The sequence below is a fragment of the Macrobrachium nipponense genome, chromosome 39 (genome assembly GCF_015104395.2).
Source record: "Macrobrachium nipponense isolate FS-2020 chromosome 39, ASM1510439v2, whole genome shotgun sequence".
Taxonomy (NCBI): Eukaryota; Metazoa; Arthropoda; class Malacostraca; order Decapoda; family Palaemonidae; genus Macrobrachium; species Macrobrachium nipponense.
Window position 1 is genome coordinate 39,945,662 of NC_061099.1, and position 126,397 is coordinate 40,072,058.

At 38.1% G+C, this 126,397-nt stretch overlaps 1 protein-coding gene across 1 annotated transcript; it reads left to right on the forward strand.

Moving 5' to 3' along the window:
- The first annotated feature begins 77,526 nt into the window (after window positions 1-77,526).
- Window positions 77,527-119,568, forward strand: LOC135210314 (hexosaminidase D-like). Its single transcript, XM_064243196.1, is given in 3 exon segments — window positions 77,527-77,655; window positions 112,421-113,849; window positions 113,851-119,568. Coding segments are annotated over 2 exon segments (1,842 nt in total). The 5' UTR covers window positions 77,527-77,655; window positions 112,421-112,610; the 3' UTR covers window positions 114,454-119,568.
- Window positions 119,569-126,397: the final 6,829 nt, after the last annotated feature.

The window sequence follows — 126,397 nt, forward strand, 5'->3', positions numbered from 1 at the left end:
TCGCTCATACAAAGCATCCTAAGGAGTGAAGCAAGAAGAAGATCTAAATTGTGGGAAAGATGGGAAAATGAGGCCTTTGTCCCGTAAAGGACTTAATCTCTGTATTAGCAAGATGTCATCTGCAGATTTTGTCATTATTATATTTATAGCTGATATTTTATTTTTTCATTATTTCTGTGATTACTATCAAGTTAAAGTTTTATATATATGTATATATATGTGTATGTGTGTGTATGTATGTATATGTGTATGTGTGTGTATGTGTATATATATATATATGTATATATATGTGTATGTGTATATATATATATATATATATATATATATATAGTATATATATATATATATGTATATATGTATATATATATGTATGTATATGTGTATATAGTATGTATATAATATATGTGTATATATGTGTGTGTATGTATGTATAATACGTATATGATGTATGTATGTATGTATATGTGTATGTGTGTATATATGTATATATATATACATTCAATTTATGTTTTTTATTTTTAGCCCTCTGGGACCAGACTACTTGTAAACCATCTAAGGTTCTCTAGTGAAATTTAAGCTATATAATTTGTGCTCTAACTGTTATAACTCTCAATGCATTTTTTTTTTCCTCACTAATATTATTACTATTACCAGTATTATAATTATTATCTTTTATGCTACCTCAGCTATTTTGTGGATAAGTGCCGATTACTAATTTTTCCTATCATGTTGACTCATATATCTAGATTGTGAATGTTACTGTGTATTTTGTATGTTCATTGTATATGGTCTTGAACCGAAATAAAAGATATTATTATTATTCTTATTATTATTATTTATTTACACACACACACCCACACACACACACACACATATATATATATATATATATATATATATATATATAGTATATATATATATAATATATATAACTATATCTATATATATATATATATATATATATAGATATAGATATATATATATATATATATATATATATATATATATATATATTAGATATATTATTATTATTATTATAATATATATAGATATATAATATATAGATATATACTATATTATATATATATTTTATATTTTATATAAAATATATAATTATATCTATATATATATTATATATATATATATATTCAAATATAAGTTCTTTAGTCAACTGTTCCTCAATTTAACCTACTTACGAAGTTGCAGTCGTGAAGAACATCACCTCTTGCAACTCTCTTAAAAACATCAATTTTAGCTATTCAGTTTTCACACATATATTCTTCTGATGTTTGTAATTTTCAATTACAAATTGGTATTTATCACTAATGCAAATATAGAGGTTTTAGTTAAACATTCAAAGTGCAGAAGTTAACTATTATCTAAAAAAAAAATTTTAAATATCGCTAAACATTCAAGCAAGTGACTGTTCGTGTTAGATAAAGACTTGTTAGACCATCTCAACAAATACAGAGCACTTTTTACCATTCTACGCTTTGCAAACAATAGCAACCGTTTGCCTTGATTTTTATAACAGAATGGGTCACTCGAGCCATCTAGTAGTACTACTCACTTCAAAGACACCTGAACGAATGTTCAAAAGCGGTATGTTCCAACGTTTTATACTCAGTGATGCCAACCCCTCTAACCCTACGCCCCCTACAGGGAACGAGAAATTACCCTACAATTCCGAAAATGACCCCAGCATTCTGCGGCTATGATAATAAATAAATCTTTAGATTATGTTTACATGCAATATCATGAATACTAATAAGCATATTGATCTAAACCTATCTTGTTACAATTACCCTGCACTTGAAAATATTGTCCTGATGTCTAAGATTTTGCCCACATTACCTTACGCGTAAGGCAATTACCCTACAGTTGGCAACTCTGTTTATACTAGCAGTAGTATCAACACCACCTCGTGTGAACCTGTCAACCAACCACTCGCTTTCTCTAGCCAATGACTGTCTCTGAACAACCATCTTTCTTCTGGCTGAGACCTCTTGCCAAAATACCATACAGGGTGTCCACAAAGTCCCGGTAGGTTCTGAGCCATAAATACTTATAATGGTATACTGGGACTTTATGGACACCCTGTACATCTGGCCATCTTATTAACTAGGCGCACTACATTTGACGCAGAGCTAATCCCAGGCTTTCTCAGTATTGATTGATGTGTGATTTGAATACTTCAGAGCCAAATTCACATTCATAGCTATGAGAGACTACTAAGCCTTAAAACACTGACATTTTTTTCTGCAGGAGTTATCAAGCGCTAGAGCAGTAGACGCAGTTAAAAGTTTCGTCCAGATATGGTTTCCCCTGTCGTCAGATAACGCAAGAGTCCGTTATTCTTACACCTGCTTAAGCTCTGTGGTCACTCTATTTACGTTTGCATTGGACGAGTTATCTTCTGAATCATTTGCCCTTGAAATGGCACCAGTCAGACAATTAGACCTATGTTAAGTCTTCAGTTGTTCGTACTTCTGATATTTATGTTGTTCGCTTCATTAACATCCAACAACACATTCCTAGATTTCTCTGTGTGTGTGTAGGTATGTGAAGTGTTTGTCCATCAGTACGTCTGTGTGTCCTTGCGTGTTTAAGAGAAACTAGGAGAACTTTATGTATATACGAGTTTCAGTTTCTACAGTCTAAACCAGTGGTTCCCAAACTATCTTACCTGACGCCCCCTTTTTGCTTCCAGTAGACCCGCACGCCCCCACTCCCTCTTTTGTTTATGTGAAATAATTCTTGCATTTATTTCTTGGCAGTGTTCAGGAAAACAGATTTCTGACTGTATTAAATTTTAATAATGAAAGCCGCTCAAACAAATAATAGCACATTCCAGAGACATTTTTCTAACAGAAAACTGGTTGGAGTGACTGCTATAATTATACTTTGTGTGTATGTATGTAATGGCAGATATTTGTTCTTTGAATAATTTTATTATTCTAATTAAACAAATATTTTTGAGCAGATGAATTCACGCCCCCCTTGTATCCTCCTCACGCCCCCTAGGGGAGCGAGCCCCCTAGTTTGGGAACCACTGGTCTAAACAAACACGTCTGAAGTACACAGGCCCTCCAAAGTAAAGTTGAAGGTAGGAAATCTTATTGCCTTATAAGGAGAAGGAATTACAGTAACTTTTTATGTTACATATTTATTCAGGGTCCCAAATATTTGTGATAGAACGAGGCCTTGTGAAATTTAGTTTTATTGCTTATTGGCTGAACAATAACTGTAGCAAGGAGATATATCTTACGATCGTCCATTAATACACTTCATGAACCATGATTTAGAATAAATATAAACACACACACACATACACACAAACATATATACGTCTTTCTGTGGAGAGAGAGAGAGAGGTTCACTAGCATTTTGAAGAGAGAGAGATAAAGATGATAATGATTAATCGATAAACCTCTTCTGCAAACTAACTTCACAACAGACTGAATGAGGAGATCACTCACGTCTTCCCAGTACGAAGGATCACAAGATCGTACATTCGCCATATCGAATTCATATTGACTCATAATAATTCACTTGTTACAAACGACCGAAGAATAAATAAGCACAATTCAAGATCCCCAATCACTCCTCACCCAAGGGAGACATTCTGACGATAAATCACAGGCAATCTGTTACCCTGGGGGACACTTTATCAGAATACTCGTCCCCTGAATTTTTTTTCTGATTTATTCTTGTTTTTACATCAAACTATCCAGAGAGAGAATGGATTACTTGATAGGTAAATGTGCTTGTTTTTTTTCTTTTATATATAGCTTGGTATGTGATCCAACTATACATGGTTAAGTAAACGGTATAATACACAAGGGTGTATGGAGGTCGAATTTATTCATACACTAAAACACACGCATATATAGGTGTATATATATGTGTGTGTATATATACACACATATTTATATGTATGCATACATATAAATATATATATATATATATATATATATATATATATATATATATATATATATATATGTGTGTGTGTGTGTGTGTGTGTGTATGTACACACACACACACACACACACACACACATATATATATATATATATATATATATATATATATATATATATATATATATTTATATGTATGCATACATATAAATATGTGTGTATATATACACACACATATATATACACCTATATATGCGTGTGTTTTAGTGTATGAATAAATTCGACCTCCATACACCCTTGTGTATTATACCGTTCACTTAACCATGTATAGTTGGATCACATACCAAGCTATATCTAAAAGAAAAAACATGTACATTTACCTGTCAAGTAATCCATTCTCTCTCTGGATAGTTTGATGTAAAAACAAGAATAAATCAGAAAAAAAATTCAGGGGACGAGTATTCATATGATAAAGTGTCCCCCAGGGTAACAGATTGCCTGTGATTTATCGTCAGAATGTCTCCCTTGGGTGAGGAGTGATTGGGGATCTTGAAGTTTGCTTATTTATTCTTCGGTCGTTTGCCTACAGTCTCTCTTACTTCTACGGGGTGTCCATAAAGTCCCAGCACCATTACAAGTATTCGTGGCTTGTAATGGTACTGGGACTTTATGGACAACCCGTGGGGGGCTAGAGCCGACTGTGGTGTACCTCGCATGGCGCACTGCAGGCATTGCTAAAGGTAGTTTCCAGCGTTTGTAGGGGGATAGTGCCGTCAGTGCGTCTCGTGCGGTATACTGTAGGCATTCTTTAACGTTATTTTCAGTGTGCCTTAGGCCCCTAACTGCTGCATACCCCTTTCGTTTCTTTTACTGTACCACCATTCATATTCTTCCTCTTCCATCTTACTTTCCACCCTCTCCTAACAATTGATTCGTAGTGCAACTGCTCTGAGGTTTTCCTCCTGTTACACCTTTCAAACCTTTTCACTGTCAATTTCCGTTTCAGCACTGAATGGCCTCATATGTGCCAGCGCTTGGCCTTTGGCCTAAATTCTATATTCGGTTCAATTCATAACCACCAACTATAAGTAGATTCACATCAACCGGGCATTTGGGGTCTAGGCCAGTCCCTTACGACGCTCCTGATTGGCTGTTGATAAGCCAATCACAGGGCTGGAAACTTTCATTCTCTCGAGAGAGTTCACATAGGTAGGATGTATGTTCCACCTCTCTTGAGGGATACGTCTTTCAAAAGTATCCCTCAGGATAAGTGGAACACACATCCTGCCTGTGTGAACTCTCGAGAGAGACAGGAGAATTTCCAGCCCTGTGATTGGCTTGTCAACAGCCAATCAGGAGCGTCGTAAGGGACTGCCCTAGGCATCAGATGCACGGGTGATGTGAATGCACTTATAGTATTATTATTCACAAGCAACAGCCATTCTGCACATGACCCAAATCATCTCTTCTTACTCCACAAAACACACATCTTTTATTCTAGCGATACTGCAGAATTCAGCATTGTATATTATAAAGAAAAAGTGTAGGGTAAAAAGTTATAACAAGATCATTGATTTCGTTTTCCCTTTTTTTTTCTTTTTTATTATTATCATTATTATTAGGAATGAGATAGGTATAAAGAAGTTACTGATTGCAATCTTAAGCTTACAGGAAATCTGGGACAGAGTAGTGCTTGTTATTCGAAATGGTATATTCAACCTTGATTATGGCCACGTTAATCACATATTCAGATTACTGATTCATTAAGTATGAACATTTAGTATTTGCTTGATAGTGACTTACTCATAGGCAGATATTTCCATTAAAAAAGAAATTATTATTGATAAAGATATCCAGCATTCGATAACAAATTGGGCAAAAAATGCGAATTTTCTTTACATAACTAAGTTGAATTAGTCCATTTTGATAACTTTTCCTTATAGAATGAATTTTTAACATTAAGAAGATGGCATTTTTGCTTACTCGGGGAGTGAGGCTACAAACTATTTGTTGTGGTTTTGTGTGGTGGCGGGGGAGGTGAGGTAGGAAAGCCTAAAAAAGGTCTAAAAAAGGTGTTTCTCGTAGAGTTAAAGATACAGGAATTTTAGGATAGGGTATTTATGCTTTATTTATTGCAATGAAAATATAGAAAAAGTAAATAATGTGCTGTTAAACAGTACAGAAAAATGATTTCTCATGAAATACAGCGTATTTATCGTAATTTTCGTTGGTGAAACAACTCTCTAGGAGTTGACCATGGATTTTAACGCTCGCCTCGAGTAAGCTGGAGGTCGGCTCACACCCTGCTTCTTTACCCAGCCACACAGTAATGTAAAACAGGCGTAAACATGTAAACATCATTTATTACTCTCATTCTTATTCCTGCATCTTTATTACTCATAATGACAAATGGAATGTAGTTTTTTTAAAAGAATATATCTAATTTTTTTACATCTTCATAAAATAGCCAACAGTTGCTTTTTTTAAAATTTCAGCCCAACGAACATTTTCCTTCCGGAAGAAACCGTACAGTGGTTCTTTCGAGGATTAACACAATGGAGCTGATTACACAACCTACCCCCAAGAAGGCGAACATCCCCTGTGGAAGAAAAAAAAATCACGTCAATTTATTTCATATATCATGAGGCCGAAATTGATAATCACGTCCCCCTACACTTTCTCTCTCTCTCTCTCTCTCTCTCTCTCTCTCTCTCTCTCTCTCTGTGCGCTTGTGTGTGCGTGTGTATGTACGACCTCTCTATCCATTTATCTGCATAAGAGTAAAAAAGATACATTCCTTCTGGAAATAAAAAAAAAAGCAACGTCACATTACTTTAGATATCAGGATGCTACTAAAGTAGATAAAAGCCCTTCACCCCCATTTTCACATCTGTGTGTGTGTGTGTGTGTGTGTGTGTGTGTGTTTGTGTGTGTGCGTGAGAGAGATAACCCTACCTTTTTATATATCTGCTTAATAGATAAATATAAGAAATATTGCAGTGTTTATGACTGTTAAAAAAAAATTCTACAACTTTTTCGTTTCTGAAATCTGAAGGCGTATCTCTCTCTCTCCTCTCTCTCTCTCTCTCTCTCTCCTCTCTCTCTCTCTTGGGTGTTTGTGTGTGCGTGTGTGTGAGACAACCGCTACTTTTTTATAAAGCTGGTTAGTAGATAAATAAATGAAATACTGAAGCGTTTACGACTGTTAACGAAAATCTGACGACGTATTTCTCTCTCTCTCTCTCTCTCTCTCCTCTCTCTCTCTCTCTCTCTCCTGTTTGTGCGTGTGTGTGTGTTACAACCGCTACCTTTTAATAAAGCTGTTTAGTAGATAAATAGAAGAAATACTGAATTAAGTGTTTACGACTGTCAACGAAAATTCTAGAGAGTTTTCGTTCCTGAAATCTGAAGACGCACAAGTGTCTCGAGGACAAAGTAAACAAAGAAATACTGACGAGGATTCTTCCCTCTCCCCTTACCCAGAGACTATGAATGGACAGGGCTGCCTGGTACACTATTTTGGTCGGGGCGTTTGCGCAGGACGTAGCGTTCAGAGTTTCCAGTTCCACCCAGTGGTCGTATAGGCCACTCTCCGTGATCCTCACGATCCTGGGAAAAAAAAAAAAAAAAAAAAAAGATGGAAATCACGTCATAGAAGTATGTCGTTCTGCCTTACATTTCTGGGTCATTTTGAGTAGACGGATAGATGGATATATAGATAATCCTGGAAAAGGGAAGGAGATCACGCCATAGAAGTATGTGTTCTACTTTATACTTCTGGGTAAATTTGAGTAGATAGATAGATAGATAGATAGATAGATAAATGGTCTAGCTGTTTCAACGGAACGATACAAATCACTATTAATGTTAACCGAAGGGGAATTTTTAGCTGATAATAATTTCGTCTGCTTTATATTTTTGGGTGATTTTGAACAGACGGATATATAGATAGATAGATAGATCGATAGATAGATAGATAGATAGATAGATAGATAGATAGATAAATGGTCTAGCTATTTCAACGGAACTATGCAAATCACTATAAACGTTAACTGAAGGGAATTTTTAGTTGATGATAATTTCGTCGGCTCCCCGGCGCGAACCTAGGAACCAAGAAATCAGGACTTACAGTGATGCGCCTTTACAGGACATTTGTAGCTTAATGAGTATATATGAATCACGGTGATGTGAGCAGACTCATTAAGTCTGGAACCTATTATTATTATTATTATTAATGCTGGCCGCTACGAGAATTTGACAAAACCCAGCACTGACTTCTTATACCTTGATTAATTTATTTACTTTCTGCAATAGATAAATTTTAAGCAACATTATCTCTAAAATTTACTCCTCCTGATGAATCATATCGGCGCAATACTCGCCAGTTGTAATAGCAGAGAGAGAGAGAGAGAGAGAGAGAGAGCGGTTTATAGAAAAATAGAGAGGACTATTAACAAGTTAAACACAGCTGATGTAGCAATATCTTTCTATATTATTATTATTATTATTATTATCATTATTATTATTATTATTATTATTGCTGGTGTAGCACTGGGTTATCGCGACGTTTCGACCTTCTCGTAGGTCATCTTCTAGGCTGGTCAGCAGTAGAAGTGAAGAGATGGTGTCTGCATGCCTGCCGGTATTTATGGCGGCTCGAATCCTATAGAGCTGATTTCAGAAGATGAACCCTATTTATATGGAACAAACAAACCCACAGAAGCAAACAACAACTTTCCAAATTCATGTGCAAACCACGAGAACGAACAACCACCATTACCTGCTCTCTATCGCTGGAATCAGAGGACTGTTTTTCTGTGCTGTCATGGCTGTCATGAGAGGAAAGAACGCTTCCCTTGAAGTATAGAAGAAGCAGGACCCTTAAAAAATAAATATAATAAAATTAATAAATAAATAAATATATTTTTAATTCTTCTTTAATTTTTTTCTCTCCTGTAATCTGGAGTTACACAAGGTATTTTAACAGCAATTATGGTACAATTTTGGTATGTGTAGCCTGTATAATGACAAATAATATACGATCACTGAAAACTCGTAAGATTTTTATATCTTTAATCCTTCTTCAAATTTTTTTTTTTTTTTTTGTCCTGTAATCTGGAGTTACACAGGGTATTCTAATAGGCATTATCGTACAATACTGGTATGTGTATCTTGTATAATAGATAATATATAATGAATAATATATGATTAGTGAAAACTTGTAAGATTTTTTTTAATTTGAGAAGGGAAAGAACTCTAAATCGTGGGCAGCATTTGGTAAATGAAGCCAAAAATGTCATGAAAGAGTAAAGCCAATGTATATGAATTAAATTAAATGAACTAAATTACACAATGATAAAATCTAAACACCTTCCTCGGAGAAATGGGTGGACACCAAAATCCTAATTGTCAGTTCCTCGCAAATCAAGACGTAGCCCCCTTTGGACACCTTGGTTTTGACCATTTCGTAGAACTCGGTGGATTCGATGTAGGAAATTTTACCCCTTGGACCTGCGTCATAGAGTTCCTTGAAGACACCTGAGTCGAAGCTCTGTTCAAGAGATATAATAATATTACATGTGAGACAAGCATTAACATCAATTTTTTTTTTTCTCACAGGAAAGAATGATAAGACAAACAACTCAGCAACATTCTACCTTAGATTTTAGGGAAAACAAAAGAAGCGTGATAAGATACAAGGAAGTTTGTTGTGGTAAACTTGCTTCCGGAAGGTCTTACAATGCTGGAATGATAGAGAATGGAGACACAGAGAATACCACATCTTTCCAGGGGTTTTCGCGGGATAATTATGGAACGTTTTTAGGGCCATGGAAAGTTTTATGAGGCTACCTCTCAGGATGATGAATTGCCCTTCAACTCAAAGGATGGTTGGTCGAAATAGACAACAAACGGAAGAGGATCTGGAGGATAGGTAAGTTGTTTGTTTGTTTTGTTTGTATGGTGTTTTTACGTTGCATGGAACCAGTGGTTATTCAGCAACGGGACCAATAGTTTTACGTGACTTCCGAACCACGTCGAGAGTGAGCTTCTATACACATTTCTGACCCTTCGGTGGAATGCCCAGGATTCGAACTCGCGGCCACCGAGTTGGCAGGCCAAGACCATACCGATCACGCCACTGAGGCGCTGATAGGTAAGTTGCGAATAGCTGACGTGAATAAGGTGCTTGATTCAGTCTTATCGAGAAGAACAAGGGAGTAAAGACTCAACTATAAGGATAATATTCCAAAAATGGGACAGAAAAGACCAAGTTTTAGTCCCTTGTATATTAAAAGGACAGTTGAAGCTGAGTAAAAATCGTCTAGTATCTTATAATAAACCTATCTAGCAATTTCAACCACGTTTTCTCTTAGTTTATCTCATCACACGCAGACAAAATTTCACTTTTAACCAGGTCTACCTTGACGTACCACGAACGACTTGCCTGCAAAATCTGATGGTAGGCTGTACCCGCTACCCACAACACGGTAACGCTGGGGTCATCAACAACAGCTCGGACTGTATGGTAAGGCTGGGGCACCGTGCGGGCTACCAAAAGAGAGCTCAAGTTCCCGGCGTAACTCTCCATCAGGATAAACATTGCTATCATCCAACTGGCCAACAAGACGCTGCTCGACCACTCCTTCTCGTCTAAGTTGTCGGTTCCTGGAATGACGATAAAAATTTGGCGTGTAAAGCAAAAACTTGGGGAAATGTATTACTTCTCTTTATGCAGGTTTGAGGCTAGATTTCCTCATAAGAATTGGTTAACTATAGCTGTTTCACTTAAGGTAGATTCTTGGGTGAGCCCTGTGCCTACGAGACGTTTGTTTGGCGGCCGCTGATTGGCTGGGGGCTGCTTACCTTCCAGTACCAGCCAATCAGCGGCCACGAGACGTTTGTTTGGCGACCGCTGATTGGCTGGGAGCTGCCTATACTACCTCCCGGTACCAGCCAATCAGCGGCCGCCAAACAAACGTCTTGTAAGCGTAGGGCTCATCCGAGAATCTACCTTAAGTAAGCCAGCATTAGTGATAGCTATTGAAGTTTGGCTTTTTAAGGTTTTATGATTTTTTATCTAAAATCAAAGGTCTGAGGCTTTTCTCCTGAGGAAAGTAATTCAAAAAGAGTGAATTACGCTTTGCTTGTAACCAGGAGGGATTGGGAGGAACCTGTTAGAGGAAGAAGGTAAAGTGAGGGAAGATATTATGGAGAGAAGATGTATAGTGGAGGATGATGCCTTTGATAGAAGGCAGTGGAGGAGGAGGAGAAGAAGGTGCATCAGGCAACCGACCCCTTAATGTAGGGATAACTGTGGGGAAAGATATTAGTGTCAGAGATTTGTTTCCGCTTTTCGAAAGAGATTAGATGCAAATAATGCCATAACATTTTCTGACGTTATTGTCATTGAAATAGACAGAAAAAAATGACAGGCAACACAAATCTAAAATTAAGGAAGCATCCTCGCCTAACCTTGACCCAAGAACACCCATATATAGTTGATCAGAGGATAAGGTGAACAGCTGTCAATCCATTTCACGACGAAGGACATCGCGAAGGCCGCTGCCATTAGTAGAGCCAGGGACGCGAGGATTAAGGTCCACACGAGCGGATCAAAGGGCAGCAGGAAACCGAAGGGATCTGCTTTGACCGTCCCCTTCCGGGCCAAAATTCGACCGTATTCAATGACGAAAGGAGACGTATAGTCGATCACCTGGGCCCGGGCGTACATGACGTTGAAGGGCGCGAAGGAGAAGTCAGCCTCCTAAAATAATAAAGGACCCTAAACTTGCTTTGTGGTCAGAAGATTATCAAAAATAGAGACTAAAAATTAATTTAAACAGTTAGTGCTTCTTGATTTCCGAAAATCAGAAATATAGCCAACTCATTGAGACTTCAGATTTGCATTGAGGAAATGTGTCATTTTTTTATTTAGAAAAGTTTTAAAGAACAACTCAATTTTAGTACAATATTTTTGAGAGTTTTTTCCTCATTTTGATGACTGATTTTTGTTTCAAATAGGACAATGAATTTAAAATTAAAAGCTGTTTAAACAAAAGAAGACAGAAAACAATGAGATAAACCAAAAGACGTGACTTTGTTTATCCTTCCTTTGTTTATCCTTCCTTCCCGCCTGTGTTTATTGTGTACCTTTCTCAACTGCATTCCTATCATGCCATTCCAAGTCCCATTCCGGGAACGGACGCCATACGCGCCATCAGGAGGCCGAATCACATTAGACCTAAACAGGAATATTAATTTAGTCACTATTATGCTCGTATTCATCGTGTTTGTATATTTGATAGTATATTTAACGAACTTAAAAACTTAAAGCACTTACCATACGAACAAGATTAGTAGTGTTTTTACCAACGTTCAGGAAATTTACAATTGTATGTAGTACATATTATATGGATGAAATTCCATACACTTGATTCTCAAGAAAGTCTAGCATTTGAAATAATAGTGTTTTATATATATATATATATATATATATATATATATATATATATATATATATATATATATATATATATATAGTATATATATATATATATATATATATATATATATATATATATATATATATATTATATATACTTATAAGTCATATCACATTACCGTGATTCATATACGTATATCGAGCTACAAATGTCCTTTAATATTTAATTCGCTCTACCTCGGAATTAATATATTTTCATATATGTTTAACTGTAGGGGAATTTATTCAGCGATAATAGAATTGCCGGCCGACGGCCACGAACCATCGACATCTTCAATTCCAGGACTGGCAGTGAACCAGCCTTAGCCCACCCCGCCACTGCAAGAGGATATAAGTTTATGCTGCCTCCTACCTCAAATACCTGCCGCGCATAGGTATTTTTAGTTTTGGAGACTGCATCAAACCCAACTCTTCCTCGGTAGCATTGTAGTGCTTTTGCCCGCACGTAGTCATTATATAAGTCATATCACATTACCGTGATTCATATACATATATCGAGCTACAAATATCCTTTAATATCTAATTCGCTCTACCTCGGGGTGGGCTAAGGCTTCACTGCCAGTCCTGGAATTGAAGATGTCGATGGTTCGTGCCTGTCGGCCGGCAATTTTATTATCGCTGAATAAATTCCCCTTCGGTTAAACATATATGAAAATATATTAATTCCGAGGTAGAGCGAATTAGATATTAACGGACATTTTTAGCTCGATATATATAAATATACTTATATATGTTGAGCCAAATGCCTTAGTTCATGCCTTAGTTGATGACTTCATCGCTCAAATGAAATGGAGTGATAAACTTGACAAAAAAAAACAACAATAATGAAATAATGACGACAATAATGACTACATACGTGAAATTAATTGTCTTGCAAAGGATGTCAAATATCTCCACCACGGGACCGCGAAAAGGATTCTCTGAGGATTCGTCTTCTGCTGCAGCTCTCCTTCGGCTCAAATCGTCCTTCTCCATGAGATGTGGAGGGTAAACTTCCGCGGTTGAAATGAGATGCCCACCGTCCAGTAATCTGCGAAGGGGCATTCAAACTAGGTACTAGGTGAACTACAAGCCGTCAGGCTATAGTTGATTCATATCAACAGTACATGTGATGTCTAGGCCAGTTCCTTACGAAGCTCCTGATTGGCTGTTGATAAGCCAGTCACAGGGCTGGAAACTCTGTCTTTCTTGAGAGTTCTCATGGGTAGGATCTATGTTCCACCTCTCTTGTGGTAGACGTCTTTTAGGAGACGTGGAACATACATCCTGCCTATGTGAACTCTCAAGAGAGACTGAGGAGAGTTTCCAGCCCTGTGATTGGCTTATCAACAGCCAATCAGGAGCGTCGTCCTCAGGAAAGGTGGAACATAGATCCTACCCATGTGAACTCTCGAGAGAGAGACTGAGTTTCCAGCCCTGTGATTGGCTTATCAAAAGTCAATCAGGAGCGTCGTAAGGGAATGGCCTAGACATCAAATGCCGTCTACTGGATGGTTATACTGTCAAGAATGACGTCATGGTAGGGGGTTGGGGTTACCCTGTGGCAGGAGTGAGACCACCAAACTTTAACCTTTATTTTATTAACTCCAACTAACATCCGGTTAGTTTGCAGGCTTGCGAGAAGATGAAATGATGGAATGGAGTGAAAATACCAGTTAATTTACCGATCGAAAAGAATTAGAAATGTAACGGTGAAACGTGTAATTACAGAAAAAATGAAAACATAGAGTGATGGACTGATTACTACCCAGTCTATTATTGACTGGCGAGATTTTGTAAAGGTATCAAATGAACGTTCTATTTGCATGACGAAATATATAACTGAGTTAGTAGCCAAGGTTACCTTATTTATAATCGGATACACAGAGCAGTAAAACGTAATGTCTTCTGTTTTCTAGACATCTGCTAATTCGGATAGCTTTTTGGGGAATAATTGCAAACTCTGGTTGATTAGTTACAAAACCTTAACGCTATTACTGTGAGTAATATATACTACATTTTGAATTGCCTCTTTTACCGATAAAAGCCTTTTGTCAACCAATTAACTACTTTTACTTGTAATATGCTTTATCAAAGTTCACTGTATCTTCATCTTCCATTAATGAAAACAACTTATACACCTGGCACATTCTAGATTAACAATTCGCAAAAAAAAAGTTGATTAAAAGGACGTTAATCACGTTACTAATTCAATCCTGTGAAAAATAAGCAAGTCTTGAATATTTTCAAATAAAAATCGATGTCTACAGTGAAAAGTCTAATTAAAATCTAGATTTACAATTGGCAACCAAAAAAAAAAAGTTGGTGAAAAGGAAGTTAATCACGTTACTAATTTAATCGAATGATAAATAAGCAAATCTTGAATAATTTTCAAATAAAAATCGATGTCTACCACTGAAAAATCTAAATAAAATCTAGATTAACAATTCGCTAAAAAAAAATAAGAGATAAAAAGCTGATGAAAAGAAAGTTAATCACGTGACAATGATAAACAAGCAAGTCTTGAATAATTTTCAAATAAAAATCGATGTCTACCACTGAAAAGTCTAAATAAAATCTAGATTAACAATTCGCAAAAAAGATAAAAAGTTGATGAAAAGGAAGTTAATCACGTTACTCTGTCAATCCAATGATAAATAGGCAAGTCTTTAATATTTTTCAGATAAAAATCGATGTCTACCTGTGAAAAATCTAAATAACAACGAATATATACTCTCTGAAACTGCTTTGCATTGCAAGCATGTAAACATTTTTTCATACCCATTGTAACCCACCTGTGGAATTTTTGTGGGAACATTTTGTAGTCAGTCGTGTAAGTCAGCCCTTTGCCCCTGCCCCATCGGGCGATCTCCAAGGCTCGATGACTGTAGGGTACGTAGATGTATAGTACCCAGCTGAAAAAAGAACAAAGAGGAATATATTCAATAACCCTTTTTGCTCGTCGACTTCAGACCGTAGCTTACTTCGTTATAAAGATTTAATTTAAAGCATATAGAATCATGGTTAACTTTTCCTTCCACGTTTGATATAGTATGATCTTATTGTTCTAAGAGGGGGTTGGGGTTACGATGGTATACTTGCCCGCATGTCCTTGTTTTACATAATTACATACATAGAGACACATCCATACACTCATACTTAATATCTCTCATGTAAAGCTTCCAGACAGAACGTATAAAAATGAAAGCTAAGTAAGGAAGAGAGTGTAAAAATAAAAAGTAACTTTCCCTTTACCTGCTAGTACCAGCTCCCACCCGACGCGAAAGAACCATTCCATTGACATTAGACAGTACTTTCCTCACGGACGGAATCTCTGTGACGTGGAGATCGGTAACGATAAGGAGCCTTGTCGTCCAGACCAGCAGGTTCTCTCGGTACAGCGATTCAACAACGCCAGTCAGTTCGTTTCTGGAGCTACTGGCCACGACGACAATTGGAGATTTGGAGGTCTGTCAATGGTCGGTAAGTTAGGCGTTTTAATATTATGCTCCGTGCAAGAGCTTTGTGTACCATTACTGTTATTATTATTAACAATAATCAACGGACTTAAACGTAGGGTTTATATTGGCAGTTGGTAATGTCTTAGTACAGATAAATACACCGAAAGCTACTTTCTGCTGTCACATAGACCTAACCCTTTCTTGAAATAAACAGTCATTTATGGTTTCACCTTGGGAAGCATTTGAAAAGACATTCAACTATATATATATATATATATATATATATATATTATATATATATAATATATATTCAAATAAGATCGCTCGTGATGAAAATAATCACTTCACAAGACTCAATGCTTTTTTAGTATTATAAAGGTGTTATACATAATATTACAATAGTAAAATAAACCTTTACCATTGTCGAATATGAACTTAAAGTAATGGCATTCGCCTGTATATATATATATATATCTATATATATATATATATATATATTATATATATATATATATATATATATATATATATAAAATCGTTCATGGGATCTATAGCATAAGATCCAAAGCTACTTGTACTAGTTACTCTTGTCTCTAGTGTGTAGATAGATTTAATTAAAGTATAGGTGTTGCTAAAGAGGTGCCTCAATACCCCTAGAGAGGGGGAGGGGTTCTAAAAACCGGTACCGTGTTGAAGGTATCGAACAAGGCCATCTGAAAACAGTTAAATCAAAGTGGGTTTCCTCTATTCAATACTTATCACCTTTAGGTCTCCCCTGTTTCCCAGTGCTGTACACTCCAGCATCCCCCCTCGGCCCCCCTCCCCACGCCCCCCCCCCTGCCCCCGCCCCCCCCTAAACTCCTGAAGAAGCTGCTGAGTGGATTAGTTTATCCAGACCTCTAAGCCTAGGCCGAGTGAGTAGTGTTGCCATATGAGTAGCCTTACATTTATGGCTTACACTTTATTTAGGCTATTAGCGTCTATTTTTATTATTATTATTATTGCGTAGTGCAGTAAGATATTTTGTATTGGAGAGAGGGGGTACTATCAGGTTGACTTGGAGTTGAACTTTGCGGGAGTCGGGACAGAAAAACTTTAGGCTTATGAACTTGTTGGACAGGACAACAAGCAGTGTTGGTGTTAAGATGCCAAAAACACGTCAGAAAAATTCAGCTATATGAGAGTGCTTGTCTATAGGGTACATCAACTTAAAGTGGCATAATATAAACCTTAGATTCTATACAGAAGGAGTAAGAGAAAGCAGAAGGAACGAGAAGAAAAAAAAGGCTCAATCAAAAGCTAGAATAAAAACCAAAACGTCCGAAGAGTGTTACCTTATGTAAAACGGACAGGTCAGAGTTGCCATTGATCGCTGTTTCGATGTCGGTGACACTTATGCCTGAACTCTGTTCAGTGGTGTCTTTCATCTGGAATTAAAAAATAATTTGATGATCATTCATAATGAAAATAATCATTAATAATTATCATTTCACAAGACTCAATGTTTTTTTTTTTAGTATATAGGTGTTAGACGTAATAATACAATTACAAAATAAACCTTTATTATTGTTGAATGTGAACTTAAAATAATAACATACATCTGAATGTATGATATATTTCAATAACGTAGGAATTAGTGACTGGAGAAACGTTTTATATATATATATATATATATATATATATATATATATATATATATATATATATATATATATATATATATATATATATATATATATATATATATATATATATATATATATATATAGCTTTAACAGAAATACGCCATATTTTCAAACCAACTTTCCACTAAAATATTGACCTCTGAATCTTACGCCAAAATGCCTCAGTTTGTGCATGATAAGAAAGAAAACAACAGTAGAAGAAATTAAAGAGAAAAAAAAAACATTAAACACATTTCGCTATCAATTTGCAAAAACCATACAACAACAAAAATGTAATTATGCAACAATATATTAATCACCACTACCAATTCTTTTCAATTTTGATATGTGTTAATTTTGACCAACCTGTTTTTTCCTCTAAGACTACAAATCTGTTTCCAATTTTTTCCTCAATGACTCTAAAAGGACCTTCAAATTTCAGGTCTAATTTGTAGTTCAGTTCGTTTCTCACGTTGATTTTTAAAAATACCTTGTCTCTAACATTGATCTTGGGATCAGATGTTTGTGGGATGATTTGCTGGGCGCGTTGCATGTTTGTTTTTTTTATTATCTTTTATTGGGGGATGTTTGTATTAATTTTTCTGTATTGGGTTTTGTGTGTATATAAATACATTAATGTTATTGAGGTCGGGAAATGTCATAAAGCATAAAAGCTTTTGTAAATGTAGAAAAATGGGGGACGCAAGTGGTACGACGACTCTGCTTCATCCCATTACGAATGTTAGTGCGAGCGTGAGCCCATTTCGTGGAATTGTAGATGGAACTCTTTCGCAGCCAGTAGAAATCCTTATTAAAGGTGTAAATAATTATTTAAGCGCAAAGAAGATAACAGATGGTGTAGAGGCATTTAGAGAGGCAAAAGCTTTGTTAGATTTCAATAAAGGTGATCTCTCCTATCGTTGCAGGAGTTTTCAACTTGCAAAATGTCGTACTTGGGCTGATTTGCCAGCATTTTTAAAAGCAGCTTATGGCTCAAAGGAACACAGGGATATGGTGAGGGACCTCAGACGTCTATATAAGATACAGAAAGGCACAACTAGCCTCGTAGAACATAGTTCAAAACTTTTTGACTCAGCGGCAGAATGGATAGAAAAATTGAAAACATCTAAATAGGTTACAGGAGGTAGTGTCTCACTTGACAATTTACATAAACTGATCCATCTTGCGATGCTCTTGCACGATGTGCCGGATGCAATAGTGGATAGTTTTGATGAAAAGATTGAACCTACATCAGATGAAGAATTAATTTATGCTCAAATTGAGAAATTTATCGAGCATACTTTACTAGAGGATGAAACAAATTACAAAAAACTCGCAAAAAATCCGTTGGACCAAGTAATAAAAAACTTTAATATCAATATCAAACAAATTCTCAAAGATAAAAAAGAACTTTTGTGTAAGTTAACTGTAAAGTGTCCCTCATTACCTTATTTTTATGGCCTAGTCAAAACTCATAAGGAAAACAAACATATGCGTCCAATTATTAGTACTGTAGGATCAATTGCTTATAAACTATCTAAATATCTTACTAAATTGTTATCCCCTCTACTAGGAACTGTATCTAATTCACACATCCGGAATTCTCTTGATCTTGTGGAAAAATTAAATAATATTGTACCAAACCCTAGCGATATCTTTGTCAGTTTTGATGTATGTTCTTTGTTTACAAAAGTCCCTATTGACTCTGTGCTAGAATATTTAAGTAATGAACTTGTACTGCATGAATTGCCTATGTCCGTTAGTCACATAATTTCCTTGATTAAGTTATGTATTTGTGATTGCAGATTTATTTTTAATGGAGAATATTACCAACAAATATTTGGTATGGCCATGGGTAACCCTTTATCACCTCTCCTTTCAAACTTATATATGGAATTTTTTGGGAGACAACACCTCCCGAATATCACACTTGTCCCCTCAAAATGGTACCGATATGTCGATGATATCTTAGTAGTCTTACCTGTTGACAATGTCATCCCTTTCCTAGATGTATTAATACATAGAGAATCTTTCCAATGCAAATCCAGTATTTATAGAAAACCCACAAATAATTTAACATATGTACATTTTTATTCTGGCCACCATCTTAATATTAAAATTTCAATTTTTTCTTCTATGTTCCTACGCGCTTTGCGTATCACAAGTCCACAATATCTTGACCAAGAAATAGAATACATAAAAAAGATAGGAAACGATCTCTGCTACCCACCTCATTTAATTGATTTATGTTATCAAAAAGCTCACAAAAAGTTTTATAGTGTTGCTATTAATGAAAAAGATATGCCTAAAAATGTACTTAGCTTACCTTACTTTCGTGGATTTGAAACCATAAAATCAATATTTAAATTGTTTAATGTTAATGTAGTGTTCTCTTATAACAATACCATTAAAGATATGCTAATTAAGAAGAGTCCCGTAACAAATAACAACATCATTTACAAAATTCCTTGTAAGGATTGCCCATCGTTTTACGTCAAGTAAAAATTTATGTGTACGTATTAAGCAGCATATGTATTCAGTTAGAACAGCCCAGACTTCAAATGCACTGTTTATCCATCTAAGTGAAAAATCTCATTATTATTAATTGGGGTGATACCTCGGTAATTGCTAGATCTAATGATTATGTTTCAAGAAATTTACTGGAATCAGCAATTATACAAATCACTAATAAAAACAACCTAAATCTTAGTCTGGGAATGTACCATCTGGACACATATATTTGTAAGATGTTTATGAAGGACCTTAAAATAAATGAACTACTAATAAATTAGTCCCACATGTATATAGTTATTATTTCTCTCTCTCTCTCTCTCTCTCTCTCTCTCTCTCTCTTCTCTCTCTCTCTCTGGTTCGATATTCTCTCTCCCTCTTTCTCTTGCTCGATATATATATATATTTATATTTTCTTTCGTCTTCTCATTAATAATAATTTTTTGGGAAAATTTGTGTAAATTTCATGATATTAAATTGTATATGCTCCGTGTTTTTTCAAAATGTACTGTTTTCTGGAAGAATAACTTGTTTACTGCGTGTGTCCCCCAAGGTGTGGCTACCCTCAGGTGTCTCCTCCTTTCTGTAGAGTGAAATCGCCCTTAATGCTAATCTTGTAGTGTCAGTTTGGATATTAAGCCTTCTTTTGACTATGTTGTCCTCTGTAAAATCAGTTTGCCTCAGTAAAGGGTCCGAACAGGACCGAAAGTACTTGCCTATCTCGCTTTTTCATTTTTTCCTTCGTTGCAAAAAACCTTTATATAATATATATATATATATATATATATATATATATATATATATATATATATATATATATATTATATATATATATATAAAGAGAGAGAGAGAGAGACAGAAGGTAATTTAGGATGATTCTCTATTATTTTTATTTTTGCTAACCTTGTAAATGCTCCTTGAAAGAGTCATGGAATCTGTGACGAAATTCAGTGAATTATCTTCAACACCTGAAGCTCCAAGGACCTCCTCCACGACTTGGGATACTTCATCCATGTAATTCTGGCCGGCTATTAAAAAAAAAAAGAAGAGTTCAGTACCCGTACACACTAGTATGTACAGTAACGGTAACTGCTTACCTAGCATGCACCATTACGGCATCGTACTTCAAAATGAATAAATCGCCAGCTACATTGGTAAATAAATATGCAAATACTCACGTATTATGGGATATATTTATATATAATATATATAATATATATATATATATATTATATATATATATATATATATATATATATATATATATATATAGATAGATATAGTTATATATATATATATATATTAATATATATATATGATATATATATATATATATATATATATATATATATATATATATATATATATATATATATATATATATATATATAATATATATATATATATATATCTATATATATATATATATATATATATATATATGACTGGTAAAAATGTTCTGTAACAACAGAATTCCATCTAATAAAAGGAGCCCATAAAAACACCAAAATGTAGAGAGAAAAGTATCTATATTTCAGAGACTGCTGCTCTCTCTTCAGGTATATGACTGAGAAAAGTTTACAGAAAAGGTGGTATTTATACCAAGAGATTCGTCCACAAGTAAGCCAATTTAGGTCACCCCCGCTGATAATCTTCCTTTAATCTTCTTAAGCGTTGGTTGAATGAACACTGCGTCGACGATATCTGATATCCAATTCCCTTTTGAGATGTTCATTACCTGCTTCTCTTTTATTAAGGCCGATTCCATCATTTGACTCTTGTACCGGCAGTTGCTGCTATAAATTACACGTGACATATTCCAGTTTATTCTATGGTTATGTTCATTTATATGGTTGAAAATAGCCGAGTTCTGTTGTCCATACCTAACTGACCGTTTGTGTTGTATTAATCTCTGGGGAAGTGATTAATACAACAGACAACAAAATTCCTTTTCTTGATGTTTTAATAATCAGAGACACGACAGAATACAAATTTACCATATACAGAAAACCAACGTTCTCACTTTCATATATTCACTACTTTAGCTATCATGACAATACTATCAAGATAGGTGTAGCTAGCAACCTATTCTTAAGAGCCTTACGAATTTGTTCCCCAGATTTCCTGGAAAAAGAATTTGAACTAATTCGCAAGCAACTTTCATCTTTAAAGTATCCTGACCTATATAATTGAGAAAGCAACTCAAAAAGCAAACGTAATTTTCTACCGACCCCCTAAAGACAAGACCAGAGACACACCCAACAATAAAATAAAAATTCCCTACCTGGAGACGATTAAGAGAGTAACTCACACCCTTGGGAAATCCAACCCTTTTGCATTTACCTACCCAAATACCTTAGCCAAATCAGTGATTAACGTCCAACAAAAGACATCTCCCAAAGACTCTGGGGTATATGAGATCCCATGCCAGGACTGTGACCAATCTTACATCGGATTTACAGGTAAATCACTTCCCCAGAGATTAATACAACACAAACGGTCAGTTAGGTATGGACAACAAAACTCGGCTATTTTCAACCATATAAATGAACATAACCATAGAATAAACTGGAATATGTCACATGTAATTTATAGCAGCAACTGCCGGTACAAGAGTCAAATGATGGAATCGGCCTTAATAAAAGAGAAGCAGGTAATGAACATCTCAAAAGGGAATTGGATATCAGATATCGTCGACGCAGTGTTCATTCAACCAACGCTTAAGAAGATTAAAGGAAGATTATCAGCGGGGTGACCTAAATTGGCTTACTTGTGGACGAATCTCTTGGTATATATACCACCTTTTCTGTAAACTTTTCTCATTCATATACCTGAAGAGAGAGACAGCAGTCTCTGAAATATAGTACTCTCTCTACATTTTGGTGTTTTTATGGGCTCCTTTTATTAGATATATATATATATATATATATATATATATATATATATATATATATATATATTCATATATACTATATATGTGTGTGTGTATGTATATGTATTCATACATGTAAACAAAGTGAGACGCACGCACACATAAACATATATACCTACGTGTACACATACAAACACTTATATCAGTCAAGCTACCTTTTCATCTATCTATCCATATGATATGATATGATATATACATATATATATATATATATATATATATATATATATATATATATATAGTATATATATATATATATATATATATATATATATATATATATATATATGAAGGGCCGTAGACGGTGTTGATACTAGTATATGTTACACCAAAAAAGTTTACCAGATGGAATAAAAGTTCTGTTTGAAGAAAGCGAATTACATATACTATTAGGAGAGTGACTGGTTTTGGGCGAAAGGTGGATTCGTTAACATTGTGTTCAATGAACGGTAAGAAATGCAGCATATTCTATGGGGAAAAAAAAATATAATTACAAAGAGCAATGATTTCAAAAGTGGTGATTCTTACCTTGTAAGTTTTTGGTGAAACTCTCAGCGACTTGATCTTGTAATTTCTTGGTGAAATTGTCAGCGACTTGACCTTGTAATTTTTCGTCGAAACTGTCAGCGAATTGGAGCATAGCCAACAGACCAAAAAATTCATTCGTTCTTTTCATGGTTATCTCAGCAACTTCTGAAGGGTAGGTACCTGTTGTTAAGGAAAATATGATGATATATATTAACATGGTATCTTTTACCACTTAGGTATTTTTCTTATATATATATATATATATATATATATATATATATATATATATATATATATATATATATACATATGTATATATATTATATATATATATATATATATATATATATATATATATATATATATACTATTGATTTCTCTACCTCCTCGCCTGATTTTTTTTTATTTATTTATTCATTTACTTATGTTTTTATACACGTATCACTACAGACCTTAATCAGAAATAAGAACTAAATTACCTCACCCACGCGTGGGTTCGAACCGTACCAGGATAGAAAAGTAGAATAAAGGTAGTACATCTCACATGTGGGTTCGAACCGTACCACGAAAGGAGCAGTATACACACACACACACACACATATATATATATATATATATATATATATATATATATATATATATATATATTTGTGTGAATACATATCAGTATGTATATAGGTTACATACATGTAAATATATATATATATATATATATATATATATATATATATATATATATATATATATATATATATATATATGAGAAAGAGAGAGAGAGAGAGAGAGAGCGAGAGAGAGGAGGAGAGAGAGAGAGAGAGATTTGGTAACGATATCTTTGTTACCAACGGGTTCGAAATCTCGTATAATTTCGTTAATCAAATCTTTTCTCTTATGGGCAATACCTAATTATTTCATCTAATCCAAGGTTATCATTATTATTAGTAACTATAAACACCATTAGAACGATCAAGCTCACTTGATAGTTATTTTTTCTTTTAGGTAAATAAAGCATTCAGGTTAATTGTCTTACAAGTTATACTTTTCAATGATGACATGATTATTTGCTTTGTAATTAGAACGACATCACAGAATTATATAAAGAAGAACTGAACACTTGAATGAATACTGAAAATAACCCCGATTATATCATAATTCTAGCAGAATGTTTAGTTTCTTGACGTAAGGAAGTAGTATACATATTTGCAATTGTGTGTAATTCAAGAAATAGCACTTCCGTCGATAAAAAAAAAAAAGTTTACAAAACGAGCTAAACAGTGAATTCATTTGTCTTCAGTCACTTAGTTGAACGCATTAAGTTTTCATTGTCTTGTAAAGTTAAAATCAATTAACTATAAAAGCAATTGATACCCTTCACAGACCACGAATTTCGAAGATAAGCCTTTTCCATTTTGATATAATAGGTACTACACTGGATCGTTAGTTAGTAACATTTTAAATGGATTAATGAATATATATCTGAGTTGGCTAAAATAAAAAATCTTTAAGAATGACAAACTTCGATAACCTGGAAATTAATTTTCAGACGTTGATCGTACGCTGTATCAGGAGAGAAGTGTGAAAGAGGCTCTGAGGTAAGTATATCTTAGTTTTACCAGACCACTGAGCTGATTAACAGCTCTCCTAGGGCTGGCCCGAAGGATTAGATATTTTTGCGTATCTAGGAACCAATTGGTTACCTAGTAACGGGACCTACAGCTTATTGTGGGATCCGAACCACATTATTTCGAGAAAAGAATTTCTATCACCAGAAATAAATTCCTCTAGTTCCGCGTTGGCCGAGCCGAGAATCGAACTTCCGAACACCGGATTAGTAGCCGAGCACGAAATCCACTCGGCCAACGTGGAACTTAGGGGCTCTGAATGAAGTGTGAAAGGGACTCTATTCACACTTCATAATATCTCTCTTCATACTGTTCGTGCTCGTGTATACAAGTACAAGGGTTCGTGACATTACACTGAAATTTGGCGATGCCAGAAAAATGGGGTAATTTTGCTTGGGTACAAATTTGCATTTACCTTGAATGTCTTCAGCAGATAATTTGCCCGTAAGAGGTCAATCTTCAGCGTGAAAGTCTGCCAAAAAAGACCCAGGACCCTCCATCAGTCATCGCATTTATCAGATTTATCAGGCTATTGGCGCATGCGCAGACGAAGTGTGGAAAACGTGATGGACATCCATAACCCATGATATATCCCAACGAATTCCTAGTACGTGCCAATGTGAAAGAAAGTTCCCAAGAAACGTTAACACGCACTTTACCACGTTGTATATAACTCATACGTCAATATTAATCTACATACACCATAAAGTATAGCTTGCATATTATGTGCTCTCTAGACTTATGGCAAAGGCACCTTACTTTATGGCTTTTTCTCGTGATGCATGAATCGTTTTCTTGTTAAGTGAAGTCATGACGAATGGCAGAAGTTTCTTGCTCAAACTACGTTTTATTGATGTTCCATTTTTCTTTCATTTTGTTAATGAAGAATGATACCCGTCTCAAGGACAAATGTTTTATTTGACTTCTCACATTGACCTCGCTTAAATCATTTCATAATTTATAGTCTTTTACACAATACTTACCACAGCGTTCCATAAATTATTTTATAATTTATAGTCTTTTACACAATACTTGCTGCATAGTTGCAGTAACTTCTTCCATTCGTGTTTGTAATGAAATTTAATAGTAATATTCTCATTCTAGGTTTACTGCATGGAGAATTGGTCTTTATTCTCAGTTATCTTAAAGCCAACTTTCATTTATCTTCGCTCTGTTCATAAGTGATGACTGGCAATACTAATATTTATGAATATCTTTAAACCTAATTCACTCTTTGCTCTTAGTCTTTAGTTACTTACTTCATCCCTTAAAAACTCTCTATTATTATGTTCTGTATAATATAAATAAAAATAAACTCGAAAACATGGTTCGGGTGACTAAAATGTTATCGTTCATTCTTGCTATGTTTGGAATATGCTCCAAGAAATGTAATATGAAATTGTCTGTGCCAATAAATTAACGCTTTATAGATCACATAACTTTAAAAAAGTAATTCTTATAGCCCTCTGTTTATCGGCATTAATGAATTCATTTTGTCATTGTGTATTAATTCATTGTCTCATTTACTTCGATGATCCCAAAATCAAGACAATACGACCACGAAGAAGCACTTCACATGTCATTTCTTGTTCTCCAAGAAAAGTACTCTCTCTCTCTCTCTCTCTCTCTCTCTTCGCTATTCGTCTCCCAAGCCGCCTCGTATGTTTCTAGTGTTAATTTTATCTTGGTTAACCTCAGCCTTACTGAGCCAAAGGTGTCCCATAGATCCTTCTCTTATGAAAATGATATGTCATTAATACTCATTCCATAAGTCCTTCTTTTATAATCTGGGAATTAAAATGCGTCGCGTAAAACTACACCGAACGTAGACTTTCATTTTGTGTCCATGAAGAACGCTTTCTTTGAGCATCTTAATAATAATGGCGCTTGATACAAGTGGCCTCTCTTCGTCTGAATTGCTTGAGGGAGCGTGATTGTTGACCTGCTGTCGGAATACGAAGGTACTTCTGCCTGCTTGCGCGAAAGCTTCGTCCTCCAAGGTTAGTTTACAGCACTACTATAGTAGATTCACATCAACCGTGCATTTGACGTCTAGGCCAGTCCCTTACGACGCTCCTGATTGGCTATTGATATGCCAGCCACAGGGCTATAAACACTCAGTCTCCCTCTCGAGAGTTCACATGGGTAGGATCTATGCTCCACCTCTCCTGAGGGATACGTCTTTCAAGAGTATCCCTCAGGAGTGGTGGAACATACATCCTGTCTATGTGAGCTCTCTCGAGAGACTGAGAGTTTCTTGCCCTGTGATTGGTTTATTGTAACAGCCAATCATGAGCGTCGTAAGGGACTGGCCTAGACATCAAATGCACGGTTGATGTGAATCTACTATAGTCTCAGGTTATAAACGTTATCGTTGTTAAGGTGAAAGCTGAATTCCTTTTCCCCAGAGAGTTGAGATTTTCGAATATGGAAATATACAATTTGAGTGGCGTGGTTCATAGGCTCCGAGGATATTATAGCAGTTTTTTTTTTTTTTTTTTTTTTATCTTGGCTGAACTGCAGACGTTTACGGAATCACTTTAATTTGCCTTCAGTGTCTTTTGACCGCAAAAAAGGAATCATATTCAGATTTCGTGATTATTCATATTCCGTGCTATTCTTGGATTCAATGGCAACGTTGCAAATCTGCTCATTAAATGGTCAGTTTTGCCCCGATTCTTTATTCCTGCTTCGTGAAAGCATTACGTTCAACATTAAACTTTTTTTCAGATCAGTCCAACACACTCCTTGTATTTAGAATTGCTTCTCATTTATGAATGTTTATTATATGAGAGAACTATCGTGCGTCCTGGAAATAAACACGGTAACACATACCCATTCAATTTACGATTGAATTTAAAAGTTGATGATATCGGCATATCTATACACGAATGAAATGTCTTCAGAAGTCACGCAGAAGCTTAATGAAAATGAACCTTTTTGTTTTCTCGGGGGAGATTAAAATATGTAAGATGGTTTTGTGTTAATTTTGTATGGGGAAAAATTGAAGAAAATTCATACAAACAAATTCTTGTGTTCATCATTTTGTTTGTTGAAATAACGTAAATACAGGGTGTCCATAAGTCCCGGTACCATTCTGAGCAATAAATACTTGTAATGGTACTGGGACTTTATGGACACCCTGTAATGTATTTTTGCTATTTTCAAATAAAAAAAATAGTACCTAACCGCTTTCTCGTTCTCATACTTAGTATGAAGACATGACTATTTATTATTTATTGCAGTTCGTGTATGATCCAATTGTATTTTTGTCTGCTACAGTACAAAATTCCTGCTTCACAATAAACGTGTATTTTATTCTAGATTCGACGCTGTCATTCTTTTTAATAATGAGGAAGTAGTTTCAGTGAATTCTCAGAGTATCACATTTTTGTAAACACTTTGCTGTTATTCATTCCGAATAAAAATAAACGCATATCTTTCGTTCTAAATATATTTCCTTCCTAATTATAAGTGTTTGTATAAAAGGGTGCATCTCCTTATCAGGTATAATACATCCCTTTTCCGAGAGATGCAAGAAAATGCGTGCGTTCTTATGTGCTTCAATTTGTTTATATCATGTTACATGGTATTATAATGTATAAATGAATCACGAAAATATGGAACGTGGTGATTACGTAGATAAAGACAAAATCCTTCGTGGATGCTGTCTTTATTTATGGAATTATACGTGTACATCATTGGACACTGATTGCTTATAATTCTAGTATGACAAATAATGTGTCTAGACAGAATTTAATCATCAATCATTGGACAGTGATTGCTTATAATTCTAGTATGACTAATGTGTCAAGACAGAATTTAATTATCAATCATTGGACACTGATTGCTTATAATTCTAGTATGACAAATAATATGTCTAGACAGAATTTAATCATCAATCATTGGACACTGATTGCTTATAATTCTATTATGACAAATAATGTGTCTAGACAGAATTTAATCCTTAAACATTCACATTTCGCGTAGCCCACAATTGCTCCAACAGATATCTCCATGGACGCCTCAAAATGTGTCTGTCATGTTAGACAGAATTGAATCCTCAAACAGTCAGATTTCGCGTAGCCCAGAATTGCTCCAACAACAAATATCTCCACCGACGCCTAAACTCGCCTTAGGATATGATGTATCCCCAGTAACCGATGTTGAACAGGACAGAAATCACAGCCACCACGACCTTGGAAACCAGGACCTGTCGCTGGCCGCTCTCGAAGGGCGTCAGGGTAGCCTGTTTGGCCATCATCCAAGACATGTTGGCGCTGGCCACCTTCACAGGGGAGGACTTCACGTTGAAGGCGTTGTCGATGATGGCGTGGTAGATGATCACGATGAAAGTGATGCCTATGCAGAAGAGGAGCCAGACGTCCACCATCTTGAAGTAAGAGGTCTTCGGGAGAGACGAGGACACCTGGGGATGATAGGAGCTTTCGTTGGGGTGTGGTTCACGCTTGGGATCCGGGGTTTAGAATTTAATGCAACTGAATGAAAATATAAAAATGAAAACTAATGATGAACCCCAGACAATTTTAGTTTTACCTCGAATACGTTTACCCTTTTTGTTCTGGTTTTGCGAGTAGCATTAAGCAAAAGGGCAATCAAAATAGCAAAATTGTATATATATTCTTCGGTTCAGCCAAACTTTAATTAGTATTATTCACCAACCAGAACTGAATCTGAGTTTATTGACAACAGTGAAATGAGAATATCGTTCATCTCACTGGCTGCTACTTAATTCAGCTAAGGCTGAATTTGCTAAAAAAAATGTATTCAAATTTGTTCATTATTTACTCTCGACGAATTTCAGTCAGTTAGTTACGTCATTCAGTCGAATCTTCAGTCATCGAATTATGGGTCACTTTCGACAGGGTTACCTGAGAGAAATTGTTACCTGAGAGACAATCCTGAGTGACAGTGTTACCTGAGAGAAATTGTTACCTGAGTGACAGTGTTACCTGAGAAATATTGTTACCTGAGAGAAATTGTTACCTGAGAGGCAGTGTTACCTGAGAGAAATTGTTACCTGAGAGACAGTGATACCTGAGAGACAGTGATACCTGAGAGAAGTTGTTACCAGAAAGAAATAGTTATCTGAAAGAAATTGTTATCTGAGAGAAATTGTTACCTGAGAGAATTGTTACCTGAGAGAAATTGTTACCTGAGAGAAATTGTTACCTGAGAGAAATTGTTACCTGAGAGAAATTGTTACCTGAGAGAACAGCGTAGCGATCACCAGCTGAACCGTAAGGGCACCAGACATCCGTACCTCGAACATGTCCGTCCTGATGAAGAGAGTGACGTAGCTGATGATCAGCAGGATGAGGGTTGGGATGTAGATGTTGAGGATGGCGTAGCCAGCGAGACGGGTGAGGGGAATTTGTAGGAGGGCTTCGCTGTAAGTCCCCGATGTGTTGTAGACGAGCTTTAGGTCACCGATCTTTTGTTAAGAAAAGCGAGAGAAAAACTTTCTTAGTACCAATGTGACTTTCTTGGTACTAATGTGGCTTTCTGTGGACTTGTGACTTTCTTGTACCAATATAACTTTCTTCGTGACTTTCTTTAAGGTACCAATATAACTTTCTTGGTACCAATATAACTTTCTTGGTACCAATATAACTTTCTTGGTACCAATATAACTTTCTTAGTACCAATGTGACTTTCTTAGTACCAATATAACTTTCTTAGTACCAATGTGACTTTCTTGGTACCAATATAACTTTCTTGGTACCAATATAACTTTCTTGGTACTAATGTGGCTTTCTTGGTACCAATGTGGCTTCCTTGGTACCAATGTGACTTTCTTGGTACCAATGTGACTTTCTTAGTACCAAAAAATGTGACTTTCTTAGTACCAATATAACTTTCTTAGTACCAATGTGACTTTCTTAGTACCAATATAACTTTCTTAGTACCAATGTGGCTTTCTTAGTACCAATATAACTTTCTTAGTACCAATGTAACTACCTTGGTACCAATGTGACTTTCTTAGTACCAATGTGACTTTCTTAGTACCAATATAACTTTCTTAGTACCAATGTGACCTTCTTAGTACCAATGTGGCTTTCTTAGTACCAATATTACTTTCTTAGTACCAATGTGACTTTCTTAGCACCAATGGGACTTTCTTAGTATACAAATGCTACAAGGTAAAAAAAAAAAAATACATACTAAGAGTAACCTTACGTGTTGACATTATAAGACAAACAATGCATATACCAAATAACCAGGTAACCTATACCTGAGACACTCACGTCATATTCGGCGGAGAGACTTTCGCCCGAGTTTTTACCGGTGGAATTGAACGGGTTGAAGAGCAAGAACGACTTCGGCGCCGAGGTCACCTTCAGGTGCATGAAGCATTCCTGGATGTCGAAGGGGTACAGGTACAAGTCGAAGTCGCAGTCGAAGGTGATGCCGTATTTTCTCTTGATGGAGAGGCTGTTGAGACGGCCGGGATAAACGTCCACTGTAGAAGAGAAAAAGAGGAATGAATTTTATCTATTTGTTAAGTTGTTAGCTTTTTTTATGTTTTATTTTTTTTTTTTTTAATAAGTGGGGTCTCTTCTTTCTTCACCTCGTCTTACTTCTTCCTAATGAACACCATAATATACTTTGGAGGCTTGAATTTCAAGTCCATGGATCCTTTGGTGGGCTTGTTCCATATGAATTGGGTTCAATATGAATTGGTTTCACCCTCTGAATATAATAATAATAATAATAATAATAATAATAATAATAATAATAATAATAATAATAATAATAATAATAAAATAATAATAATAATCACAGTTTCTAAAACACATAAAGGAAAAAAAAATGGATGAATTATATGACCTCTAAGTCTTAAGTCCTCGTTATTGACAAATGAAGGAACCGTAGCCTAAACCCTCTTAGGAGAGATCCAGAGGTTGAGACGACTCACCCTCGGCAGGAGCCATTTCATCACGAGTCTTAAAGTTGGAGTTCCTGTTGATCATCATGGAGGTGTATTCATCGACGTGGGTGTGATGGTTGCCCACGGCGTTGATAAAGGTCACCTCGGGCGTCCACAGGGTCTTCATGATCTCCAGCGAGAGCACGTTGAGAGTATCGTTCACTTTCAGATTGAGATAATGCAGCCTGCTGTCCTCCCAGGTCAACTTCAGCTCGAAGGTCACGTCGATGGCCATGTCCATCGTCTTCACCGATATGGTGTCGATGCCCAGGCCGAGGGTTATGAGCAGGCTCGACTCGTCGTTCTTGCTGGACCTCGGCGGCAGGTGCCGTTGGTAGTCCTCGGGATAAGAGATCAGCATGCAGTCAGCTTCGTCGCTGTTGTCTCGGCAATCGTATTTCAGGTCGCAGCGCTTATGGTGCGCCACGCAGCTGCCGTCGTCGCAAGTGAAATCGTCGTCCTCACAGGGCGTGAGCAGCAGAAGGCGCCGCTCTCCGGCTTTTTGGTCGCAAACCGGCCATTCAAGCTCCACATCCTTCGCCCCATCGGGAAATTCGGCTCGGCGGCCTCCATTCTGGCGATGGTCTGGTTTTTCACGTCGTCCACCCAGATCCACTGACCGCTCTCCATTCTGATGTAGTAACTCCCATAGCCCATGAAGTACAGCTCGCCAAGGAGTTTCTGATAGGCAACGAAGTAGACGTTCCTCACCTCCGTCTCACAAGAACCTAGAAGCGAGAATCTCTGTTGCGCCTTGAAAGAGCAAACCACGCATTTCCGGTCGACTTTGCAGTCAATATCCGCCATTCCGTGGATTGTCATCACGGCGCAGTTCTCGTACTGTAGGCCATTGGGCTCTTGGGCCAACCAAATTGGGTTTTCAGGGATCTGGCCGTTGCCATAGCGCCACACACCTTCCTCCAGGGTATCCGAGTAGGACGTCCAGTACTCGAAAGAGCACAGAGTTGAGTCAGGGTAGGTATTATTGGCCTGTTCACTTATGGCCCTGACCTCCTTCAGCGAAGTGACCTCAGGTAACTCGGCTCCCAGAGCCTCACACAAGTACTGGGCCGTGTCGAAATGCAGGTCGGGAAACCAAAAGTGAGACTGGATGTCAACGTCTTTGCAAAGGTCCTTCAGAGGAATTTCGTACTGGGGGACCCCTGTGAGATTCCAGCCCTTTTGCCAGGATATGTAATTCCCCTGCAGGTCTTCGCCACAGGTGCTCATTTCACGAATTTCCTCTTCAGAGAGAGCTCTGTCCCAGACGCTGACCTGAAATGTCATTAGAAGATATGACGCGAGACAATTATAACACTTGGGTCACCAAGATATTCACAGACACACACACAAACATGTATATGTACAATATATATGTATGTATGTATGTATGTATGTAAGAAAAGTTCGTCCATTTCTCTGTGTATGCTTTTTCAATTGTGTTTTGTCTCGTGAAACATTTCATACCGCTTAAATCAAAATCTGTGGAAGATTTGGATACTCAAATTTTTCATAAATTCAATTTTCTCTTTTTCACAAATGCCATTCGACAGTTCCATGTTTGAACAAAAAAAATCACTATACTAGGAGAGGTAACAGAGCAAGCACTGAAAATTCAGAAACAGAATGATAAGATGCGTCTGTCTGCATTACTTGTGTTTCAGTAACCATTTGAAGCCAAAATTATCTGTCTATCTAGTTATCTCCCCCTTATTTGTAAGTATTATGATCATTGTATTGAACATAATATTAGTGCTGTTTGATTCGCTGTGAAAGTAATTTTTCAGTTTATCCGAAATATATTTTATCACCCTTTTTACAAGGAATTCCATATATGCAGCCAGAAACAGCTGTAGGAGAATTTTTCTATTACTACACTCTCAACATTAATATTACTGAAAACAACACTTATGTTGAAAAGCTTTAAAATTCCAGGAATTTCTAATTTGAGAACGTTATGTTTACTAAATTCAAGTTTGTCATTAGTAAAAAAAAAATGTATGCAGTTAGTCAAGTGATACTTTGATCCACCTGTCCAACTATTTATAAACTTTGTTATGAATATTATCATGATTATATTGACGTACTATATTTACTAATTCAAGTTTGTCATTAGTAAAAAAATGTATGTAGTTAGTTAAGTGATACGTTAATCCATCTGTCCACTTATTTGATTATATTGATGTACAATAATGTGTGTAGTTAGTATAGTAAGGCGCTTTCATGTACCTGAAAATAACTGTTATAAAAATACAAGCCTACTTTTTATTTTAAAAAAAAAATTAAATTGACGTACAAAAATGTATGTAGTTAGTATAGTAAGACGATTTCATGTACATGAAAATAAACGTTGTAAAAATGCAAGTTTACTTTTTTATTAAAAAACAAAATTTTAAATTGACGTACAAAAATGTATGCAGTTAGTATAGTAAGACGCTTTTATGTACGTGAAAATAACTGTTGTAAAAATGCAAATTTAATTTTTGTTTTAAGAAAATTTTAATTGAGGTACAGAAATGTATGTAGTTAATATAGTAAGACGAGACGCTTTCATGTACGTGAAAATAACTGTTTTAAAAATGCAAGTTTACTTTTTTATTTAAAAAAATTTAAATTGTCATACAAAAATATATGTAGCTAGTATAGTAAGACGCTTTCACGTACATAAAAATAACCGTTGTAAAAATGTAAGTTTACTTTTTCATGAAAAAAAAAATCAAATTGACGTACAAAAATGTATGTAGTTAGTATATAGTAAGACGTTGTAAAATTGCGAGTTTACTTTGAAATTTTAAGAAAATCAATGAGACAATCCCTGAACTCTATCATCGGTTCATTATATCCTCAAGAGACCAGAAAATGAAAGTCCACTGACTTGACTCAGCTTCCCGCTGAAGCTTCTCTCCGCGTAATCTCCTTGGCCGATGGTAGCCTTGTTGCCGAACACAGGTCGACCGACGTCGTACTCCTGGTAATTGGAGAGTTTGCCATCGATAAAGGTTCGAATCACTTTCTCCTTGTTGCTGTAAGTGAAACAAATATGGTACCATCTGAAAAGTAGATTAGACGAAGGCCGTTTTACTCCTAGTGGCTTGGAGAAGCTAAATGCCAGAATTGGATATTAAAGGACATTTCTAGCTTAATATATGTATATGCAAATGTCCATTAATATCCAATTCGCTCTACCTCGGAAATAATATATTTTTCACATATGTTAACTGAAGGGGAATTGTTTAGTTGATAGCATATGTGAAATTATATTAATTCCGAGGTAGATCGAATTGGATGTTAAAGGACATTTATAGCTTAATATTTATATGAGATATGAAAGGACATTTGTAGCTTAATATATAAATCGGATATTAAAGGACATTTGTAACTTGATATACATATTAGATATGAAAGGACATTTTGTAGCTTAATATATAAATCGGATATTAAAGGACATTTGTAGCTTTATATATAAATTAGATATTAAAGGACATTTGTAGCTTTATATGTAAATTAGATATTAAAGGACATACATTTGTAGCGTAATATATAAGTTAGATATGAAAGGACATTTGCAGCTTAATATATATATATATATATATATATATATATATATATATATATATATATATATAATGTGTGTGTGTGCGTGTATTGTATAGAGTACATGAGCACACACAAAACTCACCGGAACATCCTCAGCCTCTCCTTCAGGATCTGGAAGTTCCAGTTCCTGGCTATGACCGGTCTGACGCGCTCTACCCACAGCTCTAGATAGAGAGATATAGGATATATAGTAAATATCTATCCACTAAATACCTCATATAGGGAGTCACAGTTCAAAGTCACGTACCTAGAACAAGATTAATTTATATCTTTATGCCTTTGTACCTTCTCTCTTATGTTACATGAATAAAAACGAGGCGTTATCCGACCCCTTGATTACTCGAGGTGGGTGCTAAAATCTAAGGTCAAATAGAGCATCGTTTCAACAACGAAAATTAAAATATATACGCTATATTCTATTATAAATAATTGTTCTGATCTGTTTAGCATGTACATTATTTATTTTTTTACATTTTCATTTTAATAGATAAATCATAAATATCCTGTCCTAAAATTTTTTCATCTTATCTCAACGAAAAACACCTTCTTCATACATTCTTAGGCTTTTCCATAGACCTTTCCTACCCCACCAACAACAAGAACAAGAACGAAGTAATTTTCATTCTAATAAATGAATCATAAATCTCTCATCCTAAAATTCTTGTATCTTAACTTAACACAAAACACCTTTTTCAGAACTTCTTAGGCTTTTCCATAGACCTTTCCTACCCCACCAACAAGAACAACAACCAGAACAACAACAAAGTGATTTTCATTCTGATAAATAAATCATAAATATTTCATCCTAAAATTCTTGTATCTTAACTCAACACAAAACACCTTTTTCAGACCTTCCTAGGCTTTTCCGTAGACCTTTCCTACCCCACCAACAAGAACAAAACCAACCAGAACAAACAAACAAATGGATTTTCAATTCTGCTAATAAAAAATAATAAATATTTCATCCTAAAATTCTTGTATCTTAACTCAACACAAAACACCTTTTTCAGACCTTCCTAGGCTTTTCCGTAGACCTTTCCTACCCCACCAACAACAAGAACAACAACAAGGTAGTTTGTAGGCTTACTCCCCGAGTAAGCGTAAAAGGGGGGTGGACAAACCTCCAACAAGCATCATGACGGTCTTGGTTTGGGTGTCTTCCAGATGGAAGAAAGTGGCCCACCCATGGAGGATGAAGAGCTGGAACCGGGCGCAGAGGCTTATCGAATCCATTTTGCGGTTCCTGTCCAGAACCTCCGCGTAGACCCCGACGGTCTTCGTTGTTCCTATCCGGTTCTCTTGGAATTTGAGAACCATCACAGCTCTTGCTGGATCTGGGACTAGAACGAATAACAAATAATGAATAAATGTAATAGAATGGGTGATAATTCTTTCGCACGAACAGCGTTGTACTACTACAATGAAAAGTCTTTCATTTTACGAGGGTATTTTTAGATGATTTCATTTTTACCGGATTTTTCGGCTTTATTTCAAATTTAATTCACTCAATCAGCTCTTACCCCGTGACTTTCAATTTGTACAGTCGAACATACAAACTTGATCATTTTGACCAATTCTGCGAAATATAAGTTATGCTGAGAATTTCTCAGAGAGAAAAAACAACCAGTAGGATTATTCATTCAGTCATCTAGATCTAAAAAAAAATACTTTATGAAATTTCATTAAACAAGACAGAGACGAAATGGTTAGTAATATTGCAATTAAGAGCATTAGCGCATGATCTGATTAAAGAAATACATCCAGTAGGATTATTCATTCAGTCATCTAGTTACTGAGATCTAAAAAAAAGATACTTTATGGAATTTCATTAAACAAGAAAACGGGAGAATAACTGGTTATTAATATTGTAATTAAGAGCATTAGCGTATGATCTGATTATAAAATGAATTCCCCTGATTTTGAGCAAAATTCATCTCACAAAATATATCAGATATAAAGTCATTAGCAATATTCCACCTGTCTAACAATTTCCAAGTACTTACGAAGATTTGGGTAAAAGAATCCCATGGCCAGAAAGACTGTCAGCTTCGCGGTAAACTTCATTGTACAGTTTTGGTTTTCAGAGCTCACCTGGTGGCATATTCCCGAACTGCAACCGGGTACTGGGACCTTCCCTGAAATAAAAGGGACGCCATATCTTAAAGCTAACCATAGAATGTTCTTGAAAATAATCTCATTATGTTTCCCACACCCAATTTACTTGAAATTTCGTGTTATTGAACTATCATAACCTGTCACAACGTAACCTAACCTAACCTAGGGGCGTGGCAAAAAATCCAGGGCTGGTGGAAAACTAGTATACATCTCTCAGGAATTTGCCATAGGAATCTGAAGGAAAACAGAAAAGAATAAACGCTGTTTGAGCTTAAATGTCACCTTATTTTTTCTCTATTTTTAAAATTCGTGATCTAAGACATCGCCTACTTATTTTATTTCTCTTTATCCTTTACACCCTCAAAAGGGACAAAAAGGTGTCAAGAATTAGATTAAAGGTATTTGAATTAGATTAAAGGTATTTCACGATTCAAGAAGAGGAAAAACATGGAGTAATGATCAAGGGCAAAGCCGGGGTAATCGTTTCACCTGTGGCGTAATGGAAAACTAAGAGCCATCTCAATACTGTTTCTTGCTGGGCATTTTTCTTTAGTCGACTTGTCATTATTTTACAAATTGGAAATTCTCTCTCTCTCTCTCTCTCTCTCTCTCTCTCTCTCTCTCTCTCTCTCTCCTAAACTATTATCCTTTGGGAGAAGGAATATCCAGATTAACTCATTTATTGCAAACAACTAGCTCAGATGCGAGGTAAAGGTTGCAAGTAATGTGGATTGCGTTTGTTCACAAAAGCCCACCTCTTTTAGAATTGATGGACAGTCTGTATCTAAAGATTATGGATGATAGTCAGAATTAATCCATGATTTATCACCTGCATCTCAACTGGAGCTTGGGATAAGCAACTCTTTAATGTAGTGTCTATATCATCTCTTTTGAAATATCTAACTTCTTAATCTGAATCAATGGACATTTGGAAGTACTTCTAAAACTGAAAGCACCAGGTTAATTTAGAATAATGTCTAACTTTATTATAAAGAGAAATCTTTTATATTTTACTCACACCAAGTTCCTCTCCTCTAGGCAGTGACAAAGATTCAGTATAAGCAGAGTGTCTCAGAATAATGACAAAGCCTAGCGAGAAGCAGCATATAATATAATATAGTAGATAGTTTTAGCGCATGCGCGTTCTCAGCAACATAAAAAAAGAACCCCAAAAACATAAGAACCAGCGTCTTGTAGGAATTGGTCAAAAGCGTGATAACCAGTCATAAAAAAACACCTCACTTTGTATCAGCTCATTGTGATATATAAATTGTTGTGTAATATACATTTTGTTTTGGGTATATACATTACAGTATCTTTTAGCTGTTGCGTGAAGAATGCTCTTGAGTTATGCGATTGTAGTAAGAGCTTTAGATAATATATTACTTGATTCATATTATTTTTTCTCTGCGTTATTTTGATGCAGATACGTAATCCCTTCATTTGATCAAAAGCAAGACGTATAAACTGCATTATTTACCTCATTTTCGGCCAATCTGCTATTTGGACATGATTTTCTCCTAAGCGCTGAAGGACATTTCGTGTTGAAATCTAAAATAACAATTGCGTGAGAGCCAAGAAGGAACTGAACTTATTCCAGTGCATTACACTAAACAATATAACGTATAAAGCATGCTAAACAATAGCCTAGTGGAGAGTTCTTCCGAAGGACGAGTGGTCAACGAAATTCGTAACAATGTACTAAATCAAACGTGATATTGTACACTCGCGTGAAAATTGCGACTGAGTTTTTCTTCTTCTTCCTTCTTCTTCTTCTTCTTCTTCTTCTCATGAACCTGACCCTGCAATTTCAAAAACGCCCCAAGAATGTGGAGAGACCCTTTTTAAGTTGGGATGACAGCTGAAGAATTTGTTCCGTAGGTGAGGGAGAAAGTTTACGTACAGATATATTAAGGGGTCGGCCAAGACGATTATTTCGAGGAATATTTACGAGATGAGAGATATTTTACGCTTAAAACATATTCATGCTTTTATTCAGTCCCGAAATTAACCGAATAACTCCTCCTTTGCAACGGCTCCTCCGCTGGCCATGGGTGCCTATCTGTCAATAGTCTCTGGCATGTGTTGATTAATAACTAATGCAGCGTTCACCAGATACTACTCTTAATCCCACAAGGTCAATCGTAACTGAAGATAAGTCTTGCCTGTTGTCAGATCAAACCAATCCGTATGTTGGCATGGGCTCTTTCTCCCAGAACAGTATTAGGTAATTTTGCTCGTGTGAGACTATATATGCTGGCCATGGATTTTTTTTTTTTTTTTTTATCATGAGTCCATTTTCATTTGCTAAGATATGCAGTAAAAGACATCCATTCCCTGATAACCAGGTAGGCTACACGGTTCTGGTCAAACGCAGAGGCATTACCCGTATCAGAATGTCTGACGAAACCTTTAAGGCTGTTTTCCAGTAAGCATAATCTGTTTCGATCCTATCCAAGCTACTTAGAGGAAGTGGTGTTAATTACCGACCTTCCCTACAAGCCTGTGTTTCTTAGAATTTTACTACTCGTTAATATTCTTTGACTCTCGTCGAAATTCATTCTGTAACATTTCTCCTGACAAGAATTTGCAAGTGCGTTATTCCTATCGTGTGGTCTTAAGAGCCCTTTATGCTCTTAGAGACGTTTGTCCAAATTTCTCGAGGTTTCTCCTACATAAGATAAATTGCGATTTCCATATTGTAAGAACGTGTAGTACCTCTGCACTTTGTGTTTCATATTTACCTTCGATTTTAACCTTGCAATACGTTGCTCCGGAAAGGTTTTGTTGAAAATGGGAAACTGATTCATCGTTTCTCGTGCTATACTTTCTTTGTGGTTCTTGCAATACTTATTTTCGTTTCTGCATTTTATATGTTTCTCTTCCCACCAAAGAAAGCTAAAGGAATCGGTGTTGTTATAACACAACAATGTCCTTTGAAGAGTTAATAGTAATAATAACACTAATAATGGGGATACATTCATTCACGCAGGTATGCATACCTATGCGTTCAACATCTTTCTTATAGTACTATTGGAGAGATAAAAAAAACATAGGGTAGTGTTTCCAATTTAATTTGTGTGAGGTTAATAAAGTCCTTTATGCTCATGTTTTATTGATACAATATATCTAAATTCACTACAGTCTGTCTATACATCCACGCATACACATACACGCAGTTGCTAGCTACATACTATGGCCGCCTGAAGCCTCTGTTGGTGGTCACCCTTCCAACCACTGATCAGACCTAACATAGCTTAACTCCGCTGATGTAAGGATGCAATTTGCTTAGGAGGTTGTATGACTCTGTGGGTGTGTGTGTATTTGTGTGTATAAGGATTGGTGTGAGTGAACACTATGTCTACAAGAAATCACAATTCATTGTATTCTCTGCGAATAATGGCATTAAATTTGAAGTTATTTTAGTTGATAATTACATGATTGAAGAAGTTACTTCTGAATTACATGGTAATGAAAACCAAATCTTAAACCCCACAGGTAAGCAGAACAAAGGACGCTTTCACTTTAACATCTTGGATATCAAGGGCACCATGATTTCCACGACGAAGGAGGCGAGGCTGAGAATATAGCCGCCTGCAGTGAGCGCGAAGATTCCCTGTAAGCGAAAGGTGAGCTAAGTTAAAATGATATTAATTCACACCCACGAAACTCTCAGTCACAGCCCTGTGGTGGCCTGTGTTGTGGCGTTACGATCATGGCTAATTTTAACCTTAAATAAAATAAAAACTACTGAGGCTAGAGGGCTGCAATTTGGTATGTTTGATGGTTGGAGGGTGGATGGTCAACATACCAATTTGCAGCCCTTTAGCCTAAGTGGTTTTCAAGATCTGAAGGCGGATGGACATGCACAAATTTTATCTTAAATAAAATAAGAATTACTGAAGCTAGAGGGCTGCAATTTGGTATGTTTGATGATTGGAGGGTGGATGATCAACATACCAATTTGCAGCCCTCTAGCCTCAGTAGTTTTCAAGATATAAGGGCGGACGGACATACAAAAATTTAACCTTAAAGAAAATAAAAACTACTGAGGCTAGAGGGTTACAATTTGGCACGTTTGATGATTGGAGGGTGGATGGTCAACATACTGATTTGCAACCCTGTAGTAGTTTTCAAGATCTGAGGGCAGACGGAGAAAGAAAGAAAACTTTTTACAAGGTGATGTAAAAAGCAAATGGTTTTCGGAAAATTTTACATTTATTTAAAACTTTAATTAAACGATATTTATTACTTTATGATCTAATAAGAGTCTCATTTACATAAAACTATTTTACCCGTTTATCATTTACATTTCACTCCAAATTCCTTATTCTCCTAGAAATTTACCAAAAAAATATATAATCTAGAAATGTTTATCAACTACAAAAGCACCATTAACAACATTGGCAACAATTAATAACTACGGTGAAATAATAAAGATAATAATAAGCTTAATTTAATGGGCGTAATGTCTGTCCCTCCGTCTGTCATTCAATCATGGCCAAACGGCTGGTCCGAGTTGCATGAAACTCTGCAGGGTTATAGTGGGGACCCATAAGATGATTTATAATGGGGGTTTCATCCTACCTCCCCCCACCCTCCCAAGGGGGTGGGGGATGAGAAGGGATTCCCTGAAACGGAGCTGGTTCTGGCTGTTAAGCGAGGCTGGTTATGCCCGTAGACTTAGTTACTTTACGAATTTTCATACGTAATTTCTGCTATAGTAGATTCACATCAACCGTGCATTTGATGTCTAACCCCGTCCCTTACGACGCCCCTAATTGGCTGTTGATAAGCCAATCACAGGGCTGGAAACTCTCAGTCTCTCGAGAGAGTTCACATAGCCAGGATGCATGTTCCACCTCTCCTGAGAGACGTATCCCTCAGGAGTCGTGGCACATACATCCTGCCTATGTGAACTCTCGAGAAAGACTGAGGAGAGTTTCCGGCCCCGTGAATGGCTTATTAACAGCCAATCTGGAGCGTCGTAAGGGACTGGCCTAGACGGTAAATGGACGGTTGACGTGAATCTACTATGGTAATGATAATGATAATAATAATTACCCAGATATTATAAATGGACAGCGAAGTCTCCAGAAGGAGCTTAGATGGAGCTTTCTCGCAGGACGAAGAATTGACGTATTCCTTTCTGAGCCAGTGTTCGTAAAGTCCGCTTTCTATTATCATCACGAGTCTGAGAGAATGAAAATGAAAGGAAATGTTATTTCTTGAAGCTAATTTCTCATGTGCTTCTCTTGTAATCAAACCCTGTATCTTTTGGTAGGTTAATTATTAATATTTGTGTCTGACTTTCACGGGAAAACAGCAGATTTCTGTGCCACTTTCATATCAACAATGTGTATTTTAAATCGAATCGTCATATCTTTAAGAAATTTCACTTGTCAAATATTAGATATTATTTCTTAATCTTTTAACTAATTATGTGTATTGGTGATTACATCCAGGCACACAAAAACCACGGATAAATTTGACGTATATTGAAAAAATATTCTAGCATCTGAAAAATCTCTATCAGACACTAACACTATATAACATTATTGCACACCAGTTTTATGTATATATATATATATATATATATATATATATATATATATATATGTATATATGTATATATATATATATATATATATATATATATATATAGTATATATATATATATACGGGTTAAATACGTTTAGAACAAAGTTTTAACTCTGCTATTTATTCACGTAAATTATAAGACTAATTCTTTTACTTATTTAAGCATCTAAATTATGGATATTCTAGATATAAGGAATAATATATTTAAAGGTATTATATGTTCTCTTAATACCAGGATAAATTGAGATTTATAAACAAAATACTACTTAGAAGGCGAATGCCCGAGATACATTAAAAGTATTAACACAAGTTTTAAATAGTGTAAATGCATTTTTTGTATTTAAACCCATATTACCAGTATATCTTGACTGATCACTCTAGTCAACCTTAATTCATAGTGAATTATCGGCACGCATATTTTCATACTAACCAACATCCATGTATGTGAATAGAATTTAGCAAAAAATGAGAATAAATTCGTTCAGATAGAAAAATTATCATTCTTCTAGTGTTTACAACAAAAACTACGTAATACTACTGCTTTGAAAATTCATAACCCTATACCGTGAGAGAAGAAATATGTAACAAGTTTTTTACCTTTGGTTAAGGACTGGAACAAGAGGACTGTACTTAGGGGCGATCATTGCACTTATTTGGGGGAAGAAGTATTCCTTGGACATGTAGAATAGGCATTTTCCTAAAAAAAAAGAAGAAAAAAAAGTGTTAATCATATTCTAGCATCTTGCTTTCAGTTATCAACATCGCCTGTCCTAACATTCATGACTCCTCGAAAATTATAACATTAATTAACAACATCATTGGAATTAAAACAAAACTAAAAAATATTGCAAACTAATGTTACTGCAGGACGTTTTAGTATAAAATCAGTTTTCAAAAAGCTATGATTATTATTATCATTATTATTATTATTATTATTATTATTAGCAGATGAAACCCATTCATATGGAGCAAGCCCACCAAAGGGTCCAGCGACATTAGTATAAATTCAATTTTCAAAAACCTATTATTATTATTATTATTATTATTATTATTATTATTATTATTATTATTATTATTATTATTATTATTATTATTATTATTATTATTATTATTATTATTATTATATTCAGTAGATGAAAACCCATTCATATGGAATAAGCCCACGAGGCCATTGACTTTAAATTCAAACTCCCAAAGAATATGGCGTTCATCAGAAAAGAAGTAAGAGAAGGTCAAGGAAAATACAGAAAGAAGAGATCTCACTTACTGAAAAGAAGGAAAAGATAGATCAGTAAATAAATAAAAAGATAGATTAGAAAATAAATTAGAAATGTATTGAAATGCAAGAAGAGTATTAGGGTAGGTGAAGCATTGCATTTTCGCAATTTGGCTTGAACTTCATAACTCTATATTTCCATTACTGACCCGTGATGGAGAAGTTGTGGTCGATGAGCATTTTGCTGGGCAAATCATCGTTCATCAGCACGTACCCGCCTTTGGAAATCAGGTTGTCCACGATGTCCTCGAATTCGGTGAACTCCACGTAACTTATTCTGCCTTTCTCGTGGGCGTCTGTCAGTTCTTTGAAGAACCCGGAACGAATGCTCTATAACAGGAGGGATTAACATCTTAAGAAAGGGGGCTTTCCTTAATAAAGGGAAGGGATAAATTCAATAAGGGGGAGGCTCTATAACAGGGAGGGAGGGATAAACATTCTTAGAGGCTATAAAACAGAGGGATAACATCTTAAGAGGTTCTCATACAGAGATAACATCTTAAGAGGTTCTATAAAGGAGGGAAAACATTCTTAAGAGGGATCTAAAATTGACAGGAGGGATAAAACATCAAGAAGGTTCTATAACAGGAGGCGGATAACATTTTAAGAGGCACCTCCTTAATAACAGGAGGGATAACATTCTTAAGAGGCTCTATAACAGGAGGGATAACATTCTTAAGAGGTTCTATAACAGGAGGGATAACATTCTTAAGAGGTTCTATAACAGGAGGGATAACATTATAAGAAGGGCTCCTCATAACAAGGTAGAGTATAAATTCATTTCTTGAAGAAGGTTCCTCATAACCAGGGAGAAGAAGATAACATTCGTAAGAGACTCTGATAACACGGAGGAAATAACATTCTTAAAAGAGGTTCTTATAACAGAAGGGAATAATCATTCTTAAAAAGGGCTGCTTATTAACAGTGAAGGGAATAACATTCTTAAGAGGCTCTATAAATATATAAGGAGGGCATAACATTCTTAGAGGTTATCTAATAACAGGAGAGATAACATTCATAAAAGGCTCTATAATAACAAGAGGGATAACATTCTTAAAAGGCTCTATAACGGGAGGGATAACATTCTTAAGAGGCTCTATAACAAGAATAGGAATAACATTCTTTGTAAGATGGGGAGGCTCTAATAACAAGAGGGATGAATATTTTCTAAGCAAGCGCCTTAAAACAGGAGGGACATACGACATTTTAAGAGGCTCTATAACAGGAGGGATAACATTCTTAAGAGGCTCTATAACAGGAGGGATAACATTCTTAAGAGGCTCTATAACAGGAGGGCTAACATTCTTAAGAGGCTCTATAACAGGAGGGCTAACATTCTTAAGAGGCTCTATAACAGGAGGATACATTCTTAGAGGCTTATAACAGGAGAGTAAATTCTTAGAGGCTCTATAACAGGAGGGATAACATTCTTAAGAGGTTCTATAACAGGAGGGATAACATTCTTAAGAGGCTCTATAACAGGAGGGATAACATTCTTAAGAGGTTCTATAACAGGAGGGATAACATTCTTAAGAGGCTCTATAACAGGAGGGATACATGCTTAAGAGGTTTATAACAGGAGGCTTAACATTCGTAAGAGGCCTCTATAACGGGGGAGGGATAACATTCTTGAGAGGCTTCTATAAACAGGAGGGATAACATTCTTAAAGGGCTCTATACCAGGAAGGATAACTTCTTAGGAGGGCTCTATAAACAGGGGCTAAATTCTTAAGAGGCTCTATAACAGGAGAGATAACATTCTTAAGAGGCTCTATAACAGGAGGGATAACATTCTTAAGAGGCTCTATAACAGGAGGGATAACATTCTTAAGAGGCTCTATAACAGGAGGGATAACATTCTTAAGAGGCTCTATAACAGGAGGGATAACATTCTTAAGAGGCTCTATAACAGGAGGGATAACATTCTTAAGAGGCTCTATAACAGGAGGGATAACATTCTTAAGAGGCTCTATAACAAGAGGGATAACATTCTTAAGAGGCTCTATAACAGGAGGGATAATAAAAACAGGGATGGTTAACAATTGGCTTAAGGAGGGCTCTTAATAAGGAGGGTAAACATTTTCAAGAAGCTTTACAGTTTAGTAAATTCACCCACAATAAGCAGAGAAAAACAATTAATTCAATAATAATGCCGACGAAATTTCGTCGTTAAATACTTTCAAAATGTCAGTATTCAAATATAATTTCGCATTACATTTTCTTAACGCCACGCAAAGCACATACCCCGTATGTAAATCATGTAGCTTTAGAATGATTTACTGCCTAAATATTGCCAGTCAAAGTCAAAATTTAATAGCATCATGAATCATATGTATTTTTCCTATAATTCAATGGATCTTTTATATTCTGCGAAGTAAGTTATATCATTTCAGTCTTCGAAAGGAGATTCACTTACGAGGATCAAGGGAAAGATTTTTCCATTTTACTGTACACAGTTCTACTTAACAATTTTTCATGCAGGAATATTATTGTGCATCAACTCACTGGGCGATTTCAAAGCCTTTTGCCTGATTCCATATGAAACAGGTATTATTAGTAATACATGAAAATGTGGAATCAGTATTTGGTGCTATTCTGTTGTTTTATGGTTTTAGCTGGCCTTATGTCAGCACGGGCTCTTGCTCCTGGAGCAGCCCGTAAAAAAAATTATTGGTGTTTTCAGTAATGCAAAGACACTTGACCTGACACAGAACCAACCAGAACATTATTTCATCAAATCAAATCCATCGCGATTTCTTTCTCACCTGGTGATAGTAGCCTCCCACCTCAGTAATCACTTGGACTTTACGGTCTTGCGCTACTGCCTTGATGGTGTGATAGGGTTGTGGTACGTAACGCACGGCAAGCAGAGAGTTCAGATTGCCAGAGTAGCTCTTCGTCACGATCGACATCATCATCAGCCACATCGAGACGAGAATGAGCCTGGACTTGTCATCTATGGAAAAGGTTCCGGGGTCTGCGAAAGGGAAGAGTTCATCAGGTTTCAAAGTTATCTTCTTCATTATTTTAAGTATTCAAGTTTCTCTGAAAAGGGAGAAGTTCATTAAGGTTTCAAAGTTAGCTTCTTCATTAATGCAGTATTCAAGTTTCTCTGAAAGGGCTTAGTTTTCATTATGTTTCAAAGTTATCTTCTTCATTAATGTAGTATACAAGTTTCTCTGCAAGGGAGAAGTTCATTTGGTTCCAAAGATATTTTCTTCATTAATGTAGTATACAAGTTTCCTGCAAGGGAGAAGTTCATTGGGTTTCAAAGTTATCTTCTTCATTAATGTAGTATACAAGTTTCTCTGCAAGGGAGAAGTTCATTGGGTTCCAAAGATATTTTCTTCATTAATGTAGTGTACAAGTTTCTCTGCAAGGGAGACGTTCATTGGGTTTCAAAGTTATCTTCATCATTAATGTAGTGTACAAGTTTCTCTGCAAGGGAGAAGTTCATTGGGTTTCAAAGTTATCTTCTTCATTAACGTAGTATACAAGTTTCTCTGCAAGGGAGAAGTTCATTGGGTTTCACAGTTATCTTCTTTATTAATGTAGTATTCAAGTTTCTCTGCAAGGGAGAAGTTCATTGGGTTTCAAAGTTATCTTCTTCATTAATGTAGTTTACCAGTTTCTCTGCAAGGGAGAAGTTCATTGGGTTTCAAAGTTATCTTCTTCATTAATGTAGTGTACAAGTTTCTCTGCAAGGGAGAAGTTCATTGGGTTCCAAAGATATTTTCTTCATTAATGTAGTATACAAGTTTCTCTGCAAGGGAGAAGTTCATTGGGTTTCAAAATTATTTTCTTCATTACTGTAGTATACAAGTTTCTCTGCAAGGGAGAAGTTCATTGGGTTTCAAAGTTATCTTCTTCATTTCTGTAGTATACAAGCTTCTCTGCAAGGGAGAAGTTCATTCTGTTTCAAAGTTATTTTCTTCATTAATGTAGTAATATTCAAGTTTCAACCAAGTACAACGCTACGACCAAGAAGTCAAGGTTCCTTCTCTACATTTACGGAAGATGATTTGATATATGTGAATAAAAGCTCTTGGTCAAAAACGAAAATGTCTGATTAATTATGCTTTTGGAATTCATACATCTTCTCGGTGTCGGTAACCAGGCAGGAAGTAGATAATAATGTCAAATGCATATTCATACATTTTGTAGTTTAGAAATCGAAATGTTCTTGTCATTTTCATTTACTTTGCTCCGTCTTCGCACCAGTAATCACGTTGTTAGGAGATACAGGATTTTTAGGATAGGACATCTATGACTTATTTATTAGAATGGAAAACTTAACAAATAAATAACCTGCATGATAACAGAAAAAATTATCTCGAATAAAATATAGCGTATCCATTCTGATTTGGCGAAACAAGGCTCTATTTGGCCGTAGATTTTAACACGTTTTAATTTACGTTAAAAATTCGGAATATAATGTTTACAACTTATGCGTGAGGGGGGAAAAATCTTGCACGGGTCCCGAATAAGCTGGAGGCCGGATCACGCCTTGTTGTATATATCTTCTGGGAACAGTCCACCTCCTCCTTATGGGATAATGGCACTTATTTTTTATTTTTTTCTTATTCCCACTAAGCAAGACTGCCATGGGATCTACCTTCGTCTCAGAAGGAACAATGAAAACAGTCCCAAAGGCTACATTAAATGAATAATGGCCATATTTCAAGGCAGATCTTTTAACTCGCCTTAGCTGCAAAATATTCTGGCCAAGACATGAATGTAGGAAGCCCTGAATCACGAGGCGAACGCATATTTACTCACAGTGAATTTCAACAGATATCTAGTTGAAGGATAGTGTGAGCTAAACTTATAATTACTATTCAGAACTAATTTATGATTATCCAACTAACTATCCTTGGTCGAAAAACAGCTCGAATAATCTTAGTATAACGAGAAACCTTCCATTAGAAAAACGTAGCTCATTCGTCTATCAAGAATATTAACCTCACCTTAGATGAAGAAGAATCACATTCGTTGCTCGAATAATTCACAGCTTACGAGAATAACTAAAAGTATAAATAAATTTTTAAAATTTGTATCTATCAAGAAGAATATTAACCTACGTTAATTAAGAGCTTACGAGAATAACTAAAAGTATAAATAAATAAATGATAAAATCTTGTATCTATCAAGAAGAATATTAATCTGACCTTACATGAAGGAGAATCACATTCGTTGCTCGAAATTCTCAGCTTACGAGAATAACTAAAAGTATAAATTTATTTCAAAATAAAACTTGTAATAACCTTGACCAAGGAAGATCCTGACGTAGTTCATGATGCTATACACCGACGATTCGCCGTGAGACTTGATGAGGAAATACGACAAGATTTCCGATATGGCCATGACGACGAGCATGGAGAGCAGGAGGTATATCCAAACCATGGTCGTGAGGGGAGCCAGGAATCCGAAAGGGTCGATCTCCGTCTCTCCTTTCCTGCCCAGGAATCTGCAGTAGGTGAAGGTGAGAGGGATGGAATAATCCACCACTTGGGAGCGAGTGTAGAGCACGTGAATATCAGGAAGGAAAAATCCACCTCCTGTAGTGAGGCAGAGAGTAATTGCTTGTTATTGGTGGAAACCACATTTTTTCTTTAATTTCTCGATTAATTTTACCCTTTTCGAACTGGAAAGGAGACGAAAAGACAACTCACCTTCCTGGCTACCATGCCGACCATCCCACCCCAGGACCCGTTGGGAAACTGGTACCCAAAAGCAACATCCGTTGGCCTGGTCCAGCTACAACTGCAGAGAGGAACAGTTAGAGCCTAAATCAAATCATACACACACACACACACACACACACACACACACACACACACACATATATATATATATATATATATATATATATATATATATGTGTGTATATATATATATATATATATTATATATATATATATATATGTGTGTGTGTGTGTGTGTGTGTGTGTGTGCGTTGTGTGTGTAACTTGATCACGAAATATATAACACGTGATGCTATGTATAAATAAAGTTTATATGTGTGTGTGAGTGTGTATAGGTTAGACCGTTTCTTAATGGTAATAAGTGAATTAGAATTATACAGAGGTTCATTTCCAATCATTTTTATCTTGTGTTGAAACTTTTTATTTTTTATTCTTTTATAAAACTTAGGTAGTAGATTTTAAGTATATATACGTAACAGAATTATGAGTTTTCTCTCTCTCTCTCTCTCTCTCTCTCTCTCTCTCTCTCTCTCTCTCTCTCTCTCTCTCTCGTGTGTAAAGGCCAATTTGAAGTCAATTTTGTATGTAATTTCACTTTGTCATATAATTAGTTTTTATCATCATTATTTGAAGTCAATTTTGTATGTAATTTCACTTTGTCATATAATTAGTTTTTATCATCATTATTTGAAGTCAATTCTGTACATAATTTTACTTTGTCATATGATTCGTTTTCATCATCTTTATTTGATGTAAATTTTGTGGATAATTTTACTTTTTCATATAATTCATTTTTAGCATACTTATTTGAAGTCAATTTTGTACATAATTTTACTTTGTTATATGATTCGTTTTCATCATCTTTATTTGATGTAAATTTTATACATAATTTTATTTTTCATATACTTCGTTTTTATTATCTTTATTTGAAGTCAATTTTTTACATAAATTTACTTTGTCATATAATTCCTTTTTATCATACTTATTTGAAGTCAATTTTGTACATAATTTTACTTTGTCATTTAATTAGTTTTTATCATCTTTATTTGAAGTCAATTTTTTACATAATTCTACTTTGTCATATAATTACTTTTTATCATCTTTATTTGAAGTCAATTTTGTACATAATTTTACTTTGTCATTTAATTAGTTTTTATCATCTTTATTTGAAGTCAATTTTGTACATAATTTAACTTTTTCATATAATTCGTTTTTATTATCTTTTCTCTCGATCATTTGAAGACTAAAATCCCCAAAATATATGGGTAGACCCACTCAGCTTTGATCAATGAAGAAAGACGTCAAGACCAAACACCGCTCTGTCACTTACGTGAAATTTACAGATTTGCTGATAATCTTCAGCACCTCGATGAGAGGTCCACTGAGAATGACAGTAGGATCCCTGCTACTGCTCTTGAGGTTCTTCCTGGGCATGATGAGCGGTGGGTATATCTCAGCCGTTACGGTCAAGTGGGCACCGTCGATTAATCTGAGTCGGGAAAGCAAAGAGGTGATGTTATCGTAAGGGTTCTATATATTTATTTTAAAAAGGTCAGATAAGAGAGCGTAGATTAGCCTGAAGATAAAGGCGTTGGAAAAGCAAAATATTAATTAAAAAATGCCCAAGGGAAGTGTCTTCACTTCCGTAAGAGGTTACCTGAATCTAGGAACTTGAATTCAAATACCCAATGAAGAACATGGGCGTGAATTTCATACTTACAGTTCATTGCACATTTTAGTTTGTATCTTCGTTTATCGATATAAAGGATTCAAGTATGAATCCTTTCAAGTCTCACTGATTAAAACTTACCCCTTTCTCTATTTCGTTCGTAATATTATCGTCGAAAGTGGTTGAATTTCTCCGCGACAAAAATCAAGCCAGGCCCAAATAAATCCTTTCTAGTTTCACCGCTTCAAACTAAACCCTTTCTGTATTTCGTTCGTAATATTATCGTCGAAACTGATCAAACTTCTCCCCGACAAAACTCAAGCCAGGCCAAAATAAATCCTTTCTAGTTTTACTGCTTAAAACTAAACCCTTTCTCTATTTCGTTCGTAATATTATCGTCGAAACTGATCAAACTTATCCTCGACAAAAATCAAACCGGGCCAAAGTAAATCCTTTCTAGTTCCACTGCTTAAAGCTTAACCCCTTTCACTATTTCGTTCGTAATCGTCGAAAGTAATAGCTGACGTCTAATTAAGCCTGGCCAAAAACCTCACCTGCTAAATTTCTCAGGAAACATCCTATAGACGCCTGTGTAGGAAATTCCGTTGTTGCTCGTCCATTTGGCCACTTCCAGGAGCCGGAAGCTGTAGGGCACGTAAAGGTTTATTTTGCACCTGCGAAAGAAGAGGAGTAATTGGTTTAGTGAACTTAATTGAGAGGTATACATTATTTCATTATTTATCAATATTCGTTCGACGAGTGACATATATATATATATATATATATATATATATATATATATATATATATATATATATATATATATATGCAACTATTACTAGGGTTATTGTTGTTTTTCAATTGCATTATTATTATTATTATTATTATTATTATTATTATTATTATTATTATTATTATCTATAAATGTTGGTACCGGTACAACTATTACTAAGGTTATCGTTGTCTTTCAATTGTATTATTATTATTATTATTATTATTATTATTATTATTATTATTATATTATTATTATTATTATTATTGTTGTTGTTTAAAAAATATCCACAATTATATATAAAAATATATTTCTATGTAAAAATATAAAACAAAGACTTTCGAACACCTGAACGGTAAAAATATAAAAAAAAAGGCTTTCGAACACCTGAACGGTGTTCCTCATCAGTGTGACGTTAAAATGTAATGAAGAGGATAGTTTCCCTCCGAAGAGCATCTAAAAAGGTGGGCGGGGCGAGAAAATAATAACAGCCCATCACTTCAATGATGGGCTGTTATTATTTTCTCGCCCCGCCCACCTTTTTAGATGCTCTTCGGAGGGAAACTATCCTCTTCATTACATTTTAACGTCACACTGATGAGGAACACCGTTCAGGTGTTCGAAAGTCTTTTTTTTATATTTTTACCGTTCAGGTGTTCGAAAGTCTTTATATTTTATATTTTTACATAGAAATATATATATAATTGTGGATATTTTTTGAACAATTTGTTTTCACGGAACTGTGAATTTCTTAACATTATTATTATTATTATCATTATTATTATTATTATTATTATTATTATTGGAGAAACAAATCCACAATTATGTAAATGTACACGTATTTAAATTTAAATCCTTAAAGATAGCTTTCGGGAATCTGTCCGGTTTCCGAAAGCTATCTTTAAAGTTTTAAATTTAAATATATGTACATTAACATAACTGTGGATTTGTTTCTCCATTTGAAGACTCGTGCTACTATGAGGATTTTTAAAATTATTATTATTATTTTATTATTATTATTATTATTATTATTATTATTATTATTATTATTATTATTATTAATATTATTATTATTATTATTATTAGATAAGATAAGCTCCGGAATATGACGACAGAATACAAAGCAAAAAGCAAATGGAACGAGAGTTCAAAAGTATGAAACCAAATGAACGTATATAACACAAAAAAACAAACAAACAAATAAATAAAAAATAAAACGAAACAAACTAAACAGGAAATTACGAATCCACATATACGTTGCGAAGCAAGAAATCGTCAATCCTAGTCAAGAAAAAACTGTAATAACAAAAATAGCCTACTTCTTGCTCTGGCCCTTCGTTTCACAGACGAGGACCATGCCATTGACGTTCGCGAGGACGACCCTCAAGGCCTGAACGTCAGAGATGGGAAGTCGTGTGATCAAGAGCAATTTAGTTGCCCAGACCAGAATCCTCTCGCTGTACAAGGCTTCGACGACGGATAAGAGGAAGTCCCTCTTGTCGCTGGCCACGATGACGTGAGGATATTTGGAGGATACATGGAGCTGTGGGCAGTCATAGACAGGTAGGATACAATGTTTATAGACCACTATGAGGTCATTCTGCGCTGAAACGGAAATTGACAGTAAAGTTTTTGAAAGGTATAGGAGGAAGAAAACCTCAAAGCAGTTGCACTTTGAACAAGTTGTTAGGAGAGGTTGGAAAGTAAGATGGAAGAATCCACAATAACTTCTCTATTTTTTTCATCGTAGAAGAAAAAATACAGGCATATTTGGAATCCTGGGAAAAAGCTCTACCAGAATCATACTTTATTTTCTTCACTTAAACCTTACAGTCAATTTGAGTTATGAAAGTTTTGGTTCACATCTGAAATGCTCCTCTTGAATATGCCATTGTAATTGTTCATTGTAAAGATTCGCTTTCGTTTGCATAAGTTTAAAAGAGCTACATAAAAAATAAAAAATAAAACACTGAGAGTATAATTGAAAACGAGTTATTATTGTATTCCTCGTCAGTTGTTTTACATTTTGCAATCTCTCGAATATGGTCCAACGAAAGTACATCAAACTGCACTTGTATAAATCTTTAGAATCAAAAAGCACATCTAAACTAGAACACTTGAAACCATGTGTTATATAATATATATTAATTTTTACAATTCAAATTATAAATGTAGCTATAATATCTTCAGTAATATTTTTAAAATCAAAACTGTAAATGTAGTTAAATACACACAAACCTTAACAATACGTACAACTTTCCTTGCAAGGCATAAATCTAAATATACTACAGGGAAAAAAAAAAAAACAACTTCATAACATCCAACAAATCACAGTTGATGCGAATGATCTTGAGAGTAAATGTAGTTATCCCTCTCTCTCTCTCTCTCTCTCTCTCTCTCTCTCTCTCTCTCTCTCTCCGGATACGTTGATGTGATTACATGAGAATATTTTGAGGATATGTGGAGCTGTACAGGGTGACTGAAAGCAATTGATGTTAATAATCTAAAATGGAATGTGATGAGCTCTCTCTCTCTCTCTCTCTCTCTCTCTCTCTCTCTCTCTCTCTCTCTTGATACTACAGACGATGGCTTTCAAGCTAAACCACTGATAACAGAAATAAGTGCCAACTTTGAAATGGTAATATTTTTGTACTAAATATTTGATTTTGAGATCCATAAATCACTGAAATCCCTTTAAGTTTACGCTAACATATTATCGTACAGTACAGAAAATTTGTAGCCATGCAGTCTCGCCGCTTGTTAGACTGATTGCTTATGGTAATCTTATACTAGCTTGTATATTGATATAGTGGTATACAAAAAAATCGTCATTCCATAAAGTACTGAACCTGAAGATAAATATTTTTCATTATACCTACATTTACAATACTTGGTCTCTGTAAGAAGTTCCAAAGAAAACGTAGGGAGTAGAAAACGCGGAATTTACCTTTCGCAAGGAAGGTGCCAGACGTACGATATCAGAGCCTGCTTCAACTTCAAATATGGCAGTGCCGGAGCGAGACGTTAGGATTCCTGTGAACTAGAATGTAAATAAATTCAATATTTATAGTATAAGTCTACAGATCTCCACTGAATCTTAACTGAAACCCAGCTGACAGATTAATGGTCTCTCTTCTGCGTACATTTTTTTTTTTTTTTGTCGTTAGTTGCAATTAACACATTTTAATTCAAACTTTTATAGAATTTAACTTGTGTTTTTACGCGTGTTAAGGGCGATATTTCCCTCACTTTTCGCTCATAGAACACTGAAATCTCCCTGGCTGAATAAGGAAGGTAAAGTGTAGAGTTTAAATACATTTTTCCTCTCTCTCTACCCCTTACTGCAATATATATATATATATATATATATATATATATATATATATATATATATATATATATATATATACATAAAGGTATAAGCCACGAAGGAAAAATAAACAACGGAGTTTCTGCAAGAACTTTCGACTTCAACGTCCTTTACTCAGCAGAGTAAAGGATGTTGAAGTCAAAAGTTCTTGCAGAAACCCCGTTGTTTATTTTTCCTTCGTGACGTATACCTTTATTTATGGATTTATCACGTTCCAAACTTTCGTGATTTAGTTATACACACACAAACACACCCTATATATATATATATATATAATATATATATATATATATATATATATATATATATATATATATATATATATCATACATATATATATATTTACATATATATATATATATATATATATATATATATATATATATATATATATATATATATATATATATATAGTGCGTGTCTGGTTTCAATTGGTGTGTATATGTGTGAAAAATGAAACGGAAATTGTTAGTGTACATTATTGACTGTCTGTTTAAAAGTACTACATGGGAGTGTACTACCAATATTTGCATAGCGTATCACATCAAGGTCACCTGATTTTCGGGTCTCAAACTCGTCATAGCATAAATAAACCTTTACGTACACGGTAAACGGAAGCAGACGTAGCAGCCCCGTCGGTGATGATGGTAAGCGAATACCCCTGGGCACCAGACGCATCCAGGGCATCTCTCACAACTTCCGATGTCTTGTCCATAAGTTCGTCTGGATCTGCGTTTGATAAGCATTTATTTATTAGATTATTCATGAGCCATTTTGAGGCTCCACCGAAAAAAAAGACGTGATCCAACCTCCAGCTTACTCGGGACACGTGCAATTTATTTTTTTTCTTTTTTTTTTTTCTCTCACGCATAAATAGTATACATCATATTGCTAACTTTTTGAGCCGTATGAAATGGAACTGGGCAAACTACAAAGTAATACCATGTAACAACTACTCAAACAGTGATAGAATTCTTATCTCTCTTATGAATGAATCATGGCTTTCTTATTTTTCTCATTTTATGTTTACTTTGAGATCAACTGACTGTATTCCGTCACTATAAAACTCAACTAAGACCGGAAACTGTGGCCTTTTAGATATAAAACTCATACTAAGACCGGAAACTGTGGCCTTTAAAGGAAATTTCGGTTGCTTTTCAGAGGTAAAGAAATAAATAAATTTTCGGTTGCTTTTGTAAAAGTATATAATTATTATATACTATAACTTAAAATTAAATAAAAATTATATAATAATAGAATATATATATAAATATATATCATAACAAATCATTATTAAGTAGATTGTGGACGGAAACTGTGGACTTTTAGATAAAAAATTCATTTGGTGGAAAATAAAAGAAAATTTCAGTTGATTTCGTAAAAGTATATATATTATAACAAATCATTATAAAGTAGGTTGTGGTCACTGACTGACCTGCTGAGTTGGGAGCGATGCTGACTGAACAGCATCTCAGTACAGCCAAGGGAATTATGAAGAAAATTCCCTTCATTTTGCCTCAAAATCCTGAAAGACAAGATCGCGTTTAACATGAGTTGCGCTTTGAAGTGGATTAAAGGAACACGGATGTTTAGAAAAACAAAAATCATCAATACAGCTTTTCAGAAAAAGTTAATCGATGTGAAAATGGTATTCTTCTCTCTCTCTCTCTCTCTCTCTCTCTCTCTCTCTGAAGTGGATTAAGGAACACGGATGTTTAGAAAAAAAATCATCAATACAGCTTTTCAGAAAAAGTTAATCTATGTGAAACTGGTATTGTTTCTTCTTTCCTCTCTCCTCTCTCTCTCTCTCTCTCTCTCTCCTCCTCTCTCCCTCTCTCTATCTCTCTCTCTCTGTGAAGTGGAGCAGGAACACGGATGTTTAGAAAAACAAAAATCATCAATACAGCTTTTCAGAAAAAGTTAATCGATGTGAAACTGGTATTCTCTCTCTCTCTCTCTCTCTCTCTCTCTCTCTCTCAAGTAACTAGGTTTTGTTTGGGACCTTTAAACTGTTTAGAAAAAGTCAGAAATACAGATGCTGAGAAAAGGTCAGCTGACACGAAATTGGAATTTTATTCTCTCTCTCTCTCTCTCTCTCTCTCTCTCTCTCTCTCTCTCTCTCTCTCCTCTCTCTCTCAACTAGGTTTGGTTTGGGAACTTCAAGCTGTTTAGAAATATACTGTTTAATTGATATTTCAGAATCTATTCCAATTTGATCATCAACGAAGAGTTGACTTTGCCAGTCAAATAAACAACCCCATTAAAAGCAAGTTAATTTTCTAGTTAACCAAACACGTCTGTTTCGAACCAGTTCATTTTTCTAAAATAAATTAAGTATTATTACTTTCTCAAGAATACTTCAGTTTCCAATTCAACAAATCTTTGTTCTATAAATAGCATCCATTTCTTCTAACTTAAACGAAAACCAGTTCATTTTCTAAAATAAACGAAGTATTTTGCTCTCTCAAGAAGGCTACAGTTTCCAGTTCAACAAATCTTTGTATTATATAACATCCATTTCTTCTAGCTTGAACGAAAGTCTCCTCTCTCCTGTCAGAGTTTCAACCATTCTCTTCCGTGCATTTGCGTAGTAACTGGGGAATTCATGAAACTTTTCCACCGTTACGCTTGACCAGATAGAACCTGATAAGATGATTTACGTACAAAACTTCCCTGTCTCCTTGAATATTGATGTTATCGGAACTTCCTTTCTCAACAAACATTCGCTAATGCTTCTTTTGAAAGAAAAGCAACAACTTTAGCACAGAATAGTTGCTTGTCAAAAGTAACCGCGTGGAAGTTATTTATGGTGCTAACTAGACGTATTTTTTAATCAATGGTTCATTACTGTTGCAGAATTCTTGCAGTCTGGCAAGACGAGATCGCTTTCACCTTTGACACTATCAGAGGGAAATATATCATCTTGTAACCGTAATATCATACTCAACCAGACATTCCCAAGTATATAATAGTTGATTGTTGCTGCTCTTGACAAGGGGAAAGATGATTAATGGAAAATATATAAAAAAATATATAGTTTTATCCTACATTTTTCGTTGTCATTGAGCACTTAATAGAGAAAATTCAGAGCGTGTTTATAGATGTATTTTTAGAGACAGGTGTTTCCCTGGGTAGCGTCACATGTGCCGGGAGACACCTGAGGGGACTTGTGAATTGGGAGATATTTATAATCATGACTGTACACACACAAAAAAAGTCACTTGATCCTATGATGTAACGTGTAAGTAAACCCCTATTGATATGTATTAGCAACGTATACACCAAACTCTCATTCACGATATAAACAAAAAGAGCTCAGATGCATGTAAAACGAGCACCAAATTTATTATAATACTTTTGGTTATTATTCTGCACATTCTCTAAATTTGGCGTTAATAGAGAAATGGTTTTAGTACCTCGTACCCGCAACTCATCTTAAATTTTGCTATCGCCAGATGTGGTCTCTTTTTAAACAGAATGGTTGGATAGAATATCGTGTCTAGTTCAAACACTTAAATGGAATTTCATGTCTAATAAGAAGAGGAGAACCTAACTATTTCAAGGTTTTAATAATGGAGATGAAGTTTGCGTAAGAATGTAGAGGCGGATGAGTGACTGGTTTAGTATGAAAGTAAGTCTTAATCATTCTATCCTTTCTGTATGGGTATGGATGAGTGGAAGGGTAATTAAGGACACGGTAGGCGAGGGTATATGAATGCCAGGGGAAAGGGCATAAATGCAGTAGTGTTATTGGATGTTATAATGAATATTTTCAGGATGGAATAGAGTTTGAGAGTTTGTAAGAGTCAGAAGGTTCATATCATGTGCACGAGGAAAGAAGTTATCATCTGCTCGAATGAGCTTCTCGAGCAGACAGATCTCACAGATGGCCACGGAAAGAGGTGGTGGATTCTAGAGTAAGGGAGACAAGGATCCTGATGAAGTTGTAGAATGAATCTAAAGTTTAGGAAGGAAGGCTTAAGGCTGAAGTACTAGAAAAGGGCTGTTAAGGCAAATAACTTGAAAGCAAGTCAAATACGAACGATGAATGCTAAAAAAAAAAAAAAAATTACAATTGTCAAGTTGGACTGTTTGGCTGACATCTGTAGAGTCAGAATGGTTGAAATGATGATGAATTCAGACGAATGATTGTAAAGCAAGTCAAATACGAACAATGAATGATAATGAAGAAAAAACGCGATAATTATTAAGTTGGACTGTTTGAGTGACATCTGTAGAGTAAGAATGGTTGAAAGGATGATAAATTCAGAGATGGGGACGAATTGAAAATTAGCTTATAGATAGAAAGATGGTCAATGTTTTGAGGTGGTTTGCATCATAAGACTAAATGTTCAAGTTAGAGAAAATGTTAGAGGGAAGAGGTATAGTTTGGGAGTCTTGCGAGAAATTAGGATAAAGAAGCTTTGAAAAAATGGCAAAACGAATTCAAGCGCAGTTGAGCTCATTTCCAGAAACAAAGACACTGGTGAGTGATATATATATGCAGAGTATATATTAAGGCTATACCGACGTAAGTGAATTTCTTTGTCATTTGTGAAGCAGGTACGTTTAAGAATGAGGAGGATTCTTACCAAATGCTTTTACCTTCATTTAAGAGTTAAGAGAAACTGCTTATCCGTAGAAAGATCCTTCTGAAGAAACGTTGTTCATTTTCAATAACCATGTTAGTTTGTTTTCATTTGTTATGTCAAGTATTATCGGAAAAGGACATAGAGCAAAAACGTTCACCGCAAAAACAACACACCTGTGGAACACTAGGCTGGAACTGACACGAATTACACGCAGGTCAAACTAAATGGGATATTCATACACAGATACTCTCAACGTCAAACGTGCAAATCTCTGGGATCCGATGTAAGTTATTATAATTTGGTATTCCGTCGACGACCGGGAAACTTTCGCAGTTTGTAACAATTTTCTGGATAATAATCTGTTTTTTCTTGCTTTGCTCTGGATAATGAATTACTTTTAGTCGCCAGGAAATATGAATTGACATTGCTGAATAAGGATTTTTGTTAACTATCAAACAAGTCCGTAACAGATGATATAAGTTTCGTAAGAATAAATGCCTGCACTACTTGGCAATGCAGTCTAAATGCCTAATTTATATTTATTCATTTATTAGCTTAAAGGTTCAGTAACGAGGCAATACCCTTAGTTTTTGTTTTTTCTAATCGACAGCAGTGTATAAATGGCATAATTAACCCCACATATGATCCGTTGGTTTTTTTTTTTTTTTTTTTTTTTTTTTGCAGATTCTCCCGTTGCTGTATCAACAGCAAACAGATCTACCTACAGCAAAAATAAAATGACATTAAGGAAGACGTATCCTTTTTCAATTAACGAATTAAACATTGCGACTACTTTACCTAAAAACGTATTGTGTGAGTACAAGAAAATTTTGATTAGGTTTCGTGAAAAAAAAAAATTATAATACTTCGTTCTTAAGAACAGCATTATTCAGTGGCATAGAAAGTTTTGGAGGAAATAAAAGTTTGTGGGAGTTGCCAAGTTGTCACTAATCAAGCAATAATGACAGTTACTGAATATGCTGGACTTCGCATAGAACGTGAATTACAGAGAACAAGGAATATCATGAATGAACAGGTGAATGCTAGGACGGAGTGAGGAATATTGATAGTAATAATAGAAGTCTTACCCTGAATAATGTCTGTGAGTATCAAAATGTCCCATTCCTTTATTATTTCAGATACCATCTGAGTAATATATCCTAAAACATTCCTTAACAAGGCATGGTTACATGTTCTCCTTTGTTATGTTTAAGAATAATCCAATGGTTCATATCTCAAAGTATTGCTTCATATTACTGGAATAATTATAGCTTTTCCGAGCACTGAATATCAGCTAGCAGTTCGTGTAGCTTCTAGAGAAACCTCAAAAGTTGATGCATATATTAGCACAGTGGTTTTTAACCTTTTCATTACCACGCCCCTCTTAGTATTGGTCCTTTCTTTCACGTCCAACCCCCCTTACCCGCCCCCCCCCCCCCCCCCCCCACCCCCCCCCCCCCCACCACCATCCTCCCCTTGCATCTATGATTAAAATTCCCTCACAGATTTAAAGGAAAATAAATTAAAATAAAAATTGAGAAAAGAAGGGGTTTCGCGGGAAAGGAAGGGAGGTCAATAATTACAAAAACTGGTCAGGTCAGCCCAACGAGCCTAACTAGAGTAGTAGACTTTAGGAGAGTGACGTTAAAAGGCGAGACTTTTGCATTTTTTCATAAACTTCTGAATATTAGTAGTCCCTCGCTCTTGTTAAGAGAATAACGAATATCATTAGAAAATCTTTTTTTAATAAATTTTCCATAGGGCTCGCGGCTCGCCTGCTAGTGGGGCGCGCCTCCCAAGTGGGGCACGTCTCCTCTTCGGGGCACGTCTCCCTAGTGGGGCACCCATCTCTAGTGGGGCACGCCTCCCTGGTTCGGCACGTCTCCCTAGCGGGGCACCCCTCTCTAGTGGGGCACGTCTCCCTAGTGGGGCACGTCTCCCTAGTGGGGCACGTCTCCCTAGTGGGGCACGCCTCCCTAGTTTAAGAACCACTGTATTGCCACCTCAAAGTTTTAGTGACTTCGAGAATACTGGAGGTGTCAGCCAAGTTGGTGATTAAGACAAGTTCTCAGGTGTTATAGTAGGAAACATCTGGTTTCACTAATTTTTGAGACTAAAGCGCTGATTTTGAAAGCAGAATGGTTCCACGAAGAAACTGCATCGAGGTTATGCCGAAATCTCAGGCAATGTCCACCTTCCCTCCTCCGATCGAAGAGAAATTAAGATGAAAATTAGTTAACGTCATTTGGTCATGAATACAAATATTTTATGTTTACTGATATGAACATTATATATATTATATATAATTAATATATATATATATATAATATAATTATATATTAATAATATTATATATTATATTAATAGATATATATATAGGATATTATATACCGATATCTATATACAATGTATATATATATATATATATATATATATATATATATATATATATATATATATAATACAGATATTATACATGTATAATAATGTATATACATATATATAAATATGTTATTGTGTGCATATGAAATAGATGAAATGCACCTGTTACAAATGGGATTATAATTTTATTAGGTTATTTTTTAACTCTCAAGGTGCAGATTTATATATGGTTTCAGCGACAAAAATTATATTTGAATGAGAGAGAGAGAGAGAGAGAGAGAGAGAGGGTGGAGGGGGGGAGGCAGAGAGTGCGTATTAACATAAATGAACTGCTAATACATACACGAATAATTACAACAACAACAACAACAACAAAAACAGAAGATTCCAGACAGAATCTGAAAACTGGCCTTCAAGAGAGACGTTGCAGATGCTCCCACTGGCGGCAGATCCAACAACCCTGCTCCAAATGAGAAGGTTATAACCATATCCAATCTACAATACAATCCATATATATGTATATATATTTTAGACCCTCTGGGCATGCGCAGAAAAAAAAAAGGCGTTTTCAAAACGCTTACGAGAAATCAATATGGTATTACGAGCAGAAGACCACGACACAGAGCCATAAAAACAATTGCTGCTATTAGCTGCTCATATATACTCGTACATCTATAAGTGCGACGGTGTTTGAATGCAAAACGCCTTTTACTTTATGACAACCTTCCAGTTTGCTAAACAATAGAGAAGGTTTAAATTCTTTTGTGGTAAATCGAGTCGCATCAATCTCGCTCTTGAATCCTCTCGCCTGAGTGTCCTGTATTTGGTAAAGTGATGCACCCCCCTCCTAGGAGCATATTATCGGTCAGTTCAGCAATGCCGCGCAGGTAAATATATACGTTTATGAAGAATAAACAGTATACCGTCATGAGCGAGTTTATAAAACACCTTAGGGGGGTATACTGTCGTTACAGACTCTTATTTTTCTTCTTCTTCCGTCTTCAACCGCCTCCAATACTGTTAGTACAAAGACTATTACTATCATTGTCATCATTGTTTATCATTATGGGATATTCTATATATAATCTTCTATAATAATAAAAACCGAGCGTATCTTTCTTGTTTGTCCGCCCCGGGTAGGGGACGGGATAAGCAGGTGATCGAGAGGGTAGGGGAAACATGACACATTCACCTTCCGCCTGCAAACCTGTTTGTCCGCCCTAGGTAATGTAAGATGAGTAGATAGAGGATCGGGAGGGTAGGGGAGACATGACACATCCAACACCCTCCTGCAAACCTGTTTGTCCGCCCTTGGTGGGGTAGGGTAGGTAGGGGATCGGGAGGGTAGGGAAGACATGACACATCCACCCTCCTCCTCCTGCAAACCTGTTTGTCCACCCCGGGTTGGGGCAGGATAAGTAGGGGATCGGGATAAGTAGGGGGTAGGGGAGACGCAATGGGAAGCGCCATCAAGCTCGTCTATTATGAGCAATTTAATGTTATGAACATAACCTATCATCCTGAGCTAAACTACTATGTGCAAAGCTGCGTTCTTTACCATGGCCATTAATGGTCGCCTCTCATCGAGTCTCCACTGAAAACCGTTAAGAACATTAACCTATAATAACTGCCATTTTTTTACCTGTGGTACTACACGAGAAGCGGTCGTCATATTGCTTGCTATAAGAGTGATTATTGAACTTGGACACTGTTTAAAGATGCCGTTATCTTGATCTTTTATGGACGGTTTCTACGGAGTGGCTAAAACTGCGCTCTAAAGGGTAAATGCACTAGTCATTCTCTATTGGCCTTCTCAGCATTGCAGTCTTTCGACATTGTTCAACATCATTCCCCGCACCGATTGCTCTTTGTTGCCTGTTCAGAACAGATATGCAAACACGGTTCTAAAATCACCCCTTCTTCCTCAGAAGGAGTTGGGTGCGAGTGAGCGCTCGACCGGGTCAGTTGACATTTTAATAAATTGACAGATTCTACCGATAAAATCCAGTTCTTTATTTTTGAATACATTTGTAGCTTTATAGATAAGAGAACTAAAGTGTATTTAGTTTTTTTCCTTTGTCTTGGGGTTAGCGGATTTTTTTATATATATTTTTTATATATTAGCAGCTTTATAGATGAGACAACTAAAATGTATTTCATTTTTTCCTTTGTCTCGGGGATAGCGTTTTTTTTTTATGTTTTTGATACATTAGCAGATTTATAGATAAGACAACTAAAATGTATTCACATTTTTCCTTTGTCTTGGGGTTAGCGGAATTTTTTTATATATATATTTTTGTTACATTAGCAGCTTTGTAGATATGAAAACTGAAATGTATTTAATTTTTTCCTTTGTCTCGGGTTAGTGGGATTTTTTTAAAGACATCACTGGGCTTAAAAGAAAAAATAAAGAAAAAAAGCAACCGTGGCTGAAGAATATAGGGTTCATAAGGAACGGAAGGTAAACGGTGATACAGAATGTACGTAGAGATCTCACTCATTTAGGAAAAAATAAATTAAAGAATAATTAATGAATGTGTCTTATTAAAAGTTCCTCCGTCTTCGACAGAAAACCAGAGAAGTAATATCCATTAGAAAGACAAACAATACGCGTTCATCCGAAGGACCCACACCAACCCCCCTCCCCCGTCCCCGACTCCTTCTAGTTAACTCCACCCCCCCCCCCCCCCCCCTACCCCACGAGACTACTCAGCCTTCCATTTAATCCTGCTCAGTCCTTGTATAGCTCATTCCTCCCTACAGTATCTCACTGTATTTGTAAAAAATAGGTAGCAAAATATAAGATGGTTTCCCAAGCTTTCTTTATATGACAGTTAATATATGATTTTTCATGTTTTGAATCAAGAAAAAAAAGACACGAACAAATATGCGCTCTGAATTAGAGTCAGTTTTTACTTTTATTTCATGAATGTGCGTTGCCACATATTGATATATCTATTTATAAATTTTGCTTAACAATATTTTTCTAGATTTTTTCATACACTTACCAAATCAGCGCCTCTGTTGGACGAAGAGGTTCAAAATCATTTTTTCCCATTATATTTGAAAACGACGATTTGAATATTTCCCCATAAAACCACTAGAAAAGCCGAGGCTATAATATCTTGGGAATACTATTCTCTGTACACTGAGGGGTTAGAGATGTGTATTTCTGGTGATAGAAGTTCACTCTCGACGTGGTTCGGAAGTCACGTATAAAGCCGTTGGTCCCGTTGCTGAATAACCGCTGGTTCCATGGAACGTAAAAACACCATACAAACAAACAAACAAACAAACAAAACTATTCTCAGTAAGATGGCTTCTCAAGTGGACGTAGTAATTCCATGCTGATCAAACCGTTTGTTTGATGCGGTAATAATCATATTCAACGATATTCCGTTTCCAATTTTACACTAAATTGGAATTGTTACAAATCCCTGCTAATTCATTGATGAAAATTTATGACAGTGCGAGATTTGTTCGTGTCTTTTTTTTTTTCTTTATTCAAAAAAAAAAAAAAGAAAGCTTGGGAAACCATCTTATATTTTGCTACCTATTTTTTCGTGTCTTTTTTTTTTTATTCAAAACAAGAAAAAATTATATATTAATTGTCATAAAAAGAAAGCTTGGGAAACCATCTTATATTTTGCTACCTAACTCGATCTCAAGACCTGCGGCATTGGATCGAAAAAAAAAAAATTAATGCAAAACTCGTACAATATTGAATAAGCTGTAATGTGGTCAGGGAGAGCGTTATTGTTTACGAGTGATATAAAACACTATCGAATGCTTTTATTGGATGCAATTTTGTGTGTATCACTGCTTCGCAAATCACGTCAACATTATAAACCCTTGCGCGCCTCATAAAGGGCACCTCACTTAGGGGTTATACGCAGGTGCAGAGTTTCCAATGTTTGCACGTCAATTACGGTGATGGATTTGCATCTGCCTGAAGTTGGTGGCTTCAGTATTTGCTTCTACTTTGAAAGGAATAGCTGGCTGTTATGGAGAGAGAGAGAAGAGAAGAGAGAGAGAGAGAGAGAGAGAGAGAGAGAGAGAGGGGGTGCTTTTTATTGATGATTATCGTACATGCGACCGAGGTCTAGACTTTAAAAATGTGTAGTCGCCATAAAAAGCTATAAGCTCATTTGCCTCCACTCCCTCGCACCTTTTTTTGGGGGGGGTGGTTTAAGGGGCCGGAAGGGGGGAGGGGGCATTGTCAGGAGTAGCTGTCTTATAATTTAGCTCAGTTCCTGGTTAGGTTTCTATGTTTTAAGGCCACAAATTCCCGATAAAAAAAATGGAAACGTAACAGTGGTAAATACTGAGGAAGATCTTAAAATAGTTTTTTTTTTTTTTTTTACAAATATCAAATGAATTTACCCATGCACGTTTATATATTATATATATATATATATATATATATATATATATATATATATATATATCAACAGAAGGATCCACAGTAATATCCTCGTTTATCTAGGTGAAATATATTTATAGAAATATATACAAAGCTTAAAGCCTTCGTCCATCCTCCTGTGGACTTGATCCCTAAGGAGGATGGACAAAAGCTTTAACTTTGTATATATTTCCATAAATATATTTTAACTAGATAAACAAGGATATTACTGTGGATCCTTCTATTGATTTCATAGAAGCACGATACGGTGTTTTTACATTGCATATATATATATATATATATATATATATATATATATATATATATATAGATAGATAGATGATAGATAGATAGATAGATAGATAGATAGATATAGATAGATAGATAAGATAGATATATTTTATATGTATATATATATATATATATATATATATATATAATATTTATATATATATATAATATATATATATATAATATATTATATATATATATATATTTAGAGAGAGAGAGAGAGAGAGAGAGAGAGAGAATTTCCTGGTAACTTATTTTTTTAACCAGATCCGTATGTAATTTTAAAAAAGCGAAATGCTCTCTTAACTTCTTTGAAATTTTCACCACACATGTTTGAATATTCTTGTCATTCCAAAGCCTGAGATCCCGATGAAGAACCAAGTGAAGAAATTCTGACGCCTCGCTCTCAAGTACTTTTTTTTTTTTTTTTTAGTAGAGTAATAAAGAGAAGTAAAGATGCATCGGTTACTGACACATTCCTCCAGGTACTCTCACACAACTATCACTCCTCTTTTTCTCCCCACGTTTGCCCAACATTTCAAAACACACTGAATCATTTGTTCACCCATTTTAATATTTTTAGCATTTCCTCAGGTTTTTATATATATATATATATATATATTATATATATATATATATATATATATATATATATATAGCATTATACCAAGCACTGGGGCAACAAAGGCCATTCAGCGCTGAAACGGAAATGACAGTAAAAGGTTTGAAAGGTGTAACAGAAGGAAAAGCCTCAGAGCAGTTGCACTATGAAACAACTGTTAGGAAAGGGTGGATAGTAAGATGGAAGAACGAAAATATGAACGGAGGTACAGTGAAAGGAATGAAAGCAGTTGTAGCTAGGGGCCGAAGGCATGCTGCAAAGAACCTTAAGTAATGCCTACATTGCACCGAATGAGGTGCACTGATAGCACTACCCTCCTACGGGGAGTATTTCCTAAGGGAATTTACATTTTTATCACGCCAGTCCTTTATTCCACAAATGCCAAGCCAACATTCCATCTCAACTGTCATTCATGCACTCCTAATCTGGCTTCTACAGACATTCCCCATCTCTTCTACGTCTTTTAATGTAGCTTTCTACCCTCTGTACCTCAGTTAATCTGTAACTTCCTTCTTACAGAATTAATAAACTAGAACTGAAGAGATGCAACACATCCCATTGTGGGAACTTCTTCACATACAAGATATGTGACTTATGGAATAAACTGCCACCAGAAGTTGTGAACAGCAACAGTGCGGAAGAGTTTAAAAGAAAGCTAGACAAAATCATTAGGACACTGTGAATGAACAGTAAAACCTGCTCTTACAGATAAGTGAGCATACGATGTCTCCTCGGGTGGACTAACAAGTCTTTGAGACATCCTAATCCTTGTAATTCCTTGTAACTAACGTCTATTACATTTCCTCCAAAGTATGGCTAAGAATAAATGGCTTCTGTTTCCCCATCTTTTTTATTCTGAGATTCATTTGTTTATAGACCTTTCTCTTTAGCAATAATTTACCAACATTGCCACTTATTCTCCCTGTAGTTTTTGTGCTCATTCATTCTCTACTTCCATTGCCTTCTTTCATTTTCTTCCGCACTTTCTTTCTTCTTGCGTACGCTATCCATCTTCCAGTAGATCTATAAATAAGCTTCAATGGCTTTCTGCTCCTACGCTAACCCACACTTCCTATATTAAAGGTTTAGTGACAGAATCAAAGGGTTAGTCAGATGAATGAATGTGTACTTATTTTGCATCTTCTTCTGCGGTATTACTCAGAAAAAAATTATGGAAAAAATAGTGATTAAAATCTCAAAATAATTCGTCCCTGCTATTTCAGATCTCTGTTATACTGTTTCTTAGCAGCGCTAGAAACTATACTCTAGAATGATATAGACAGTTATATATTCCAGAAGACTACTAAGCAGGAACTGATCTTATGGCAATGTAAACAGAGGGGTACAGGAACATGCATAACACTGAAGCCTTTGAAGATTAATCTAAAAAAAAGTTATATCTGTACATTACAGGGATTTGTCAAAACTGCAGAATCATAAAAAAGTACGTAATCAATCTGAATAACATGATAGAATTTCTATGTCGAATTACAGTATGATTTATGAAGGAAGTTTTCTGAGATACGAGACTCAAATGACAGTTGGCAATTTGTTCTCATAACTATGCTGTGCAATGTATGACGTATCTGTATATGTATATAAACGATATTCATCAGGGGTTCTTAACCCTCTGATGACTCCAGACCCCTAATGAATTGTCCAATATGGTTCCATACCCCCTTTGCTTAAGTCCACCCCAGTCCTATTTATTAACAATCTAACTTAAAATACATAATTTAATACATATACGTTAGGTATGGATAGCTATAGGAACAGAACATACAAGAAAATCAAAAGCATTTAGAGTTTTATATAGCTATTTATTTACAAAGTGTACCCATGTATACAGAGACACATTAAAATCAAATATATACAAATATTCAGAGATGAAATCCCATACCCTCAAGGAGTATATGGATACCCCCTGATATACATAGTCAGAAGTACGTACATGGTAAGTAAGTATTTGAATGTATGCATCCACGAATTCACGCACGAAAATTTAAAGATCTAACTTATGCAAAACGCATACAAGGTAATGCAACATAATCCAAAGAAACTGCTATTCTTGGGCAATAAAACAGGATTTGCTTTCGAGTGCTATGAAATTTATGGCTGTATCGTGTTTTGCATTTTGATCTTAAACTGAATACAAAATGGCAGCTCCAGTGAACATTTTTCTTTTTATGGGAGTATCACATTCCTTTTGTTTTCCTCTTCGTCCAGTTTAGTATTGCCTCTGGGAGTATACATTTCAATATTCACCTTTTGATTTATTGTTTGTGAGTGTGTACGTAATAGAGAGAGACAGACAGAGACAGAGAGAGAGAGAGACAGAGAGAGAGAGAGACAGAGAGAAGACTATAGCTTTTCATACCTCAGGACGCCTTGCATATTTCCTTAATATTTTTCAATATTCATCTTTTGATTTATTGTGTGTGAGTGTGTACATAAGAGAGAGAGAGAGAGGAGAGAGAGAGAGAGAGAGAGAGAGAGAGAGTTCCTTAATATTTAGTCGAGACGGAATGGGAACTAAATCCTTCTGTCTTCAATACGATATCCATCGCTTAAGGAATGCCATTCTCAATGCAAAAATGTTTATTGCTTTTGTGATACATGACAATACAATTTTTTATTATTGAGGGAATGCTGAAAACTGAATAAAGTACTTAGGAATAAAGGATATTCCTTCCCCTCGCAACAAATTGCTGTTTACTGGATTGATAGAACCCACCATCAACTTCGCTATGATATATTATATATATATATATATATATATATATATATATATATATATATATATATATAAATTTTATATATATATATATATATATATATATATATATATATATATATATATCTGCTAGATGGAATCGGGCAGGCACATATGCTCTGTATTATTTCTTCACGTAGCGTTATCTCTCTCTCTCTCTCTCTCTCTCTCTCTCTATCTCTCTCTCTGTCTCTCTCTCTCTCTCGGTCTCTCTCTCTCCTCTCTGTCTCTCTCTCTCTCTCTAAATCAATAAATAAATATATGTATATATATATATATATATATATATATATAGATATATATATATATATATATATATATACACACACACACACACACACACACACACACACACACCACATATATATAAATATATATATATAATAATATAATTATATCATTTATGTATTTATTTATATGTTCCTGTCTGATTTCGGCTGCTTGGGCATTTCCTAAATAAATAATAGAATTGTTTATATACATATGTGTAGATGAAATCAAAGAGCACAAAAGCATCAGATAGTTGAGAATTAAGGCAGTTGACTCCCAGATACCAGAAAATGGGACTTTGCTAAAAGAAAGTATCACTTCATCAATCTTGTTTTCACGGGGCATCTTGCCTGGATTACTACTCATTAGAAAGTGACAAACGAATCGTTTCATTGTCATTTAAACAGTGATTGATTGCACTGTTTTCCATCTGTACATTGAAATCTTAAAGTCTGACTGGTAGGTCATTCTATTCTGTTTTGGGTACTTGAATGTCAGATCGTTCGAATTCATTCACACACTTGGAGAGACAAACAATTCTAAGTTAAATCTATGAAATTTATTTTCAGGGGTGGGGGTGTGGGGGGACCGTACTAACAGGAGCCGAGCAACGTAGAAAAAACATCATATAAACAAACAAAGAAACAAATAGTAGCCGCGTACCAAAAGACTGGCTCGAGTAAACTTTAAAAATGATTCACTGGCAACCCAGTCATCATTACTAATTACATATCTAATCCCGACCTTACTTTCTAACTAGGACATAGAAGAGGCAACATGACAAAATACATGCCTATACCTACTAATAGTGTGTTGAACAGGGAAAATTATATGAGCAATTGCATTAAAATAAGTCACCTTGACAAACATTAAATTGGTGATATATGCAGTAACTAAGTTATTATAGTCTTACTTTCCAAGTCAGCAGTTAAGAGGCAACATTACAAAACATAGGCATATTTTTTTTTCCTTTTTTTCGTAATGAGACTTGATACTGAGAATCTTAATGGGTAAGAGTTCATGATGTAAGTCAGTTCACACTAATGACAGGTGACAGAGGCAGACAGACACAAGGTAAACAGGTGTGATGAGGCTTTGAAAGGTTAGAGCCTTTGGCTTTTGAATCATCACACTTATAGAAGTTTGAATTTAGCAGAACGCTGGGAAACAAGCAGAGAAAGAGGGGTTATAATTGAGAACTATCAGAATTTAACCTTTCGCCGTTACTAGCTAAGTGAGTCTTAGTTAGCGATATACCTATTAGCTGTCCATAAGGAGGACTGAAATAAATATATAAGTGGGACAAGTGTAAATACGTTACAAGGATTCCATCAGTTTTCTAATGGAATAAAAAAATATATATACAACAATTTAGTCCTACCTAGCCGTGGTGGGCTATGAACATCAATGTAAAGTTAATTTCACGGACAGAAAAGTTAAACTAACCGTTTTAGCTTTATGAAACAAGAATAATGTATAATAAGTTTCTAATTAAATAACCTTACGTATTCCCTAGATTAAACAGCCCGATTCGTATCCATTACATACTTCATTTTCAATTAATTTTCAAGTGATCAAAATTAAATCGTGAAAAAAATTGAATCACTCAAAATATTTTAGAACACCATAAAAGAAGATGGTTCATTTTCTGTTACACTTTTGATACTCTATATAGAAATCGTTAAATTTAGTTATTTTTTATGGTAACTATAAATTTCAAGCACGCTTCCACTAAACTTCCTATCCTATCTTTTATCTTAATCGAATCATCAGTAGGTATGTATATATATATATATATATTATATATATATATATATATATATATATATATATATGTGTGTGTGTGTGTGTGTGTATGTATATATGTGTATGTGTGTGTGTGTGTCAGTTAACATTAAATTGGCAATGGATTTGAGCATGAGTTTCGTACTAGTAATGTTAAGGCCACTTAATTAGCATCACAGCATAAAAACTCCGATAAATGATCATATTACAGTAGATTTATGGAATATTTTCAAACTAATATCATACACGAGGGTAGGGACCTGGTATCCTACTATATTCAAGGACTGCGAGTCATTGGTTTTCTCAAAATGACTTTCAAACTAATTATTTGATGGAAATGGTAGGTACTTTAACACAGTGTACTACGAGACACCTCCCGCTAATTTTTGGTAATATAGTGCATTGACAAATGATGTTAGTTCAGTCGTTTACTCTTGACTTTTAAAGGCAAAGTCGTATGAGTCAGCGGCACTAATCCACAGAATCGAACGTCAACTATCCCCCTTCCCTTCCCTCTCCCTCCCTCCCTCTATCTCATTCTTTCTTTATCGCTTTTTTTCTCATCTCTCCCCCAATACCTCCTGTAATTTACAGTATGCAATAAAATACCCTTTTTCGTAATATCTTTCAATACCAGCAGATAACTGGAGAGTTAATGAAAAGGTTTGACGTAAAGACCATGATAATGGTTCATTTTACCTAACATTTTCTGTTGATAATATCCTTTCTGTCTGTTAGCTTCCGCATATACAAAAAGGAGAAAGCTAACAATAAATCAAGGATTAAACACAATAGGTAAGTGAATCTTTATAGCACACTCACATGCAAAACACACGCATATTGGTCAGTCAATCGGTCAATTAGTGTGTCTACCTATCATATCTATTACTTTGTTTCTATCTCACCCTTGGAGTATATAATATTTTTTATATATATATAAATATATATATATATATATATATATATATATATATATATATATATATATATATATATGTGTGTGTGTGTGTGTGTGTGTGTGTGTGTGTGTGTGTGTGTGTGCGCGTATTATCAGTGTCTTACCATTATCCAATCAGTAATTGCTACACTCGTTTTAGTAAAGAGGGGTCGTTGTCTATGCAAAATATATATTTAGAAAATAAAAAATTTGTGACATTCGTTCATTTCTTATGATTACTTAACAGATTAAGAATATGATTACTTTTTTTTACTGCATCCTTCTGTACGCAATTTGCGCTGTTTACAGTAATATTTCTATCAAATAATTAGTTTGAAAGATATTTGAGAGAAAAAAATTAATTGGGGTCCCTGGATTGGGTAGTAAGTTATATTAGGTTAGGTGTGGTTGGTTAAGCCATTTGCTATTGTAATAAACGTCAGAAACGTTCAAAACACACATTAAAAATTATGAGTGTAAGTCCGGAATGCGAAAATGGTTTAAAGTAAAATTTTACTTATAATGAAATATACTGTTATGCATAATTTTCTTGGTTCTCATCAAAAACAAATGCCAGGCTATCAAATATGACAGTCAAACAATGTAGCATTGTGGGTGTGTATGCGTGTGTGTGAGTGAGAGAGGGAGAGGGATAGGGGGGATGGGGGGGGGGCGTGGCCTACCTACATGGAAGCTTAGCTACATACGCTACGGGCTGCTGAAGAGTACAAGAGCCCGTGCCAGCACAAGCTGGCTAAATCTAGATAGTTTGCTGTCTTGGACGACATACGTTTCAAACGGTGTATGACGTGGGAGGCTTTCCGTGAAATGCCTTACGGGGAATTTAATAAATACAAAACTTTCTGTTCGTAACCATTAATAAAAAACAAAGGCTTTTGTCCCTATATACTTTTTGTATTAAATACAATACACCATAAATTATCTTCATTATATACAGTACACTGTATACGCTTTCGGAACAAATCATTATCTTATGTACTTGGGACAGTTGAACGTCATCACTAGAATTTATTTTGGCGCAGTTCGAATCAGTTCAGACGCGCATTTACTTGAATAAAAAGAATTTCAAGAAAATGCGCAAATTGGCTTTACAATAGTTATATATAATATATTATATTATATATATATATATATATATTATATATATTTATATATATATATATTATATATATATATATATATATATATAACCTCCATTAATTATACTGATTTCTCTGTCTTGGCCAAACAAGCCGTTTACACGAACTGCTTGTTTTTATATTAGAGTCGTTGTTTATTAAGCAGTTATAGTGCCCAAGTTGAACTCACACACCTCCTGCTTGTACAGTTGATTTAGGGGTCTATATCGGGTTGAACCGGCTTTCTTCGCTGCTTCTCCCTTCTCTAGCAGGTGTTTTTTTTAAATTGCTTTCATTTTATGTATGATTTTTGTATATTTGTTGAGACTCTTGAAGTCAAAGTTATGTTTCATGTATTTTTAATTTGTGTTGTTTCTCTTTTAGCCTTGATGATGTAACTGTGTTACGAAACGCGTCGGCAATAATGTACTATTATCTGATGGCCGGCTATCTCCTTGTCACCCTGTCCTTCTATATATATATATATATATATATATATATATATATATATATATATATATATATATATATATATACCTGGAAAATGTCTTCAGTTAATGTCAAAATTTTGTCAGATGAAATAACGAAAAATTCTGTTTTCCTTCGTATATACATCTACATTTTAAAACTGTGTATATGCAATTTACTACATTATAACCCATAATTCCACCAAAACAAAGAAGCAAACAAACTATACTGCAGCATCCATGAGACGATCTACGAATGCGGTAGTTGCCATGTGCAATCATTTTCCTGTATGTAAAAAATACGTTGTTAGTAGAAACATATGTATGTCCCTTTTCCGGCAAGTGTCTTTGCGCCTGTTTTTACCGGCTCATTATATATTTGTCCCGCGCATCGGATGGCCAGGCAACCCTCTAGACTTAAAAAATAATAGGTAAGGATATGGTTTCATTACATAAGCATAGATCTATTATATTGGAGGGTCAATGTTCACATTAAATGTTTTTAATAATTTTCCTTTAGTAGCAATTACTTCTCAATATGTAACCGACCACGTATGCATTTTCAGTATCATTTATTTCTTGACTATATCTACGAAATGGAACTGGAGTAATACATGCTCCCAAATCTAACAGCGAAACAATATGTTATATACGTAAATTGCAAAAAAGTTATCGAAGAGATAGCTAAAGCACATTCTCCCGTCAAACTTATTAAATCTAAAACGAACTCAAAATGATTTCATCTTGAAATACTCGAAATCTTTGTGTGTATAGGTATAAACTCAGAGCTAAACTTTTTAACTTACTTTAGTAAGAAAGAGTTGTATAGCTTACTTATTGATAAGTGTGTGTTGAGCCTGCGCTCGTGTGATTTAATTGTGACTGTGTTACCGAGTTCATCGCGGGGAAAGGAAAGCAGCCGAATAAGAGAACCCCATCTATGCGTCTCATCTGGCCTCGAATTGATGGACATTTGTAAAAGTAAAAGAATAGGTTTGTTTGTTATCTAAGAATCCGCTTTCAATGGTATTCAAGCAACCTATATGTTTAGGAGGAGGACTTGTCATGGGATAACTGTAGACTGTGTATGTACTTTCGTGAACGTGGCAAGCAGCCAAGCTTATAAAATAGCTTGGAATTACAGATTTCCCTTTCCAGGTAGAGGATCATATGATAAATTAAGCTCCCTATATCGATTATTATGATAAAAACAAACAATCCTTTGAGGAAGGCAGCGTTTTAAAACAATAACAGATATCCCTCCCGGTCACCGAGTAAAATGGTATCCTTCACTAAGGATAAGCAAATGCTGCAGAATACGTACTATAGATTGTCGAAATGTCCCTGCCAATATACCTATCTGTTTTTATGCGGGAAATGAAGGTACAACAACTATTGACATTGATCACTGTTTACATGCGTGACGTCAGTTGTATCTGACAGATGGGAAGTGTTTTACTGACAGATGGGAAGTGTTTCGTATAGCTTCATAGAGAAAGTTGTAATTAAATTAAGTTATACCGATAAAAACCGCTTAAATTTAGCAAAAAATTATTTATATTTATATTATAAAGTACAATAAAAACAACAAATGCAGACGAATTATAATTATGTAAAGAATTTTCACATTTTACGAGCATTAATCGAAACTTGTAAAAAGTGAACGTACCCTTCATTCGGGTTGTTGTTATTGTATAGCAGATGGTCGGGGGCTCGAGGCTACCTACCATGAAAGGTGAAAGTAAAGAAGTGCGGCCGTAGATTCGTAGGTCGACTTCAGATTAAAAACTGGCGTGACAGCAGCCAAGTTTATAGGTAAGGAATTTTGATGAATGGTTAGAACGCAGTGTAAATCGACAATGGTTCCTCTGAAATGACACCCTAAACTGTTGCATAGCCAAGCCCTTCAATGCGGCTGTACCCCTAGGTAGTAGGTAGCTAGCCTAATACTTTTTATGATTTAAATCATAACCGGTTTAATCTAATTTGGCTGATTATAGTTTAACTTAGGACGAGTGTAGAACGAGTTAACCTTGGGCCAGTGCAGAACGACTTACTAATAGGGCTAGGTACTAGGTAGTAGTAGGTATTGGTCGAGTGTAGAACAACTTTAGGTAACGTTTGGATGAGCGTAGAACGACTTAGGCAACCTTTGGACGAGTGTAGAACGACTTACTATAACCTTGGACGAGTGTAGAACGACTTATAATCTTGGACTAGTGTAGAACAACTTGGTAACCTTGGGCGAGTGTAGAACGACTTAACCTTGGACAAGTGTAGAACGACTCAATCTTGGAAGAGTAGAGAACGATAGGACAAGTTCCGCAGACATTAACAAACCTTACCTTTCCTAAATACCAGGTCCTGAATTACTATAACCAGATTTACCTACCTACTAACCTCACTTAGTAGGACCCCACCTCTCCATGACCATCCCCCCCCCCCCCCCCCCCCGCCCCCCCCCCCCCCCCAAACCCCCCCCAAAGTAACACCAAATATCGTAGTTACCTACCTAACTTCTCTTAGGGCCCCGTGCCCTGGCCTAGCCAGGTGGATCTTTACCTCTCCTACTAGATCCCCCCCCACCCAAAGTAGGGTAAATCACCGTAGGGTCCAGAGTGGACCATGTTCGATCAGCGTGTACAATCCCAAAAAAAGTACATTATAACGCGTCCTGACATCGGAGATGGGCATCAGTCGCGACTTCTTGTTGGTGAGAAACGGAGCTAAAGACCTCTACTCTCCTTTCGAAGTAAGTATTTTCTCCAAAGTTAGAAATTAAGGCCAAATTTACGATTTAAACAGAGGGTAGTGAAAACGGTCTCAACGTACTGCAATCTCACCAAACGCGTTCAACATTTTTACTTACAACTCGAAGTATTTAGAAGATTGACGCCATCTCGATGTTTACAGAGTCGCTTGTGTCAATAAACTAACCATTTCCTGTGATAAATCCACACACTACTTGTGCCCACAGACGCTGGGGCACTTTTATCACAAAAAAAACAAAAAAAAAAAAAAAACGGAAAACTTTTCCCCACCGAGTAAACAACTGTTTTGTAGAAGACGACGACGAAGCGTGCACTTCGATAATTTTTTGAATAAATAGTAAAACATCAATATTTTACATACTATTTATGATGATTAATTTGAAAATATTCGTTATTGAAAAAGTAACTCGATTCTGACTCAAATTTAAGTAATTATTTTTTGGAATTAGAACGTTCTTTCAAATCCTGTATTATGACGTCACGACATCTTGACTTTCGTACCTATTGTAAATAATTGCTTTACTCAACTTTCTTGCAGAACAGTTTACCAGTTATTCATGCAGATTATCAGCTCTTCATGTAATTGGTATAATTGTAATGCGTATCTTTATTATTTACTTTTTGGATATATGAAGATGTTTTACTGCCAGATTATCGCCGTAGTGTGACGCAATCGATTTCGGTCGATGCGCCTCTGTTTTCGCACCATAAGAAATTATGGGGCCAAATTTGCAATGACCAGAAAGTCGTTACAAGTGGAAAGTTAGCATTGAGGGGCATATGTTTTGATTGAGAAAAATATAATTTGTTCATGACACTTACCTGCCAGATATATATACTATAGCTGTATTGTCTGACGACCGACAGAATTTCGAAACTCCCGGCAAACGCAGTGGTCAGCTAGGTGGTTAGTACCCATTCCCGCCGCTGGGAGGCGGATACCGGGAACCATTCCCATTTTCTATTCAGATTTTCTTCTGTCGCCTGTCGGTAAACATCTGTTTACAGACCTCCGCTTAGGATTTCGAAAACTTCATTGTCACTTGAGTATTTGGATTGTCTCTTGGTTTCGGACTTGGCTTAGTGATTTGGCATACGCTATTGTGGTTTGGATTTTGATTTTGGCTTTGATTTTTCTTAGAATTGAGATGTCTGGATCTAGTTCTACTAGTTTCAGAGTGTGTGGTGTAGAAGAATGTAAGGTGAGGCTACCAAAAGCCTCGGTAGATCCTCACACAGTGTGTGTGAATTGTAGAGGGCATGTTTGCTTGTTGGATGATAGGTGCAAAGAATGTGAAGTGCTAACTGATGTCGAATGGAAGGCGTATGAATCTTACATTCGTAGACTTGAGCGTGACAGAATTAGGAGGTCTTCCTCCAGGAGTGCTTCTGTTAAAAGTCAAAGTAAAGTTGCTCAATCTAACATAAATGTAGAACATGTTATGCATAACCCTATAATTTCACCTTCAGATAAGGAAGTGATTGTTACCGAAGGGAATGCCCTTTCTACCATTTTAGAATCGATTCGGAACCTTGAATCGAAAATGAAAGTGCTACAATCTAATGTGCAAAAGTGTAGTGATAATGTTAGTGCCCCTAGTGAAGTGGAGGGGGCGTCAGATCGGTCCTATAATGCCTCCAGGTTGAGACCTCTGTCGGACTCCCAGAAAACAGGGAATGGACATGTCGAAGGCCGAAGGAGGGTTACGGGAATTAAACACCGGTCTGGCGTCCCTTCGGCAGATCCTGAAGACGAATCCCAGACTGCCAAAGATCGTGCGCAAGCTCAAATCTTGAAGGAATGCTTCTCTTCCTCCGAGACGTCCTCACCTCACCATGGGTGGGAATCTCTTCTAATGGAGACATAGTCTTATTCTGAATTGAACGAGAAGAAACCGAAGTTTCACCTCCCTTTCGAAACGTAGGTCTTGTGTTTGAAATCAATTTTGAAGAAGAGAGTCTGCTATGTTCTCCTAACCTTGACTTTCTCTCCGAATTTTCCAAACTAACGTCATACGATTTCTCTTGACGAGCACTCATATTGTAGTTTCTACTACCCTTGAAGCATATGGCGCTTAAACCTTCTGACTAGCGACCTGTTCTTTCTTCCTGGGTGACTTTATGCATCGCACGCCTAGCGCCCTCAAAAGCGTCCTCATTTGCGTCCTGGAAAGCGTCCTCATTTGCGTCCTGGAAAGCATCTTGATATGAAGGACGACGAGCGTCCTTACTAGCACTACGCCTCGCGTCCTCAAAAGCGTCCTCATTTACGTCCTGACGTGATGGACGTCGTGTAAACACTCCTTTAAAACGGTCTTGATTTGTAATACGCCTCGCGTCCTCAAAAGCGTCCTCATATGCATCTTCATATCCTTCTTCTGAACTAATATCGTGAGTCTGAAGTCTCTCCAGCCGACGTTTACAACACCGAGCGTCCCGAGAAGCGTCCTTACGAGCGTCCTGATTAGCAAGGCGTTTCTTCTGTTGAATATTCTCTTCCTGTAATCCAAGAACCATTCCTTCCAACTTCTATTTTCTGAGCGAATCCTTCTGAACGTTTCTTCGACTCTTGGAAAAGACGCCGGCCGCCTGTGCGGCACCTATTATCTTTTTCTTTATCCGCCAATACTTCTAGAGACTCTATCAGCAGGACTGCTTGCGCATTCCTGATTGAGTCGATGAGTTCTAGAAGGCGACGAATCAGAAGATGACGAAGAACGAAGAGAAGCCGCAGGAGAACGTCTAGATTTCTTGACGGGTAGCCATAGATCTTTTTTACGACTACGCGATCTTTCTTCTTTTTCTTGGCGAAAAAACGCATCCAACTGTTGACGAATCGCTACGAGGGTCTTTTTTGATGGTGAAGAACCATATGATGGAATGAACCTTTGAGAAGAAGATGGGCGAGGGGAAGCCTTCTTCTTCTCTCCGGACTGGAATCAGGACGCTCAGAAAGAGTCCTGAATCTCTTGTGTGGGATACTGTCTTCGAAGTCTTCCGGAGAAGACCGAAGCGTAAATCGACTGAGAGTGGTAAGGAAGACGTAAGGTGTCGCACTGGCGGCCATCGTCTTTCTCGCCCTCTTAGGAAAGGTCTTACGGAAGAGGACGCAGCCTCTCCAATTGAGAGTGGTAAGGAAGACGTAAGACGTCGCACTGGCGGCCATCGTCTTTCTCGCCCTCTTCCCGGAAAAGTATGATGGAAGAGGACGCTTCATCGGAGATCGAGAGCGTCCTCCGCCCTCGATTTACGCTTCGGTCTTCTCCGGAAGACTTCGAAGACAGTATCCCACACAAGAGATTCAGGACTCTTTCTGAGCGTCCTGATTCCAGTCCGGAGAGAAGGAAGAAGGCGTCCCCTCGCCCATCTTCTTCTCAAAGGTTCATTCCATCATATGGTTCTTCACCATCAAAAAAGACCCTCGTAGCGATTCGTCAACAGTTGGATGCGTTTTTCGCCAAGAAAGAAGAAAGATCGCGTAGTCGTAAAAAAGATCTATGGCTACCCGTCAAGAAATCTAGACGTTCTCCTGCGGCTTCTCTTCGTTCTTCGTCATCTTCTGATTCGTCGCCTTCTAGAACTCATCGACTCAATCAGGAACGCGCAAGCAGTCCTGCTGATAGAGTCTCTAGAAGTATTGGCGGTAAAGAAAAAGACAATAGGTGCCGCACAGGCGGCCGGCGTCTTTTCCAAGAGTCGAAGAACGTTCAGAAGGATCGCTCAGAAATAGAATTGGAAGGAATGGTTCTTGGCTTACAGGAAGAGAATATTCAACAGAAGAAACGCCTTGCTAATCAGGACGCTCGTAAGGACGCTTCTCGGGACGCTCGGTGTTGTAAACGTCGGCTGGAGAGACTTCAGACTCACGATATTAGTTCAGAAGAAGGATATGAAGATGCATATGAGGACGCTTTTGAGGACGCGAGCCGTATTACAAATCAAGACCGTTTTAAAGGAGTGTTTACACGACGTCCATCACGTCAGGACGTAAATGAGGACGCTTTTGAGGACGCGAGGCGTAGTGCTAGTAAGGACGCTCGTCGTCCTTCATATCAAGACGCTTTCCAGGACGCAAATGAGGACGCTTTCCAGGACGCAAATGAGGACGCTTTTGAGGGCGCTAGGCGTGCGATGCATAAAGTCACCCTGGGAAGAAAAGAACAGGTCGCTAGTCAGAAGGTTAAGCGCCATATGCTTCAAGGTAGTAGAAACTACAATATGAGTGCTCGTCAAGAGAAATCGTATGACGTTAGTTTGGAAAATTCGGAGAGAAAGTCAAGGTTAGGAGAACATAGCAGACTCTCCTCTTCAAAATTGATTTCAAACACAAGACCTACGTTTCGAAAGGGAGGTGAAACTTCGGTTTCTTCTCGTTCAATTCAGAATAAGACTATGTCTCCATTAGAAGATAAATCGTCAAGCGAGCCTGTTTCGGAAGAGGAGGAGGATCCTACAACCTCATCCTCTGTGGATTATAAGACTTTGACTCGTCTTTTAAAAGATTTGTTTCCCGAGAAGTTTCGAGCTCCAGTTCCTCTCTCTCCACCTTCGCAACTAACCTCTTCGAAGGCAAGGAAGACGCCAAATTTTTGTTCAAAATGGCTCGCTCTCGACTAAAAGGGCTTTTAAAAGAATCCATGATTGGATGGAATCCAAAAAGACAAAGGGCAAGACTTCTTTTGCACTTCCCCCCACAAGGCTTAGTGGAAGATCAGGGAAGTGGTACGAGACAGAAGAGGAAGCAGGTTTAAGAATCCCCGCTTCCGCTCAAGGGGATTTCGCCAACTTAGTGGAAGCTCCTAGAAGATCTTACCTGGCATCAGCAAAAGTTTCGTGGACAATGTCAGAGATAGATCACCATCTCAAAGGCCTTTACAAAACACTAGAAGTTTTCATACAATCAACTTACCTGTCAGATATATACATAGCTAAGACTCCGTCGTCCCCGACAGAAATTCAAATTTCGCGCCACTCGCTACAGGTAGGTCAGGTGATCTACCGGCCTGCCCTGGGTGGCAGGACTGGAACCATCCCCGTTTTCTATCATATTTTTCTCTGTCGCCGGTGGTATCAACATTGTTGTTATTACCTCCTGACTTGGATTCTTTTTTCAACATTTGATCAACGTTTTTCGACTTTTTGGTGACGTATTTGGATCGTGTTTTGGCATTCGCTACTGTGGACTGTTTTTGGAATAACTCTTTTGGATTTTTCTCAGTATGTCTGATTCTAATGTGAGTGTGAGAATGTGTGTGAATGTAGGCTGCAGGGTGAGGATACCGAAAGCTTCGGTTGATCCTCACACTGTATGCCGTAAATGTAGGGGGTGTCAGTGTTCTGCTATTAACACTTGTAAGGAATGCGAGAGTTTGAATGCAGAAGAATGGAAGACTTTGACTTCTTATTTGAAGAAGTTAGAGAGGGATAGAGTTTAGAAGACTGAAAGGTGTGAATTCAAGGCCTATTGAGCCTTTCAATGATAATTCTAACCCTACTACTGTAGATTCTCCCTATAAATCTCATTCTCAGAGTGTCTTTTCGGATTCGGCATCGAAAATCGCCAATCTGAAAGCGACGATTCGAGACATGAAGTCCAAGATGGCGGACATCGAAAGGTAAGGCTAATGAGTGATAGTGAAAATTTTAGTGAAGTGAGCCCTATCAGTGTTGTGGAGGGGGCGTTTGATCGTCCCTGCGGCGCTCCCAGGCCTAGACCTCTTCCAAGCTCACATGCCCAGAGGAGAAGGAAAGTCGAAAGCCTTAAGGAGGCGTGGGGGGAATCCCCAACGGTCAGACGTCCCTTCAGCTAGCTTTGCTTCATGGCAGCCAGCTCAAGGGCGCTATAGAAAAAGCGTCCTTCGCGAGTGTTTCTCGTCCTCTCCCTCTCCCTCACCTAAACGAGGGTGGAAGGAGTCAAACTTATCGAGACCGCTGAAGCGTCATATGAAGCAAGACATTGATTCTAGCCCGGAGCGCTTCTCGGATGACGCCCGCGTCTGCTATTAAGAAGGCGAAGGTGGCGTCAACGTCACCTGACGCTTATGAGGAAGTACCCCATCATGCTTCTTCCCCGATGTGATGACGAAAGGCGTCAGGCACTAGACGTAGGAGAAGCGTCAAGGAAGATAATTATGGCGGTGCAGGAACAACTGTCTTCTCTTGTGGGAGTTTTAGCGCCCCGTCGGAAGGACGTGACGCTTCCTATTAAGAAGTCTCGTCCTCTCTCGCACCTGCTCGGAAGACGTCTTTTAGAAGTGAAGCGTCAAAATCAAGAGGATCTTAGACGTGACGCTCCGTCCAAGATTGTGACGCCGAGTAGGAAGCCCTTAGAAAGCGAAGCGTCTTCCAGACGCGAAGCGTCAATCTAAACGTCAACAAGAGACGTCATACATGACGCTCGGAGAGAGGGAAGCGTCATACATGACGTCTTCTAAAGCGCGAGAGAAGCCGCAGGTTGTGACGCCTTCCAAGTCGATCAGAACGGGAAAAAGGAAAGACTTTCATTCCCTTAGCCCCTCTCCGATCAGGAGTTTGTCTCCCCCGAAGAGAGGAAAGTTTCTGAAAGGAGAACAGAAGCTCAGGATTATCACGAGTTCGAACGAAACTCGGATGATTGACGATCTTGGAAGAGAGGCTTGTCCAACTATAAGGTGTTGACTACCCTGCTTCTGGAGGAATACGGAGACGAGTTGACTCCGGCTGCTCCTCCTTCTCCGCGCTCGCTCTTTTCGAGTGCGAAGGCGAAGAAGACTTCGTCTTTTCTGAAGATGAAGCCCACCATCTCGATGAAGCGGGCTTTACACGCCTTAGACGCCTGGATGAAGTCGAAGAAAGACTTAACCAGGACAGTATTCTGCATGCCTCCAGCAAGGTTAGCTGGGAAAAGAGGCATATGGTACAAGACGGGGGAGGAGGATGGGTATCGCTCTCCCTTCTACTACAGAGGCAGACTTTTCGACGTTAGTTGACGCTTCAAGGCGTCCTAGTCTTAATTCTGCTCGCATTACTTGGAGTATTTCGGAACTGGATCATCTCCTCAAGGGACTTTTCCATGTATTGGAAGTCTTCAACTTCTTAGATTGGTCCCTTGGGGTGATGGTCCAAGAAAGCTCACGATTCGCAGGGAATCGAACCTGAAGCCCTGTTATGCATTTTGTCGTGCATCGACAAAGCAGTAAGGATGGATCTTTGGAAAGTCTCTGCATTATTTGGAGCAGGTCTTTTGAAGAAAAGGACAGTGTATGGCGCCTTCTTAACAAAGGCAGTCTCGCATGCGCAGAGGGCAGCTCTACTATATGCACCTCTTTCGGACTATTTGTTCCCTTCTAAGTTAGTGAAGGACGTAGCTCACTCTTTAACTGAGAAGGCGACACAGGATCTTCTGACGCAGTCAGCTAGGAAGAAGAAACCTGCTTTAGTGTCGGACAAGAAAGAACCTAGCACTTCTAGGCAGCCCTTTCGAGGTGGTCCGATCTCCAGACCTCCCGCAAGAAGGAAGGCTCCAGAGAGAAGAGGTAGGTCCGCCTTTCGTCCCTTTAATAAGGGCAAATGAAACATTTCTCTCCAAACACCAGTAGGTGCCAGGCTCCTGGAATTCGTGGAAGCCTGGACCTGATAGAGCAAGACGCGTCTTCACTAAATATCATAAGGAAGGATATCGTATCCTTTCCTGAATACTCCTTCCCCTAACGTCAATACCAAGGGAACTATCAGCCCAAGTACAAGGATCCTGTGCTGGGGATACTCTTCGATCGATGGTGGAACAAATGTGGGACAAGAGTGCAGTAGAACTAGTACTGGATCAAAACTCCCCGGGGTTTTACAATCGCCTTTTTCTAGTGGCGAAAGCCTCGGGAGGCTGGAGACCAGTACTAGACGTCAGCGCTCTGAACAAATTTGTTCAGAAGGAGAAGTTCTCTATGGAGACTTCTGCTTCAGTCCTAGCGTCATTACGACAAGGAGATTGGATGGTGTCTCTAGATCTCCAAGACGCCTACTTTCACGTCCCGATCCACCTTCATCGAAGAAGTACCTCCGTTTCATGACGGGGGGAAGGATCTTTCAGTTCAGAGCCTTGTGTTTCGGCCTGTCCACAGCTCCTCAGGTCTTCACAAGCCTGATGAGGAATGTGGCGAGATTTCTTCATCTCAAAGGAGTGAATGTCTGCGTGTACCTAGACGACTGGCTCATCAGGGCCAGATCGGAGAGACAGTGTTTGGAGGACCTAAAGTTAACTCTGGATTTGACCAAGGCGTTGGGATTGCTGGTGAACCTCGAGAAGTCTCAGATGACCCCAGACAAGACCTAGTCTATCTGGGGATTCGGATGGATTCTCGGGGTTTTCGAGTTTTTCCTTCGCAAGAGAGAACCGCAAAACGGTTTGAGGATAATCTCTCTCTTCTTAGAGAAGCAGCAAACGTCAGCGAGGGAATGGTTGAGCCTTCTGGGGACGCTTTCCTCGCTGGAACAATTCTTCCCTCTCGGAAGACTTCATATCCGTCCACTTCAATTCTTCCTCAAGAAGTCTTGAGTTGGAAAAACGGACCAGCTGTCGGACGTTTTTTCCCATTCCAGTGGAGGTAAAGGCACACCTACAGTGGTGGTTGCTGCCTCTGGAAGAGAACAAAGGGATCTCTCTAAGATCACAGAACCCAGACCTAGTGTTGTTCTCCGACGCGTCGGAGACGGGTTGGGGAGCGACATTAGGCTCGGAGGAAGTGTCAGGCACCTGGGAACCAGCACAGGTGTCCTGGCACATAAATTGCAAAGAGCTCTTCGCCGTACACCTGGCTTTGAAGAGCCTAGAACCTCTGTGAGAGACAAGGTAGTACAAGTAAACACGTTGACAACACCACCGCACTTGCCTACATTCGGAAACAGGGAGGGACACACTCCTCGTTCCTTTACGAACTCACGAGGGACCTTTACTTTGGACGTCTCACAGGAACATCTCCCTGCTGACAAGGCGGTTCGTACAGGGAGTAGGAATGTGAGGGCTGGACAGGCTCAGCAGAGGAACCAGGTCCTTCATACAGAATGGACTCTGCACGAGGAAGTGTGTCGCGATCTCTGGTCTCTGTGGGGAACTCCTCATGTGGATCTATTCGCAACATACATTTTCAAAAAAGGCTCCCAGTGTTTTGCTCGGTCCGTGGAAGACCCAAGAGCAATTATGGTAGACGCCTTCCTGCTAAACTGGTCTCCGAGTGGACGTGTACGCTTTTTCCCCCATTCAAAATCCGGGGTTAGTATTTGAAAAAGTTCTTTTGTGGCGTCAAAAGAGACGAGGATGACTTTAATAGCCCCCTTCCTTTGGCCGGCCCAGGAATGGTTCACGGAGTGGTAGAGTGGATCGTAGCTTTCCAAGATCCCTACCAGGAAGGACGGATTTCTTTTCTCAAACAACCACACTTCAAGAGGTTACCATCAAAACCTCCCCGCTCTCGCTCTGACTGCCTTTCGACTATCGAAAGACTTGTCAGAGCGAGAGGCTTTTCTCGCGAAGTGGCAAGCGCGATCGCGAGAGCTCGCAGAACCTCCACTTCGAAGGTATATTAACCAGTCGAAGTGGGAGGTCTTTAGAAGGTGGTGTAGAGCCAAGAAGTTGTCCTCCTCCTCTACCTCTATAGCTGAAATTGCTGATTTCTTGCTATTCCTGAGAGTAAAATCGCATCTAGCCGTATCCACAATAAAGGGATACAGGAGTATGCTCTCGGCTGTATTCAGGAACAGAGGTTTAGATCTGGCAAATAACAAAGATCTCCACGATCCTCATAAGATCTTTTGAGACTCAAAGTCTAAGGAACCATTACCTCCGAACTGGAACTTGGACGTAGTCCTCAATATCTGTCTTCGGATAGATTCGAGCCTCCGCATCAGGCATCATTTAGAGACGTAACTAGAAAATGCCTATTTGTTCTTTTATCGTTAGCAACGGCAAAAGAATTAGTGAGTTACAAGCTCTGCAGGATAAAGTAGGATTCAAGGGAGACTCGGCGATTTGCTCGTTTAAGACTCTGTTTTTAGCGAAAACAAAACGAGAATCCCACGAATCCCTGGCCTAGGTCATTCGAAATCAAAGGAATGTCTAGTCTCGTAGGCAGAGAAGCAGAGAGGTCTCTATGCCCTGTTAGAGCTCTGAAGTTCTATCTTCAGAGGAAGCGTCAGTTGGGAGGCTCTAGACAAGGTCTTTGGTGCGCGGTAAAAGACCCCACAACAGACTGATGTCAAAGAACGCTCTAGCGTTCTTTGTAAGAAAACGTCATTACGGACGCTCACAAGGTCTGTCCGGACGAACAATTACAACTTCTGAGGGTAAAAGCTCATGAAGTACGAGCGGTTGCGACGTCTCTCTCGTTTTATAAGAATATGTCGCTTAAAAACATATTAGATACGACATATTGGAGATGCAACTCGGTATTTGCATCTCATTACTTGAAAGACGTGCGTGTGACGTATGAGAAGTGCTTTTCTCTAGGTCCTATCGTATCGGCAGATACGATTTTCTGGGTACGGGAGCCGACACCAATCCTTAAAATGTATATACTGTTCTTCTGTTTGGATATGGTCGAGAATCTCTCTGAACAATGGAGGATCAGGCTCGCACGGGCGGCCGTCTATGTTGTTCATAAGAGAATCTCGTCATATCCAATTAGTTGAGTATAATTTTTTTTGAAAAATTTATGTATGTGTGCGTAGTGGTTTTTGAGTTACGGTTGTTGTGACGAGTTCGGGATAACTCGTAACAATCCTTAGTTCTAACACATGGTTAGGATCAGGTGGTCGGGATTGGTTGTGTGCTCCTTCAGGTAAGGTGTATTGTCCTATAAGTGGATCAGCACCCATTGACAAAGTCCTTTTAGGCTCTGCTGAGTAAGTGGGTAAGACCCCATCGGCAGAACCCACAAGAACTCTTGGCCATAGATCACATATCTCGCTAAAGTTTCTTGAGGTGATGCAGACTACGGGGGCAAACACCCGCAACCAAAGTCTACCACCTATCAGGTAGGAACCAAGGTTTTATTTATACCTACAACATATGTTGTTTACCTGTCTATTCCATATAGTAGCTGTCTCTTACCCTCCACCGAAGGGTGCCAATCAGCTATGTATATATCTGACAGGTAAGTTGATTGTATGAAAATGATATGTTATGTTACAATAAAGTTTCATACATACTTACCTGGCAGATATATACAATTAAAGGCCCACCAGCCTCCCCGCAGGAGACAGGTGGAAGAGAGCAAAAATATGATAGAAAACGGGTGATGGTTCCTAGTCCTGCCACCCAGGCCGGCCGTAGATCACCTGACCTACCTGTAGCGAGTGGCGCGAAATTTGAATTTCTGTCGGGACGACGGAGTCTTAGCTATGTATATATCTGCCAGGTAAGTATGTATGAAACTTTATTGTAAACATAACAATATCATTTTTTAACTTTCTAGATTGGTGTTTGGGCGTCTTGGATGTTCAGTCTAGAAGCCCAGATTCCATTTCATTAGAGGACTTAGCGAGTATTTTGTCACGTATGGACAGAGCAGTAAGAGATGGCTCCGACGAACTGGCATCACATTTTGCGTCGGGAGTCCTGAAGAAACGCGCACTCTTCTGTAGCTTCACAGCTAAGTCAGTGTCGCCAGCGCAAAAAGCAGAATTGTTGTTGTTCGCTCCCTTTTCTGCTCATCTTTTTCCACAATCGATGGTAAAAGATTTATCAGTAAATCTCCAAGAACGAGCGACGCAGGACTTATTGTCTCGGTCTTCGAAACGTCCTACTGATCAGATGTCTTCAAGAACCACGCAAGCTTCTAGAAGAATTATAAGCCCTTTCGTGGTGGAAGAGCCTCTTCGAGAGCTGCTGCTCGAGGGAGGAGTTTCCCTAGGGCAGAGTCCCCTCAAAAACCAGGGGAAGAAATGACTTTTCGGCCCTCCAGACACCAGTCGGGGCGAGACTCGCTCTCTTCGCCGAAGCATGGGAGGTAAGAGGGGCGAACTCTTGGTCACTCGAAGTGATCGAGAAAGGTTACAAAATCCCGTTTCTATCGAAACCGCCATTAAGCATAGAACCAATAGACCTTTCGCCCTCTTATCAGGATTCGAAACAACAGATCTTATTAGACCTTTTGGATCAAATGTTGGAAAAGAGAGCAGTAGAAAGAGTTGTATCACGGAACTCTCCAGGATTCTACAACAGGATTTTCCTTGTTCCGAAGCACTCGGGAGGATGGAGACCTGTCCTAGACGTAAGCAGGCTGAATCTTTTTGTAAGGAAAATAAAATTCAAGATGGAAACTGCACAGTCTGTTTTAGCTTCCTGAGACCAGGAGATTGGATGGTGTCCTTGGATCTCCAAGACGCTATTTCCATGTTCCGATACATCCTCGGTCCAGAAACAAGTTCCTCAGATTCGTTCTGAAAGGACAGGTCTTCCAATTCAGAGCTCTCTGTTTCGGGCTGAGTACAGCCCCTATGATATTCACGCTTCTGATGCGAAATGTAGCAAGATGGCTCCATCTCTCGAAGATAAGAGTCTCACTCTATTTAGACGATTGGCTGATCCGGTCCACGTCAAAGGAACAGTGCCTGGAGGACCTATATACGACATTACAGCTGACGAAGGATCTAGGCCTTCTGGTCAACTTCGAGAAGTCCCATCTGATTCCCACACAGTCCATCGTGTATCTGGGGATTTAGATGGATTCAGTGGCTTTTCAAGCATTTCCATCCATAGAACGTCAGCTAAAATGCTTAGAGAAAGTATCGGTCTTCTTAGAGAAGGAAATATGCTTGGCGAGGGAATGGATGAGTCTGCTGGGGACCATTTCCTCGCTGGAGAAATTTGTTTCTCTGGGAACGCTGCACCTCAGACAGCTTCAGTTTTTCCTAGCAGACAACTGGAAGAACAAGAAAGACCTAGACGAGATTTTGAGAATCCCTCAATCGATCGAGAGCATTTGAAGTGGTGGTCCGATCCCTCAAGCTATCGGAAGGGATGTCCCTCAAAGTTCTGAGCCCAGACCTAGTGTTGTTCTCAGACGCGTCCATGACGGGCTGGGGAGCAACCACTGGGGGAGGAAGTGTCAGGCCTCTGGAGAGGGGAACAGAGGTCCTGGCACATAAACCTCAAGGAGCTAGAGGCGATTCGTTTGGCACTTCAATGCTTCGAGTCAAGGATTGTGGGACGAATTGCACAAGTCAACTCGGACAACACCACGGCGCTCGCGTATATCAAAAAACAGGGAGGAACTCTATCTCGTTCCCTGTTCAGGATAACGAGGGAAATCTTACTTTGGGCGAAGCTGAGAAATGTAACGATTCTAACGAGATTCGTTTCAGGACAGCAGAACGTTCGTGCGGATCTCCTCAGCCGTCAACATCAAATGCTTCCAAACGAATGGACTCTCCATCCAGAGATTTGCAAGGAGTTATGGAAACTTTGGGGACGCCCACTGGTAGACCTCTTCGCGACAGTGAAAACGAAGAGGCTTCCTATTTACTGCTCTCCGGTTCTAGACCCAGGAGCAATAGCAATAGATGCCATGCTTTGGAATTGGAAGGGGATGGATCTCTACGCCTTTCCTCCATTCAAACTCCTGGGGGAGGTAATAAGGAAGTTTGCGGCGTCGGAAGGAGCAAGAATGACGTTGATCGCCCCCTTTTGGCCTGCAAGCGACTGGTTCACAGAGGCCATGTCATTTCTGGTAGATTTCCCAAGGACACTTCCAGAAAAAATCGATCTACTCAGACAGCCCCACTTCAAGAGGTATCACGGAAACCTCTCCGCTCTGAGTCTGACTGCATTCAGACTATCCAAAAGTTGGCCAGAGCGAGAGGTTTTTCAAGATCGGTGGCAAGAGCTATTGCCAGCGCTAGAAGAACATCTTCTCAAGCTGTCTACCAATCGAAGTGGGCTGTCTTCAGAAGTTGGTGTAGAAGGCAAAATATTTCCTCCTCCACGACCTCTGTGAGCCAGATTGCTGATTTCCTCCTTCATCTTAGAAATATAGACAAACTTTCAGTGTCAACGATTAAAGGCTACAAAGTATGCTGTCAACGGTCTTTCGACACAGAGGCTTGGATTTATCAAATGATAAAGATCTTCACGATCTATTGAGGTCCTTTGAAACCTCAAAAGCTCCATGAGACAAGATTCCCTCATGGAATTTAGATGTTGTCTTAAAGTTTTTAATGTCAGCCCCATTTGAGCCTATGCACGCTGCCTCTTTGAAAGATGTAACTAGGAAAGCTTTTTGTTTTCCTAACCGCTTTTGGCAACAGCTAAGAGGGTTAGCGAAATCCAAGCTATGAGTAAACATGTGGGTTTCAGAGAACACTATGCGGTGTGTTCCCTGAGCCCCTCGTTCTTAGCTAAGAACGAAAACCCATCCAACCCCTGGCCTAAAAGCTTTGATATCAAGGGGTTATCAGAGTTTGTCGGACAAGAGCCGGAGAGAGTTTTGTGCCCTGTCAGAGCTCTCAAATTTTATCTGGAAAAGACCAACAATGTAGAGGCCCGTCAAGACAACCTGTGGTGTTCGGTCAAGAGGCCGGAATTACCCAATGTCTAAGAACCCACTGGCGTTCTTCTTGAGAAACACCATCAGGGAAGCTCATTCGTCTTGCACGGATGGTGATCTTAAACTGCTAAAAGTTAATGCTCACGAGGTTAGAGCGGTAGCTACTTCGGTGGGCTTTTCAGAAAAAATATGGCACTCAGTGATATCCTGGGTGCCACATTTTGGCGAAAGCAAACTCTGTGTTTCGCTTCACACTACCTCAGAGATGTGAAGGCGACATATGAGAATGCTACTCGCTTGGACCATACATTTCCGCGGATACAGTATTGGGGAACGAAGAAGCAAGTAACGAACCCCATCCTTTAGAAAATGGATGTGTGTGATTTTTAATTATGGGTTTGTTTTTTATGGTTGTAGGGTTGGCCGCTTGAGGCGGTCTTCCCTTTAATTAGCCTGAAAGTTATGGGACTAACTTTAGTTGGGCTAGGTTAGGTGGTATTTGTTATGCTTTGTTGTCTTCAGTATGGTCAATATGGTCTAGTCACATTGTGGTCACGCTCCCGTTGACAGATCTCTATCTAGAACTTATCCAGCTATACAGGTCACTAACCTTACTGGAAATTCTAGTAAGCAGAAGCAGGCTTGGGTGACAGTAATCACGAAGTCAGCTATGCTAACAGGTAGGGAACCAAGATGTCAATCATCTGCATGTGAAATGTTTTCAAAAATCCTTCTATTCTGTCCCTTCCCACCTCAATGGTGGGATTCAGCTATATATATATCTGGCAGGTAAGTGTCATGAACAAAATGATATTGTCATGATACAATAAAGTTTGTTCATACTTACCTGACAGATATATATAATCAAGTACCCACCCACCTCCCCTCAGGGGACAGTGGTAAAGAAAATCTGAATAGAAAATGGGAATGGTTCCCGGTATCCGCCTCCCAGCGGCGGGAATGGGTACTAACCACCTAGCCGACCACTGCGTTTACCGGAGTTTCGAAATTCTGTCGCGTCGTCAGAGAATACAGCTATATATATATCTGCCAGGTAAGTATGAACAAACTTTATTGTATCATAACAATATCATATTTATTCAATAGCTAGCTTGTAAAAAATACTTGATTACCAAAAACTTGATTGACAACTAAGCAGCATACCCACTATGGGTTTCAGAGACAGTGCAAGCACGTTTTTGGGCAATACCGATTTCTGTAACGAACACTCGTATCAGAACGAGATTTTGCTATACGTAGTGCATTACACCCAGTGCCGTAATTATAATGGGTATCGTGAAATCACTAAACGTAAAGAATAACGACACTTGTCCTTGTACCAAGAGACAAAAAAACTCCATTATGCAGAATGGATACGAAACACACGTATAAAGCTCCACCTACCCTCCCCCCCCCCCCACCCTCCACCGCCACCCCTCCCCTTCCTTGTTCCTTTGCCTTCCTTTCTCTTCTCTCTTTCCTCTCTGCTCTCTCTCTGTTGCCATTCGTTATGTGTTGACCCTCCAAACTGGGTATAAAGACTACACACAAAACGTTGAAATTGGTGAAATTAGGCTATGTATTGGAAGTATTATACATAAAATATTTAAAGCAATTTATCATTATTGCATTACTATGACAACTAGAATTCATGGAAACAGTTTAAAATAATGAAACAGCGTATGTGTGAAGCCTCCACTAATGTGGCAACGATGATTTTGCCATTCTTAGCATGCAAACATTAAAGCATGCAAACATTAAAGGTTACATTTATTTCTGGCATATGGTTATTAAAGAAATTCAAAATACTAATATAGACTGAAATCTATGAAAAGTGCTAGCAAAAACAAAAAAGCAAAAAAAAGAAAAATTTAAATAATTCAATTATCCGTAGTCGTTCCTCTATGCACTTATCCGTAATCGTTCCTCTATGGTTTCGGTTTTTCAGCCAGACCAGATGTACGAAAACGTTAGAAACATTTGATTGTATCTACTTTAGAAATATCTGTAATTTTTCGGGGTAATTTGGTTGCAAAAAAGAGATAATATACATGAATTAAATTAAAATTTTTAAATAACAAAGTATATTTAAACTAAATAACGAGTAAAGTAAACAATTTAGGGAATAAAACTTAGCAGTTTCGTCGTCTGCTGTTCGTAACTGTGTTTGTGGCGCGCGCGCTTAGGAACCAGCAACAGCAACGGGTTTAAAGTGCAATGTGGAGTGAACCGAGACCAAAATGTGTATAATAACAATCAAATAAGCACTGTGGAGTTTCAGTTGTGATGGCAGTAAGGATAAAAACTACCGATTACAAGGTAAGAATGAATTCAGTTCAAACCATGACCCCGGGAATAAAAAGTTTCATACTTTCAGTAATATAGGCAACAAACTGTTGTTTTATTGTGCTGATTTCAACTGCAATCTTGAGTAAGATCAATAAACGTTACATACATACGCTAACATTGTTCAAATGAGTGCTGGGAAAGATGATTTTCGTCACTGTTCAAAACCGGTACATCCCACGGTAGCCGCCATATTAGATTTCAAAACTGCCTTGAAAAAATATTTTACGAAGAGCGTCACATGCTTATTTTAGTTCGTATGGGGCTTTCATATATCACATTATGTTGACGAAACTTCAATCTTTTGAATGGTATGCTTGGAGTTGTAATTATATTCTTGTTTCACCATTTAAATATCGAGTGAATAAGACCTGTACACCGTGATAAGGGTTGGTAGTCGCTGGTGTTTTACCCTAACACCAAACATCGGATAAAATGGACCTAGCTTCCATTTGGAGGTTGTCCCATTGTTCTGCAAACTATTAGCCCCCTAAATATGTGTCACCTTCCACATGCAACAAAGTAGGCTAGCTTCTCTTGTAGGCTTGGTCTCTGTCCTTCAAGACTGAGTTAGCCAACCCTAACTGGTTTGGCCCTCGGACAGTGTAGAAGGTCAAAATTTTTTGAAGTTCTCAAATTGCTCAAAAGTTTGGCAAATACTATTCTGGTACTGTACCTATTTCCTAAACAAATATGTACAGGATATATTTTTTTGACTGGTTATTTTCAGTTATGCTATATGGATTTCTAACCATTATTTTTTATGCATACTACCACTCATTTTTGTTTTTTATCCCATATCCAATAAGTAGGACCTTTATGGAATCCCAATGGGGAACCTGGTTTCTTTGTGGGTAGAAGAAAACAAAATAACTAGGCTAGTGCCATGTCTCATTCAGAAAACTAGGAAGTGCATGAATCACAGTATAATCAATCAATAAATTACAGTTCATGCTTGTCATCGGTACAATTCCCCGAAAACTTCAAATGAACAGTTACAGGGATGCGACATAATGTAAACTTTTCCAATCTAGCTTATCCTTGGGTTCTAGGTTCTTACCCAGCCTGCCTCCCCTAAACCTGACGTAGATTGCCACAAGTCATAGACTAAAATCTGGCACTCCATGAGTTATGATGTGGTTATATTCCAATATGCTTGTTGTATGTCAAAATGCATAGCCTAGCCTAACTTAAACATGCTAGAACACTGAGGCCTACATTAGCATTAGAATCGCCAGTGATTTGCTGTAAACTGCTGCATATACATAGGTAATTGGTAAACTCTTTAAAGGTTTTAGAAAGACTTTGCCCTATCCTGGATAATCATTAGACTAAGCAGCATACTCCTCTGTATATGCTTTTCCATCCATGTAACGAGTTATTTACCCATCTTAGATTAGCCCAGTCTTTTCCTTCATGCTGACATTGTATTTTACTGATGCTGAAGATTTCATAACATCACTAATTCTGCTGAATGTTTACAGCGTTACCACTAACACCATTGTAAAATAACTCTGTAAATTGGTGATGAAATCCGGCGAGTTTCTATCTAGGGATTCATCATAACCTGACCTTCCCAAAGTAACCTAACCTTAATGCATTGCCCCTGCCTGGGTGGTAAGCTTACTTGATCTGGAGCACCATAAATCATTCAAATTAAATTCTGAAATTGAGTCTATTTCTGTAGGAAGATCAAGGGGATACTGAGATGGATCTCATAGCATTCTGGATAAGTGTAGCATACAGCCTCTAAGTCAGGTCCCTGATTAAGGAAACTGGAAAGAAATGTCTGTCCATTTGATGATGTTAACATATTGGATAGTCCCCTTCAATTGGAATCGTTTGTCTTCAAGATGTTATTTGCTCGGGAATATGAAATCAAATAAACAGAGCACTTTACTAGAGACTCTATACTTTGGCTACTAGTCTCTTAGCCTTCCATATGTTCTCTGGAACTGAAGTTGCGTTCTCCAGGCTAAAATGGAGTTTGATTAAATTAATGATAGTGTTAATCCCATCCACGCTTCTAAGCAACATTTCATGCTTATTCTACATATCCAAGGAATACTTCTTCCCCCAAATAAGTGCAATGATCGAACAGTACAGCCCTCTTATTCCAGTCCTTAACCAAAGGTAAAAAGTTGTTATATATGTATTTCTTCTCACGGTAGGCTTATGAATTTTCAAAGCAGTAGTATTACATGGTTTTTGTTTTAAAAACTAGAAGAATGGTCATTTTTCACTCTGAACAAATTTTTTTTCATATTACGTAGTGCACTGTGTTAAAGTGCAGTTTCATACAATCAACTTACCTGTCAGATATATACATAGCTAAGACTCCGTCTTCCCCGACAGAAATTCAAATTTCGCGCCACTCGCTACAGGTAGGTCAGGTGATCTACCGGCCTGCCCTGGGTGGCAGGACTAGGAACCATTCCCGTTTTCTATCATATTTTCTCTGTCGCCGGTGGTATCAACATTGTTGTTACTACCTCCTGACTTAGATTCTTATTTCAACCTTTTGATCATCGTTTTTCGAGTATTTCCTTCGCAAGAGAGACTCGCGAGAGGCTTTGGAGAAAGTCTCTCTCTTCTTAAGGAAAGAACGGACGTCGACGAGGGAATGGTTAAGCCTTCTAGGAACCCTTTCCTCGCTCGAACAGTTCTTTCCTCTAGGAAGACTGCATATTCGTCCACTTCAATTCTTCCTCAAAAGGTCTTGGAGTTGGAAGACAGGAAATCTATCAGACGCCTTTCCCATTCCAGTGGAGATGAAGCCTCACTTGGAATGGTGGGTTGCCCCCATTGAAGGAGAACAAGGGGAATCTCATGAAGGTTTCAGAACCCAAACCTAGTGTTATACTCCGACGCGTCGGAGAAGGGTTGGGGAGCAACGTTAGGCTCAAGAGAGGTGTCAGGCATCTGGGAAGCAGCACAGGTGTCCTGGCACATAAACTGCAAGGAGCTCTTTGCCGTACATCTGGCTCTAAAGAGCCTAGAACCTTTGGTATCGAACCAAGTTGTTCAAGTGAATATAGACAACACCACAGCGTTGGCCTACATTCGGAAACAAGGAGGGACTCACTCCTTGTTCCTTTACGAACTGGCAAGAGACCTACTGCTTTGGACTTCCCAGAGGAATATCTCCCTGCTTACGAGATTTATTCAGGGAGAAAGGAACGTAAGGGCGGACAGGCTCAGCAGGAGGAGCCAGGTCCTTCACACAGAGTGGACCCTACACTCGGAAGTGTGTCAGAGTCTCTGGTCTCTTTGGGGGACTCCTCATGTGGATCTCTTCACCACATTCCTTTCCAAAAGACTAACAGTATTTTGTTCGGTGGTAGAAGATCCCAGAGCTGTGATGGTCGACGCCTTCCTCCTAGACTGGTCTCACGTAGACGTCTACGCCTTTCCACCGTTCAAGATCCTGGGACTAGTTCTGAAGAAATTTGTGGCTTCAGAGGGAACTCGGATGACCCTGATAGCCCCCTTTTGGCCAGCACAAGACTGGTTCACAGAGGTAGTGGAGTGGATAGTAGATTTTCCCAGATCCCTCCCAAGAAGGACGGCTCTTCTCAAACAACCACACTTCCAGAGGTATCATCAAAACCTCCCCACTCTCGCTCTGACTGCCTTTCGACTATCGAAAGACTTGTCAGAGCGAGAGGGTTTTCTCGCAAAGCTGCAAGCGCGATTGAGAGAGCCCGCAGAGCTTCCACTAGACGAGTATATCAGTCTAAGTGGGAAGTTTTTAGAAGGTGGTGCAAGTCTTAAGAAGTTGTCCTCCTCCAGTGACGGAAATCACTGATTTCTTACTATTCTTAAGGGAAGATTCGCATCTATCTGTACCCACAATAAAGGGATACAGAAGTATGCTTTCTGCCCCCCAGTTTTCAGGAACAGAAGGACTAGATCTTACAGAGAATAAGGATCTCCATGATCTCAGATCCTTTGAAACAAACTACCAAGTCTTCGGGCCCAGCTCCTCCTAGCTGGAACCTTGATGTAGTTTTAAAATTTCTTTCATCGGAAAAGTTCGAACCTCCTCATCTGGCGTCTTTTCGAGACCTTACTAGAAAATGTTCGTTCCTATTATCTTTAGCCACAGCAAAAAGAGTTAGTGAACTGCATGCTCTAGAGGATAAAGTAGGATTTAAGAGGGACTCAGCCATTTGCTCGTTTAAAGCTTTATTTCTAGCTAAAAACGAGAATCCCTCGAATCCATGGCCTAGGACCTTCGAGGTTAAAGGTTTATCGAGTCTCGTAGGGAGAGAGGCAGAAAGATCTCTTTGTCCTGTAAGAGCTCTGAAATTCTATCTTCAGAGAAAACACCAGATTGGGGGCTCTACACAAGGTCTCTGGTGCGCGGTAAAAGACCCCACAAGACTGATGTTCAAGAATGCTCTAGCGTTCTTTGTGAGAAGCGTCATTACAGAGGCGCATAAGATCTGTCCTGACGACTCTCTTCGACTTCTAAGAGTGAAAGCTCATGAAGTGAGAGCAGTAGCGACATCTCTCTCGTTTCATAAAAATATGTCGCTAAAGAACATCTTGGAAGCGACATTTTGGAGATGCAACTCAGTACTATTTGCATCTCACTACTTGAGAGATGTTCATGTGACCTACGAGAATTGTTTTTGTACATGAACTTCCCTGACAGATATATACTTAGCTATAGTCTCCGACGTTCCCGACAGAATTTCAAATCTCGCGGCACACGCGACAGGTAGGTCAGGTGGTCTACCTTACCCACCGCTGGGTGGCGGATGTACGAACCACTCCCGTTAGCTTGTCAGATTTTTCTCTGTCGCGGGAACGATAACAACTGTTGTCGGTTCCTCTCGATAGTTTTTCGATTCTCGCTTGCCTGGAGTTAATTTGGACTTCTTTTGGTGACGTATTCGCTTTGTTTGGCTTGGCATACGCTGATTGTGGACTGGATTTTGATTTGATTTTGATTTTCTTTAACGATGTCTGGACCTAGATTCAGTAGTTAAAACTTCGGTTTTGTTTAGGGTTTGTTTGGTTGTGAATGAAGGATGTAAGGTGAGGTTGCCGAAAGCTTCGTTAGACCCCCACACGGTTTGCATGAAATGCAGGGGAATGAATGTTCTTTGCTAACCCTTGTAGTGAATGTAAGGGATTGAATGAAGAAGAATATAAGGCTCTCTCTTCTTAGTTAGGAAGTTGGAAACGTGATAGAGTGCGTAAGGCTTCCTCTAGAAGTTCTAGTAGATCTAGAATGAGTGAGTTGGATGTGGATCCTAATACTAACGTAGAATTAGAACCTTCTTCCCAAGTTGCAGCCCCTGCTCCCCGCACCGAAGCCGAAGATTCGCCTTCGGAGGCGGCAGCTCTGAGAGCCACGATTCTTTCTATGGATCAGAAGATTCGTCAGTTGGAAGGTAAGGAGAGTGTTAGTGATCAGTGCAGTGTACCCCAGTGTTGTGGAGGGTGCGTCTGACCGGCTCCTTAGTGCCTCTAGGCCTAGACCTCTTCCAACTCCCAGTTCCAGTGGAGTAGGAAAGTCGAAAGCCGCAAGAGGGCTAGGGAGAACCCCCACCGGTCAGGCGTCCCCTCGGCAGATCCTGAAGTACGCTCCCAGGCTGCCTCGGATCGCTACAAGAAGGAGCTCCTACGCCATGCTTCTCCTCTTCTTCTTCTCCCTCTCCGAAGAGAGGTTGGAACTCCCCGGATTGCGTCTCGCCCGTTGAAGAGGGCTTGGTAGGCTCCCTGCAGTCCTTTGTCTTCTAGTCCGGAGGTTTTCCCGGAAGAATCGTCGGTGGAGGCGAAGAAACCCAAGAAATCCTGTGATCGTTCTTCTTCTCGCGCTCAACGCTCGGCGCCTGCTTCCGAGGAAGAACAACAAGATTCTCCTACGAGAGTACTCGCGGGACTTCAAGCTCAGATCACGGCGCTAGCAGATAGCAGTTAGATCACGTAGGAAGAAGGACGTTTCTCTTCCGATCAAGAGATCTAGGCGCCGCTCTTCAGAGGATCGTTCTCCTCTTTTTAGGCGTTCTCCTTCATATGGGAAGGTTTCGTATGAAGGTAGGGGCTCACGTGAGCGCCCTCGCTCGCCTGGCTCTCTTTCGACTTCAAGGCGCCAAACATCGGTAGGACTCTATGGAGAAAGAAGTTTTTTCTCCAGTTTGGATTCCCGCTTCCGGTAAGCGCACTGCACCTGCTCATCACGCTCAATTTGTCTTCAACTCCCTCGCGTTGAGACTTCTCCTCAGCAGCCTCAAGATCCTAGAAGGCGCCCTTATACAAGTAGGCGTTCTTCTTCCAGATGTCACTCTCCTCAAGTGTCGGATCGTGACTTCTCTCCTGACAGGCATCAAGTGTGGTAGGAGTCGTGTGCATGATAGACGGCCTGCTGTTAGCCGCTCCCCCGCAAGGTAGGCGCCAAGAGCCTACTGCACATCGATCTCCTAGTAGGCGCTCGTCTCTTTTAAGGCGTCATACTCCTGATTATTCTCCTCGGGGCAGACAACAAGAGTCTTTCAAGCGCCCTTCTCGTGTAGGCGCTCTCCCGCTTCTAGGCGCACTACTCCTGACCGTTTGTCTCTTGGTAGGCACCAGGAATCTCGGAAGCGCCCTTCTCCAGGTAGGCGCTCATTAGCTTTGAAGCGCCCTTCTCCTGAATGTTACCCTCTTGTTAGACGTCAAGAGTCTTGCAAGCAGCCTTCTCCTAGTAGGCGCAATTTCGCCTTCCAGTCGAACTTCCGTTGATCGTACGCAACTGGACAGGTATGGAGAGCCGCGCAAGCGCTCTGCTCTCGATAGGCGCTCTTCTCCTGGCAGCCGCTCGCCTCAGGATAGGCGCAAAGAGTCTAGTAGGCGCTCGCCTCCTCGTAAGCGTGGTGGATGTTTCCGAGGATTCTCGGAGTAGGAGCCCTACCTCTCCTTCGGCTGAGATTCCGTCTATCTCGAAGAGGGAGGTCTCATCGTAGACAACCCAGATCTTCTCATCGTTCTCCAGTGGATGTGAACTCTTCTAAGAGAGGGCGTTCTCCAACCTCTCGCTCAACTCCTACTAGGATCCCTTCGTCACCTAAGGATCTTCCGCGCTCGCCTCGACAAGACGGCCTAGAAGGTTCAGATGAGGAAACCGAACACTTCTGCTGCTGTGTCTTCTTACAAGAAGCTTACAGAGCTACTTTTACAAGTTTTTGGGGATTCCCTTAACCCCTCCTACGGCTCCTCTTCCTCCTCACTCCACTTTTTTCAACGGCGAAGACAGCGAAGAGTTCTTCTTGTGTGAGGATGAAGCCAACTCTTTCAATGAAGGAAGGCACTGAGGAGTTTTGGTTCCTGGATGGCTTCCAAAGAAGAGGCGGGGAAAACGATGTTCGCTTTTCCTCCTTCGAAGTTATCAGGACGCGCTGGTTTCTGGTACGAAACAGGAGAGTCCTTAGGATTGGGTCTACCGTCTTCGGCTGATTCGGATTTTTCGGCGCTGGTAGATTCGACAAGGAGAACTGCCCTTAACCTCTGCTAAGACGACTTGGGCAATGAATGAATTGGATCACATGCTAAAAGGCATGTTTAGAGTGCTAGAAGTATTTAACTTCCTTGATTGGTCGTTGGGGGTCCTAGCCAAGAAAATTGAAGTGCCAGAGTCATTTTCGCCAGAAGATCTCATGTGTGTTTTGTCTTGTATGGACAAGTCGGTAAGAGACGAGCGAGTGAAATCGCCTACCTGTATGGGGCCGGGATCGTGAAGAAGAGGTCTGTTTATTGTTCCTTATTCTTAACGAAGTCTGTCTCCCATGCCCAGAGGTCTTCTTTGCTGTTTGCTCCTCTGTCTGCTCAGTTGTTCCCTAAACATCGAGTGCAGGACATTTCGAGATCACTTTCGGCCAAAGCCACCCAGGACCTTTTGGCACAGTCGGCAAGAAAACCTCGCCCTTCCTTCCCTACCAAGGCTAAGAAGGAAAAAGGGCAAGTGTTCGAGAACCCTTTCGAGGGGGCATCTTCATTCAGAACCTCTACGTTTAGAGGTCTCGTAGACCTTCAAGAAGGGTTAAGACTTTCGCCAAGTCTGTTAAAGCCCCCAAATAACTTGCAAAGTCCTTCAAACAACGGTGGGCGCCAGAACTCTTAGAGTTTGCAAAGTCTGGGGCCCAAAAAGGGGAAGGGGCGGATCCTTAGGACCCTTTCTATTTGAGGGAGGAGGTTACCTGCATCCCTTTCGGTCGAAAGACCTCCCTTGACACCATCCCAAGGGAACTGACGGCCAGGTACAGAGACCCCATCATGAAATCAAGCTCTCCATCTAGCAGTAGATCAGATGCTGGAGAAGGGGGGCTATCGAACTAGTGACAGACCATCATTCATCGGGTTTCTACAACCGCCTTTTCCTAGTTCCGAAGTCCTCAGGGGGATGGAGACCGGTGTTGGACGTAAGCGCCCACTGAACTTCTTCGTAGAAAAGAAGAAGTTCACGATGGAAACGCCTTCATCAGTGCTGGCAGCACTTCGTCCAGGGGACTGGATGGTTTCCTTGGGATTACAGGAGCTTACTTCCACCGTATTTACCGATCCATCCTTCCTCGAGGAAGTTTTCTCAAGAAGTTCATGATTGGGGGGGGAAAATTTTTCTTTCAAGTTCATGGGCTCTGTGTTTCGCCTCCTCGAACGGCCCCTCAATTGGGTTGCACGGGGATTTTGCGGAATGTGGCTCAATGGCTTCATTTGAAAGGGGTGAGGATATCCATGTACCTCGACGATTGGCTAATAAGGGCCAATTCAGAAGATCGTTGTTTGAAGACTTACAAGTAACTTTAGAATTGACGAAGACTTTGGGGACTTCTCGTCAATTTCAAGAAGTCGTCACTAATTCCCGAGCAAGAGTGTGTGTATCTAGGGATACAAGATGAACTCTCTGAGTTTTCGGGCTTTTTCCCTCTCAGGAAAGGATAGCCCGAGGATTCGAGAGAGTAACAACCTTCTTAGGGAAAGAAGTATGCACAGTGAGGGAGTGGATGAGTCTGCTGGGGACGCTCTCCTCGCTGGAGCAATTCGTTTCCCTAGGAAGGTTGCACCTGAGACCGCTCCAATTCTTTCTTCATCGGAATTGGAGTCATCATTCTCAGGATTTGACGTTCTCCCAACCTGTCGTTATCCCAGGACGTCAAGAAACATCTCTTATGGTGGACAGATCCCAACCTCTTTGCGAAGGGAATGTCTCTTCAATCCCAGACCCCCAACTTGGTGTTGTTCTCCGACGCGTCGGACACGGGGTGGGGGGCAACTCTGGGAACCAGCGAAGTGTCAGGTACCTGGGTGGGGGACCAGTAGCCTGGCACATCAACAGAAAGGAGTTGATGGCTGTGTGGTTGGCTCTGAAGGCTTTCGAGCCCAAAGTCAGAAGATCGGTAGTGCAGGTCAACGCGGACAACACTACAGCTCTGGCAATATATCAGGAAACAGGGGGGGACGCATTCTTCTACCCTGTACGAGACAGCAAGAGACCTTCTTCTGTGGGCAGAAGAGAGAAGGAATCAAGCTTCTCACCAGGTTCGTGCAGGGAGAAAGGAATGTAAGAGCAGATCTCCTCATCAGGAAAGATCAGGTCCTTCCCACAGAGTGGACCCTTCATCTGGATGTATGCCAGAGCCTGTGGAAGTTATGGGGCAGGCCACACATAGACCTCTTTGCCACGTTCAAAGAACAAGAGGCTGGATCCTTACTGCTCTCCGATATCGGATCCAGAGGCATTAGCAATAGATGCTCTTCTTCTAGACTGGAATGGACTCGACGTCTACGCGTTTCCCCCCACCCCTTCAAGATCCTGGGGCTAACCATCAAGAAGTTCGTTAGAGTCCGATTCAACGAGAATGACCTTAATTGCTCCCTTTTGGCCGGCCCAAGAATGGTTCACAGAGGTACTGGAATGGTTGGTGGACCTTTCCAAGATCGCTCCCGCTAAGGAGCGATCTACTCAGACAACCCCACATTCGACAGGTACCACAAAAATCTCCTCGCTCTCAGTCTGACTGGCTTCAGACTGTCCAAAGTTTGGTCAGAGCGAAAGGCTTTCAGCAACAGCTGCTAAAGCAATCGCAAGAGCGAGGAGACCTTCCACCTTGCGTGTATACCAGTCAAAGTGGGATGTCTTCAGACGTTGGTGCAAGAGGAAGAACATTTCCTCTTCCAGTACCTCTGTGACCCAAATTGCGGATTTCCTTATTTTCCTCAAAGAAGAATGTCATCTGGTTGTGTCAACTATTAAGGGATACCGCAGTATGTTGGCGGCGGTATTTCGGCATAGAGGCTTAAATATATCCGATGATAAGGACCTGCATGATCTTATTAGATCATTTGAAACCATTAAGCGTCCTCATGTAGTACCGAACTGGAATCTAGACGTAGTTCTACAATTCCTTGGACGTCTAGATTCGAACCTCCTGGCTTAGCCTCTTTCAAGGATCTGACGAAGAAGACTATCTTCCTTTTGGCCCTAGCTACAGCTAAGAGAGTGAGTGAACTCCAAGCTATCGAGGGCAATGTAGGGTTTAAGGAAGATTCTATGGTGTGTTCGTTTCTTCCAAATTTCCTTGCAAAGAATGAAAACCATCACGGCCTTGGCCCAGGAGCTTTGAAGTTCGTAGTTTATCTTTTCTAGTAGGGGAAGAGCCTGAAAGAACTCTTTGCCCTATGGAAGATTAGAAGTATTTTTTCCCCCCCTTAAGAGGAAGGAACAACTTAAGAGGCTAATCAAGATGTGCTTTGGTGCTCTGTAAAGGACCCCACTCGGCCCATGTCGAAGAATGCTCTTTCCTTTTTTCTGAGAAGCCTTATTACAGAGGCACATGTTGCCTGTAAGGAAGAACATTTTAGACTACTGAAAGTGAAAGCTCACGAGGTGAGAGCCATCGCAACTTCTCTTGCATTCAGAAAAAATATGTCTGTGCGGAACTTGATGGAGGCGACTTTTTGGAGATGCCAATCGGTTTCGCAAACCACTACCTACTGATTGTAAAATCACATATGATAAATGCTTCGCCTTGGGTCCTTTCGTATCGGCGGATTCGGTGCTGGGGCAGGGAGCTGAAACTTATCCTGTGTAAATTTTTTATATGTTACCCTATATTTTATATTGTTGTTTTTTGGTTGTCTGAAAGAGGTTGCAGGAGGCACCTTTTTTTGTCGTAATATTAACCCTTTGTATTTTGGTTAGGTGGTCTGGTGGGTTTTGGCTCCTTGCAGAGGTAGTGGTAAGGATCTGTTAGGTAAGCGGACAAGGTCCCTCTAACAGGATCCGACTTGGATTCTACCACAATAGGGGATCACATATCCCAGTGGTAGATCCGAGAGTCTTTCAGCATCAGGTCACGTCCTAGCTGTAGCTCTCCAGGCAATGCAGACTCAGAGATAGTATCTATGAAGTCTTCATCCTGAAAAGGTGAGAACCTAAGGTATACCTACAACATTAGTTTTTGTCCCGTCTTACCTGTATTATTTAGCGGTCTCTTACCCTCCACCAAGGGTGCCAATCAGCTAAGTATATCTGTCAGGGAAGTTCATGTAAAAAACAAAATGATATTGTTAATCTACAATAAAGTTTTGTACATACTTACCTGGCAGATATATACGATTAAATGGCCCACCACCCAGCCTCCCCTCAGGAGACAGGTGGAAGAGAAAAATCTGACAGCTAACGGGAGTGGTTCGTACATCCGCCACCCAGCGGCGGGTAAGGTAGACCACCTGACCTACCTGTCGCGTGTGCCGCGAGATTTGAAATTCTGTCGGGAACGTCGGAGACTATAGCTAAGTATATATCTGCCAGGTAAGTATGTACAAAACTTTATTGTAGTTTAACAATATCATTTTTCTATAGATCCTTTCGTGTCAGCGGATACGTCCTGGGTATAGGAGCCAACACCAATCCTTAAAATTTGTACATACCGTCTATTAGATATGTTCTAGACTTTCTGTTGCCAAAGTGCAGACGTCACACTGGCGGCCAGTCACTATTGTTCAGTAAGGAACTCTTGTGATATCTTATTAGATGAGTATCATTATTATTTTTTTTTTAAATTAGGTGTGTAATGTGTTTTTGAGTTATGGTTGTTGTGAAGAGTTTGGGGATAACTCGGAACAATTTTTAATACTAACAAGGTGGTTAGGATCAGGTGGTCGGGATTGGTTGTGTGCTCCTTCATAAGGTGTATTGCCATATAAGTGGATCAGCACCCATTGACAAAGTCCTTTCAGGTTCTGCCGAGTGAGCGGATAAGACCCCATCGGCAGACCCACAAGAACTCTTGGCCATAGATCATATATCTCGCTAAAGTTTCTTGAGGTGATGCAGACTCCTGGGCAGCAGCCAAGAAGTCTACCACCTATCAGGTAGGAACCAAGGTTTTTTATTATACCTACAACATATGTTGTTTACCTGTCTATTCCATAAGTAGCTGTCTCTTACTCTCCACCAAAGGGTGCCAATCAGCTATGTATATATCTGACAGGTAAGTTGATTGTATAAAAATGATATTGTTATGATACAATAAAGTTTCATACATACTTACCTGGCAGATATATACGATTAATGGCCCACCCAGCCTCCCCGCAGGAGACAGGTGGAAGAGAGAAAATATGATAGAAAACGGGAATGGTTCCTAGTCCTGCCACCCAGGGCAGGCCGGTAGATCACCTGACCTACCTGTAGCGAGTGGCGTGAAATTTGAATTTCTGTCGGGGACGACGGAGTCTTAGCTATGTATATATCTGCCAGGTAAGTATGTATAAAACTTTATTGTATCATAACAATATCATTTTCCATCAAATAATTAGTTTGAAAGACACTTGAGAAAAACAGAGACTCGCAGTCCCTGAACGGATAGTAGGATACCAGGTCCCTACCTTCATGTATGATATTAGTTTGCAAATAATCCATAAATCTACTTTAATGTGATCATATATTTCACTTGGTTTGTGTTTCCCTTCACCCAAAAACTTCATTGTTCTGTTGTGGTCCTCCAAATGATAGGATACAAGGGTGGGATCCAAATGAATTGAAACAGTATGTGGAACTGCGGTGCTCAGCAGTTCTAATTTTGCTAGCAAGGTGATAGCAAAAACCTAAACATGATTCAATTCTGCATCAAATAATGGGACAGAAAAATAGTGAATACTGGTTCATCCGAAAAAATTACCTAAATCTAATTAACCACTCACAACCAATGAACAGTGCTGCTCATAGAAGATTGGTGAATTAACATTTACTACCAGGAACTGTTTAACTGTGGCACTTACACAACACAGTTGCTGAAAAGAAACCCAATGAAAAATACAGTTTCTGCAACCAAACAAATTTTCTTTGTACAAGGAAAAGATAAAAAGTATGAAAATACAGTTTTTTAAAGGAAAATTATTTTCTATTTACAATGAAAAGATCAACTGTTATCAAAATAGTTTCTGCAATCAAAATGATTTTCTTTTTACATATTAATCACCTGATTATCCATAGTAGACAAGGATTTTGGAGGTACTGTGACATTCCTTGTGCAGTCCTACAAGAGAAGCCTCTCTCTTGCAAGAGCTGCTGGATAACTTCCAAGCATGTAACTGAAGGGCTTGCAGAGCCTGATAATTCCTCTGAACATGATGATGAAGGAGAGTGGATGGTGGACCACAGTGGAATTTCTTTGAGTGTCTAAACCAAGAGAGCCAGTTGCATACTTGAAACATAGCCTACATGCTGCTAAGATGTATACCACACTCTTCCTTAAGTGAATCTGAACAGAAATATCTCCAAAGGTGAGGGGTTTCATTGAACTCCAGCAAGAAGGTTTCTGTCATTCTGCCACAATGTAAAATGCTCTCTAATCTCTCTACTCTAAGGCACGAGCTGTGAGGGAAAATTGCCGAGACTGACCAATGATGCTTCATTTGCTACTGTATAAGTTAGAAGGAGACTGCACAATGGACCAGAGAGTCCTTGTTGTAGGTATGTAGCTCCTCCACCCATACCCCTACCTTGCCCTTCAGAAATAGTAATTTGGTACCCAGAACCAAGCTGTTCTGAAATGAGGGGTTACTTTCCAAGGAAACAAAGTTAGTCAACAGGTTAGCAACCAGCGACTTCAAAATTAACTTGTTCAACCAGAGGTCAAAAGAAGATGCTTCCTGGGAGGGTTCCATTTCGACTGACTCCACTCAAGAAGGTACAAAGGATTCAAGAGAATGAAGGTCCTCATCTCAGATCTGAACCTACAAAATTATTGTTACTTGATCCCTACATCTATATCCTTAATGGGTACTAGTCCTGTAAAGCCTGCATCTGCTTTTCCCCTAAGGGGTTAGACATGTAAAATTAGTTATCACCACACTTCTCCATCCTTTGATTATTTTGCCCGAGCTCCTGGTATGTCTATGTTTCAAATGGTGGAGAGGTCATTCACTAAACATCCAATACGTAAATGTAAAACTTTGCAGTCCTCATGCAAGAAAACTGAACACTTGTTTGCTTACTACTGAACATTAATAATATTGTAAATTTTAATATGAGACTCAAGTTTATAGAAAGAATTATAAATGGTTAGGTCTTATGATGTTTAAATTTGCCTCAGTTTAGGGCTGCAGGTTGAATTACAGTATAATATGGAGTCATTTTTTGGTTTTGAAATTCATGTTGATAATTTATTTCTAGTGACATTATTTAGACTTCAGACACTTGTTCGTCAGGTTGCTTGAGTATGTAAATATTTTTGTTTTGAAATTCATGGTAATAGTACTTAATTTGTACTGGACTGATTTAGATTTTGCACATTTTTTCGTATGAGAATACAGATGTTATCTTTTATATGGATATACCCTTACCAAATGCTGGTCTGATGGTTGAAGTTTTGGTAACAAGGTAGTTAACTAATGGTAAGTGAGTTGGGCACCTACCCATTCCCTTGAGTGTCAGGGTCCACTGCTGTACAGATGTCTTTGCTGTTGCTTGACGTCTGTTATTGTTTAATAGATTTCTCCTGCGTCTGACTTTTTGTTGATGACTGTGCTTTGTCTTGTCATGATGCATTTGTTTATTGTACATGCACATTATGGTGTGTGATCCTTCATCTGTGAGCAAGTGTGGTTAGTGCATATGTTCAGGGCGATCACCACTGTTCAGTACATGGAAGGGTATGTGGGCACTTTAGGTCACCTTTAAACGTTGATACCTCCTCTCTTTTTTTCTTTTTTTTCTCTTGTGAGCTGCTAGTGTCCATCTTGGTTGCCTGGCCAATGGAAGAGGAAGTTAAAAAAGCTGCTACTGGCATATGTATTCCTAGGGTAGCAGCTAACTTCTCCACCAGCCTTCAACAGTGATCATCTGCTCAAATGTAGCTTCAGCTCTTGTGACTGTGCCTGCCTGTTTCCTATGCTTGGTCTGAGGAGGATTTTGTATGGCCAAATGGTAACTGACCTGAGTTCTTTGAGGATGGAATGTTGGACAGTTTACTGTAATGCTGTTCTTCTATTGACCCTTCTTCCATATCCACCTCTCCTGTTTTTGCTGTGCCAAAACTTCGATAGTTGCTGAAAACTGCGTGGCCATCTCCTGGATTAAAGGGGGATTGGTCGCTTATTGCTTTTCAGGATCACTTGGCTATGGGTAATAGCTTGCTCTTGTCCCAGTCTTAGAAGACATCACTGTGGTACGAACTCCCTTTAGGAGGAAGTCGTAACAGGTTCTTTTATTTTAATCTTAAATCCAGTGACAAAAACAAATCAGTATGAGCGAGGAAAATCAGAAAGACACAGGCAAAAATTTTCACCTTTAGTGCTCACATATTTAACCTGGAAACTGTCATTTTCGGGTAGAAAAACCGACACCATTCATGTTCTTCAGACTGTCCATTTCACTAAAAGAGTGAGTCTTCAAATAGAAGACAGGTTTGTATTCTTATAGGAAGTAATTGCAAAGTCAAGATACTGAATTTGCATTTTTCCTAGATGTGCAACCCTGAAATCTGAAATCTCATAATTCCACTTTGTCTCTGTTGCCAAAAATGTATATACTATAACTAAAATCTCATAATTCCATCTAATTATCCTTGTTGCCAAAAGTAAGTGATGCTGACATTTGGGTGGGTGATTGAGTCTCTATCCCCCCCTCTCTCTGTTGTTGCTGGTTACCCAGCATCAGTAACTGCAACAGCTTTCACTGAAGGTACATCCATATAGTACAGTGCTTCAAGTCCTGTCCACACTAGGAAACATTGTTTGCAAACTGGTTGGAAACAGTTTCTTAAAAACTGTATGTAAACAGTTTAAAAGCAGTTATCACAGTGTTTCTTGTCCAGACCTCAGTGTTGCCAGGATGCCTCTTGGTGCAGTAGCCTCTGTATTTTACATGGCAGTTTTAATGCAGTCGAGGAGGGATAAACACTACGTATTATACATATACACATTACATATGTAAATATATACATGTAAGTACATAAGTAAATATGAATATGTAGCAGAAATGTATATGCACATATTGGTGTGTATTTGTATATGTACATACATATATAACTGAATCACAAAAGTTTGGAACGTGATAAATCCATAAATAAAGGCATAAGCCACGAAGGAAAAATAAGTAAAGGACGTTGAAGTCGAAAGATCTTGCAGAAACGCCGTTGTTTATTTTTCCTTCGTGGCTTATACCTTTATTTATGTACATACATATGTATAAGTATGTATGTATAAATGTATAGTTTGTATTTATATATATGAATGTATATGACTGTGAAATATATCCTTTTAAAACAGAATTCCATCTACAAAAACAATTTCCAGACTGTTTGCACACTGGCAAACTTTGTTCTCAAACAGTGTTTGTAAGTGTGGACGGGCCTTTAGGTTTGTATATCTAGAAAAAATTAAACGGCTTTGTATATTGAGAAAAAAATGAAACATTTTGAATTTTCTATTTCTAATAAGTTGTTATTTTTTCAGGTGCAGTGAAAACTTCAGTACTTGGGTAGATGTTAATGCTGACTGCTATTCAACCTAGCACTGCTAATGACAACAAAGCTGTGTAGAATACCTGTGAAAAATGAATGACAAAAATTTACTGAAGGATCTTTAACACTGCAAGACAGCTATTGGTTATTTTTTTGCCTGGGAGAAATTTTTTACAGCAATAATGATTCCAAGAAGGAGCACTAGGTTACTGTTTTTTTTCCTATTTTCTGTTGTTGTAATATTTGTGTTATACTTGTCAGCTCCATATGAAGAACCTAAACATATAGTACCAGAGCCTATAAGTGATGTTGTCAAGACTAGGAAAGCTCATTCAGATGATGATGAACTCATGACTCAAAGCCCAGATCATGTAAGAAAGCAGAAGGAGTATGAAAGCAGGATCTTGGCTAACATTCAGAAGATGACGGTGCACAAACAGTTGAAGCGCAAAATGGATCATGATCCGCTGGGTGTTATTTTGCATAAAACTCCAAGTCTTTTAGATGGCCTTGGTAGGGTTCGTGACATGGAAGGCCAAGACTTGGCTCTTCGAAATAATGCTGTGATGGAAAACCAGCTCAAGCACAAAATTGTTCACCTCGATTTGAAAGGTGCACCTCCTAAAATTGAATACCTCAAAAAGCTCTTCCCACTCCTTAGTTCTTTAGGGGCTACAGGTTTACTGATGGAGTATGAGGACATGTTTCCATATTGGGGCAAGCTTGAATTTTTGTCAGCTCAAAATGCATATGCTAAAGGAGATATTGCTGATATAATGGAAATAGCTCGTAAAAGTAATTTAGAAGTCATACCTTTAGTCCAGACGTTTGGTCACATGGAACATGTATTGAAGTTGAAAGAATTTGCAGAAGTGCGGGAGGTTCCAAACTATCCTCAGGTTATCTGTCCCACTCATAATAAGACCATGCCCCTGATAATGATGATGATTGATCAGATATTAGAAATGCATCCTGGGATCAACTGGTTGCACATTGGATCAGACGAAGTTTATAACTTAGGAGAATGCCCTCGATGTCAGCAGTACTTGATCCATCAAAGGTATGGAAAGAGTGACTTGTTTTTGCATCATATTAAAAAAGTAGCAAGGTACGTCAAGGACACTTATGATATACAGCCTATCATGTGGGATGATGAATTCCGCAAAGTTCCTTTGCGTGCCATTCAGGATGCTGGCATCGGTAACTTAGTCGAAATAATGGTATGGAAGTACAGCAAGGGAATTATGGTTGACTTAAGGTCTGACATATGGGAAAAGTATTCAATAGCATTTAATGGTATATGGTTAGCAAGTGCTTTTAAAGGTGCAGCTTCTCCCGAAAGCTATATAACCGATATAAATGAACGTCTAACGAACCACAAAGAATGGATGGAGGTTTTTGATATGTATAAGAGCACTATCCCCTTTCAGAGGAATTACACTGACTGGGTGGCAGAGGTTTGATCACTTTGCTGTCTTATGTGAACTCTTACCACAGGCTATTCCTTCACTTGCTGTGAATCTGATGTATATCAATGAGAGGAAAGCTGACCATGCTGCTCTTGGAAAAGTTGGTAGTCTGCTTAAGTGTAACTCATTCCTTAATTTAGATCTAAAGTATTTAGAGTATGCTAATAAATGTGACTTCCCTGGAAGTGATGTATATGAGATGTCCCAAAAACTTTACATTCTCAAGAAAGACATTGACAGTATGATGCATAATCCACATGTAACTGGATGGGTCACTGATTACAATATTGACCACAACTTTGCTAGCCCCCAGCATGTAGAACAAGGTCTTCAGGATCTCTCTATGCTACTTTTCGATTTCACTCAGTTAGTGGTAGATGCAGAAAAGGCATTGAGTAATACGTTTGATGAGCATACTGTGAAAGAATGGATCTCTCTCAACCTGAAGCCAACATTGGCCAAACTGCAAAAGCTCCAAGCAGCAAGCACAAAGCTTCAAGAAATGACATTTTGGCCCAGAAGACCTCTTGATTCAGAACTTACCAAGGAACTGTAACCTTGGAAAGGAGGGAAGTTAATTATGCTTACATTTTTCAACTCATAAGATTGTATGGAAAATTTACGTTGTCGGACACTATTCTGGTCATGTGTGCTCTCTCTAAAAAGATGATGGGGCATTGAGGTAACTCTTCTTTTTCAAAACTCATCTTATTTTTTTCTTTTTCCATAGAATGTTTTAATTATTTTTTTCTGGGAAACAGTAGTTTTATAAACTCAGATTTTGGCTTGCGTCCTTTTTAAGGTCTTGTAGTGACCCTCCTCCAGGGGGCATTGTGTGGTGGAGGTCTAACTTAGGCTTTTTAATGGCATATGGTGAGCTGAATTGGTAATATTATGCTCTTTTTCCTCAAATAAAATGTGGTTGTTGATAGTGAATGAAAATAAGAAGGTAGAATGTTTTTTTTTAATATGGTGTGTATGAAGAACGGAAAAGCCAAGAAGTGTGCAAATAGTACATGGTAAAGGTGGTAAAGTGGTTATTGCTGGTGGGAATATGTGTCAGTGTTTTGAGGAGGTTTGGCTTTGTGGAAAGGATTCTTAGAAGTGTTAGGAAGGAGGCAGGATCTACAAAGTTAATAGTGCAGTGAATGCATGTGAGTTTGGCATGGTGTGTGGGGTATGAAGCAGTTAATTTGCGGAAGTTTCTTGCACAGGGATTTATCCATGGTTCAGCAGTTGGAATATGAACATCACAGTGACTACTACCGAATATTGTTTTCCAACTGGAGCCCCATCCTTTTATGGGAAAATCTTAATGGTGTATGTGTGATTGTGTATGTGCATGTGTTTGTGTACATGCTATAGCTTACCTGTAGAATGTTTGGGTCTTATTTGTGAGGTCCATGGTTCTATCCAAGCCTGTCACCCACCAGCTGAGCCAAAAGTAAAGGGGTACCAGCTCTACTTGCGAGTCAAGCAATAGAGCACTGGGGTAGCAAACCTAACTCTAAAGACTGGAAATTTCTATCCTTCTGGTACTGTCCCTTCAAAATATTGTGGTGAAAGACAAGACAATTTATATATATATATTTTTTACCATTCACCTTTTTCCTCCCATGGGGTTTGGGTGTACCAGAATGGTGATGCCGTCTGTTCTCATCAAGTGTTGAAAGATGATTTCGTTACCCCATGCTCTTCTCTTGACTCCCAGGTGCCATGCCTATCCATTCACATATATTTTTTCTTATGGATTATGTTACAATGTTGAAGGGACAAAGACCAGGTTTGATACTTGTTAGTTATATACTGTAGTAGATTTTAAATGTAACATATATGTAGCTGCTATAACTATACTCTGTTTCTAGTCCTTCTGGCCATAGGCTGTGATAAGTTATGAAATGTAATGTAGTTCTTGTTAAATGTTATCTAAACATATTGTTTCTTTTCATCATGCTTTGCTTGATTAGATGTGCTAGGTATTTAATGAGAGCTTAACTTTGTTGGGTTATATGGGAGATAGCTTCATTGGAATTTTATGGAAGCTTTATAAGAGTATTTTGATAAGGTATTAATATGATATGGGAGAAATGTTCAAAAGTATGATATGATGCATTTTTAAAAGTAATAAATGTAGAAATAGGATTTTCAAGGTATTGCTGTATCTATCGTAGCTTTAAGATTTGAGCAGCTTATGTGCCCTTAAATTTATGTTGTGTGTAAGTAATTAGAGTCATATGTGGGTTAGAAAAGTAGAACAAAGTAGGCGATTTGCCTTTTCGATGCTTTGTACCAGAGTAGGCAAAATATAGTTTACCTGAGAAGGTAACAGATTTGTAATTTGTTTTTCGATTGCTGACTTCATTCAATATTGTAAGATTATCAGTTAACATTTTGTTTTATTAAGTAGTTTTATTTTTATTTTGGATCTGAGTTTTTTTGTAATTTTACTTTTGGTGTCATGATCCTAGGAAGAAAATGAAAAACTTTACAAGCATCGGTTACGGGATGGTAGCTTTAAAGCAGCTTATATGTCCTTCAATTTGTGTTGTTCGTGTGTAAGTAATTAGGGTCGTGATTTAGGAAAGTACTGCAAGATAGGTGGTTTTCCTTTTTGATGTTTTGTGTTAGAATAGGCAAAATATAATTTGCTGGAGAAGGTAACAGGGAATTATTTTTCAATTGCTGTCATCATTTAGGATTTTGAGGTTATCAATCTACTTAATTCATTATGTAATAGTTTTATTTTTAATTCGTAATCTTACGTTTAGGGTCAATTGATACTATGAAGATAACCATAAAAACTCCTATAGTACTGGCTACATGTAGCTTTGGTCATTTGTGGGAGCTACTATTACATTGTTTGTGCTGAACAACATTAAGGAGGAGATGGTTAATTACAGCTTACAGCAGTAGTATTAGCAAAAGTGTTAATGACTAAGCACTTTTAACATTATGAATTGTATAAAGTTCCATTATATAATATAGTGGCATGACAGTATGTATGCATACCATTTCTATGCTTCAATAAAGTTGAAATTCTGGAACTTCTAGAACTTTACAGGAAGTTTCAAAACTGTCATGGGCTTATGTTAAGTTTAGAACATTATGTAATTGACTTTTCTTTTGAAAACTTGGGAAAATGAACTTTATGATTCTAGAGTCTGAATCTCATATTTACTTGTAGTTTTTCTATATTTTTCAAAATGATCAATTGTTTCTTTTGTGTATTAACTGCAAACTTTTTTGTGAATATTATTTAATGTATTTTTATCCATGTGTACTCCATTGTATTCTGTTTTGTTACCATATCAGCATTTTTATTGTAATAATTTATGTTACTATGTATACATTGTCATACTGCCCATTTTCTGGATTTAGGCTTACAAAATTTATCATGTATATTTGAGCTAAAAGTACGTATATTTGGATTGGTAGTCTCATAAAGTAATTCATGATAATAATAGTAATGAAGGATGTGGGGTGTTATACTTCAGAAAAGTTTTGTGTAATGCCCGATGTACTATTTTTTTGTGTTTTAAGAATCTTCTGTACTATTCTTCCTTCCCACTATTATCCCTACATTAAGGGGTCGTTTGCCTGATGCGCCTTCTCCACTGCCTCCTATTAAAGGCATCATTATGACCACATGCCCTTGCTGTCATGAACCACAGTTATTGGCAGTGGGCCCAGCCTTTTACTAAAAAGTATGACTGCAAGGCAGCAGTTTCTACAGTTATTGGCGGTGGGCCTAGCCTTTTACTAAAAAGTAATACTGTAAGGCAGCAGCTGTCCTTTTAGTTGCCTTTTACGACACACAGGACGTACGGTGGTAGTATTCTTACACCCCTACCGCATGTACTATGAGGTTTTAATTATCATCGGAATGATTTCCAGAGAAATGCTGTGGATGAAAAATATAAGTGTGGGTAAGAAACCATTTCTAGAGGAAACCACACGTTACTTATATTAGAGGTCGTTTTCTAACAGAGTGACAGATCTCCCCCCTCACTCCTGTATAGTCGTGTATCCAGTTCATAGGATTATGATGTAAGTTGGATTTGTGTTTGTTGCCTATTCTATGTTTTGGCTGTTCAATTTGTTTATTATTTATTCATTAGTCATATTTATTACATATTACAATAAAAACACTCTGGTTACCCATCATGTTGTTAAACTATGCTTTAAGTCTCTTCGTTTATAGTGACCTTTGCTTTGGCTGTTGGATTTGTATTTTTTATGTATTCTCCTTCTTTAATTATATTTACATTAGTTGTAAATATTTCAGTAAAAATATTCTGACTGTTTACTCATCATGTTTTTAACGTGTGCTTAAAGTCTATTCTTTTGTAGTGTCTTCTGCTTTGATTGTTTTCTTAAATCCAGTGTTTGAAACTTGATGTTATGTAATCTCATATATGTTATTGTCTATGTGTATGAATGAGGAAAGCGATACATATATATTTAGAGGAGAAAATTACCCAGATTTTTCAGTTGCAATTGACATAATGTTCACAATTTTAAATTTACTATACATATTTCAGTTCTCCAAAGTTCCTTTTTTCAATTAAAACTATAGAATTTTTAAGGTTTACCTCTAATAAAATTAAATACAAAATGACACTACAATTCTTTGTATCAGATCCTGTATTATAAAAGGTGTAACGATATTTTACAGTGGTTAGGATTATTAGCGACGTTATTTCTGCTTTGAACCTAACGGACTATATGTTATGTATGACCAATGTTTATTTCCCTGTTTGTTAGAAATTCCTTTGACTTGTATTTATTATAGCTACTATGTATTTATTATCTTATCCTGATAACTTGTTAACAACAAACAATTGGTTCCTGTGTTTTAGCTCTCTTACTAAAGTTTATTTTGACATCTTTCAGTTTTCTGTTCAGATAATCGTAATCCATATTATTCAGGAGTACCCAACGGTGCTAACAGTAATCGTCTTAATTAAAAGAATACTCATGGTAGTATGAGTCTTGAACTGGAGAAACTAATCCACAGTTATGCATACTATGTACCTACATACATTTAAATATAAATCTGTATGGAAAGCTTTCCGGAATCTGTTCGATTCCCCCTTTTCAATTGAAAATGGGAATCGAACAGATTCCCAAAAGCTTTCCGTACAGATTTGTATTAAAATATATGTTGGTACATAGTACACATAACTTTGGATTTGTTTCTCCAATACTCTTCTCTATATGAATGCTCATGAATGTATGTATGTATGTACCTTGTGTAAATCGTCTATTAAATGTAGAACAACCTATGCTGTTATAACATATATACTCTATATATACACTCTATATATATACTATATATAAGCTAAATTTTGCTTGCGTGTTGTTGCATTGTCACATATGGAATGTTCGTGCCAAGACAAGTGTTGATGCTGACTCTTTGAGATGATTTCTCTTTAAATGTATCTTTGTAGCACATGATTTGTAACCTAAGCTCAAAGCTAAATACTGTAATGACAACAGGTCTGTTAACCCTGTGTTATCATTGTTTTATCTTTGTTGGTAAGTAATTTTCCACAAAAATTGTACTGTTCCAGGGTTGAAAACAATTTTTTTTTAGTAAATGTATGAAGTATTTCATATGATTGTATTGGATTAATTAAAGATTTTGATACGAAATAAAGATGCCATATCAGATATGCTTGTAAATTACCCTTTCAATTCTATTTACTCATATATTTGTAGGGAATAAAAAAATATTGACTGAATAACTTTTCCCTCATAATTGACTTACTCTCAAGAAGAATTCCTGTGTTCCCAGTCTGTGTAAAATTATCCTTTATACTGTAACATTTTGGATTTTGCTTTTCACTACTGTAATTTTTTCTGACCCCCACCACAGTGATCTTTAAATGAAAGTAGTACTACTGTACCATTAATTTAATTTCAAACAGCTTAAAGTACGTGGTTGGTATGGTGTTTTCGTCCCACCTCGGTGGTCGTGGGTTCAATTCTCTGCCATTCCATTGAGGAGTGAGAGATGTGTATTTCTGGTGATAGAAGTTCACTCTCAACGTGGTTCGGAAGTCATGTAAAGCCGTTGGTCCCATTGCTGAATAACCACTGGTTCCATGCAACGTAAAACACCTTACAAACAAACAAATAGCTTAAAATTGGAAGGTTGAAACTGATTAGTATCTTCACCCAAAAATTTGAGTACATGAAATCGTGACAGCTGACTAATGTACCAAATTCGCCACATATATTCTTTGGAACCTACGGATGTTTCTTTATAAAAGGGGGAATATTATGAATGTTAAGGACGGGAATCCTTTTCAGTCAGAATATCTTGACAAAGTCAACATGGAGTGTTTATATTCTGTGGATGCCATCTGATAGCTGTAAGTCTCTTGAATTTGAGGAATCCCTACTTCTTGGTTCAAACCCAAAACTATTGTGTATACACTCACTTCTCATTATTGTTTCAGCTCTTCAATATTTCTCAGCTATCTCTCATATTGCTGTTCCACCTCTCTGTGACTTCATAATGCAACTGCAGTGTTCTGCCATGGTGTATCTTTAAATCATTTTGCTTTCTTTGTTTGTCTTAGTATCTTGCTGTCCAATATCTCTTAACTCTTTGGCGTTCTTATTACTAAGACGGGGTATCTTGGCTGGGATAGGTGTTCATATCTGCAGTTGAATACAACGTTATGTTGGAACTTGAAACATCAGCACAAATCCTTATGTTGTGTTTCAAAGAAGGAGCTGTCCCTTAGAACTGGCTCATAGATTCCTGAATGGGCTCGTTCTGAAGTTATTAATTTTGGCATTCTGTGTGGCCATCCAATTCTTATAATTAGATTGGGGATAATAGTGCTCTTGTAATATACACAGTCTCAGGATTGTATGTGGGTTTGCTTAAAACTGGTGCCATTTTAGTGGAGGAATAAACTTCATGAAAGTTTAATGATATGTTTTCAAAATTTGTCACTTTTTTTTTTTTTTTTTTTTTTTTTTTTTTTTTTTTTTTTTCTAACAATTCAATGACCACCCGTTAAATGAAGTTAGTAACTTAGTACCCCTTGACAACCACTTGGGACATGATGACCTTTGTCAGTAATGTGGCCTACGACCATAATTAACAAAGGAATGTCAAAATATAGTGAGTGGATGCGAGATGGAGCTGTGGCAGAGAATTAAGACAGCTTGGAGTAAGGTTCTAGGGGTGATAAGAAGATCCCTCTGATACTTAGGATTAAGGTCTATAGAAAACGGATCATTCCTTCCAACCATGAACCCCTAACTGAACAACTTCTGTTGTTAAGTGAGACTTGAAGAACCACCAGAAAGTCAGGTCCTTTAGGACGACCTCAGAAACCAAGTTGTAGTAGTCACTCATCAACCTGATGATGTTATAGTACTTTGCAACAACCCAATATGCAGAAGTGACATGCAGAATTCTATTAGAGTGTATTATTTCAGGCAGAGATGATTTTAGATTCCGTGACTGTGACCCTCTAACACACCTGGCTAGAATGACCTGGTTTAAGATATATATACAAGATTCCCATGTTTTCACCGTGGAGGCAAAATGGTAGTTAGAGGGAAAGACACTTTGTATTGCTGATGAGACAGGCAAGGGCACAGTTCAAACTTGCACTCAAGCATTGTCATTTAAATGAAAAAGTAGGTAAGAATAATGTCTATAAAATTAGAATCAGGCGGTTACCCTTATCCCCGGAATCTGTTGATCTCAAGGCCAAGAAATTACTCCGTATATGGATGGCCCTGAGCAGAAGTAAAGGGTATTATTATTATTTTTTATTTTATTATTATTATTATTATTTTTTTTTTTTGCTTTATCACAGTCCTCCAATTCGACTGGGTGGCATTTATAGTGTGGGGTTCCGGGTTGCATCCTGCCTCCTTAGGAGTCCATCACTCTTCTTACTATGTGCGCCGTTTCTAGGATCCATAGTCCCAGAGGATCTTTGCCTGATCGTTTTCTATCACTCCTTCAGGTTGGTGCTCGTACCACTTATTACTGCAAGGTAGCTGATGTTTCTTGAACAGGCTCCAGTGGAGGGCTTTTGCCACTGAATCATGCCTCTTTTTGTACTGGTTCTGTGCAAGTGCCGGGCATTCGCTTGCTATGTGGTTTATGGTTTCATTTTTCGTATTGCACTTCCTACATATGGGAGAGATGTTATTTCCGTCTATCGTTCTTTGAACATATCTGGTTCTTAGGGCCTGATCTTGTGCCGCTGTTATCATTCCTTCAGTTTCCTTCTTTAGCTCTCCCCTCTGTAGCCATTGCCACATGTCATCGCTGGCTAGTTCTTTAGTCTGTCTCATGTATTGTCCGTCCATTGGTTTGTTGTGCCAGTCCTCTGTTCTGTTTGTCATCCTCCTGTCTCTGTATATTTTTGGGTCTTCGTCTACTTTTATTAGCCCTTCTTCCCATGCACTCTTTAGCCGCTCGTCTTCACTGGTTTTCAGATATTGCCCCAGTGCTCTGTTCTCGATGTTGACGCAGTCCTCTATACTTAGTAGTCCTCTCCCTCCTTCCTTTCGTGTTATGTATAGTCTGAACGTATTTGCTCTTGGGTGTAGTGCTTTGTGTATTGTCATATGTTTCCTGGTTTTCTGATCTATGCTGCGGAGTTCTGCCTTCGTCCATTCCACTATTCCTGCGCTGTATCTGATTACTGGCACTGCCCATGTGTTTATGGCTTTTATCATATTTCCTCCATTGAGTTTTGACTTGAGTATCGCCTTGAGTCTCTGCATATATTCTTTCCTGATCGTGTCCTTCATCTCTTGGTGTTTTATATCCCTCCTTTCCATTATTCCCAGGTATTTGTATCCAGTCTCATCTATGTGTTTGATGTTGCTCCCATCTGGTAGCTTTATCCCTTCAGTTCTCGTTACTTTGCCATTTTGTATGTTGACTAAGGCGCATTTTTCTATTCCAAACTCCATCCTGATGTCCCCAGATACAATCCTTACAGACTGGATTAGGGTATCTATTTCCTTGATGCTCTTACCATACAGCTTGATGTCGTCCATGAACATCAGATGGTTAATTCTGTTGCTCTTTTCTTGAGTAGTACCCGGCATCCATCTTCTGTAGTACTTTTGTCATGGGAATCATGGCTACTACGAAGAGTAGTGGGGACAGCGAGTCTCCCTGGAAGATCCCTCTCCTGATATTAACCTCTGCTAGTCTTATTCCAGAGCTTGTAAGTATTGTATTCCAGTTGCGCATTGTATTTTTGAGGAAGCTGATGGTGTTTTCCTCTGCCCCATATATTTTCAGTCATTCTATTAGCCATGTGTGTAGTATCATGTCGAAGGCTTTCTTATAGTCTATCCATGCCATGCTTAGATTGGTTTTCCTTCTCCTACTGTTCTTCAGTGCCATTATTATTATTATTATTATTATTATTATTATTATTATTATTATTATTATTATTATTATTATTATTATTAATTGAAAAGAAGAATAATTAGCTAGCATAACAAAGAGATCAAAAAAATAAATGAGATGAAGTAAAAGGATCTAAAGGCGGAACTGGAAGAAAACCTCATAGTCTCACTCAAGACAGCAGTTAGAGAAGTTAGACAGCAAGATGGAAGGAAGGAAGTGGGAATTGAGGTCAAGTAGAAGGTTGAAAAGTTAACGCCTGCAGTCCACCGGTGACGTGAGCTGCACTGACAGCATTAATTAATCTCTACGGGGTAGATGACGTAGAATGCATGCTGTAGATTTAAGGAATACGAACAGTGAAGCAGGTAAAATACTAAAATAAGGCTAACTGAGTCACAAGTTAAAAGTTATAGCAGGATGATGGTAGGGAAGTTGCATTGGAAGGTACTATAGTATATTCACATCAACCGTGCATTTGATGTCTAGGCCAGTCCCTTACGACGCTCCTGATTGGCTGCTGATACGCCTATCACAGGCTGAAAACTCTCATTCTCTCTCGAGAGTTCACATGGGTAGGATCTATGGTCCACCTCTCCTGAGGGATACGTCTTTCAATAGTATCCCTCAGGAGAGGTGGAGCATAATACATCTGACTATGTGAACTCTCTCGAGAGACTGAGAGTTTCCAGCCCGTGAACACCCAATCAGGAGCGTCGTAAGGGACTGGCCTAGATATCAAATGCAAGGTTGGTGTGAATCTACTATAGCATTACCAACATGCATTTATGCCATGTAAATATTAAGGGCATTAGAAAGTAAATAAATGGGTTTATAAAAAAAAAATAGATAACCAGACTTACAGAATAATACTAAAAAAAAGGTACACAACAAATTGTGTTTTACGACACTAACAAGGTCATGTTCCTCTATGAGATAACCTTAGAGGCTTTGAACAATACATGAACAAGAAAACCGATAATTTTGCAAATTACAGAGCATAAAAGAGTTAGTCTCAAATTTAAGAAAAATTGTATGGATTAAAGAAAGCATAAAACATGATGAAATACCAGGACAAAAAGCATGGCAAAGAGTAATAAATGTAAAGTCAACGATGAAAATCTACATGGTATTAAGGATAAACAGAGATCAAACTAGGTATGGCAACATCGCAAAAAAAAGAAAAAAAAAAAAAAAACTGCCGAGTAACAGAACTGGATTGAACACGCTAGACCTAAGTGATAGGAAAAGATTAAAGAGGAGTGAAAATAAATTGTTACATTGCGAAGAGGCTAGCGAAACTTCATACATTAGCATATCTGACTTTATTTCCCAGCATACACCAACATTAGGAACAGATTTAGAGACGTGCAGCAGGCATAACAGGAAGATAAAGAAGAACTGATAGCTAACATCTTACTATTCACAGATCTGTCTAAAGAGGAGACTCCATACACTGAACGATTGTATGAACGACTGTCTGGACGATTGTCGTTATCGACACACACACACACACACACACACACACACACTATTCAAACAGCATGAACGATCTCGCACCGATTTCAGTCTGAACAATGATTTTGTCTCGGGAAGACATGACATTATCTCTAGACGGGACGCGCGCGATAACATTATATCGGCAGGCAACACTTTTGCATTCAGACAAGCCCATACGCAGTGTTTTTGCGAACAATACAGACAATCGTTCACGTAATCATTTAGTGTATGGGACCTTTTTAAAAATTGATCGAAAATATACGGTACAACAGAAAAGAAAAACAATCTTCTTAAAACAAGCACAACCGAAAGTACATGAGACCAAGCGAGGGAGCCGTTTCCAATTTGTACTTTTAGTTACTACTACTACTACTACCATCCACCGCGTTCTTTTGTTATCGTTGCGAGGACGCCACCCCCGAACGACGCTTGGAATCGTTTTAACAGATGTCAAGTGTCAACTCTATATTATTGGCCGTGTTGTTAATCACAGAGCGCTTATATTACTGCTATAATGACTCTTAGACTATGTAGATTCTATGTTAGTGTGTGTGTGGCCGGGCTGTCCCGGATAGTGTAAAAAAAAAAAAAATTTAAATGGTGACTTACATCAAGATACCTTATAAATGTCATGCAATTTTGGATGATGTTTTGGTGACAGTGATGCTGCTTAGTAGGCTATATGGGCGTTTCTCGGTAACAGATCTTGGGTATAGTGTTGTTACTGTTGTTACGGAGGAAGGGAATGTTCTATACCTTATTAGTTGAGGATGAGACAATGGATGCAGTGGTATTGAGGAGAAGAGGGTAAAAGTAAAAGGGGAAGGCTGGTCTCAGTTACGAAAAGACGCGGACTGAAGTTTATAGTAGGCAGGTCCCAGTGCTTAGCGTCATACCTAAAATCACATATTCCATATCATTCGTATAGTGAAAAGACAGATGAAAAAATTTGATTAATACAATGATAGTGACGGTGACACCTGAGGTGAATGAGGAGTGTATGGGGGTATCCCTAGGCCTAGTGACTTCTAAAAGTCGGTGTCAGTTCCACCACCGACTTAACATTATGGAACCTTCTGTTGAAGAGACTGATTTTGCTAAAAGACAATGAGAACCTTTGCTTACCCTACCAAAGCTTATAGTTCAAGAGAATGTTATCAAGGAAACTAGGTATACTACTAGGTATTCCAGGAAGGATGTCTACCAAGTAGCCCATCCCCGTGCAGTTGCAAAATTTGAGTGTTTCGCTACGTGCCACGTAAATGTATCTCCAGGGGACGACGTCATGTCCGTAGTATGATGTCTTCATCCATCTAGCAGACGAATTTCCGTCAATGCACAACCATGGTGTAAAGGGAGATTGGCCTAAGCAGGCGAGCACCATGGCCGAGACGACATGCCGACTTTGCTAGTCAATTTCCTTTCACTCCAGATGCAACCACCTTTATTATATACCCACCTTGGGGCTGGAACAGATGTCTGTCACCATGAATAAGAAGATGGGGCACGTGGTGGTTAAAATATCACTTGTTTCCGAGTGCCATGAAGACTGCCTACCAAACTCTGTGAAGACATCTGGGTACGACAATGTGTT